The sequence below is a fragment of the Caretta caretta genome, chromosome 1 (assembly GCF_965140235.1).
Source record: "Caretta caretta isolate rCarCar2 chromosome 1, rCarCar1.hap1, whole genome shotgun sequence".
Classification (NCBI taxonomy): Eukaryota; Metazoa; Chordata; order Testudines; family Cheloniidae; genus Caretta; species Caretta caretta.
The window spans coordinates 7,931,172-8,049,132 of record NC_134206.1 but is presented as its reverse complement, the minus strand read 5'-3'; the positions used below and the strand labels follow the sequence as shown (position 1 = coordinate 8,049,132).

Genomic DNA, 117,961 nt, shown 5'->3' with positions numbered 1-117,961 from the left:
TGCATGTTTCCAGGGGTGGGGGTGGTTGAGTCCAGCTCCTGCTCTTCAGCTGAAGGTAGCGCTGCCTCAGGGAGAAAAATGTCCATGTTGCAGCTAAACACGGGATAAACCCAGTCCTAGGCAGCATAGGGAGATGTGTTCCAGAGTGGAGCCTAGAGAAGGGTGATAGAATCAGAGATGCAGAGGTGGGTGTGGGTTCCTTTAACACTGCAGCAGGAGGCAACACCACCTCAGGAAGAAAGGGGTGTGTGGAGCCTGCCACTGAGACAACTGTCCAGGCTGCTAGCTGAGAGTCCTTCACGGCTGAGCAGGGGATAGTTCCCACTCTAGAGAGCATAGGGGTATGTGTCCTAGAGGGGCTCAGAGGAGGAAACTGGGGGAGGAATAGTGGGAGAATGTCTCCTCACTGATCACATGGGGGAGGATGCCCATGACAGAATGGATGATTCAGCATTTGTGCTCCCAGGCACCCAACCTGTGGCTCCGGCTTCAAGAGGGAACTGTGTAAGTCACCTGCCGGAGGGGAGCAGTCACACAACCGACCTCTCAGGGTAGAGAGAGGGGTGACGCAGGGTATTCCATACCAGGTCACGATTTTTCAGGACTTTGTTCCTGACGTGCTTGTGAGAACTAACTCTGTCTCTTGAAGACAGGATGTAGGTCCAACTGAATCAATGGAAATGCTAATGACCCAACTGACAGAGGGGAAGAGGAAATTCCCAGGGTTGGGAAGACACAGAAAGCAGCTGTGAAAAGACACACCTCTTAGCCCAGCCCAGAGAGCACAGATCACAACCCTCTAGGAAAGGGGGAGGGAAGGTCCCAGTGCTGGCAGTGGGGATCACAGGGAAAGCCCAAGGTTGGGGGGTGGATTATTTCCATAAGCATAACCCTGGGGTTGGGAAGCAGCTCTGCAGAGGGCTAGAAAACATGTAAATCCCTCTTACTTCCTTAACTCATCAGACCCTGGCATACCAGGACCCCAAAGATCGCCTTAGACTGAGATCTCTACTGAACGGGGCTGATGTTATTGATGGGAACTGTGACCACAGAGATCATTGTTTGGTCCTATAGTGGCACCAAACCTTGTACAAAGAAGGTTGAGTAAGGGGTCATGAAAAGGTTGTAATTTGTTCGTTATGATTATGCTGTCTGTATGTGTGTATCGTTTTTGTATTTGAAGTTATGAATATTGGCTATGTACTTGTATCTCAATTTGTTTGATTCTAAGTAGCATCAGTGAAGCATTTGGTAAGCTTCTCGAGAAAGGACGATTCTGAGTAAGTGCCCAGTGAAGAAACATTTAACTGACAATAGACCTTGGGAGACTCCCATCCACATCTGAGGAGCCTTTCTGGGAACGTTCAAGATAGCACAAGATAGCCTGGAAAAAGGCTAATGTAGTGCCCATCCTTAAAAAAGGGAAGGCGGAGGATCCTGGGAACTACAGGCCAGTCAGCCTCACCTCAGTCCCTGGAAAAATCATGGAGCAGGTCCTCAAGGAATCAATTCTGAAGCACTTAGAGGAGAGGAAAGTGATCAGGAACAGTCAGCATGGATTCATCAAGGGCAAGTCATGCCTGACTAATCTAATTGACTTCTATGATGAGATAACTGGTTCTGTGGATGAAGGGAAAGCAGTGGACGTGTTGTTCCTTGACTTTAGCAAAGCTTTTGACACGGTCTCCCACAGTATTCTTGTCAGCAAATTAAAGAAGTATGGGCTGGATGAAAGGACTATAAGGTGGACAGAAAGCTGGCTAGATTGTCGGGCTCAACAGGTAGTGATCAATGGCTCCATGTCTAGTTGGCAGCCGGTATCAAGTGGAGTGACCCAGGTGTCGGTCCTGGGGCTGGTTTTGTTCAATATCTTCATAAATGATATGGAGGATGATGTGGATTGCACCCTCAGCAAGTTTGGAGAGGTAGATACGCTGGAGCGTAGGGATAGGATACAGAGGGACCTAGACAAATTGGAGGATTGGGCCAAAAGAAATCTGATGAGGTTCAACAAGGACAAGTGCAGAGTCCTGCACTTAGGACGGAAGAATCCCATGCACCGCTACAGACTAGGGACCGAATGGCTCGGCAGAAGTTCTGCAGAAAAGGACCTAGGGGTTACAGTGGATGAGAAGCTGGATATGAGTCAACAGTGTGCCCTTGTTGCCAAGAAGGCTAATGGCATTTTGGGATGTATAAGTAGGGGCATTGCGAGCAGATCAAGGGACGTGATCATTCCCTTCTATTCGACATTGGTGAGGCCTCATCTGGAGTACTGTGTCCAGTTTTGGGCCCCACACTACAAGAAGGATGTGGAAAAATTGGAAAGAGTCCAGCAGAGGGCAACAGAAATGATTAGGGGACTGGAACACATGAGTTATGAGGAGAGGCTGAGGGAGCTGGGATTGTTTAGCCTGCAGAAGAGAAGAATGAGGGGGGATTTGAGAGCTGCTTTCAACTACCTGAAAGGGGGTTCCAAAGAGGATGGCTCTAGACTGTTCTCAGTGGTAGCAGATGACAAAACAAGGAGTAATGGTGTCAAGTTGCAGTGGGGGAGATTTAGGTTGGATATTAGGACAAACTTTTTCACTGGGAGGGTGGTGAAACACTGGAATGGGTTACCTAGGGAGGTGGTGGAATCTCCTTCCTTAGAAGTTTTTAAGGTCAGGCTTGACAAAGCCCTGGCTGGGATGATTTAATTGGGGATTGGTCCTGCTTTGAGCAGGGGGTTGGACTAGATGACCTCCTGAGGTCCCTTCCAACCCTGATATTCTATGATTCTATGAATGGCTGCCGTCTGCAAACTGAGTCATGCATGGACATGTGACTTGCCCATGTGACTCCAAACTCCATCTTGCTGCTGTGATTTTCCACAGTAAAAACAAAGGGGTATCCTTCCACATGGCAGAGGATATAAAATGCCCTGGAATCCCTTCCATTTTGTCTTCAATCCTGCTTCTGACCTCTGGAGGAACTGTGCTTGAAACTGAAGCTCTGAACAAAGCACTGAACGACCCATCCAGGAAGGGATGTTTGTAGTCCAGAGACTTGATTGCTTTCAATCAGCCGTAATCCCATCAATCATGAAACAAGCCTGAACTAAGAACTTTGCAATTGTTCTATGTATTTGATTCCATTTAACTAATTTTAACTCTTATCTAAATTGCTTTCATTTTATAAATAAACCTTTATATTTTAGATTCTAAAGGATTGACAACAGCATGATTTGTGGGTAAGATCTAACTTGTATATTGACCTGGGTCTGGGGCTTGGTCCTTTGGGATCGGGAGAACCTTTTTCCTTTTACTGGGGTATTGGTTTTCATAACAATTCATCCCCATAAGGAGTGGTGCTGGTGGTGATGCAAGGGAACTGGAGTATCTGAATAAATTGCTTCTGGTTAGCCAGTGGGGTAAAACCAAAGTCCTCTCTGTTTGCCTGGTTTGGCGTGCCTTAAATATAAAGAACCCCCAGCCTTGGGCTGAGACCGCCCTGCTCTAAGCAATTTGTTCTGAATTGATACTCTCAGTAGTGTCCCACCAAAGGCTGCCTCATTACAAGGATATACCAAAGGGAAAGGAAAACCAGTAACTAAACACATGTTAAAGTTCAGGGAGGAGTTAAAAGCTCCCTATTTTCCTTTCCATTTTTCTGTCTAAATTTTTCCTCGCAATCAGTTTTGCTGATGATTTGTCTCCTCTTTGGGAAATTAGCCCCTTTGAAGGGTAGCTGTAGATAGCTATTACTGGTTGGGAGCGTTCTCTGCTTGTCCATTTCAATGTAATCAGTTCCATGCTTTTGTTTTGTTCTCCTCTATCCTATGCCCCATTATTTGTCTCTTCTCTACACTAACCAGTCTCAGACTTTTCAGTCTGTCCGCATATGGCAGCTTCCCCCTTTCTCATAGCCTGTCTGGCAAATCCCCTTTCTATCTGCTATATCCTTTACAGCAACTGGGTGACCAAAACTGAGTGCATCTCCAGAGCAGAAAAAAGGAGGAGTACTTGTGGCACCTTAGAGACTAACAAATTTATTTGGGCATAAGCTTTTGTGGGCTAAAACCCACTTCATCAGATGCATGGAGTGGAAAATACAGTAGGCAGGTATATATACACAGGACATGAAAAGATGGGAGTTGCCTTACCAAGTGGGGGGTCAGTGCTAATGAGGCAATTCAATTAAAGTGGAAATGGACTATTCTTAACAGTAGAATACCAAGGGAGGAACAATCACTTTTGTAGTGGTAATGAGGCCAATGTAATCAGGGTGGCCAATTTCAAACAGTTGACAAGAAGGTGTAACAGTAGGGAGAATTAGTATGGGGAAATTAGTTTTTGGAGTGACCCATCCACTCCCAGTCTTTATTCAGGCCTCATTTGATGGTGTCCAGTTTGCAAATTAATTCCAGTTCTGCAGTTTCTCCTTGGAGTCTGTTTTTTAAGTTTTTTTGTTGAAGAATTGCCACTTTTAAGTCTGTTATTGAGTGTCCAGGGAGGTTACAGTGTTCTCTGACTGGGTTTTGAATGTTATAATTCTTGAGGTCTGATTTGTGTCCATTTATTCTTTTGCGTAGAGACTGTCCGGTTTGGCCAATGTACATGGCAGAGGGGCATTGCTGGCACATAATGGCATATATCACATTGGTAGATGTGCAGGTGAACGAGCCCCTGACAGTGTGGCTGATGCGGTTCGGTCCTATGGTGGTGTCCCTTGAATAGATATGCAGACAGAGTTGGCAATGGGATTTGTTGTGGGGATAGGTTCCTGGGTTAGTGTTTTTGTTGTGTGGTGTGTAGTTGCTGGTGAGTATTTGCTTCAGGCTGGGGGGCTGTCTGTAAGCGAGGACTGGCCTGTATCTATTCAAGGAAAATATTCCCATGGTCATAGCCATGTGTTGCACATTGTATAATATTTGTGAAGGTAAGCTTAAAAAGTTTGCTTGGGGTGCACTGCTGAGACAGAACACTTGGTTTTTGATTTTGAGCAGCCAGATACCAAGGCTATTAGAGGGGTACAATGGGGGCAATTCAAATCAGGAAGTTTTTGCGTCAACACTTTGTAAATGAGGAGTAATGTTTGTTGCTATGCTTGGGATTGTAATGCATAATAAAGTCCAGTTTTGGTAGGGTAGGAAGCAGTTGTGATTGTTCAGGCCCAGGGTTCAATGTAACGAAATGATAAAACTGCCTGTGGGTTTGCTGTTGCCATCTGGTACCATAACGTCAACGGAAACAAATAAAGAGTGCTTATTATTCAGATAACTTTGCTTTTATTGCCAAAAAACCCACAACACCATATGCACACACACACAGCTGAGCCTAAGTCCAGCTTTCATTTGAAAAGGTGTCTGCGGAGGTGGAGTGAACAGTAAAGTGAGACGTCCCAGAAATCGGAAAGGAATGAGTGGGCGGAGTTTGGGGAAGACATGGGAAAGAGTTCTGAATGTGCTGAAGGGGAGGGCGGGCACCCATCTGCTCAGTCTGGAGCATCAGGAGGGACTGCAGCATGGTGGTTTCCCACTCCAAAACTTTTATCTGCCTCTCCATTGCATCCCTAGGGTATGCCTCTTTTTCTTTACTTTCCTGCTTGTCGCTGTCCCTCCACTGCCTACGTTCCGTCTTGTCTGCATGAAAGTACTGCTGCACCTCCTGGAACATATCTTTCTTTCTCCATCTTGGGCACTTTCTATCTGGCAGAGACACTCGGCTGGAGTGGAGGGGGTGCCTCCTTTCAAAGACCTATCTTGTAAAGCATAAGTAACAATAAACAAAAGCATTATCATTAACTATATGTACAGCATTGAAACGCTACATTAAAGTACACTGCTGGTAACACACCAGTCACTTTCCCGCTGACCCTTGACAAGCACACCAGCCGGCGAATACTACAAGCATGGTGAGTGTTCCCAGGGGCGGGGGACATTGTGCATGGGAGAAAAGCAGTGTGAAAGGGGTCATGGGGCACTTCTCGGGGGACAATACTCTAAAGTTTCCAACCCTTTTCCACAGGAGGGGGTCATTGTGGAAGATATCTCTCTCCTCAGGGTAAGCAAAGGTGCATCTACCACATGCTTGCGGTTTCCGCCCCAGTCCCTATGCTGCTCGCCTGTGTGCTGCTTTGGTCCTTGCCCAAGTAATTGCAGAGTGGTGAAAGAAAGTGTCCCTCAATGGGGGAAGGAACAAAGAAGCTCTGCCAAGGAACCTCCAGCAGAGGATTGCAGAGTACCTGCAGGAAGGTTTCCTAGAGATCTCTCTGGAGGATTCCAGTGAAATCTCAATGTGCATCAAAACCCTGTTCTGCCATACTGCCTAGCTGCTTGGGGAAATGCCCAGCACACTCAAACACAGCCAGCCTTATACATTTCTCTGCCCTCAACCCACCTCTGCACTTCACAAAGCAAAACCACTTACTAGGGTCCTCCTCTCCTGCTTCTGGCTCACCTGATTGTGACTGCCGAGACTGGCTGGACACCTCCAGAGCGGAGAACAGCTCCTGACTGGACATAGCACTGGGCAACCCCGGCTTGGGCTCCACATCTTCTAATGCCTCCATCTCTGCATCAATGACCTCCTCCTCTGGGTTAGGTCCATTTCCATCAGCTCCTGCCCCACCGAAGTATCCACAGGGCTCTGGGTGGTGGAAGTTGGGTCACTGCCAAGGATAGCATCCAACTCCTTACAGAAATGGCAAGTCTGGGGCACAAGAGCGACTATTTGCCTCCCTTGCCTGCCGGTACGCATGCCTCAGCTCCTTCACATTTGCTCTGCACTTCAGCTTGTCCCAATCATAGCCCTTTTCCCACAAGCTGCAACAAATCTTCCCCTAGGTATTGAAATTCCTACAGCTGGAGCGCAGCTGGGTCTGCACAGCCTCCTCTCCCCAAATACTGAGCAGATCCAGCAGATCCACACTGGTCCAAGTGGAAGACCATTTGTGGCATGGATCCACGATGGCCACCTGGGAAGATGTGATGTGAACACTCCACACCGAGCAAACAGGAAGGGAAATTTCAAAATTCCTGGGCATTTAAAGGGGGAGGAGTGGAAAGTATTTACCTGGATGCAGGGCAGCAGAGTTGAAACTCCTGACCAGAATGGTTAGGATGGGCATTGTGGGATGCCTTCCAGAGGCCAGTTACAGCCATGAAATCAAGGACGGTGTCTACACTGGCACTTCAGTGACAAAATTTTTGAGTAAAAAGCCTTAAAACTCTCATCAAGGTGCCTTCATTACATCACTGAAACTGAGGAGTTGTCGTCAAAAGTGGCTTTGTAGTGTTCACACCTCCACAATTTCTTCGCCAAAGGCTGCAAGCACGTAGCTGTGGTGAAGCTGGCCTGTGCTGAAATCCGCATCAGTAGTTACTACAGCCTCTCTGTGACATTCTTGGCGATCGGTCTGGATGTGTTTTTATCGCCATGTCCTATACCCAGATCCTCAGGGCCATCTTCAGCCTCCCAACAAAGGACGCCCGGCTCAAGACTTTTCAGATCTACAGCTCCCACCTCTGTGTCATCTTAGCCATTTATGTCCCATATCTCCTCTCCGCCCTCACACAAAGGTTTGGACACAATTATGGCCCTGCATTTCCACTTTGTCACAGACAACTTGTATCTCCTGGTGCCCCCCATGTTAAATCCTATCATCTATGGGGTGAGGACCCAACAGATCCAGGATAGGCTCCTCCAGCTCTTTACTGATAAAAGGACCTAAAGCTTTCTCCTAGTGCTCTGGCTCTCAGACTGAGCTCCATGCAGAGCTGGCTGGTGACATGGTGCTGGGGCCTCTTCCCTGACTCACTGACTGGCCAGTCAAAGAGTCGTTAAATCCTTTCCTGACCTTACTGCCCTGTGTTAGCGTGACAAACTGGGGAATCTGTCTGTGTAACTCATAGGGTTGCCACCTTTCTAACTGCTGGTAATTGGAAGCCTGAGGCCTCACCCCTATGCCCTGCCTCTTCCCCCACATTCCACCCCTGCTCTACCTCTTCCCCTCAAGGCCCCACCTGCAACTCTCTCCTCTCCTCCCCCTGTCACTCTCTGGATCATCCCTGTGATACTCTGCACTCCAAAGCACCCTATATTTACCATGGTGATGTAATTATGGTATGTTTTGTGCAAAATATTCCGTGTGGTACCATTCTAAAAGTCTTCATCTGCTAAACATTGATATTTCCTTGGATTGTATGTGCGATCATTATATGTGAAGTTATGAAATCGTGCTATGTGTGTGTTACTAAAGTGTGATGTGAGGCTGGAAAGACCCAAAACTAGCCTTTCAGGAATGTCAATGCAGTAGCCAGACAACGTTAATTGCTGTCGTCAACACCCATTGAGGGAAGAAACCACTAGCAAGGAACACTGTATAAGGAACGCTCCTCGGAGGGAGCACGCAGACAATGGAGAATATTTGGAGAATGGGGGTGGATTCCCCCACATCACATGCATAGACCTTCCAGCAAGCTGGAAGAAACTATAAAAGATGGGGAGATACATCATCTTTTGTATTCTTTCCTGCACAACTCAAAACCTTCAAGAAGCTCTGAAAGGCAAAGGACTTTGAAATGGGGAGGGGAACCCAGACTGCAAAGCAGATGAAGCCTGTGCCTCAAGAATCTGTAAGCCTGCTTGTATCTTCCGTCAGGGTGAGATATTGCTAAATCAAATCCTCTCTAGTTTGTAGAAATCTTAGATTGCAAATTTGTTTGATTTCCTAGGTAACCTGCTTTGATCTCTTTGTTATCATCACTTAGCATCTATCTGTTGGAGACCCCAGGGCATGGCCACTAATTAAGTTGAGGGGATGGAAGGCCATAAGGGTCGAGGAGGTCTCCCTGTTCATAGAATATCAGGGTTGGAAGGGACCCCAGAAGGTCATCTAGTCCAACCCCCTGCTCAAAGCAGGACCAAATCCCAGTTAAATCATCCCAGCCAGGGCTTTGTCAAGCCTGACCTTAAAAACCTCTAAGGAAGGAGATTCTACCACCTCCCTAGGTAACGCATTCCAGTGTTTCACCACCCTCTTAGTGAAAAAGTTTTTCCTAATATCCAATCTAAACCTCCCCCACTGCAACTTGAGACCATTACCCCTCGTTCTGTCATCTGCTACCATTGAGAACAGTCTAGAGCCATCCTCTTTGGAACCCCCTTTCAGGTAGTTGAAAGCAGCTATCAAATCCCCCCTCATTCTTCTCTTCTGGAGGCTAAACAATCCCAGCTCCCTCAGCCTCTCCTCATAAGTCATGTGTTCCAGACCCCTAATCATTTTTGTTGCCCTTCGCTGGACTCTCTCCAATTTATCCACATCCTTCTTGAAGTGTGGGGCCCAAAACTGGACACAGTACTCCAGATGAGGCCTCACCAATGTCGAATAGAGGGGAACGATCACGTCCCCCGATCTGCTCACTATGCCCCTACTTATACATCCCAAAATGCCATTGGCCTTCTTGGCAACAAGGGCACACTGATGACTCATATCCAGCTTCTCATCCACTGTCACCCCTAGGTCCTTTTCCGCAGGACTGCTGCCTAGCCATTCGGTCCCTAGTCTGTAGCTGTGCATTGGGTTCTTCCGTCCTAAGTGCAGGACCCTGCACTTATCCTTATTGAACCTCATCAGATTTCTTTTGGCCCAATCCTCCAATTTGTCTAGGTCCTTCTGTATCCTATCCCTCCCCTCCAGCGTATCTACCACTCCTCCCAGTTGGAGGCCTAAGGGCTTCTTCTCAACCCCCCTTAATAGAATTCAGGCCTGGCTGGTTTGAGTAAGCTCTTTTGCTCTAAAAACAATGTTGCAGCCGCAGATAATGCCTTATAGTGTAAGGTTTGCTGACGCCAAGTTAAAAAATAATCAGAGATAGTTACAAGGCCAGACAGAATGTGTTGGTTGTTTAAGTTGCTAGGAATGCTTGTTAGAGGTTGCAGGAAATAAACATTGTTGTAACCTATATAAGGAAGGCAGAGCATTTGTGCAAAGCTTTGATTGGCTGATGTGTCGTGCAGTAGCATTAAGGAATATAAAAGTGTGTGTAATGATCTGCTCTGGGGTGCAGGATTTCAGATTCTATTCTCCCTGTACCTTGTTTGCAGCTGCAAATAAACTTTTCTGCTTCTCCACCCCGTTGTGATTATTGAGTGAAGCACACCGGGTAACGAACCCCTGCTGTTGTTTTGCCTCTCGGCACTGGGTGCCAGCAACATATCCTTCCGTAGTTAATAAACCTGATTTATGTTTTATGTTAACCAGTGTGTTTTTGAGTGAAGTGTTTGGAAATCTTAGCTCTGTCAAGAAAGGATGTTGAATATTTTCCCTCCATTGAGGGGGAGCAGACTATTTAATGAGTTTACGCTGTACAGATCGCTGTGCAGTTCAAGACAGACTAATTCTGGGTTTATGCTTCAGCAGGGGTGCAAGGTTGGAGACCTGGGAAACTGGTTAGTGCCTCCATTGTTGCTTAGGTAAGGCACTCATGTAACTTAGTTGGGTGTGCGGTGCCACCTGCTGTCATGTTGGGTAACAATACGGCCCAGAGGGGCTCACTGTGTGTCACCAGCAGTGCCGGGGAGAGGCCAACCCAGCTTAATGGTTTAGGGGCACAGCGTTTCCAACAGCCCAGGCTTCATACTGGGGCTACATCCCGTCACAATCTCCACCTCCCACCCAACCCCTGCAGCTGGGCTCCCTCTGCTCCCAAGCTGGGACGGGAGCTGCTGCAGCCTGAGAAGGAGCTTGCCCGTGGGTAGGAGGTGGCCCCAGTTAATGACCCAGTGCCTTCTTCCGCATTGCAGTAACCGGACATCATTATACATAGAGACATGAATAGAATTCTTAAGTCAGTTTCATGGTAAAGTTGGTGAGCTTTAGAGTTGCAAAAAGTTTTCTGAGTTAATCCTTAGATTGCAGTCTAATGTCAAGTATCAGGGTGATCCAGACTGTAACTGGAGACCTCAGTCTTGTGACTTGAGTTTCCCTGATGAAGCTTAAACGGATTTGAGATGACAGGACTAGGGCCAAAGATTTGTTATAGACCACTGGCAGGGGTTTACACTTGGTGGGAAGTATGGTCTCCTTTTATGCAATTCTTCTGATCCCCAATCCTAATCTCCTGTAAAAACAGAAGAGTCCAGGAGGTGCTATCATTGTAATTCCACTGATCATCTGAGGAATAAATTCCCTGTGCTCAGAGGAAGCAGGCAGCAGGTAGCCCATGCAAATGCTGCGATTCTGAGCACAGAAGCCCCTTGGGCACCTGTCACTTATCATACTAGGTTTGTAAAATTCACCTCTGCACAACTACGCATGAAGGCTCTCAGCATTAATGACAGGGAACACCTTGGGTGGGAAGATCCAGGGGCAGAAATTTCTGTGAACTGGCTGCAAGAGATTCCTCTTTCCGGGCCACTGACGGACATGGGACGAGCTGATGCAGGTGGCTCACCACCTAAGTGCACAAACCACTTCTCGCTCCCCTCCTGGTTGCAGACTCAGCTGGATGCCCCTGTGCGGTTAACACACCTTGGTGTCCCCCACTGGGCTGAGGTTCAAGCACTTGGGTCACTCCCCTTCCCAGTGGCCCCAGAAACCATCACACGTTACCCTGCAGGTCTCAGACAGCTGCCTGCATGGTGTACGCCACACAATCTGTCCCCTGCAGGAAAGGCTCAGCCTAGCAGCGGGTGGCTGGGAGTGGGATCACCTGGTGGGGGAAGGGGCTTATGAGGCTGGCTGGAAGCAAATGCTTCAGTCTCAGTCTTCATGCTTCAGGGTTCTAGTCGAGGCCCAGAAATTTCCCCTGGCTTCAGGGTACTGGACTAGATGGGCCCCTAAACTGCTCCGGCTGCAGCACCTCCCATGCTCTTCAGAGGGGGATTCACCAAGGCCACGGGAGGCATTGCACGCATAACCCTGGAGCAGCAACAATACCACCGGGTAACAACCCCTCTCTCATGCTCCATCTCTGCGCTCTCTAACCTCCCAGAGGCAGCGTTCTCCTCCTCGACCTTTTCCCTGCTTCTGCCCCCAGACAGCATAGCAGTCTCCAGCCAGTTGCTAATTCCTTTCCCCGGTGGCTCTGAATAATTGACAGCATGGCCCAAGCTGATAAAAGCAAACACGCTGTGGGGGAGGCTGAGCAGGGGGAGGTGGGATGAGGGGGCAGGAGAAGCAATTAAAGGGCAAGAGAAGCCCAGGAAGATGGAACAGGAACAATTACCACACGGGATCTCGGAGGATCCCCACCCCTCTCCCTTAGGGTATGTCTACACTACGGAATAAGGTCGAATTTATAGAAGTTGGTTTTTTAGAAATCGGTTTTATATATTCGAGTGTGTGTGTCCCCACAGAAAATGCTCTAAGTGCATTAAGTGCATTAACTCGGCGGAGCGCTTCCACAGTACCGAGGCTAGAGTCGACTTCCGGAGCATTGCACTGTGGGTACCTATCCCACAGTTCCCACAGTCTCCGCTGCCCATTGGAATTCTGGGTTGAGATCCCAATGCCTGATGGGGCTAAAACATTGTCGCGGGTGGTTCTGGGTACATATCGTCAGGCCCCCGTTCCCTCCCTCCCTCCGTGAAAGCAAGGGCAGACAATCATTTCATGCCTTTTTTCCTGAGTTACCTGTGCAGACACCATACCACTGCAAGCATGGAGCCCGCTCAGGTAACGGTCACCCTATGTCTCCTGGGTGCTGGCAGACACGGTACGGCATTGCTACACAGTAGCAGCAACCCCTTGCCTTGTGGCAGCAGACGGTACAGTACGACTGGTAGCCGTCATCGTCATGTCCGAGGTGCTCCTGGCCACGTCGGCTGGGAGCACCTGGGCAGACATGGGCGCAGGGACTAAATTTGGAGTGACTTGACCAGGTCATTCTCTTTAGTCCTGCAGTCAGTCCTATTGAACCGTCTTATGGTGAGTGGGCAGGCGATACGGACTGCTAGCAGTCATACTGTACCATCTTCTGCCGGGCAGGCAAGAGATGTGGATGGCATGCAGTCCTTCTGCACCATCTGCCGCCAGCCAAAGATGTAAAAGATAGATGGAGTGGATCAAAACAAGAAATAGACCAGATTTGTTTTGTACTCATTTGCTTCCCTCCCTCCCCTGTCTAGGGGACTCATTCTTCTAGGTCACACTGCAGTCACTCACAGAGAAGGTGCAGCGAGGTAAATCTAGCCATGTATCAATCAGAGGCCAGGCTAACCTCCTTGTTCCAATAAGAACGATAACTTAGGTGCACCATTTCTTATTGGAACCCTCCGTGAAGTCCTGCCTGAAATACTCCTTGATGTACAGGCACCCCCTTTGTTGATTTTAGCTCCCTGAAGCCAACCCTGTAAGCCGTGTCATCAGTCGCCCCTACCCTGTGTCAGAGCAACGGCAGACAATCGTTCCGCGCCTTTTTTCTGTGCGGACGCCATACCAAGGCAAGCATGGAGGCCGCTCAGCTCACTTTGGCAATTAGGAGCACATTAAACACCACACGCATTATCCAGCAGTATATGCAGCACCAGAACCTGGCAAAGCGATACCGGGCGAGGAGGCGACGTCAGCACGGTCACGTGAGTGATCAGGACACGGACACAGATTTCTCTGAAAGCATGGGCCCTGCCAATGCATGCATCATGGTGCTAATGGGGCAGGTTCATGCTGTGGAACGCCGATTCTGGGCTCGGGAAACAAGCACAGACTGGTGGGACCGCATAGTGTTGCAGGTCTGGGACGATTCCCAGTGGCTGCGAAACTTTCGCATGCGTAGGGGCACTTTCATGGAACTTTGTGACTTGCTTTCCCCTGCCCTGAGGCACATGAATACCAAGATGAGAGCAGCCCTCACAGTTGAGAAGCGAGTCGCGATAGCCCTGTGGAAGCTTGCAACGCCAGACAGCTACCAGTCAGTTGGGAATCAATTTGGAGTGGGCAAATCTACTGTGGGGGCTGCTGTGATGCAAGTAGCCCACGCAATCAAAGATCTGCTGATATCAAGGGTAGTGACCCTGGGAAATGTGCAGGTCATAGTGGATTTGCTGCAATGGGATTCCCTAACTGTGGTGGGGCTATAGACGGAACCCATATCCCTATCTTGGCACCGGAGCACCAAGCCGCCGAGTACATAAACCGCAAGGGGTACTTTTCGATCGTGCTGCAAGCTCTGGTGGATCACAAGGGACGTTTCACCAACATCAACGTGGGATGGCCGGGAAAGGTGCATGATGCTCGCATCTTCAGGAACTCTGGTCTGTTTCAAAAGCTGCAGGAAGGGACTTTATTCCCAGTCCAGAAAATAACTGTTGGGGATGTTGAAATGCCTATAGTTGTCCTTGGGGACCCAGCCTACCCCTTAATGCCATGGCTCATGAAGCCGTACACAGGCAGCCTGGACAGTAGTCAGGAGCTGTTCAGCTACAGGCTGAGCAAGTGCAGAATGGTGGTAGAATGTGCATTTGGACGTTTAAAGGCGCGCTGGCGCAGTTTACTGACTCGCTTAGACCTCAGTGAAACCAATATCCCCACTGTTATTACTGCTTGCTGTGTGCTCCACAATATCTGTGAGAGTAAGGGGGAGACGTTTATGGCGGGGTGGGAGGTTGAGGCAAATCGTCTGGCTGCTGGTTACGCGCAGCCAGACACCAGGGCAGTTAGAAGAGCACAGGAGGGCGCGGTACGCATCAGAGAAGCTTTGAAAACCAGTTTCATGACTGGCCAGGCTACGGTGTGAAAGTTCTGTTTGTTTCTCCTTGATGAAACCCCCCGCCCCTTGGTTCACTCTACTTCCCTGTAAGCTAACCACCCTCCCCTCCTCCCTTTAATCACCGCTTGCAGAGGCAATAAAGTCATTGTTGCTTCACATTCATGCATTCTTTATTCATTCATCACACAAATAGGGGGATGACTACCAAGGTAGCCCAGGAGGGGTGGTGGAGGAGGGAAGGAAAATGCCACACAGCACTTTAAGCACAGCACTTTAAAAGTTTACAACTTTAAAATTTATTGAATGACAGCCTTCTTTTTTTGGGGCAATCCTCTGTGGTGGAGTGGCTGGTTGGCCGGAGGCCCCCCCACCGCGTTCTTGGGCGTCTGGGTGTGGAGGCTATGGAACTTGGGGAGGAGGGCGGTTGGTTACAGAGGGGCTGCAGTGGCAGTCTGTGCTCCAGCTGCCTTTGCTGCAGCTCAACCATACACTGGAGCATACTGGTTTGGTCCGCCAGCAGCCTCAGCATTGAATCCTGCCTCCTCTCATCACGCTGCCACCACATTTGAGCTTCAGCCCTGTCTTCAGCCCGCCACTTACTCTCTTCAGCCCGCCACTTACTCTCTTCAGCCCGCCACCTCTCCTCCCGGTCATTCTGTGCTTTCCTGCACTCTGACATTATTTGCCTCCACGCATTCGTCTGTGCTCTGTCAGTGTGGGAGGACAGCATGAGCTCGGAGAACATTTCATCGCGAGTGCGTTTATTTTTCTTTCTAAGCTTCACTAGCCTCTGGGAAGGAGAAGATCCTGTGATCATTGAAACACATGCAGCTGGTGGAGAAAAAAAAAGGGACAGCGGTATTTAAAAAGACACATTTTATAAAACAGTGGCTACACTCTTTCAGGGTAAACCTTGCTGTTAACATTACATACATAGCACATGTGCTTTCGTTACAAGGTTGCATTTTGCCTCCTCCCACCCCGTGACTAGCCCCTCAACCTTCCCCCCTCCCTGTGGCTAACAGCGGGGAACATTTCTGTTTAGCCACAGGCAAACAGCCCCGCAGGAATGGGCTCCTCTGAGTCTCCCCTGAAGAAAAGCACTCTATTTCAACCAGGTGACCATGAATTATATCTCACTCTCCTGAGGATAACACAGAGAGATAAAGAACGGATGTTGTTTGAATGCCAGCAAACATACACTGCAATGCTTTGTTCTACAATGATTCCCGAGTACGTGTTACTGGCCTGGAGTGGTAAAGTGTCCTACCATGAAGGACGCAATAAGGCTGCCCTCCCCAGAAACCTTTTGCAAAGGCTTTAGGACTACATCTAGGAGAACCGCAAATGCCAGGGCAAAGTAATCCTTTCACATGCTTGCTTTTAAACCATGTATAGTATTTTAAAAGGTACACTCACCAGAGGTCCCTTCTCCGCCTGCTGGGTCCAGGAGGCAGCCTTGGGTGGGTTCGGGGGGTACTGGCTCCAGGTCTAGGGTGAGAAACAGTTCCTGGCTGTCGGGAAAACCGGTTTCTCTGCTTGCTTGCTGTGAGCTATCTACAACCTCCTCCTCATCATCATCATCTTCTTCATCCCCAAAACCTGCTTCCGTATTGCCTCCATCTCCATTGAAGGAGTCAAACAACACGGCTGGGGTAGTGGTGGCTGAACCCCCTAAAATGGCATGCAGCTCATCATAGAAGCGGCATGTTTGGGGCTCTGACCCAGAGCGGCTGTTTGCCTCTCTGGTTTTCTGGTAGGCTTGCCTCAGCTCCTTCAGTTTCACGCGGCACTGCTTCGGGTCCCTGTTATGGCCTCTGTCCTTCATGCCCTGGGAGATTTTGACAAAGGTTTTGGCATTTCGAAAACTGGAACGGAGTTCTGATAGCCCGGATTCCTCTCCCCAAACAGCGATCAGATCCCGTACCTCCCATTTGGTCCATGCTGGAGCTCTTTTGCGATTCTGGGACTCCATCATGGTCACCTCTGCTGATGAGCTCTGCATGGTCACCTGCAGCTTGCCACGCTGGCCAAACAGGAAATGAGATTCAAAAGTTCGCGGTTCTTTTCCTGTCTACCTGGCCAGTGCATCTGAGTTGAGAGTGCTGTCCAGAGCGGTCATAATGGAGCACTCTGGGATAGCTCCCGGAGGCCAATACCATCGAATTGTGTCCACAGTACCCCAAATTCGAGCCGGCAACGTCGATTTAAGCGCTAATCCACTTGTCAGGGGTGGAGTAAGGAAATCGATTTTAAGAGCCCTTTAAGTCGAAATAAAGGGCTTCATTGTGTGGACGGGTGCAGGTTTACATCGATTTAACGCTGCTAAATTCGACCTAAAGTCCTAGTGTAGACCAGGGCTTAGTTTTCAGTTGCTTTAGAGAGAGGCTCAAGCCACAAACTTTAAATGCAAAGTGCTGCACTCAGACAGGAATAGTCAATTGCACAAACACAAACTGGGACATGCCTGCCCAGGAAGGAGTGTTGGTGTAGTTATGTAGGTCCCAGGATATTAGTGAAACAAGGGGGACATGGTGGGAGGAAGGTTTATTTCTCTATTGAAGTTGGTTCTCTTGGGGTATTTGAGTGGCTGTCATAAATATAAAGGGAAGGGTAACCACCTTTCTGTATACAGTGCTGTAAAATCCCTCCTGGCCAGAGGCAAAACCCTTTCACTTGTAAAGGGTTAAGAAGCTAAGGTAACCTCGCTGGCACCTGCCCCAAAATGACCAATAAGGGGACAAGATGCTTTCAAATCTGGAGTGGGGGGAACAAACGGTTCCTCAGTCTGTGTGATGCTTTTGCTGGGAACAGATCAGGAATGCAGCCTTCCAACTAGGAACGCATTAGATTGCCTTTTGTTTAATGGCTGGTAAAATAAGCTGTGCTGGATGGAATGTAGATTCCTGTTTTTGTGTGTCTTTTTGTAACTTAAGGTTTTGCCTAGAGGGATTCTCTATGTTTTGAATATGATTACCCTGTAAGGTATCTACCATCCTGATTTTACAGAGGTGATTCTTTTACCTTTTCTTTAATTAAAATTTTTCTTTTAAGAACCTGATTGATTTTTCATTGTTCTCAAGATCCAAGGGTTTGGGTCTGTGTTCACCTGTACAAATTGGTGAGGATTCTTATCAAGCCTTCCCCAGGAAAGGGGGTGTAGGGCTTGGAGGGATATTTTGGGGGGAGATATCTCCAAGTGGACTCTTTCCTTGTTCTTTGTTTAATGCTCTTGGTGGTGGCAGCATATGGTTCAAGGACAAGGCAAAGTTTGTACCTTGGGGAAGTTTTTAACCTAAGCTGGTAAGAATAAGTTTAGGGGGTCTTTCATGCAGGTCCCCACATTTGTACCCTAGAGTTCAGAGTAGGGAAGGAACCTTGACAGTGGCCCTGTTCCATGATGTGATCTACTTCTCTGGTGTAGTGTCCTCATTTGGTGAAGGCAGTTTTGAGTGTTTTGAGGTGTGTATCCCAGACCTACTCCTCGGAGCATGTTCTGTGGTAGCTGAGTGCCTGACTGCAGAGAACAGATTTCTTGGTGTTTTCGGGATGGTGACTGGATCTGGGAAGGTGGTGGTAACTCGTGGGTTTCTTGTCTGTACTTTTCTGCAGGGTTCCATTGTTGAAGGTGGTTGTGGTGTCCAGGAAGTTGATGCTGGTGTGGGAGTGTCCCAGACAGAGTTTAATGGACAGGTGGTGATTGTTGAAGTTGTGATGGAAATCGATGAGGGAGTTTAACCTGCTTCAATACAGAAATAAACTCACCTCCGACTGGTCACCTTCCACCTCACCCTGGAACCCATATGGGGTATCATCAAACAATCACAACCCATACTCAATGAGGACCCCATCCTGAAAGACTCTTTCCTGAAGCCCCACTTCTGACCTTCAAACTCCCCAAGCTCTCCAAGCTCATCATCAGATGCAAGATCCCTATAGACCAGAACACACCAACTGAAAGTGGCACCAGACCCTGCCACAACAACAGATGCAAAACCAGCAGACATATCTCCATTTCTACAGTGATCAACTCCACCCACCCACCCGAAGCACCTTTCTAGATCCATGGATCCTACACATGCCTATCACAACATGAAGTCTACCTCATCCAGTGCACTAAATGCAGCTATGTGGGTGAAACCAGACAATCACTACACTCTGGAATGAACTCTATAAAGCAATCCCTCTGTATCTGACCTCAGTCCTCATCCTCAAAGGAAATCTGCACAACACCTTCAAAAGACAAGCCTGGGAGCTTAAATTCATCACTTTGCTAGACCCCGCAGCCCCTTTTTGTCCTCTGACTACAGGGTTGTTAATGGGCTACCTCACCATGAATGGTCCCTTAGAATATATGCTAACTACTTATGCTAAACTATCTGTTTGATCTTGTATTTAGCTTTGACATTCTTAGTACCTTTCCCAGACCTCAAGAGCTGTGTGTGTAAACTTGAAAGTTTGTCTCACACCAACAGAAGTTGGTCCAATAAAAGATGTTCCCTCCCCTACCTTGTCTTTCTAGGAAGGAGTAAGGCAGAAAAGGATCGGGGGGTGACAGTGGATTACAAACTAAATACGAGTCAACAATACAGCACTCTTGAAAAAAAGAGTGAACATTATTCTGGGATTTACTAGCAGGAGTGTTGTAAGTAATTCGCCACATTTCAGGAAAGGTGTGGACAAATTGGGGAAAGTGCAGAGGAGAGCAACAAAAATTATTAAAGTTCTAGAAAATGTGTCCTATGAGGAAAGATCGAAAAAAGAAAACTGAGCTGGGGACATGGTAACAGTCTTCAAGTTCATAAAAGGTTGTGATAACGAAAAGGGTGATAAATTGTTCTCCTTATGCACGGAGGACAGGGCAAGAAGTAATGATGGTAAATTGCAGCAGGGGCAGTTTAGGTTGGACATTAGGAAAAAATTCTGAACTGCCAGGGTAGATAAGCTCTGGAATAATTTGCCCAGGGAGGTTGTGGAATTGCTGTCACTGGAGGTTTTTAAGAGCAGGTCAGACAAACATAGACTCTGCTGCTCACGGAGTTTGACTAGCACTTGCTGCGAAAGAGAAATCTAGTGCGGATGGGAGGGGACACAGTCCTTGGCACATGGGCTCAGAAAAGCTACGCTTCCTCCTGAAAATGGGGGCTTCTTTTTCCAGCCTATTCCCTCCTGGGCCTCTCCACTGAGGCAGCCACTGGTGATTGCAATGTAGACCTCTAGCTGGACAGACCACCAGACTCCTTGACCCCAGAACAGCCATCTGTAGCATTCAATCACGCTGCGTGGATTTGAACCAGCATACCAAAATCTACAGGGCTGCTGGTCCCTGGGTGACTGCCCCATCCACACCACCTGCCCTGGTGAAGCAGCAATTGACTGACTGTGAGCCTTATGGGCCCAAGCTCTGCAGGACTTGTTGCTCACAATGGGCCTCAGTGGCAGTGCTCCCGGGCTCCCTGATTGGTCCAGGCGCCTGGAGGGAACCCTCGAAAGGAAGTTGTCTGTGCAACCAGGTGGCTCCCCAGCTGTCTGCTATGACCGAGCCTGCTCCTTCACCCTGCTTCTGGTCCCTGGGCTCTGGTCCTGAGCCCGTGGCTCTAGGTCCACCCGGTAGGTCTGATCGCCCACACCCTGGCCGTGACACAGTGACCTAGAGATATAAGGCACCACAGCTTATTACCGACCCCTTGAGCCAGCCAGGCTCAGGACAGAGCATTTTATCTACAGCAGCCTCACCCACAGACCAGGAATGCCAGGACACCACGGGCAGCTGACACCCTGCACTGTGGCATGGGGTAATTAACTCCAAAATGGGGAATCCCCACTGCCGTTACAGCACCAGTGCTGCTGTTAGCCTGGCTGCGGGAGAACGCACGGGCGTGGATTGGCCCTGGTGCATCGGCAGCAGAACCGTGAGGGCCCAACTCTGCCCTCGGTTCGTCTGGGGCCCACTGGAGGCAAAGGGATAGCACAGGTGTAGCACTGGCCTCTTCCCTTCCAAATTCCCCACTGACGCAGTCACAACTGCCAGGCCAGCCACACCTCTGCCCTGTCGCTGGTCTCCCTAAGTGCACACCTCAGGCCTTTCCCTGTCTCAGGGTGGAGTCGCACAATTCTCCCCCTCTTAGACCAAGCCCCAGGCTACAATCTGATGAATTCCCAGCCCCGGATGGTAACCAAAGCCAGCCTATCTTCAGATATCCCAGCAGGACCTGTGTCTCAGTCTGGCTCCCCTGAATGTCTCCACCTTCTCCAGAGAGCGTTTTCCTTTTTAACTTTGCGGCAGTTCGTCAGCTCTTTTACGTTCCCGTCCTGGCCTCGTCTCTGACCTGTTCTCCACTGTAAGCTGAGAAACGGCTGATCCTGAGCCCTTCATCCCCTGCCTGCTTGTTTTTCCTGACAGCCTCCTACTAAACTAAACCAATATGTATTCGTACATCAAGGCCCCAGTCAGCAGGTCAAAGTACAGTATTCATCAGGCTTTACCAAGCACCTCCAAATCTCTTCTAGATGCTCCCACCAGTGAAGCTCAGACAGACCAAATCATTTGCCCCAGAGCACATCTAGACCTGGTTAAAATGGTGGTGGCCACTGCGCCTTGTCTACACTAGAGCTCCGATGGTGTGAAGCTTCCGTCTAGTCAAACCAGGACCTGGAGTCAATGCATATTGCTCAGGGCTGGGCACATGCAGGAAGAAGAGACTTGCCCGGCTACAGCTGATCTGAAGATACAGCGAGCAACAGTCTCTGGGGCTCTGTCAATCCTGCCTTCCGTCAGCGTTCAATTCACCTTTGCAAGAATACACTAGCTTTCAGCTCCCTGGGCCACTGCATCTCCACCTCCTTTCCCTCAGTCAGCATCTCGCTGAGAGGAGGCTCCAATCAAATTTCCAGGGCTGCTCGCATTGGTGAAAGCCTAGCTGATGAGCAAGGGGGCCATCGGAGATCTAGACCTCTGCACAAGACACAGAGCCAACAGAAACTGCATGGACACAATCGGGTCCCAGGCAGCCCCTTACTCACAGAACAAGCGCTCCAGATAAATCTGTCAGGCCATCACTTTGTCCTCCTGCAGATCCCCTCTAGCTAGCCTCCGCCATGATGCCCTGCCCATAGAGCAGTGCTAGGTGGGTGGCAAGCTGTGATAGAAGAACTTCCACGCAACGCCTGCTCCTTTCACCATCACCTCGTCCTCCCCGTCTCCTCCTTTATTGACCATCTGTGGCATCCTGTCAAAAGCAAGATAGTTTGGACACTTCCCCTCCTCACACGGGCCCGCACAATGAGGCCCTGGTCACGGATCAGGGCCTCTAGGCACTATTGCGATGGAAATAATAAAGACAAATTGCAAGGCATGGGAGGGCAATGCAGGGAGAAGTGAGATTTATGCTCAGTAGGAGAAAATTGCATCCACGTCTGAGACTGTGGAAGAGTCTCCTGGGGAAAGAGTAAGCCCTTTTCCTGGGGACATTTAAAATCAAACTGGACGTGCCCTGGAGAATATGCAGAGCAATCCTCCATGGGGCATGGAATGGATGGAAGCTAACAGCCTTTCCATCTCTAACGTTGATACCTCTGTGGCACTGATCATAAGAATGGCCAGACTGGGTCAAATCAATGGTCCATCCAGCCCAGTATCCTGTCTTCTGACAGTGGCCAATGCCAGGTGCCCCAGAGGGAATGAACAGAACAGGTCATCATCAAGTGAACCATCCCCTGTCACCCATTCCCAGCTTCTGGCAAACAGAGGCTAGGGACACCATCCCTGTCCATCCTGGCTAATAGACATTGATGAATCTATCTGGACTAGAGGTGACTGGAGCAAGAAGACTCAAATACATCCGATTAAGGCCCAAGCTTTATCAACACAGCTATGTCGATTAGGGGTGGGATTTTTTTTGCTGACATAGCTGAGCCAAAGCCCTAGTGTAGATGCACTTATGCCAGTCTAAAAGGGCTTATGCCTGGGCTGTAACCATACAAGGTTAAGCATTCTGGGTGTTGGTGTGAAGTTGTCTTGTGAAAATCTGGCCATCAATGTTCATGGGGCTCATTGCTGACAGGTCCTGTAGCACATATGCACCAGGCAGATACAATAAGAAGGTGCTTAGGACTTAATCTTATTCAGGTAGGAACATCTGGGACACAGGGTGAGCTGCATCCTTAGAAAACTAGTTTTTAGCTGACTGGGGGGAGGGGGGACAGAAAAGGTGGCAGCAGAGGAAAGGAGGAGAACAAAAAAAGACCAGCTGACCAGAAGGAGTTTAAAATAATGAAACCCACAGGAATGGGCACCAGTCAGGAAGACAAAGGTTACAGAAGCTGGATAAAGGGCACCAGCCGGGGGAGAGGACAATTAGAATGCAACAGTCTGCATGAGGCCAGATGGATCCCCAAGGACTCCCATGGGAAGGGGGAGAGAGAGAGGGAGGGAGGGATACTGGCAGGCTGGATGTTTAATGCCGTGTATGGTCTCTACGCACCTGTGCGTTACATGATTAAGTGTAAAAAAGAGCATAAAGGTGTTAGATGGGGGGGTGTGGGGGGGGCAGTACAGTCAGTGCCCGGCAAATGTGCCTGAGAGGCCAAGGGGAACCAGTGCTGGAGCCTGCTGAGACTGAAAACTCAACACCCCCCAACCCCACCCGGGGCTCCAGAGCACTGAGGTTGGGTTCTTTCACAGCCTGCCTAGTGGGTGGCCAGGGCAGGGCACTCACCAGGGTCTGACGCACCCTGGGCAGCCTTCTATACCTGGGGGTGGGGGAGTTGCTGCTTTAGTTATGCAGGCATGTTAAAGTGACACCACGGCCGTGTGGACAAGTCCCAGGCCCTAGCTCTGGTCACCACGGTTGCCCCTGCTCCGGAAAGCCTGACCCCAAAGGCTCAGCCAAGTGGGTGTGGAGCATTACCGCTGAGCTGTGTGGGGGGAGATCTCTGCTTAGGCTCCCCTTTGCGCTCCTTCACTGGGCTACGCCTGCCGCCCCTGCTAGCACCCCTGCGTGGGGCAGAGAAAGCATCTAGATGAATCGGCACAGCACAGCAGGCCACGGGCAGCCATGGGAGGCTTCCCTATGGTAGAACAGCTCTCAGGGCTGCTCTGACCTGCACTGGGGGCTGCTCCCGTCTTTTCCTCCTGGGCGCCACCTTCTGCGCCAGGCCTCCCAAGAGGCACAGGATCTGGCCCACCCTACACAGGCGTAGGTGGCCAGGCGTGGCGCAAGGCAGTGGAGAATCGGGCCCACTTGTGCCCCGGCTGTCGTGAGAGTCGGGGTGCTCAGCTCTCCTGACCTACCCATGCTATGCAGGGGCTAGGTAACGGGTGGGGGAGGAACATACCTGTGGCTCTGTGCTATTATAACCTCCCCTCGTGCACGAGGTGCTTCGGGTGTCTTCCTGTGTGCTGGGATCACCATACAACCAGGCAGCAAAGCAGAACACCACAGGGGTACAAGTAAGAGGAAGCCAGACAGTCCTGCTGCTAAATTATTTAGGTATAAACCTGCAGAGCAGGATACAAAGCAAAGCATCCAAGCCAGGCACCCTGGGGCCAGGACACACTGGGAATGTCACTCAAGGTTTCCAGGGGGGTGGAGCATGAGACGGAGATGCACATGCAGGCACTATGTGGAGAGGGCAATCGTGAGCGGATCAGGCCTGGGTTCTGCTGGTGTAATTCGCCATCAACGCTGCATCCCAGAGAGCGGGCGTGCCAGGGCGTTGGGACACGGGCCCGTTTAAATCACGTCAACTGGTTTAGTCAGTGTTTTCTTCCATCATCGCATCAGTGTGGTGGTAGGGCTAGGCCGGTGACTAATTATAGCCTACGAATGTGCAGGGTATTTTCATTGTTCAGACTGAGGAAACTCAAACACCTATGGCCAAGCATTAGCGATCTAGAGAATATTGGTTCCAAAATGTCACCTTCAGAGGAAAGATGCCCTAGCAGCCGGCCTCTCAGTCCAGCGAGCCAACCCAACCCTGTTCCCACAGTGCTCACCACCTGATTCTCCAAGAGCTGCGGAAACCCCCAGGCATAGCCCATGAGCGGGCGGATTCAGAGGGACATGTGGCCCAATGGGCTTCCATCCGGTAACACATGCAGATGCAGAAGGCAGGCCTTAGCGTGCTGTGACTGAAGCAGGGCTGGCTGGCAGAATGGCTCACAGGAGGGATGTGCACTTAGTTCCTATTGCTCAAATTGTCAGAGGGAATTTGTCTAGTGGTTACAGCTCAAGGAGGGAATCAAGACACCCAACTTCTACGCCTGGCTCACTGAGCGACCTGGGGCAAGCATGGAATGCAGCTCCATAGTCCAGGGGTCCCCAAACCTCCAACTGTTGTTTCACCTTGCCGTGCCTCAGTTGCCCCCCCCCCGTAACATGGGGACGATAACACCAACCGCAGAGTGGCGCTGTGAAGTTTAATCCATTTGCTTCTGCAAAATGTGTTGAGATCTTTCAAAGTCTTTAGGCTCCCATGGATTCCAATGGAAGTTAGGAGGTGCTGGGCCTGGGGTACTGCACTGCAGGGGGCATATGAAAACGTAGATAGCCCGTTGGCTAGAAGGGCCTAGAGGAGGAGCAAATGTCATTAACAGGGTACTAGCTGGAAGGGCCAATGCCCCAGGACCAGAGCCAGGGGCTCCCTCTGACTCCTGGGCAGCACCGCGGGCTCTCAGCAGTCAATAAAGGCAGCAAAATCATGTTATTTTCCATTTGGTCGCATGAGCTCTATTAATTGAGAGGGAAAGGCTAAGCCGATTAAGCCTCCAAGCAATTGCAGAAATCCCATCCTGCCTTGAGGGTCCCCTCCCGCGCTGCTCCCCAGAACCCCATGGCTCCGGGCCAGTGACTCTTGGTCCCTGGCCCAGCGCAGGCCAGGGGGAGAACAAACAGGGAAGATTGTTACGAAGGAGTCCAGGCGTCAGAGCTCCCAGTGTAACTCACGGTGCGCGTTGCTGGAATGGGAATTCTGATTGGGCTTTGGGGAGTTACAGACACATCGATGCTACTGTGACCATCTGTACCCCTACATTCCCCCCTTCGATAAACCTTGGACTAAGTAGGTCTGGTGGGGTCTTTGAAAGCTCATGATTGACTCATTGTTATTGTGTGGCAACCAAGGTTGTATGTAAAGTGAGAAGATTCCACTGTCTGATATTACTGAGGCCTGACCGAGACAAAAGGCTGGCCAATGCCTCAGGCAGGTGTCAACAAGATCAAATGAATGTGTCACCTGATTAAGCAACCACGCTTTGGCAGGAGAGAATGTGTGAGCAAAAGTCTGTGTTTGGACAAAAACAGCATGAGGTTCCCGTCCCCGCAGACTTTGTCTCCCCAACCTCAGCTGTAGGTGATGCTTGTGCAAGAGAAAGAACTACAAGAGAAAGAGTGCAGATATCCCAACTAATCTCTCCCTTTCCCTCTGCCCCGGCATCAACAACGCCTGGAGAACAAAGGAGCAACATGACTCAGTGGAGACCCTGTTTGAAAAATTCAGCCAGCAAGACTGTAGGAACAAGGGGTGAGAGAGACTTAGCTGTGAATTCACTGAAAAGATAAAAAGCAACTAACAAGTTACTTCTTTGTAACCAATTCTGACTTTTATGCCTCATTACTTGTAATCACTTAAAATCTCTCTTCCTGTAGTTAATACGTTTGTTTTATTGTTTTCTGTAGACCAGTGTGCTTGGATCAAAGCGTTTGGGGAACACCCTTTGCGATAACAGGATTTGTGTATATCATTTTCCATTAATAAGATGATGGACTGGGATTGTCCAGGCAGGTGTGAGGCAGTAGAAGCAGCACATTTCTGGGGAACGTCTGGGACTGGGAGTTGGCTGGTGTAATTCATGAGTGGCTGGGCAGAGCACTCATACTGTGTAACTTACATGTTGGAGGCTGGGTGTGAGCAGACCAGGAGCGGTGGCTCTCCCAGCAGAGCAGTGTAAAAGGCACCCCAGGTTGGAGAACTGCAATAGGAATGGGCCATCCAGCCACAGAATCAGTGACCACATTTGCAGCAGGGAAATAGATAATTAAGCTGACGGGGGTTTACATGGAACATTCGGCCCAGAGAAGAGGCCGGCGCACGTCTGCCTCTGTCTGAGCACTGCCTGGCACAGGCTCAAAGAAGGTCACTCTCCACCCGGAGTCAATGGGTTGGAAGCAGCCACCACCCAGATCCTTTCCTGCATTGCCAGTGGCATTAGCTCTCTCCGCCCAGCTGGACAGACTGACTGCATATGCGACGGTGTCAGGGTCCCTGCAGCAAAGCCTTCGAGTGCACAGGTGCTGCCTGGGGCCACGACACACGGTCCCAGATGGATTTTCTAGCCCAAGAACAATGCACAGGAGACGTTCCAGAGATTTTATTTTGGCCTCTTTATTCCAGGCCACGCTCCCCCACAGAGCTCTTGCAGAGGTGACTGAACATGTTAGAACAACACACGCTGCACTGGGGGGCAGGCTACAGCCTGCCACTCCCTTCCAGAGCTGGGATGGAATCCAGGAGTCCTGGCTCCCAGCCCCTCCCACACCCTGCTCTAATCCACTAGACCCCAGTCTCTGCCCAGAACTGGGAATAGAACCCAAAAGTCCCAGCTCTCAGTTTTCCGCCCCTGCTCTAACCACTACCCCCAAACTCTTTTCCCCAGAGCCAAGGAACAGTCCCAAGAGTCCTGACTCCCAACCCTCTCTCCCCACCTTTCAAACCAGCTGTGTGGCTGCAGCAGTAACAGGTGCCATCCTCATGGGGGAAGACAGGTTCTAGGATAGCCAAAGAATAAATCGCTATGGAACTAGAAGAATATGCTATTAGTGAGATCTCACGTGCAATGCTTTCCACAGCAGCCCCGGGATGGACCATCCCAGGCCACCCACGCATGTGCACCCGCAGCTCCGACAGAGCAAGAGGTCCTAGCTAACTAGTGGGCATTGCGTGCCGAGGGCTTTTCAGATGGCTTTGCCCATGATGAGCATGCTCATGAAGAAGACCATAACAAAGAAGACCCACATGAAGATGCGATCCATGACCTTGGCCACTTTCTTCCACTCGCCGCTCCGTTTCTGAGCTGCCTTTTGGTCCCGGAAGCAGTTGGCAATGTACTCGACGTTCCTCAGCAGGCTGTTGTGGTGGCAAAGGCACGGGCTCTTCACACAGACTTGGTGCTGCTGCCCCTCCCGGCCGCACTCTAGGTTCTTGCATGTCCCAGTCTCTTTCCAGTCCTGCTGGCCAGAGAGATTGCTGAGCCCCTGCGGCAGCAACTCCTGCTGCAAAGACTCTTCCCAGCACGTCGCATCCGAGTTCTCCTCCCTTGTCTGGGCTTTCTGCTCCTCCTTGGCAGCCCTGCCGCTCACCACCTGGACCGTGGGCCGGTGGCCCAGTTGCCGCTTGGGACTTTTGCAGCTCTCCCCCACCTCATAGACAAAGAATAGCTGGGCCATGTACTGCAAGATGAACTTCTTGGCCCACCTGGGCACGGGCTTGGCTCCTGGGCCGCAGTGGTGAATGTTCATGATGAATATGGTCAGCGCGGTGGAGGCTGTGATCATGGTCATGGTGGCAATGTAATACTTCCCTAGAAGACAAGGAGGGATGCGCTGTGACTGACCTGGGAAGTGGGGGACTCGTGGCTGCAGGCCCAGACACTGGTGCTCACCTAGGGAAATGGGAGGCGGGGACCTTCAACACCAAAACACAAGCCCCTACCACATAAGCTGAAGAACAACAACTCTAGCTATAAGGAAGAAGCAGGTTGTTATAGTCCTAGGAATGGCCTCTGTCCTCCAGCTGAGTCCCTTCCACCAGCAGTAGACAAGAGGCTGGTGTAGGACCCTCTAGGCCATCAGAGAACCTCTTGCACTAGGATGGTCCTTTAACAGCTGGGTACATCAGCTTTAGATCCAGAATCTGGTGTCAGTATGGTGCAAAGCAACCATGCCGCACCTCAGGATCTGGCCTGCAGCCTTCACACTTGGCTTGGTTTTTGTTTTTTTTTTTCTTTTTTTGTGTTTTGTTTTTTAAAAGGTGTTTCTGAAATCTACAGAATACAGCCAAGCTTTAGCAAAGATACACAGCCCAGCTAGCTAAACCAACCTCTACTGAAGCCAGCCCAACTTAATGGGGGCTGCCTATCTGTCTCAAATAAGAACCTTTCCTTAAATCTGCAGTTGTCTGGGTCATCCCAATTCAGGATGCACATTCTGGCTGCAAGAGTTTAGTACCTTAAACCCACATTAAACATTTTGCAGATCAGGATTTAAAAAACAAAACAAAACAAAACAAAACCCCAATATCCTATAGAAAAGTCACTGCAGAATTTGTACGTCACAAGCATTTTAAAATGGTAAATTCAGCCTGAACTGCAATAACCTTAGCAAAAGCTTTATGCTATCTATCTATCTAAATATATGAGAGAGAGAGAGAGAGCGCGCACTCCCCCAAAATATCAGACCATATTGAAAAATGCTATTTTAGATTAAAGAAATTGTCCACTTTCAAGTAGGCTCAAACAAACGAGCCTCAAACTTGGGTTGAGTCTTTGATCTCAATGAGATCTATCAAACAAGCTAAGTTTGAAGCTTCTAATTTCATTTGGTTTTATTGTAGGTATTCTGAGCACAAGATTTCTAAATGAAGCACGGTGGTGAAAGGGGGACCACCCCTTCTCCACTTGCTCAAATAAAACCCCGAAAAAAAACTAACCTGAACAGATTTGGCTCAGACGTTCAAAATAAAAAATGTATCTTTGGGGTGAGACCAAGCATGGAAAAGTTACTCTGGAAAGGTATGTGTTTGGTTAGATTCATAGATTGCAAGGCCAGAAGGGACCATTGAGATGATCCGGTCTGATCTGCGGAACACAGGCCAGAGATCTTACTCAATTTCTGTATCTAGCCCGTAATTTGATGGGGCTACAGCCCATGTGCTAGAGAGACGTCTAGTTTTGTCTTTAAGACAGCAAGTGATGGAGAGTGCCCCAGGTCCCTAGGTAAGGCAAGAAAGGGGAGCTAGAACGGAAGCTGGAATTCCACCATGGCTGCAGTGTGCCGCTTGCGGACAGTTTTTGCGAAGAGGCTGAGGACCGGAATGGACCATGCCCCTAGAGCTGATCCCTGCATCTTGGGGCTGAAGCACATGAATGGTGACATGGTTTAAAGCATACCCATTCTGCATCATGTGCTGCATCTGCAGAGTGGATAGAGGGCTTCCACAGTTGCCCAGCCAGCTGCAGGAAGAGGCAGATACTCACCAATCAGCGGCACGTTCTCGGAGGGTGGCATGCTCTCTGCCACCAGCAACTGGAAGACGGTGAGCGCCAGCAGGACTGTCACTCCCAAGGAGACCTTCTCCCCAGAGTCAGCTGGGAGGTAGAAGCCCAGCGGGGCCAGGAAGGAGATCATGATGCAGGGGAGGAGCAGGTTGAAGATGTAGAAGGAGGCGCGTCGCTTGAGAATCAGCGTGTAGGTGATGTCGGGGTAGGGCTCCGAGCAGCAGCCGTAGATGATGACGTTCCTCTTGGCTGGCATGCCCAGCACCTCCCACTCCACGTTCTCCACGAAGTCAGTCAGGTCGGCCGTGTCCAGTCCATTCACGAGGTCGATCTGGTTGCCGTTGTAGGTCCACGAGCCGAAGGTCAGTCGGCACTGCTGCCCATCGAAGGGGAAGTGGGAGACGTCCACCTTGCAGGAGCTCTTGGTGATGGCAGGGGAGTCCCACATCACCTGCCCATCGTAGCGGATCACCACGTTGGTCTCCATGGAGCCCGTGAACTGGTTGTCTGCGCTAGAAGGACAGGGAACACAGATAGGGGCAGGGAGGGGTCCTTACATACATGAGGCAAGACTGCACGGCCCTTCGCTAGCCTAATCCCTCCCCCACTCTGCTGGGCTTGTTTCTGTAGGGCTGCTCACGAATGAGAGACATAGCTCGCTGGGTTGGCCCGGTAAGGTCCCTCATGAGCACTCGGTGGCCAACACAGGTGTGTTTTCATAGGGTCGCTTGGTCACTCACTGGCTTGTTGTTATTATAGGGTCACTCACTGTGGGCCTTGATTTTGTTTTTAAACAAATGAGTCATGAAACTTTTGCTCTGAGAAGCCCCCCCCCAATAAAAATCACCTGGACTCTGCAAACAGATGCAAGAAAAAGCCAAGTCCAGTTCTGGGCTTCCCAATCATCAGTGCCCAGTCTTTAAACAGCCACACGCCCCCTTCTGACAGCTTCCCTCCTGTCCTCCCCCTCGGGGGCTACAGCGCAGGCTTGGATGCCACGTGCTGCTCTGAGCGGCAGGAGCGGGCTTTACCTGCCTGCGTGCGCAGCCGCTCAGCCATACCCGGGCACTGTCGGGCCCCAGCAACCCGATCCCTCTGGCCCGGCTGCTCCCAGCGCTGCACCGGGGAAGGTGCGGGATGGGAGCAAAGCAGATGAGGCCAGGAGCCGCAGAACATGCCAGGAAGATCTTTGCCCGCTACATCCGGGCAGCCTTTGAGGGGGCCACTGCCCAAGGCAGCAGCTGTTACGCTCACTGTGCCGCGGGGGGTGTGGGGGGGGGCGTAACAAGGGTGCAATTACACGGTCTCCACATGGGCCCAAGACGCCTCCATTCTGCTGCCTGTTAACCTGCCCAAGGGATCCCCTCTTCCAGATGGAGCCTGAGGGCGACGGGCTCACTAGGGGCTGCAGCCTGCAAAAAGGCACTTCAGTAACCTCCCCTCCAGCTAACAGAGAGCCACCACTGGCTCAGGGGGCAGGGGCCTGTGTGTATGGAGCTGGAGGGTCCCTGGTTCTATCCCCCCGCCAGGCCGCAGGAGCCCCGTCTCCAGAAGCGGTGCAGTTCAATATCAGGCTGACCTACTTGTTATACAGGACTATGTCCGGTCTCCATACATAACTGCTAGGTATGCGGACGGTGTCGATCCCATCGTAATCGTCCTTATCCCAGCTCAGGTAGGCGTCCACCCACACCTGCCTGATCCACAGGTAGGCAGTCAGGACCTGGTTCCGCTCGTCCTGGAACAAGGAGAGATGAGGAGAGGTGTGTGTGAAATGCAGCCACCTCTGGAGAGGGGGGGAAAGATAGGAGCAGCCGCTGGTTTTACACTAACCTCCAGTGTATAGGGCATTTGCCATACGCTTTACCAGCATGAAGCCACCCTCAGAAGGGACTCAGACCCTGGCCTTGCCAATGGTGATGCGTGCCTCACTTTCAGCATGAGGAGAATGCCAGGGAAATCCATGGGACTGTGCAGGCTTTGGGGCTTGGAGTCAGACTATGCTAGAAAACCTACCACATCAGGGAATCACAGGTCAGTTCTTCTTTGGACTGGATGGGACCAGATCCCACTGCAGTCATGTTACTAATTCCTGTTAGCCCTCACTTTGGGGGGGCTGGGCTAGTCACTGGGCCAAGGGGTGCACTTGGAAGCTAGCTGCAAAACACCCAGTGACATTCGGAGTAACCTTCTCAGCCCCCATCGGGGTTGTCTGTCCCGCAACCTGCAGAGCAAGGGTTCCATCTCCCAGTGGGCGGCATGTCTCGCGTGGCTTGTGCAGTGAAGGAATGGCCTGCATTTCCCAGACGTACCATGTCGATGATTTGGGACAGGGTGATCCGCAGGGTGACGTTCAGCGCCCGGTCCGTGTCCTCCACCGGTCGCAGAGCGTTGGAGTAGTTGGCAAACAAGTCGTGGAGCAGCTTGTAGGCGAATTTTCCCTGAGCCCCCGAGCAGCCTAAATAAATAGATAAGAGACACACAGCAAAGCTGGAGGGGAACTGGGAAGCAAAGGGCAGCGGGGCGCCATAGAACCCAGCTGTGCACACAAACCCCTGAGCTAACTGCACAGCTGAGGAACACACAGAGCTACTGCCAACAAGAGTATATCTGTGGGGCAGAGCAGGGGTCACGGTGAGCCTAAGAGCATTGTCGTGCCAGGGGCAAGGGGCTCGTGGGTAACCAGTCGTGAGTTTCAGCTGGTCTGACCAGTTCAGTGTCCCCAATTCGCTTATAGCCATCTGTATACAACAGTCGTCATGTAAGGAGTCATTGGAAAACCAGTACCGCACTGGTCATTACTATTCCGGCGTGGTCTACGTACAGTAAACACCTAGAGGACTGTACAAATGTGAAGGAAATATGGGACTATGATATATTTGAACCAGACAGGTCTGGGGAGTGGGGAAACAGGTTTTTCCAGACAAAGGAAAAGCTGATGGCTCCCTCCAGGTGCAATCACAGATCATTGGCAATCACAAGCGAGGCCAGTCGTTGGCTAACAGGGGCTGCAGGGACAGATGAGTTTGCATTGTAGAAAGCACCAGAAGGGAAGAAACTGGCCTGGAATCTTCTCCATCAGATGCCCCGGCACCGTTCCTCACGGCAAGGGTAAGGAACTTTGAGACAGGAACATTTCAGAAGTTCACGGGACTATAGAAGAGGGGCACAGAACTCCAAGGGCTCTTTCACCTAAGACGACAAAGGAACTGAGCACTTTGGACTTCATTGAAGATCCTGACCAAGGGGTTGCCAGCCACCTCGCTGGAAGGTGTGATAGATTCTTACCTCAAAGCCAGACTGTAGTTTTGTGAGGTCTTAGTCACTAGAAAGTGTAGTGATTATTAACTCCAGCCAAAACAATGAGCCACCCGGCTTTTGTCTCTTTGAAGGAGCAATGCATCTTAATTGAGCCTCTGAGCAGTCCAGGAGAGGGCTGGACATTTCAGGGCAGACAGTTTGGGGGAGATTCAGGCCTGTGGTGGTGTTGGGACCACATGGCTAGTAGTGACCAAGGCTGGTGGACACCAGAGCGTGGCTGGGTGGACAAGCAGGCTGCTGCAGTCCGCGTTGCTGAACCAGGGCTGTTCGTCACACAGCGCGGGCTTGTATCCTGGCAGGGAGCGGCGAGCCGGGGCGTTACTGCAGGAGAGCATGTTAAGGTACTCAGGGTCACAGGGCAGGCGGTGACCCAACCTTCCACTGGTCTGGCTTGCAGCCCACTACATGACAATCCCGGAGACAAGAGGAGCGAAAGAGTGTGTCAACACCGCAGAAAGTAGAACGGAGTGATCTGGTCAATGATCATCGTTTTGATCTAGCGTCTATCCATAGGCGCCAGCTCCGTGGGTGCGCCGGGGCTGGAGCACCCACAGGGGGGAAAAAAACATAAGTGCTCAGCACCCACTGCCAGCCCCGATCAGCTCCTCCCCCTCCCTCCCAGCACCTCCTGCCTGTCGTGGTCAGCTGTTCAGCAGCAGGCAGGAGGCGCTGGGGCAGGAAGAGGCGGGGGAGGTGGGGCCTGGGACCGAGCACCCCCCGGGAACTAGGGAAGTGGGCACCTTTGCTTTGATCCCTAGTAAAATAATGGAAATCTTATCAAGAGGAGAAATCACCAACCAGCCAGAAGAGAACAGGCCCTGGAGCAATCAACACTGAGGGTTAATCTTGCCAGACACACACATGCTTTAGAGAAAACAACTGGATTTAAGGAGCACGGTAGAGAGAATGAGCAATATTCTTCGGCTGGCATAACAAGGTTGAAGTCCTTGGAGCTGCAGGGACCTACCCCAGCCCAATGTATCTGAGTTACAGCAAAGCGCTCGACACAAAGTACTTTCAAAATCCGAATTCCTTTTCACTGATTTTTTTAACAGACGAGAACGCCATCAGGGGCACTAAAAACCGGCTAAGGGACCCGAGATGCTACACGGCAATGTATCATGTTGTGGGGAGGTGGCCAGTGGGAATGGCTGGCACCAGGACTGGCTGTAGGTTTGATCATATTTAATGAGCTGCATGCTAAAGACAGATGCAAAGCCTGGTAAGTTGGTAGGAGTTGCCAGCAGCAACGAGGACAGAGAAGTGAAACAGGAATATTTGAAAGAAGGGCAGAAACTGGGAGGTTCTGCTCAAAGACCTGCAGCTCACAGGTCAACCCCATAAAAGGCACCGGCTGGGAAGCAGGGGGTCGGAGCGACCCCCAGGAGAAAGAGTTTCTGCTGTTCCAGCATGTGACCTTTCCATACTGACTGTTGTTCTCAGGCTCCTGGCCTTGCTTGGTTAAAGCCCAGGAGCCGCATTATGAAACACACCTGTGAACCCAGGTATTCACAGCCCTGGACTGGGAGCACGCCTGCCAATGTGGCTACAGAGCCCAGACCAGCCAACCCAAAGGAACTGCCAGGCTCTAATGCATTGTGCATTGGAACGGACTCATTTATCTAATGAACTCATGGCTCAGCCCCGCCTGGCCTGTCCTCAACACATCGGTCTGAGAGCCCCAACACCCCTGTGAGGCAGGGAAGTTCTAGGATTCCCCTTTTACAGATGGGAAACTGAGGCAGAGAGCGAGGCCGAGTGACTCACCCAGAAAGTCTGTGGCAGAGCAGGGAATTGAGCCCGGGTCTCCCAAGTCCTAGGCCACCTGGCTGCAAACCCCATCACCTCCTCCACTGCCCGTGTTCTCATCCCACCCATCAGCATGGGAAGGGAGTTGGAGCAGGGCACTTTACCTAGTTGAAGCCTGTGTGACAACCCCCTTCTCCCCTTTGCTGACTCAGAGCTGCCAGGGCCTTGTGGAGGCGGCCATTTGGATCCCTGAATGGGGGGGGGGGGCGAAGGGGGAAGAGAATAATGCTCCCCCTCCAGAAGAGCTAGATCCCTTCTCCCAGGCAGGTGGGGCCGTGTCAGCAGAAGAGATGCACAGCAGGTTCACAGCAGTGACCTGGGAATGCCGGGGCCAGTGACCACGAATGGCCCATGGCATTCAGGCCCAGCAAGGCAGCCTGGAGCAGAAGCGAGCTCAGCCTCCCAGCCAGCAGGGCCCCAACCCTGCATGCCGAGAATGAGAGGGAATCGCCGGCCCAAGCACCCGCTCTGTGCGAGCGGGCGCCTGTCCTGGCTCTCAGGCAGCCACAGCCCGCAGAACCTTGCTCCTGTCCTGAGCCTCCCACTGGGCACATCGGGGAGACCAGAGCCAGCACCAGCTGCTCTAACCAGCGAGTAGGGCTGAGGCCGGGTCGGGCTCTCGGACCGCTCAGCTTAGACCTAAACCCAACTTTCACTCCAGGGCAAGGCCGGCTCCACTGCCAAAGGCCCACGGCTGGTCCTGGGAGCTCGGCTGCTTTTTCCTCCGTTAAGCTTCTGTGCAGCACGTCTCACCTGTAGATCTCAAGGCCCTCTGCAAAGGCAGGCAAAGCTCACCAGCCCCCTAGATAAGGGATACAGAGGCCTCCTTTCCCATCGCTAGCAGCCCAATAGGGCCCCCAACTGACTCTGAATGGCAGGTCAGCTGCCACTTCAAAACAGACATGTGCCCTGCCCCCAATCCATTATCTTCCAATTAAACCCAGTGTTTCCAAAGGAACGTGTCACCCCCGTGCCACCCAGAAACAATCCCGAGCGCGCCGTAGCCTTAAAAACAAGGAGGAGTCCGGTGGCACCTTAAAGACTAACAGATTTATTTGGAAACATCCAATCAGCAGAGAAGTGGGTTTTTTACTCGTAAAAGTTTATGCCCAAAATAAATCTGTTAGTCTTTAAAGTGCCACGGGACACCTCCTTGTTTTTGTGGATACAGACTAACACGGCTACCCCTCCGATACCTGCCTTCGTTTTCAACGTGGATTTTAGAACACAACCACCAGTCTCCCTCCAGTCCTTGGAAGTGGCCACATGGACATAGATTGCCTGCTATTCCATGGCTTGATCTCATGTTTTTTTCATGCAGGCCTAGCTATGCCTCTCACACGGAGCAGACGAACGCACATTTCCAAGATGCCTTCAGCTTGGGCATTAATTTGGGACTTCTTGTTATTCATCGCCATTCCCAAGCTCTGTATTTGTCCCATCGGTTAAATAAAGACTCCGAAGATTAAATCCCAAGGCCCCAAACAGACCAAATAAACGCCCCCCACCCCATGCAAAGCATTGCTTCTGTGCATTATGCATCAGTCCAACAACTGAAGAACAGTTACCTACTTCTCCCCTGCCCTGCTGCCTGCCCCCACAATTTAGCTTATCCCCCCCACCACTAAACCCACCTAGAAAAGTTAGGAAACTAAATGCTGTTTGCTGCCATCACATTGTTCCCTCTGCTTATGTGGTCTACCCCCCACCCCTCTGTGTGTCTGGGAAGGGACTACCTCCTACTCTGTACAGAGCCTAGCACAATGGGGCCCCATTCTTGGCTGGTCCCGAGGCACAATCATCATAAACATGATTAACAATAATAATTTGCAGCTCTGCTCCACGCTGCATGACATGAGCTCTTTATTCTTGTCAACAGCACTGGACCATACCGTGGCAGAGGGGGGCAATGCAGACTGTGCTGGGCGGATGATACATCAGCATAGCTTCCCACACACATCGTCCCCTTTCCATTGAGAGCAATCCCATGGTCCGAGGACGCATTTACTGCAGAGATGAGGGCTGGGACGGGCTAGTCCTTTGCATTCGGCCTTTGAGTAGAAATGGTCTCTCAACCCAACGGAGATACAGCCTCATTTAGCAAAGGTACTGTTGGGTCTTTTTCGATTTACGTAAAAATACGAAGAAAGCACACGAAGAAAGGGTCCCCAGTAATCATGTTTGCTAACGCTCCCCACCACGTCTGGCCCAGGAATAGCAGAAGGTCTTTAAAAGTGGGGGGCCCCCCCCAGCGGTGCCTGAACCCTGGCTCCTAATCCCCAAGACCCCGCCCCTTCTCCCCAAAGCCCCACCCCTTGCTTGCTCCTCTCCTCCCCAAGGCCCCCGCCCTCTCACCAGCTCTTCCTCCCCAGGCCCCTGCCCCTCACTTGCTCCTCTCTGCCCCCTCCCTCCTGTCACTACCCCTTACGGCCGGTAAAAAGTGGAAGGTCATGGCCCTCTGCGCCCCCCTGATCTGGCCTCATTACACACAGAGCACTGCTCTGATTGGTCTCTGGTGGCCTCTAAGCTATAGAGCAGGGTGAGCACCACACTGAGAGGACTCACCCTCTATTTAAAAGGATACTACCATATTTCTACGCACTTTAGAAACACCTTACATGAAGTGCCACATACAGGAGCTATTTGTCCCTCATTCCTGAAAACTACACCGGGGGGCGAGGGGGGGAGGCCGGTCGTGGGGGGTGAATCCTCTGGCCCAGGAGTTCCCAGTTCTGCCACAGACTGAGTGCGAGACCTTGGGCAAGTCTTCGGATCTCTGCGCTCCCCACCTACACCATGGGAATAGCAGTACTCCCTCTCCCCTGCCCCTTTGATTGGGAGCGCTACAGCGCAGGGGCCATGTCTCGGCCAATGCATGCATAGGTGCCGACTTCCCCACTTCCACATGAGTGCTCAACCCCGACTCTGCCCCTGGCCTTGCCCCCACTCCTTCCATGCAGCCCTGCCCCGCCTCTTCTCACCCCTTCCCCAAAGTCCCAGCCCCAACTCCGCCCCCTCCCTGCCCCTATTCCAACCCCTTCCCCAAATCCCCGCCCCTGCTCTTCAGATTGCATGCATCCCGTGCCCCTCCCACAATGGGGTACGTCTCCTCTAGCAGGCAGAGGGAGAGGAACGCCGGCAGAAGCATTGTGCCAATCCCACTGTCAGTGGCATGGGGGGGACTTTAAAGAAAGGAGCCCCCTCCCCCCCCCCTTCAGCATATTGCTGGCCTCGAAGAGATCTTAGCAGGGGTGACACTGCATGGCCGATGAGCCTGATCCCAGCTAAGTCCCTGGGAGGGAAGCTGAATGACACAGTACCCAGGGCAAGGTGGGAGGGTCTCATCCCAATTCTCGGTGCCCTGTCCTTCTGCCTCCTGGCTTCAGCTCCCACATGAAGGATGCTTGTGCAGAGCTCCAGCCTTGCTTGTGTTTGAAAGTTTAATGACCAGGATCCCATTTCGCTGGCAGGTGCGACTGTTGACATCTCACAAGGTTCGCTTACAGATCAAGATGCACCCTTTCCAGTTACTAACGGGGTGCCTTTCCAAAAGGGCAGGTGCTTTCATGCAGCTGATTGAATCGCAATATAGTTGATTGCAATGGCGGGCTTTGCAGCTTGACTTTCGAAGGTAAGATTCCTCAGGCATCCATTCAGCAGGGTGAATACAGAGCTCAGAACTGCCAGGCCTGAATGCATTGTGCATGGGGCCAATGCATTAGGGCATGCATTTAATTAGATCATTTATCTAATGAAATTATGGCTCAGCCCCGCTTGACCTGTCATCTCTTCAGTGTTCTCGCCACGTCGGTCTGAGAGCCCAACACCCCTGTGAGGCAGGGAAGTTCTAAGATTCCCTTTTACAGATGGGAAACTGAGGCAGAGAGTGAGGGCAAGTGACTCGCCAGGGTCACACAAAGAGTCTGTGGCAGAGCAGGGAATTGAGCCCGGGTCTCCCAAGTCCTGGGGTGCCTGGAGGCGAAAGGCTGCAAACCCCATCACCTCCCTCCCGGCCCATGCATTCATCCTGCTCAGCAGCATGGGAAGGGAGCTGGAGCAGAGCAGTTTACCCCAACTCAAGACCATTTGAGGGGCTGCAGTTCCTGGCAAAACCAGGAGTGTAAAACTCACCAAATACTACACTGAAGCGGTACAGGAGAATAAAACCAACCTCATCGGGGAAAGTGCAGAGCGTGGTTTGCTCAGAGGAGTGTAAGCTGGCTGTCGTTAGGATAGAGACCCACACAAAGATAAATTTCCAGAACAGGTTGCAAGTTGCATGGAAATTATTTACTTACGGAGCAGATGCCTCAGACTAGCCTCCCGGCTACTGAGCAGCTGCTGCTATTAAATGCTTGCAAGCAGGACAGAGCCAGCAGCTGGGCTGGGATTTCCTAAAATGAGGATTTTCTTCCAGGAGTGTTTACGAACAAACAAGTTTACGAATTCTCACCTGGTGACACAAAGATCCCCAAGAAGCCCAGAGAGAGCAGGCAGGAATGGAGACCCCTCCTTGGATGCATCCTTGCGTTTCCGCTGCTATCCAAAGCGTGCCTTGGAGAAGAGCCCTTGGAACAGTGGAGCACACAGGTGCAGGGCTCAGGGTGACATGTCAGACGCTGGCTTCATTTGGGACACCGCAGGGAAAACCCGATCTGCCAAATTGTATCCCAAACAGGAACAAGTGAGCAGCTCAGCTGCGAGAGCCGTGAATGCAGAATCCTTGCAGGTGCTGGCAGCCGGCTGCAAGCTCGGGGGGGTCTGGCTGTAATGCCATCCTCTCTCCTCTTCAAGAATCACGGAGGTATTCTCATCGCCTGGTGTGGGGTTTTTACAAAGAGCTGTGGTTAGTTCACCTAATGGGTGACGTCAGTGCAGGAGGAAGCTCATTGCCTCTTGATGGAAATTTAGGGAAGCCAAGATCAGGGGGGAAGCCAACAGGTGCCGAGGAGCACACGGTTTGGACAGAGACATCCCTTAGGGATGAATTTATAAAGAGGGAACTCGATCCTAATAAAGAGGATAGGAAAGAAGCCGGTAAAATACAGGTGAAGAACAGTCACACACGAAAGAGTTCCAGTTAACGATAACATAGGAAGCGAAGCAGCTGAAAGTTGTTAGAATGAACAAGTCTAAGTACGAAGACAGGTGAACTCGAGCACCAGGCCTTGGAGGAGGATGTTGATATAACAGGAATCGTGGAAACAAGGAGAGTTAATGGGACACAGAAATAGCAGGGTACAAAATATAGATGCAAAGCAGGATCTGAATGAGCCGGGGGGGGGGGGGGGGAGGAAGAGACTTCAGGAGCAGACTGGTTGCATACACACCTCTACTCTGCCTTGGTATTCAGCAGAGGGAACTGCTTTGCCAAAGTGATCTGTTTTGGCCAGGATTGGGTTGCAGATCACAGGGGTGATGAAATGCTAGCCTTACTGTATGAGAGAAGGGCAGCAGAACTGTGCTTAGCCTGCCCTGATTGAGGGGATCACCCTCCACAGACCCTCACTTGCTAAGCCGGGGGAGGAGTGCCAAATCCCAAAGATTGGGGGAGGTGGGTAGTACTTCCTACAGAGTGATATGGCCTTTGCCCAAAGAGTCCTAGATACTGTGTGACCTTCCCCACTCCAGTGTTTGAAAGCAGAGCTCTTTTGGACTCAGTTGAGAGTTTCTGTTCAGCTATTACCAGGGCTGAATCCCTGATAAATTGGTCTAGGGGCCACACCTAAGGACCGCTATAGAGAGTGGTGAAATGAAAGAATGCAGAGGCTGTACTGGCCATGAGGTTCCCTGCTACCTGATGAAATCATCAAGGACCTGCGTTAAGTGGTGGAACCTCAGAAGTGTCCGAGAGCGATCAACAGCCATGCGCGACCAGTGGCAAACAGCCAGTTGCAGAGGTGCAGAGCAACCAGCAAGACATTGCTCGAAGCACCCTCCCCCCCTTTCTGGGGTGGGAGGTGATCCCCCGCAAACACACCTCTGAACGCTGGGTCTTTGCTAACAAAGGACAACTAGCTGCGTGCAGGGTGCAGTGGATGGAGATTGGAGTGGCGGGTTAAAGGGTCATTCGTTCATTGGACTTTCACACAAGGTAGGAAACTGAGGCACAGGACACGCCCAAGGCACTGTGGGGTGGGTGTTTGCTTATGCTCATGTGCTTTTGGAATGTGGGTGTGGTGTTCTCCCAAATTAATGCTGGCTTCCCTTTAATAAAAGTTATTTTTTAATGCACCAACTCAATGCTTACGAGTGAGGAAATACTGCTTCTTAGAAGCCCCTGGGGGCAGTGTTAAGGATGGGTGGCCAGTGACCCAGCCGTTGGGAGAGGCTAGCCCCCTCCCCTTCTGCCCCCCCTTGTCCCTTTCTCTCCCTCCCCCCCCCCCCGCCCTCCCCAGGGAACCACAGAGGGAGGGCCTGGCCTGGGGGCAGTGCGTGGGCAGGGCCATGCTAGGCTGTTCGGAGAGGCACAGCCTCCCCCTGCCTGCGATATCCACTGCTCGTAGTGTTAAATTTTCCCAGATTACGGGGCAGGGGCTAAAGCCAGTTCTGTTTTGTATTGTTAAGAGAAAGCCCTAGATTCTGAACCTGGCCCTTGTGGCTGCCGACTTCACCTGGCAGACGGGTTACATGTAGGAATGACAGAGCAGGTCGTGCGGGTGGGGGAGTGGCAGTGTGTGTGAAAGAAAGAGTCAAACAGAGTAAAAATATTAAAAAGAGTCAAACTGTACCCATAGAATCTCTATGGATAGAAATGCCAGGATTGACTAGGAAGTGTATAGCAGTAGGAATATACTACCGACCACCAGAGCAGGACGGTGAAGGGAGAGGAGAAGCTACAAAGGCAGAAAACGCAGTAATGACAAGGAATTTCAGTTATCCCCATTTTGACTGGGGACGTTATCTCAGCACAGGATGCAGAGATAACAATTCTCGATACCATTAATGGCTGCTTCTTGGAGCAGCTAGTCCTGGGACGCAGACAGGGAGAGGCAATTCTTGATTTAGTCCGAGGTCGAGCACAGGATCTGGTCCAGGAGGGGGACTATAGCCAAACCGTTCAGTAAGAGCGACCATAATGCAATTAAATGTAACATCCTTGTAGGGGGCAAAACACCAAAGAAACCCACCACAGCATTTTAATTCAAACTGGTTAAATGGCAATTAAAAGGAACAGGCACAAGGGTGAAATGCCTCAAACACCATAATAGAGGCTCAAACTAAACACATACCCCAGTTAAAAACAAAAACAAACAAAAAAAAAAAACAGTGACAGGATCAAGAAAATAAATACCCCCTGGCTAAACTGCAGAGTGAAAGAGGTGGTTAAAGGCAAAAAGGCATCCTTTACAAATTGGAAGTCAAATCCTACTGACGAAAACAGAAAGGAGCATAAACTCTGGCAAGTCAAGTATAATTGGGCCAGCCAAAGAAGAATTTAAAGATCAACTAGCTAAAGACACAAAAACTAACAACAAATTTATTTTTTAAGGATATCACAAGCAGGAAGCCGGCCAAACAATCAGTGGGGCCACTGGACAATCAAGACGCTAAAGGAGCACTCAAGGAAGACAAGGCCATTTCAGAGCCGCTAAATGAATTTTCTAGTCTACATCCGTCTTTACTGCAGAGGAAGTGAGGGAGAATCCCACACCTGAGCCACTCTTTTTAGGTGACAAATCTGAGGAACGCTCCCAGATGGAGGTTTGGGAACAAATTGAGAAATTAAACAGTAATAAGTCACCCAAGATGGGATTCACCCAAAGGTTCTGAAGGAACTCAAATGTGAAATTGAAGAACTATGAACTGTGCTATGTGACCTATCGCTTAAATCAGCCTCTGTACCAGATGACTGGAGGGTAGCTGGTGCTGAACCAGAGAATTTGCCGGACCATAGGAGGTCAATGCAGAATGACAGTGTGTCTCCATAGGAAGTAGGGATGCGGGGGTGCTGCAGCACTCCCAGACTTTGCACAAAGCGTGGCCCCTCACCCGGGGTCCCGGCCGTCAGCCCCAGGACCTCCCCCTCCCTCCTGGAGCTTGAATGCCACGACTCAGCTGTTCGCAATGCTCTGTAAGCGCTGGGAGGGGGGAGCAGGAGGAGGAGTTGGTAAGCATGGGGCTGCCGGCGCACAAGAGGAGAGGGGAGCTTGGCACCAGGGGATGCACCACACCCACTAATTTTTCCCCGTGGGTGCTCCAGCCCGAGGGCCCATGGAATTGGCGCTTCTGCCGGACCATGGATGTTGCCAGACCAGGGAGTGCCGGATCAGAGAGGTTCAACCTGTACTTACATTTCGGTGTATCGTCTATAGAGCAGTAGAAACGAGTCGTCGTATGAAATTTTAGTTTGTACTGATTTTGCTAATGCATTTTATGTAGTCTGTTATAAAACTAGGCAAATATCTAAATGAGTTGATGTACCCCCTGGAAGTCCCCTGTGAACCTCCAGGGATATGCATACTCCTGGTTGAGAGCCACCAACATAACATGTGAGGGTTACCTGATTAAATTAATAGACAGCATGGTTAATAATGAAGTACTTCTTCACACAACACACAGTTAAACTGTGGAACTCATTGGCAGGGGATGTTGTGAAGGCCAAAACTATCACTGGGTTCAAAAAAGAATGATATAAACTCACGGAGAATAGCTCTAAATTGGGTGTCCCTAAATTTCCAACTGCCAGAAGCTGGGACTGGGCGCCGGGGATTGATCACTGGATGATTGCCATTCCCTCTGAAGCATTTGGCACTGGCAGGAGGCAGGATACTGGGCTAGATGGACCACTGATCTGACCCAGTATGGCCGTTCTTATGTTTTGTGCTATAATCGGCGAAAAAGAAAGACAGGAACTCTTCAGCATAGAACAGCGGGTGGTGCTATAATACCTTTGCCTGATTTTGCAAACAGCCCATGCTGAATAGCAGAGTTTGGTTATTTAGCAAGGAAATAAAAACTCTTAACACCCTCACCAAGATCAATATCTGAACTGTCCACTCTCACCCTCCCGCACTGCTGCACAGCATCATCATGGGCTGTTAAAGAGGAAGCTACGCTGGTGGCTAAGGCAGCGGCGAAGGCTTCAGAAGATCTTGGTTCTAATCCCAACTCAACCCCAGATTTCGCACAACGTTGGTCAAGTCACAATCTCCGAGCCTGTGTGTGAAGTAGGGATAACACCTTCCTTTCCAGTCTTCTCTGAGATACGGACTGTCTCTTATTATGTGCTTAAGAACAAAAGAATGGCCATACTAGGTCAGACAAAAAGCCCAGCTAGCCCAGTATCCTGTCTTTGGACAGTGGCCAATCCCAGGTGCCCCAGAGAGAATGAACAGAACAAGTAAATCATCAAGTGATCCGTCCTGTTGCCCATTCCCAGCTTCTGGCAAACAGAGGGTAGGGACACCATCCCTGTCCATCCTGGCTAATAGTCACTGATGGACCTTATCCTCCATGGATTTATCTAGTTCTTCTTTGAACCCTGTTATAGTCTTGGCCTTCACAACATCCTCTGGCAAGGAGTTCCACAGGTTGACTGTGCATTATGTGAAGAAATACTTCCTCTTGTTAACCTGCTGCCTGTTAATTTCACCGGATGACACCTAGTTCTTGTGTTATGAGAAGGAGTAAATAACACTTCCTGATTTACTTTCTCCACAACCAGTCATGATTTTATAGACCTCTATCATATTCCCCCCCCCCATAGTCATCTTTTTTCCCAACCTGAAAAGTCCCAGTCACTAATCTCTCCTCATATGGAAGGTGTTCCATACCCCCATATTGTGCCATGTCCAACGGAGTCTGATCCCATCTGTGGCCTCTAGGTGCTACCATAATATAACAAGAAGTATCAGTTAACCACGAGCAGGCACTTCACTGGTACCAGCTGTGTGCCTTGGGATCCTTCAAAGCCAGAAGGCACCGTGTATCAGAAACAATTGCTTCTCATCTTTCAGAACCAGGCATGTCTCCAGGCATTCCCCTACCTGAAGGCATGATACCTCTGCCCGCTGCTGTTCATGGGACATTTATTTATCCCTGTTTCTTACCACCACCTTTAGGAGGAGTCTTTAACAGAGCAAATGTAACCACCCCCCCGTCCCCCGAGTTTTACAATACTTTAAAAGGACAGACTGTGAAGCTGACTTCAAAGGTTGGCACAAACAAGCCCACCACCTAGCATCACAGCTCAAATGGTGGATAAGCTGCTAATAAGGCTGGCTTCTCAAAAACCCTGGGGAATAAATGCTGGATTTCTCAATGGAGATAAATGGTCATAGCAGTGAGAGATTGCTAGATTCCAAGTCCAGAAGGGACCACTGTGATCATCCCACTTGACCACCTGTATAGGACAGGCCACAGACCTGCCCCAGAATAATTCCTAGAGCAGTTTTCAGAAAAAACATCCAATCATGATTTGAAAATGGTCAGTGATGGAGAATCCACCAAGAGCCTCAGAAAATTGTTCTAATGGCTAATTCACGGCTTATTTCCAACCTGAATTTCAATAGCTTCAACTTCCAGCCATCGGATCATGTCAGACCTTTCTCTGCTAGACTGAAGAGCCCGTTAAATATTTGTTCCCCATGCAGGTACTTATACACTGTGATGAAGTCACCCTTTAACCTTCTCTTTGTTAAGATAAATAGATTGAGCTCCTTGAGACAATCTCTATAAGGCAGGTTCTCTAACCCTTTAATCATTCTCATGGCTCTTCTCTGAACCCTCTCCAATTTGTCAATTGTGGGCACCAGAACTGAACACAGGATTCCAGCAGCAGTCTTACCAGGGTCAAATATAGAGGGAAAATGAGCTCTCTGCTTCTACTTGAGAGTCCCCTGGTGATGCATCCCAGGATCACATTAGATCTTTCGGCCCCAGCCTCACACTGGGAGCTCACGTTTAGCTGATTATCCACAACCAGCCCCACATCTTTTTTCAGTCGCAGCTTCCCAGGATAGTCCCCTTTATATATAAATAGCCTGCATGCTTTGTTCCCAGATGTAGACATTTACATTTAGCCATATTAAAATGCATATTGTTTGCTTGCACCTGGTTTACTAATGGATATAGATTGCTCTGAATCAGCAGCCTGTTCTCTTCATTATTTAGCACTCTCTCAATTTTTGCATCATCTGCAAACTTTATCAGTGATGATTTTACACCTTCTTCCAGCTCATTGATAAAGATGTTAATGGCTTAGGGCCAAGAACTGATCCCTGCAGGACTCCACTAGAAACAGACCTGTTCAGGGATGATTTCCTGTTTACAATTACAGTAAGACCTATCAGTCAGTCAGCTTTTAATCCATTTAACATGTGCCATGCTCATTTTGTATCCATCTAGTTTTTTTTAAATCAGAAATGTCATGCAGTACCAAGTGAAAGGCCTTACAGAAGTCCAAGTATACAACATCAACACTAACACTTGAATCAAACTTGTAATCTCATCAAAAAAAAGGCATCTGGTTAGGTTGACAGGATCTGTTTATCATAAACCCATGTTTATTTGTATTAGCTACATTATCCTCCTTTAAATCTTGATCAGTCAAGTCCCGTATCAGCTGCTCCATTGCCTTGCCCGGGACGGATGTCAGGCTGACAGACATATAAATTACCCACATCATTCCATTCACCCTTTTAAAAAACTGACCCAACCTTAGCATTATTCCAGTCTTCTGAAACTTCCCCAGTGCTCCAAGACTTATTGAAAATCAGCGCAAGTGGGCCAGCAAACTCCTCAGCCAGCTCTTTTAAAATTCTTGGGTGCAAGTCAGAAAGACTCGTGGATTTAAAAAATGTCTAGAGATCAGGGGCTATTATCCAACCAGCATCTCTTCTGGGGTGGTCCGATATTGGAGCCTCACTGTGCTAGGTGCTGTACACACACACAGCCCCACATAGCTTAGACTTAAGATGGAATAAACCGATAGACAAATAGCATTGCCCTGTCACCTGAGGCCCAGAGAGATGAAGTGACTTGCCCTCAGAGATACAGAGGGTGTGTGGCAGAGCCAGAAATTGAAGCCACATCTCCAGGATCCCATGCCACTGCCTCCGCCACAAAGTGACCTCTCTTCTCTGCACCACATTTGCAGTAGCCGGTGTACATAACCTCAGTGCCAAAATGGTGCTCTGCCCTGTACATGTCAGCGTCTGCCTCTAAAAGTTAACAGTCCAAGAGAAAGACTGGGGAAGCTAAGAGGAAGGAGCAATTTGGAGTGAACTTCTTCTGCTGTCCACCAGCAGCAGAGAGAAGCAGCAATCCCTAATGGGCTAAAAACGCAGAGGATGGAGGCTTAGAGAACAGTCAAAGAGACACTGGGTGACATTAGGCACTTCCACCTTCTCACCGGGTGTAGCAGAGAGCCCCTGCACTTTGCAGGCCTAGGAAGTTAGAGCTGTTGGAAGAGGCTCTTCGTGAGGTTGCGAATGGGCTCATGATGCTCCAGCTCAAATAGATACTCCTCCCGGAACACAGGTGCAGCTCCCGGCCTCACCCAGGGGGCCATTTCAAAGTGTCCCTAGCAGCTTCCTTGACATCTCCTTGGCTTCATTTATATGCTAATCCCAGGCAGCAGCAGATGAGCACGAGGGATGATCAGTTTTAAGGCAGGATACGGTTTTATTTACAGGTGGTGAATTATTAATCCCTGGGCCTGAAGTCCCTGCCACTTTTCTCCTTTGCGCCACGACACAGGAGCCAGAGCAGCAGATGGATTTGCATGAAGTCAATTAAGATAATGAAAAAAAAAGGGTAAGTCACAAAGTGACCTAACTTTCTTGTTGCCTTTGGAACAGTTACAGGTGTCACATTTAATTATCCATTACATAATCCGAGCTCTGCTCTCCTGGGGAGCGAATGGGATACAAGCACAGCGCTGCAAGGTTTCCTGTTTCCAAAGGAAAGAAACTCACAAAGGACCTTCCCTTTCAAGTAGTTAATGCTTCTAATAGATGGCCCTGAGACCAGAGTCCTGGCTAGTCACATAAATAGGACAAGGGGGTGGGGGGGTAAGAGCTGTGCAAAACTTCCCCAGACTGCCCTACCAGCAGATGGCAGCACCCCTTTGGGAGACTGTAGTTCATCTTCCGTGGTCCATGCAAGCTTGGCCACTACTGAGATTGTTGGTTCTGACAATAGTGACCTTGATTTTCTGCACCCATCACCTGCTCTACAGGTATTAAGGAAACACAACAGCAGTCATCCTTACCTCCAACCTCCCTCCAGTTGGAAGGAGTTTGGGTTTTGAACTATGTTCACACTCTTCTCAGATTGATCACTTACCCATGGCTGCAGATGCTCTCGTCCGGATCCAGCTGCTGAGAAAGTTCTGTCCTTGCACTCGCGACTGCTAGCGTCCGATGGTTCCATAGTTCCAGCAGAACCTAGCAGGGGCGGGAAGTCACTGTCATGGAGTGACTAGGTAGCTTGAATTCAGAGACAGAATTTGGATCACAGCCCCCAAGCGAGATAGGGATTGAGGCACAGCAAGGCTAAATGATTTACCCAATGTCACACAGCTGCAGCAAAGCTGAGATATTAACCCTGGTCCCAAGCTCACCCCTTAAATACCAGACCATCCTTCCTCTCTAGGAAGGGAAGCTACTCTGTACATCTCTCCGAGCGTCTGGAGAGAAACAGTCAGCTAGATTCTCATGGGTCACTGAAGAGTCACCGCCAAAGCTTGGAAACATGTCACTGCATCGGTTACACTCAGGCCATCTGCCTGACGATGCAAAGAGCCTGAAACAATAGTTCTGAGAGGTGCACAAATTGACTCATGCATCTCAATAGAGTGTTAACTCCAAGGCCCACTGCACATGGGGTTCCCTACCAACATCATCGCAGCAGATATGCAGCACATTCAAGCCCCTCCAAGCAAACCTTTGTGGCTAGGGTAAGTACTGGATGGGGACCCTGGCTGCTATCCCTGCCTCTCTGGGAAGCAGAAAAGACCCCTGATGTTGCCCTCTGCCTTGGAGTGGCAGGGACACAGTGACATGCAGGCTTCAGTCACAGGAGTAGGTTTAGAGAGCCTTATGTCATCTGCCTAGGCCCCAGATTGCCTTAATCCTGCCCCGTCTTTGAACAGTCTCCAGGACAAGATGGACAGCAGCATTATAGACAAACCCTAAGGCTATATGGGGGTGGAGTAGGGGGTTAATCCAGAGCTTTTTGCGGTGCATCAGGTAACGCACAGAATGCAAGCTTCAGCAATAGGGTGCACACGGGACAGTGCGCCCTCCGTCAATGCACATAGGGTACGTATGGCAGCAGTGTGCGGAGAACTGAAAGTGAGGCATCCTTGGAGGGCACCCCATGCACCTTTGCTTTGTTGCTGAGCAGCGTACATTCTAGGATTTCCTTGCAGTGCATTGCGGGACGCTTAGCAGAAGCCAGGCTAGTTCCAATTTCTTTTAAAAGAAAAATCCCATGATTCATTTGTCTCCACCTCATACTCCCTGGCTGGGTGCGTTAGCGCCATTTCTGAACTGTTATTGGCCAGCATGGATCCCACAGTGCTCCCTGCTGCTATGCTGACAACTTCAAAGACACAGAAGCCGCTTGGGTGTATTTCAGCCCCAAATTTGGATAAAATTTGGCTTGCGACTTCACCCGCCACACCATCCAGCGGGTGTAGCAGCAGCAGCTCCTCCAGCAGCAAGTAGGCCGGCCAATTTTCCAGGTTTAAGCCAGTCCGGTTTTTTTCCTAAGATTTGTCTCCTGGTCCAGTACTGAGACAAAACCAGGCGTGGTTTTGTCTAGTATTACAAAGGACTCTATTTTGAAGAGTGCACCACTATGCCCTCATTAGTGCAAACTTAATTATTTTCTGTGCAAAATGAACAGTTGCCTCCTCCCAACAGAAACTTAAGGTTTTTATTATTCAACAAACTATTATGTAACAAGCGAACCTTCAACTGAAGAGAAAATGCAACAACTTTTAATAAAACACATTTTAAAAAAACGTTATTTATCCGCAAAGAAGCCTTTAATGAAAACAGCAAAGTGCAACTGGGCAGTACAGGGCATGACAAGGAGTGTCAGGGCTTAAAGTCACAGGTCAGTATAGATCTCTCTTCTGCCCCTGGAATTCTGCAGGGGCCAGTCCTGGTTCTGGCACTACTCAATATTTTCATTAATGACTTAGAGACCGGCAACCAATCAGCGAAGCCGGAGGGCGGGGAGGGAAGCTGTGCTCACAGCGTGGGCGGGGCAGAGGCGGTGAGCAACCCAGTCAGAGAGTGCCATGGCCGGCTATCCGTACAGGCAGGGTTACCCTGGATCAGCAGGGCCAGCCCCAGGTGCCCCGCAGGGTGGTTACTATTCCAGAGGCCAGTATGGAGGTGGGTTGCCTCCTGGTGGTCCCTATGGCAGCTCAGCACCTAGAGGCCCCTCTGGACCACCATCTGGTGGAGGAGCTTGTGGGCATCCCACCTCAGGGGGAGCACCATCTGGAGCTCCTGGGGGACCTTATGCAGGAGGCCCAGCCCCAGGAGGGTCTTATGGGCAACTATCTACCAATCCCTATGGTGCCCTTCAGCCAGGACCCTATGGAGCCCCCGGAGTTCCTGCTGGTAACATGCCACCCGGCGTGGACCCGGTGGCCTTTTCTTGGTACCGGACAATGGATGCCGACCGCAGTGGCTACATCTCCATCAAAAAACTCAAGCAGGCCCTGGTCAATTCCAACTGGCCTGCATTTAATGAGATCTGCCTTATGATGATTAACATGTTCGATAAAACAAAGTCAGGACGGATCGATATCTTTGCGTTCTCAACCTTGTGGCGCTTCATCCAACAGTGGAAGAACCTCTTTCAGCAGTATGATGGAGAAGGTCAGGTTCCACCAACCTCAGTGAGCTGCAGCAGATGGATATAACTTGAGCCCCCAGTTCACCCTGTTGCTGCTGTGCCGTTACTCTCAGAGGGCTTCTGTCATAAATATAAAGGGAAGGGTAAACCCCTTTAAAATCCCTCCTGGCCAGAGGAAAAATCCTCTCACCTGTAAAGGGTTAAGAAGCTAAAGGTAACCTCGCTGGCACCTGACCAAAATGACCAATGAGGAGACAAGATAGTTTCAAAAGCTGGCAGGAGGGAGAGAAACAAAGGGTCTGTGTCTGTCGGTATGCTGCTTTTGCCAGGGATAGAACAGGAATGGAGTCTTAGAACTTTTAGTAAGTAATCTAGCTAGGTATGCGTTAAATTATGATTTCTTTAAATGGCTGAGAAAAGAGTTGTGCTGAATAGGATGAATATTCCTTTGTGTGTGTCTTTTTTGTAACTTAAGGTTTTGCCTAGAGGGATTCTCTATGTTTTGAATCTAATTACCCTGTAAGATATCTACCATCCTGATTTTACAGAGGGGATTTCTTTACTTCTATTTACTCCTATATCTATTAAAAGTCTTCTTGTAAGAAAACTGAATGCTTTTTCATTGTTCTCAGATCCAAGGGTTTGAGTCTGTGGTCAGCTATGCAAATTGGTGAGGATTTTTACCAAACCTTCCCCAGGAAGTGCGGTGCAAGGGTTGGGAGGATTTGGGGGGGAAAGACGTGTTCAATCTACGTTTCCCAGTAAACCCAGTTAGAGTTTGGTGGTGGCAGTGGATATTCCAAGGACAAAGGATAAAATTAATTTGTACCTTGGGGAAGTTTTAACCGAAGCTGGTAAAAGTAAGCTTAGGAGGTTTTCATGCAGGTCCCCACATCTGTACCCTAGAGTTCAGAGTGGGGGAGGAACCATGACAGCTTCCAACTCCACCATCCAGCTGGATAGCTTCATTCAGCTCTGCACCCACCTCCAGAGCACGACCAAAGCTTTCCAGAAGAATACTGGCAGGGTAGGCAGCGTGCGGCTCAGCTATGAAGACTTCCTCACTCTGGCCGTGACTCGCATATTGTGACACGTTGGGATGTTTCTTTGCCTGAGGGTAGCGAGGGAATGTTGATAGGCTGGAAATGAGTCACCAGGAGTCATGAGTCATCAGCCCCTCTCGCCTGGATATGTATGTCCTCCGACAGGAGGGATAAACCCATTCCATTTCCTCTCCCAGCTTTGTAACCAACATGAATAATGGAGCAGAGAATTTGCTTATAGAATCAGAGGATGACACCAAGATGGGAGGGGTTGCAAGTGCTTTGAAGGACAGGATTAGAATGCAAAACAAATCGGAGAATTGTTCTGAAATGAACAAGATGAAAGTTAGTAAGGACAAGTGCAAACTACTACACTTAGGAAGGAAAAAATCAAACGGGGAATAACCGGCAAAGCAGCAGTACTGCTGAAGAGGATTGGGAGGTTATAGTGGATCACAAATTGAGTATGAGTCAACAACCTGAAGTAGCAAAAATGGTGAACATTATGGGTGCATTAACAGAGTGTTGTGTGTAAGATGCAGGAGGCAATTGTCCTGCTCTACTTAGGTCTGGTGAGGCCTCAGCTGCTGTATTGTGTCCAGTTTGGGTGCCTCGCTTTAGGAAAGATGTGGACAAATTGGAGAGAGTCCAGAGAAAAGCAACAATGGTCAGGTTTTCTACACGATGAGGAAACCTGTTAAAAATGAGGAAAACGTTGAAAACTGAACATGTTTAGTCTTGAGAAAAGAAGATGAGAAGGGACCTGATACTCCTCAAATATGTTAAGGGCTGTTATGAAGTGTAACGTGATCAGTTGTTCTCCATGTTCACTGAAAGTAGGACAAGTAGTAACAGGCTTAATCTGCAGCAAGGGAGATTTGGTTAGTTTCATCTTCTAAATATTATCTAGGAGAATAGTTAAACACAGGAACAGGCTTCCAAGGGAAGTTGTGGAATCCCCACCACTGGAGGTTTTTAAGACCAGGCTGGACAAACACCCTGCCAGGGCTGGTCTAGGTTTACTTGGCCCTGCCTCAATGTAGGGGGCTGGACTAGATGACCTCTCAAGGTCCCTTCCAGCCCTACATCTCCGATTCTTCTAGTTCGTGGGACTTCTAGTGTTGAGTGCCAAGGCTTGAAGTTACTATGGGTGATAGAGGGCTCAAAAGGGCTAGGGACACAGGCACTACTGTCCTCAGGACCCTGAGAGCACTGTTGCAAGGGGCAGGGTGGGGAGCATCTGCTGCTGTTCCCAGTACAGGTTTACAATGGCACAAATGATGCCCCGGCACCCGGACCGTGGCCCCAGGATCCTGCTCTGCCTGCGCTCCGCCCCAAGGCCCTGCTCCCATTTGGCCTCGTCCGCCCCGCCCCGCCGAGGCCCAGCCCGCTCCCCTCTGCCCCCTCCCCCCTCTTGCAAGTGGAGCCTTGGGGAAGAGGCAGAGGGGGCAGGGCCTCAGTGCGGTGTGCAGACGGAGCAGGTGGTGGGGCTACAGTCCAGGGCCCACGAAAGATTAACCCGGCCCTGGTTGTTCTGAGTAGCCTGTGCTGTCCAGGGGCTTCAGTACATGGCTGGCTGCTGGTTTGCAGTACTGCACTGCCCACTGCCCACTGCCCTCATTAGTAACACACATTGCAATGTGGCACTAGACTTTGCATTGCCTCCAGGAGTTGGCTCTGCATTTCCCCTGTTCCACACTCTCTGTGGCTGTTGTCAGGGAAAGCATGGTCATGGCCAAACTCTCATTTGCCACTTCAACAATTCACTAGAAAGCTCCCTGTCTGATCCCCACTGTCCTCAACCATTGCCTCCACCTCTCTGCATTTTTGGCGGGGGTGGTTTGGGACTAATGATGTTCGTGAACAATTAATTCATCAGGAGCTTGCCGACTTTTTCACTAGGAGGGTGGTGAAACACTGGAATGCGTTACCTAGGGAGGTGGTAGAATCTCCTTCCTTAGGAGGTTTTTAAGGTCAGGCTTGACAAAGCCCTGGCTGGGATGATTTAACTGGGAATTGGTCCTGCTTCGAGCAGGGGGTTGGACTAGATGACCTTCTGGGGTCCCTTCCAACCCTTATATTCTATGATTCTATGATTTTCTCCCCCTTAGTTTTCCTAGCCACTCAGCTGTTGAGGAAGGTCTAAGCCAGTGCATGTTCTGTAGCTGAGGGGGACATTAAAACACTGAAAAGTGTTCAGATTAGAGCGAGGCTGGGACAGGAATTTCTTTTTTAAGATGCATTTCTGGCTCTACTTCCCTGAGATACTTCTCAGTCTAGCGGGAACCTAGGAGATGGTTAAATGGTGCATGCATTGTTGGCTTTTGCAGTTGTGCCTTGGAGGGATGGGGTGTGCATGAAATATGTTCTCATTCTGGGGAGTGGAATTAGGATCCTGGTCTGGCTTTGCAGTTTTGCTGTGCCTTGGAGGGGATTGTAGTGTCAGAGGGCTTACAGGGATAAATCGGGGGGCAAGACAGAGTAATCCCTTCTACATCCCCTTAAGGCTGTCCTGATCTCTGAATGACATTACACTGAGGTGGGTGACTACCAGGCAGAGAATGATCTTATTCAAAAAGCGAGACACACTCCAAAACTTAGTCACCAAAAGGGTCACTCCAGAAATGCTGCAGGAGTGGGAGTCAAGAGCAATCCCGGGGGGAGATGGCCATGCAGCCAGTCCTCATGCTCACCAAACAAAAACTGAGCCATTTTTCTTGCCTTAGATTTTAACCTTATCTCCCCAGCGAATACACTCAAAACGTATAGAAAAATGGACAGGATTTTGCAATGATTATGTGAAGCACACACTCTGACCAGTCTAAGTGCATGTGCTACAGGGCATTTATTCCCCAGTGGAAGTTGTACTCTTCATAGCTTTACGGACATTCCCAGCGTCCACGTCTACTGCCTGTTAAGGGAGAACACCAAACTTCTTTTCCTATAAACAAACTTTTGCACTTCACACAAGAATGCTTTCCTTATTTGAACCAGCCACGGACCGGGGGGGGGGGGGGGAGGGGGAGAGGAACCTGCCACAGACCAGGAGGGGGGGGAGGAGGGGGAGAGGAACCTGCCACGGACCAGGAGGGGGGGGGGGGGGGGAGAGGAACCTGCCACGGACCGGGAGGGGGGGGGGAGGGGGAGAGGAACCTGCCACGGACCAGGGGGGAAGAGGGAGGGAGAGGGAGTGATAGGGGCTGTGGGCAGCTCCATAAGGCAGTCTGCTATTTTGAGATAGCAAATGGGAGTTGAGCGGGGGGGGGGAGCGCTCATTAGGCTGGTTAGCTAAAGGGGAAAAGAAAATAGGTACATTGGCTTGTGCCTTTCATGGTGTGGGCCTGACAACGGTTGGTAGTCGGGGCTTTGGCATGAGATGGACACATTGCTTGGTTAGAGTAGATGCCATTTTGAAAAGGTGGATGGGGCACCGAATAGACAGCATAGGCTAAGGGTGGGAGGAAGGTCGGGACCTCGGACTCTGAAAGGTTTCTAGATCACATCCTCCTACAGTGGCTAAATTTAATTTAATATTAAATTTTAAAAAATTCTAGAGACTTACATGTTGCAGTTCCCTCCATAAGACCATCCTCCTCAGACCCATTCTGGCTTGCTGCAGGGTAAGAAACAGGCTCGCTTACTACCTAGCTGGTGTCAGGGTCCAGAGTCAGAAGAGATCCTGGCTTCCCAGGGAGCTCTTTTGGCCTCCTGGTGTTCATCCTCCCATGAGTCTTGCTGCCCATCCTCAGGGGAGGCCCCACAAGCTGCCTGGGATAGGTGGTCATGTAGTTATGTAAAATACTGCCCAGCTCCTCAAAAAATGGACTGGCTACATGTCCCCCACTGGATTTTTTCCTATTATCCAGCACTTTCACGAAGGTGCTCCTGAGCTGTGTGCTCTTTATCCAGCACTGTTTGGCATCTCAGTCATAAGCCCCTCACAAACATTTAAACTAGCAATGTCCACAATAAGGCCCTTATTCCGGTGGCTGGCCACCAGCACTTCCTGCACCGATGCGTCTCCCAAGATGGCAACGAAATCAAGATCTTGGCATATCTCCAAGTGGCTGCTTGAGGCATATAGAACAATGCCAAAGTAGTTTGCAACAGCATTGCACGCATACAAATACACTGGAATAACCAGACTCACAGCAAAGTTAGCTCACTTTGAAAAGGACTCCAGAATTCACAATAAATGCAGAGTCAGTGCACTTCAATGATTTGCGTCATATGTACCCATTTTCAAACCATTCTCGACTTTTAGTCGAGTTTAAACTCCCCACGTGACAGTCTGCAGTAATGTGCTATACTTAGAATACAAGGACATAGGAAAGCCATACTGGGTCAGACCAAAGGTCCATCTAGCCCAATATTCTGTCTTCTGACAGTGGCCAATGCCAGTGCCCAGAGGGAATGAACAGAACAGGGAATCAAGTGAACCATCCCCCATCACCCATTCCCAGCTTCTGGCAAGCAGGCTAGTGACAACTCAAATATTAAATGATGCACCACTCACACCCTGTTCTCCCCCAGCTCCATGGGAGTGCTGGTGCTGAATATAAAAACCAGACATCACACTCCTGAAATTAATATAGGAGTCAAGACCGAAAGAGATAAGGGAGTAGGTAAATAACCAAAAATTTTAATAGAATCCAGTTCAGTGAGCAGGTATTTTGAAAACTGAGACCCCACCCCCTCCACTGATTGTGGCTAGTGAGGGACAACTGGTTCTCTCAAGTCCGTACTCACTAATATACCCAGTAAGATCTGGCCTAAATTTGCATACCAAGACAAAGCCCATGAGGAACTGAGCAACTAAGTTACACACCTCAGATTCAAAGGAAACACGCAAAATTTCAAGTGGAAAATATGTCTATAAATCAATAGCATTCCATACTTTGACTACTGTGTCATTTTCTAGAGGATATAGAACAGTAAAAGTACAGAGGAAAATGAGAGACAGTTAGTTTATTACAGAGAAGTTAGAAATCAGAATAGTCAGGAGGGTGCTAAACTAATAACAAAAGAGGAAAGATATAAGGACTGGGCACAGAATTGAGATGTTGAGAACAAAATTAAACAAGGAACCTAAGGACATGAGAAGAAATTTTTTAATTACCTACACACCAGTACTTTGTAAATGCTCTGAATCACACCAGAAAGGAGGTCAGTTTGGCTCCATCAGTCTGCCTTTAGGATTGCTACCACTAAATACTTCCTATGAACCCATCGGAGTTGGGAACTTTCCTCACAGGACTCGTAGGGAAAGTCACATGTGTTTAACTAGAGGCACTGGAAACGGCCTGGAAATCAATCCATTTTTAAAAAACAAAGAAAACTTTGGAATGCTATAAACATTTTATTTATTTTTTTAGAAAGTATTTTCAGAAAAACAGACAGGAAAATAATCTAGATCATTTATTTATAATTTTAATAAAAACCTTTACATAATCCACATGCATAAAGACCCTTGATGAGCCAATCTGTAGAAGCACCTAACAGGTTAAACCTCATTGTCTGCCAGCATTATCAATGATTGGCTGGCTGTGGGCAGACAGCAGTATTACAGAGTAGACCAATAGACAAGCTTTATTTTTCCCAAAAATAATCAGTTTCTAAACACAGTAAAAGTGAAGACTGTACAAACTATAGTAAATTGGATGTTACCAGCTGTTCACTTGCAGGATGTTCTTATGCTCGATGACAGTTCTGTTCAATGATGTAATCCAGCTACACAGCAAACACAAACAAAACAGCATGTTCTGGGCTAAAAACCTTTTGTCACATGGACTGATTTGAGCAGCTGCTTCCTTTAGTGCAAAACAGGGTCTCCCACCTGCCTGGTGCAATGTGTGAGAGTGCAGTAAATGCTGCAAACCTGTATCTACACAGGGAGCCACCTCACACGCAGCTGCTTTTAAAAAAAACTTGAGCCAATTTAAAATGCCAAAGCCTTCGATAACCAGGCTACCTGCTTTTCAGGAGAGCCAACCTCCTTGATGGAGTTCTAATTCTAGCACAGAGTTTGCTCTCAATTAGAAGCACCTGGCCTGGAATCATGAACCCCAGCATTTCAAGACAAGGTTCCTTTGTTTTATTGAAGGCTTGCAATAAACTACACACAGAAACTCACATTGGGCCCATTTCCTTCAGAGGCCAGAACAGACCATAAGGCACATGCACTCCTGTGTCAGCTCCCTCTGGCCTGACTCAGAGAAGCTTCCTTTCTTGCCTTTTAAAACAAGGGGGTTTACACATTTACAGGTTTCCATCCTCCCAACTAAAACAGAGGGAGACCATCACTCTCTATACCCTGGCTTTACAGAAGTTACAATCCTCTACTCTCCCCCACCCACAGAACAAACCCATTAAACAAAGCTCGGTTTAAAAAGCCATCCAGTTGGTTCAGACACCAACAGTTCATCTGCTTAACTGGTACAGCACCACTAGATGGAGTCTGTCCACTCCAAATCATTGTCCTGAAGCGTGCTTCACTGTCCTCTGTGCTGTAGCTAAGGAGATTAGTAAATATCTGCCAAGAGACCAAACGTACAAACTATCACTTCTCCTCCACAGGTACGATCTGGCTTGCAGACAGGCACTGCAAGAAGTGCTTTATTAGCTCTAAAAAAGCTGTCACGTCGTTGAGGATCCCCACAAAGAGGTCCAAGTCTTACTCTGCTCCCCCAGGTTACACAAATTCCTCATTAGCCCACACGTGGAGCCACTTTGCACCTCTACGGAAAAGCTCTATGTGGCTAGAGACTGCTGCCAAGGGGAGGTTTACCCCTAAAACAAGGGTAAAGGTTAACAAAATGATAAAAAAAAAAGTCCGCCTGTAGAAGCAACTAGGCCTCACTGAGTCACCACAGTCAGTTCTCGTAGATACGACTGTGTGAGACTGCGCAGCTCCTCCAAGGCATAGTCCTCCGGCATGGGAAGCCGGCCAATGTGGGGAGCAAGCAGACGAAGGGGGACACGCTGCACGTCAGGCGTGGAGTCAGAGGCAGGTTCAGGAGAATGCTGTAGGCTCAGGACCACCCGCAGCAGGTTAGCAACACGTTTGGCCATATCTGCAAGTGAGCAGAAAATCAGTGAGTATTTAGCCACCTTCCACACAGAATCCTGTAGATTGAAGGCAGCAGAGATCTAACAAGGTATTTGAAAACCTCCTCTCCACCAGGAGTGAATGTAAACAGCAGTGCACAGGCCAAATCTGGAGTCAGGCAGCTTCTGTATCCAATCAAATACCTCCTTTAGCCTTCCACTCCTCTGATCACTGATCTCTTCAATACTGCCTGCTCCCACCAGTGTACCTAGGCTTTGTCTTCACTGACACAAAAGTGTTCGGGGGGGGGAGGGGTGTTCATCTTTTTACAGCAAGGTAACTATTGCTGGATAATTACCTCGCTGTAAAATCTGGAGTGGAGAAACAAGGCACTTGTAGCATTTACCCGCAAGGTAGCCAGGTAAGGTCAGCCCTATACCCCAGGCTGTAGGGGACCTCTACTACTTGGTCTCATGGTAAAAATAAAGTGCTCTGCCTGCTTTATGATTTTACAGTAGGAGACCTAAAATGCATTAGTTATCCCAGAGTAAATACCTTCTTCAGTGAAGAAGCAGCCTTAATCTATTCTTGGATGCTCAGGGCACTTCTGGAGAGCTTTGGACAGAGTGGTGACATTCAACTTAAGTGACTCTACAATCAGAATATTTTAGGAATCACATACTGGTGCACCTAGGTCCCTCTTATTCTCTCTCTGTGGCCCATAATAGTCTGTTCTCCTGGGGGCTGTACAATCATTTCAGTTGTTGAGTTTAGTGTGCAGGTGCTGGGTGGGGCTGGTGGCCAGAGAAGGTCAGACTAGATCTGGTTGTCCCCTTCTGGCCTTAAATTCTGTGACTAATTCTTACGTCTCTAGGTGGCTGCTTGAACTAGACTGCAAGCGAGTAGACTCCAAAGCTGGAGAAACCTACCACGGACAGCTAGTTGCTAATGGCCCTAGTTAAATGGGTGCAAAGACAAATCACCAAAGGAAGCAGGACAGAAGTGGCAAGTAGCATGCAGGGTCCTGCAGCGCCTTTGTGGCTATGACTAAAGACACAGAAGGTAGTCAGTCATTTACTGCAATATGGCAGCTGAGTGGTTATATTCACAGTATTACTGAGAATCAATTCATTTTGTACAAGTATTAGTAGCTTCATATGCAGGTTGTTTTTGAGTCTGTGTCTAGAACCCTAGAGGGACTTAATCCTGACAGGCCATTGGGACAGCACATCTATCAAATTAATCACAGACGAACAGTAAACTAAAAGAGTAAATAAAATGCCAGATACATGTAAAGCAGCCACGACAGCAACATTTATCACCTGCACCAGCCAAGGCTGCGTGCCCTAGAGCAGGAAATGCAAGCCAAAGCAAAGTACAGCCATAAATGCTTGCATTATGGTGTGATGGCCCATATTAGTCAAGTTAGGTTGTAAGTAGAGACGCGAATACCATTTAAAAAGTTAACTGTTTAAACAATTAACCATTTAAGGGGCTGGGGCCGCTCCTGCTTGGGCACCACCCTCCGACTGGCGCAGGGGTTAACGGTTAAGGCAGTTAACCAAGACTATGCTTACCAGTTAATCTTTTGCATCTCTAGTTGTAAGATCCCTGCCTTGAGAAGCGTGGCTATCTCCCTGTGTGCACTGCCTATGACACTATACAAACAGCCTTACCAGACTGAGCCAATCGGTCCTTGGCATTGTGGCACTGTATCTGTTCTATCCTGTTGCATAGCGATGTCACTTTGGTATGTAACCTCTCCAACTCATATGCAGAACAATCCAGCTGAAAGCAAACCCAAGGGTCAGTCAGTCAATTACACAGTAGAATGGCTTCAATTAACAAGAACAATTTGTGGGCTCTTTGAGGCCTCCTGTACCAGGCTACCATGCCAATATGAGTTAGAACAAATATCTTAGCAGAAAATTTGAAGTCTGAAGATCTTGACTGTGGCAATCCAAGCCAAAGAACCCATCAACACCAAATACTTTTAGTTTCGCAGCATGTTTGTAAGTAGCAGATGAAAACTAACTTCTGTTGTCTAGCTTGCAAAAAACAGAGGTAGGAAAAAGTAAAGCAGCAGCAGCACCGAGATGTGTGGGTGCCTCCTTGGTAAACACATGGTTTTGTCATTACCCTTTCTCCCTTTCCTTCCCCTCACCTGATTCGGTCATGTTGAATTAAGACTTCTTCAGGGCAGAGACCACTTATTCTGTGAAACTCCTAGTATATTTCTAAGTGTCCAAATATATGCAAGAGACAACTGACACACCCATGTCTTTGAGGGAGCATCTAAGGGTTTACTAAACAGTGAACATACAGCTATTTTAAAAATAATAAAACTGTTCATACGAACACTGAAAGAACTAGAATTTCTACACAGTTACCTGCTGAATCCTGTCGAGCATCTCGATGACCCGGATGTAGTCCAAATAAACCAGCCCCGCCATGTCCCAGTCCTGGATGAGTGTACTTCGCTCTGGAGGGGACAAATCTTCTAGGAATCCTTTTAGGTAGTTGTAGTTTTCATTAATAATAGCATCTGAAGAAGACAACTGGATAAGAAACCTCTTGCTCCGAACTGGTACCCATCAGTATAGCTGATGGATACTTGGATGAATACAGGCAGATTGAGGGCTGATAAGTATCTATCAAGGCTAACAGCTAAATAACATTAGAAAGTCAATGGGGGAGTAGCTTAATGACTAGTAATGGCAAATTCAATCTTATGCCTTGTTTCCAGGTTCAAATCTGGCCAGGAACAGTAATGATCAGAAATTTTTACTGAATTTGTGGCCTATGAGAAAAAAAACCTGTTACTACCTCTTCTATAGCTGTTGTTCTTTGAGATGTGTTGCACAGGTCCATTCCACTTCAGAAGTATGTATGCCTAGTGCATCAGAGCCAGAGATGTTTCTCCCTTGAGAGTACTGCTTGGTGGGGCTCATGTGCCTTTAGCACACTTAGAGGGGAAGGTAGATGGGTCATGGAATGGACATCTTGAAGAACGGTTAAAGAAGTTACAGTTTTTTCTTCAAGTGATTGAAGATGTTCATTCCATTTCAGGTGATAAACTGCTGAGACTTGAAGAGGGTTTCAGTGCCTACCTGAAAAATTGAAATACTCACCCAAATTTCGCATCATTCCTGGATTGCTGGGATATAGCACAATGTCTTGTAAAAGTATACGATGACCATGTTGCAGCATTACAAATGTCGTATAGATACCAGAGCCAAAAAAGCACAGGGAGCCGCTTGGGCTCTTGTGGAGTGAGCTACCACCCTTCCTGGTGGGGATACTTTGGCACTGTCATAGCACAGACATATGCAAGATAAAATCCACAATTAAATCAGTTGCGAAGAAACTGGGAAGCCTTTAATTATGCCCACAACTGAAATAAACAGCTGTGTAGACCTTCTAATAGACCTACTTCTGTCCAAGTAAAACACCAATGCCCTTCTGACATCCAAAGTATGAAGCCTCTCTTCATTCTTACGAGAATGCGGCTTAGGAAAAAAGGATGGTAAGTATATGGCTTCATTAAAGTGAAATTGGGGTGGCGGGGTGGGGACACCTTAGCAAGGAACTTGGGATGAGGATGTAAATACACTTTTGTCCTTATAAAAAAGGACACATGGAGGGTCAGCAACCAGGACACAGAAATCCCTCATCCTCCCCGTGGAGAAAATGCCCACTAAGAATGCAACTTTCATAAACAGATGTAAGAAAGAAGTGGTGGCCACCGACTCAAAAGGTAGTCCCACAAGCACAGCTAGTACCAAATTCAAGACCCATGGACAGATGGGATCCTTTATGTGGGGGGTACAGACTCTCCACACCATTTAAGAATCTGACGGTCATTGGGTTAGAAATCTCTGATCTGCCCTCTATTGGTGGGTGGAATGTGGGGATAGCTGCCAGGTGAACTCTAAGGGAACACAGAGGCCTTAATGCTTCAGGTGAAGCAAATCCAGGATATGCTGGATAGCCAGGATCAGCAAAATACCCATCTGCCAAGACTAACTGGAGAAATCCTTCCACTTCATCAGGTAAGCATATCTGATGAACAGTTTCCTGATGTTTAGAAGACTGTTTTCTATGTCCACAAAACATTCAGACTCTTGAGTTAACCACAGGGTATCCATGCTGAAAAATGAAGGGTGCATGGGTTGGGATATTATGCCAGGTTTCTGAGGTAGTGGCACTGGACTCCTGACAGACATTTAGCAGACTGGAAAACTAATGCTGACAAGGCCAGGCTGGTACCATAAGAATTATGCAAGCTTGGTCCTGTTGGAGTTTGCACAGTATTTTGAGGAGCAGAGGAATAGCACAGGCAAACAGCAGCTTACCTTTCCATGAGACGTGACATACTAGGTTTACCCCCGGACTGGACAGGACAAGAAAGTTGCAATGCTCTGAGGACTTGATCATCCATACTACTGCAAACTGCTGCTCCTACCTGGAAATAACATGGGACCCTTCTGCTGGTAGCAAGTGTGCCGGAGCCTGGGGAGGGACTAGTACCAGTAGGCCTACCTTCTGCATGACTGGGGAATCCCCTACCAGGAGCATAAGCAAGTCTCTTTCTGCCACATTACCCTGAGATCTTGGTCTGACAGTTGCTGCCCTGAGAATGTTGGCACCGCAGTAAAAGTCCACATCAATGGCCTGGAAACCAGTGCTGGAGTCAACAACTTTTCCAGGGGTGAGGCAGATGCCAGTACCAGGGAGAGTCACATACCCCAGTGCTCTGCTGGTAAGTGACAGGAGATCAAGATCCCTGGTGCCAAGATCTGATTGACCCAACTTAGAGGAACAGTGCTACCCAGATTTCAATCTTCTCGGGGGGAAGGGGGGGGGCAATATCCAGAGAGGCACTCCTAGCTGAGATGGAAATACAGTATTTTGCACCCAGAGAGGGAAGGCTCAGAAGGTGGACATAAGCCAGCTTCCAATAAGCATGTGGCGCAGTCTCATCTCCCCATCCTTTTCTGTACACAGCTTGAAGTCTATACAGGTCTGGCAGCAGTCTCAAACACTGCATCACCCAGACATTTCAGGCACCTGAAGTGAGGTTCACCCACTTGCACAGACTTCTTGCAACCCACACAAGACTTAAAACCTGGGAAACGAGGCACGCCTCAGTACCGAGTGTCAACACCTGGGCTAAGAGGTACTCGATGCCAGAAAACCAAGACAAGAAAGAAAACCTAGACTATGTATAAGAACAAAGTATCTCTAAACCAGAAAACACATTAGTTAACTGTACAGAAATACACAGAAAACCACTGTAGTGGAAAGCGTGGCTAAACAAATCGACATGGTCCAGCTACCGACCACAGGCAGTAAGAAGAAACCAAAGGCAGATCTGGGGAAGCTCTCCCCTTTGCACCTTAAGTCAGCTCAAGAGTGCTGGAGACCCATTTGTCGCTCCGATGGGTACCACAAATTAGAAACATCTCTGGCTCTGGTGCACTGGGCATGCACACACCTGAAGTGGAATGCACATGTGCAATCACTCGAAAAAGTGAATTTGTTGTACCAGCTCAATTCCTAGAAAAAGGAGCATCCAGAGGGACCAGGAGCCCAATGGGAATGGGGACCACTATCTTCACCCTAGAAATGATCCCTGGAAGTCAAGGCTGGGGCACATTAGGCTAAGTATGCATCACCCCATGCTCTGTTTTATATGGAAGACTTCCATATCAGGGTATCAAGCAATAGATTTACTAATAGACCCACTTAATGCCACTGACAGCCACTGCCCAAGCATACTGCTGCTAGTTATAAGCCCCTTTACAAGGAATGAGCTGTCCCAGACCCTCATCTTGCAGAGCATTCAATGACATTGGTCAGCATCTTTCAGTGTTCAGAAGCCCACATGACAAAGCTAGGAGACAAATAATCTCACCTGAGGCTAAGTGCCTGATGACCAGTTTGTGACACTGGTTCCAGTGTCCAGCTTTGAACAAGTAGAGGGCCTCTTTATGCTTATCTCCCTCCATTCTTGCCCGAACTGCCTTAGCTTCATGAATCCATTCTGGTGGAATGCAGAGCTTTTGTATCAGGAAAGTCTCCTTTGTCCAGGATTCTGGCGTTTCTGACAGCACGCAGTGGCGGTTTAAGAATTCATGCACTGCTTTCTCACGTGTGCTAATGGGAACAGACAGCAACTAGCTATTCAAACAGGTCATCATTTCATGTTTCACCCTCAAAAATCAGAGCTCTAGGAATGGGCATATTTTGTGAGCAGTCACTTGTAATATCTGGATAGCATTAAAAGGTCTATAGCAGTGATGCAAGGAATGACTCCCAAATTCATAAGAAGCAATCCATGTTAGCCATAATTTTCCCTTGCATATCAGTTCTTAGCACTGAAGCCTTTTGAGGAGAATGATCCTATTCTGTGGTCTAAACAAAGTCAAGAAGTGGTAAGCGAGTGGGGCAGAGTTATCTGGAGTAGAGTTCTGGCAGAAAGCAGCTATTCTAAAAGGCATTTTTTTAGATCCGGGTCCCCAAACTGTGGGGCACCCCTAGGGAGGTACAGAGGGAACACCACTCAGCCCCAGCCCCTGGGGCTCCAGCAGTGGCCCTAGCCTCAGCCCCCTTACCGCTGTCCATGCACCCCTCTCCCGGAGCCGCAGCCCCACTCCGGCCCCCAGGGGTGTTGGGGGGCAAGGGAACGCGGACAGGGATAAGGGGAGGCATGATGTAAAAAAGTTTGGGTGCCACTGTTTTAGACAGATTAATCTATTTATGGTTAGTATGACACACAAGTTAGTTAGATGCTGCCAGACAGTTTTGAGAGTTCAGTATTCCTAACAGCTACAAGCAAAAGTGATAAAGGATCAAGGTGACACCATAAGTGTGTGACCCTAAGAAATGCCAACAAGCCTAGATTCCAGCATAAAAAAAAGTGAGAGATGAGACCCCATTGAAGAGTGTCAAGCTGTGGCTCTACAACAGTGATACTCAGACTGTGGCTCAGGAGCTGCAAGTGGCTCTTTACTGCATCTCCTGTGGGTGTGCCTTCTCTTGCTGATGTTCGTAGGGTTTTTCCCCACCACAGTCAAAACTAACTATACACTAATAAAGTGAAAACAATTCTTGGCTAACTTATGAATTACAGTAATGTTAGATGTTACACAACTTACTCAGACCTGAAAAGCTAAGGTCAAAAACTTGTCTTTCGCCAACAGAAGTTGGTCCAATAAAAAGATATTACCACCTTGTCCTCTTTCTAGCAAGATACACATTTCAGACATATGATTTTCAAATTGACTATGTCCCTTTAAACACCCCATTCAATTCTATTCTGTACAACTCTGTTCTGAAATCACTAGTCCTGGTAACCTGCCAAAATTTAATCCAATTCTTTTCACTCCTTAAACGAGGAAAATATTGGTACTACCTACTTTGCTCATGAACAAAAACTACACCCCTAAAAAATGTCTTTTTAATGACAACATCTGTATATTCTTAACTTCTTATCCTTTCAGATAAGTCAGAGATCTAAGAGTATTAGCATTCTACAAAGCAGTGGTGTAGTTCATTTTTATAGTCCATGCCCATCAGAAGACCTGGTTTCAACCCACACAGGAGCAATCACTATTTAGCTCCAACAATGTTCTCAGCACTATATAAAATAAAGTAATCCCTGCTGTAAAGAACTTACACTCTAAAAGAAAAAGACAGGCTGCACTGGGAAAGCTAGGTGAGTGAGCCTAGCCTTGTATTTTGTTAACTTGGGGGCACCATAATTGTACTTGTATATGCATCACATGGAATTGTAAATGCCATGCTGCTAAGCACTTTCTAGCAGTGGGGGGAGGGAAAGCTCAGTGATTTGAGCAGTGGCCTGCTAAACCTAGAGTTGTGAGTTCAATCCTTGAGGGGGCCATTTAGGGATCTGGGTCCTGCTTTGAGCAGGGGTGGGACTAGATGACCTCCCGAGGTCCCGTCCATCCTTGGTAGTCTATGATTCTGTGACATTCTAGACTAGGAAATTGTGGCCCTTTTTGCAATCCTCACATATTTTGAAAACTGATGCACTACGATCAATCATTTTGGAGTACCTCAAGAGAAGCCACTAGTGTCCATAGATAATTGCTCCCCCTGTCTACAACTGCAAATACTCCTTCCAAGGCACTAGCAAGAGAAGTCTGCCTTATACTTACTGTGTATTGGATGTATGCAGCAGTACAAAAATGGCCCATTCCCAAAATCCTTCACTTTCAAGCTGGGCAGCAAAGCTGGCATTCAGGACTCCCTGACACTGCTCTGATAGATGAGTGTAATTCAAGGCTCTAAGTACTTCCCACAGGTGCCAACTAAGACGGTAGTCTAAGGGGTCGGATGTTATACTTCTGGGGTCAAGCAGCTGATTGAGATCATAGCATCTGTAGGGAGATGGATTTAAAACATAAGTAACATGAAGTGGACAAGTAGTTCATTGGGCCCACATAATGAATCCAAGTAGTGGTGATACTTATTTCCTGACAATTCCTTTGTTTTCTTTACTGAATGTCTTTGGAAGCAAGTTAGTGTCCTATTTAAACACAAGCTCAATAGTTAATATTCCATCAAGCTTCTCTGAGCTTGCATCCAGAGCATCATGTTTCCTCTGAGGAATATGCACCTGCTGCGTTATTTTATCAGCAGCTTAAAAAGAGGCAACTGCACATCAGAAGATAAGAATACTTTACCCTCATTCAGAACACAAGCTGAAATTACAGGAGAACATGTATAGTTACAGACAAACTTCTATACTGGGCTGCTAGTTTCTGATCAAAAAAATGTCCTTTCCAAAACTGTCAAAGGCCACATAAAAGCGGTCTTACTAGAGTTAAGAGAGATGCTAAATTGATGCCTCATTTCTTTTCAGGACCAACTTCTCCCTCATACACAAATGGGCTGTACCACTCTTTCTGCAAATACCAGTAACTTAGCGGTTGTCCCATTTGGGGCACAAAGTCCTGGAAATTTGGGTCTGGGAAAATTTTGCTTGCTGCTTTTCCCCAAAAAGCTTTATATGTTAGGATCTTAACTGGGTAAGGTGGGAGTACTGAACTACTTCTGTTTGCATTGCAGGAAGCAGGGAATTTGGTGCAAAGGAGAGTAGCCAAACCCCAGAGACCTGTGGGGAAGTCTTCACTCCCAGTGGTGTTTCCTCCAACATCTTGGATTTAGGAACAGATCGTATGAGAAGAGACATCTATGACTAATTCTATATTTGCAGAACAGCAAAAGGGAGGGACCAAATAAATGGCTCCTTAGGTGTTCAGATTCCTGTTTACCTGTCGCTGTAGAGCTTTAACAAGTGAAAGCAGACATCTCTCAGGGGTCTCTTTGCACTGTCATCTTCCTCAAGTACACAGCCAGAATCCTCTAGGTAGGAAGGCAGGGGACAGCAGGCATATTTCTCACACTCCGTGGTGTTCTGTAGAGTATTGTACCACAGACTACACTTAGTGACAGCAAACCAAATAGAACAGCACTGCTACATACACAGCACACATTCAGAACCTCACAACTCCTGTGAATTAGGAAACTGATATGCTTTCTGCTTCAACAAAATACACCCACATGTGAGACTGCCAGTGTAGTGGTAATTAGCTTGCCTTTAGTAGCCACCTCTGGGAGCTATATTCTACCTATTTAAAATACTCTTGCAGCGTCACCTGGCTCTTTTAAATTGTAATGGAATGTTTTTTTCAGTTTGCGGTTTTAAAAAGCTAGGAAGTTTTACACACACAAGATACACTTTTTTAAAAGGCTGCAGAGTCAATCACACCAAAGTTAGGAAGTGCCAGAATTAAGGCTGCACCGCAACCTTCATTTGGCCCCCTTGTGAAGATGCATTAGGATACAGAAATTACATGATCACGTTCTCTCTCTCACAGGACTACTGCCTCAGTCAGTAAACAAGCTGGATAATACTCACTGAGTAGTAGTCCATATTTTGTTTTATCTTCATCGTTCAATGTGTTGCTCAAGGCCTTATTAGCTGAATGCTACTGAAACCCATTCTCTGAATAGAGAGGATTTCCTCAAGGATTTTTCTATGGCACTTATTACAGCATCCAAGTGCTTCACAAACATTGATGAATTTATCTTCACAACATCCCTTTGAGGGGAGGTATATTATCCCCACTTTATAGATGAGGAAACAAGGCAGGTGCATTATTAAACTGAGGAACACACATAGTGGCTACCTGTGAAAAGTCTGGTTTAAGTGGCTTGCTCAGCATCAAATATGAACCCTGTGGCAGAGGAAGGGACAGAAGACAGTTCTCCATGGCAGTATTTGACTGTCTAAATCACAAAGAAACCCCAAATGGTTACTTACCTGTACAGAAAGTGTTTGAGGTGTACTGTGCACATATATTCCACTCTAGGTGCAGGCACACCCCATGCACAAAAGTCAGAGACTTTTGCCAACAGTATCACGAGGTGGTACATGCACCCCAGTTTTCTCATACTCAGAGTTGAGGGCATAAAAGGGGCATGGCCGCTGCCTCCCTCACCAATCCTTTGCACTGTTAAATACCCAAAGTAGCAGTGAAGGTGGGAGTGTCATGTATGTGCGCATCTTAAAGAACGGTTACTGTACAAGTAAATTTTTTCTGAGTGATTGTGCATATAGACATTCCACTGTAAGTGACTCACCATCTGTACCCTTGCAGGTGATCAGATTTGGGATTATTTGAAGAGACTGACTTGCCAAAACTGTCATCAGCTGGAAACCTTTACTGATGGCAGAGTGTCTAGAAAAGTATGTACTGATGACCACATGGCAGCTTTGTAAATATCCATCAATATGTTACTTAGGAAGGCTGACACAGTGGAATGAGCTCCAGTGGAATGGGATGTTATTCTCACAGAAAGAGAAACCTTTTTTAAATTGCAGCAGATCTTAATACAGTCAGAAATCCAGTGAGATCTATGCTGAGCTATAGCCAGTTGCCCTTTAATCCCCTCTGCAAAGGCCATAAAGTTTAGGAGACAATCTAAAGGGGTTTGTACAATTCAGGTAAAGGGACTTATAATGGAAAGGGTTGGGCAGACTCCAAACATTGCTACAAGCACTGCATATAATTAAGTACAAATATTCAAACTGCAACAAGAGGTTTGTCATGGGTTTGCACGGCATGCACCAACTGTTCAGATGGCAATTTGTGAAGTTCGGTTTAGATATTTGTTCAAAGTAGCAGCCTTTGTGTAAAAAGTGATGAAATAGGACTTTCAATTTTCTTGGAATTAGTTGTAACTGCTAATCCATTTCTGTTCAAGATAGGATTGAAACACCAAAGTTTGCCGATTAATCCTGAATCAAGCCTCATGAGAAACGGAAGCTGTCCTTTAAACAATAGGCCACGTTCTTAAGAGCACACAGAACACTTACTTTGCTGCAGTGCCTGGACAGGAACGCAAGGAAGAGACGTGTTTCCCTTTTTTAAAGGCGTGTAATGACATACCTGGAATGCTGCCTCGTACATGTTGAGTGCCTTTGAAATAGAAGCCGTTGGTGGAAGCAGATACCAGAGGTGGATAGCAATAGTACGCTTCCAGTCCAGCTGTGAGCACACATTAATGCTTTTTCTTTCAGACAACTGCCACACCTGAACAACAGATTGCAAGGTTTAAAGCAGGTGTGCAGTGAAGGTTACACTGAGAATGAGCAATACCTAGTTTTGTAGCCTTTGACTAGTTTATATGAGTAACATTTACCACTGAAAGGATGCATTAGGAAGAGACCAAATGAATCCTTTTGTATTTAATAGTGAGAGACTGGACACAAGCCACTGGACTGCATGTGTTGGGAAGTCAGTATAATACTCCTTTTAACAGCGACTCTAGGACGTATATGCTCCGCACTTGGCAAAAGCTAGTCTACAACAGCAGTTCTCAACCAAGGGTCCAAGGCCCCCGGGGGGGGCCCCCCCAAGCAGGTTCATGGGGTCTGCCAAAATATACCAGAGAGCAGGGCCAGCGTTAAGAGTCGCTGGGGCCAAGAGCAGAAAGTCAAAGCCCAAGCACCATCACACGAAGCTGAAGTTGAAACCGAAACCCTGCTGCATGGGTCTGAAGCCAAAGCTTGAGCAACTTAGGTTCATGGCGTCCCCTGTGGCATAGGGCCTCCTGGCAATTGCCCTGCTTGTTACTCCCTAACACCAGCCCTTGCTTTTAATCTACTGGATATGCAGAAAAACAGTTGTGGCACAGGAAGGCCATGGAGTTTTTATAGCATGTTGGGGTGGGCCTCCGAAAGAAAAAGACCCCTGGTCTACAAGACATACTCGTTTATTTTTCCTATCTAGCAGTAGCTAACTTGCAATTACACAGACACGACAGACTGTCAGCAAGACTTACAGGCTTCCCAGCCAGCAGAGCAAAGATGCGCAACCTCTCCTCCTGGATGAAGCAGTCTGCCTGCAATCCATGCCAGTCCACTAATTGCATTGTGAGGAGCTCCCGAACCTGCTGGCTGCCTACCAACTGGGAGAGGAGTAGGGCAAGCCTGTGATCTCCTAAAGGAAATAAAACAGCATGTCAGCAGAGTTTTCTGGGACGTAACAGACCACAATCCTACAACATGCAGTTTGATTGGATTGGAAAGTCAGGCTGTTTTCTAGTTCCTTATGCAATAACAGTTTTTCCTACCATCCCACTGTGCTCACAACAGCCAGCCACAAAGAACAAGGGGATGTTTTAAAAAATGGCGGTAACTCATACTCTAAAGTCAGAGGTATGGAAATTAGACTAATTAGGTTTCCTTCAGAATCAATGACAAGAGCAAGAAAGAAGCAGGAAGACAAGAAAAAGTTCAGTATTGTTAAAATCTGAAGTAGTCACTTAAGCCAAACAAGTATGCTTCAAAAACTAATACCCAGCCCTAGAAGCTTAAATTATAGCTTGTAAAAACAAAGACTGTAATCAGTTCTATTAGTGGTCATTGCTATTTGCACTCATCAAGGAGAGACTAAGTTTCTGGTATACATTTCACACAGATTACAGCACTTAGAGAATTGTGGAAGTAAAACAGCTTCTAGAGCATGAGCTCTTCCCACCTACACACAGTTGGAACACAGAGCTAAGAACTGGCCCAATTACAGTTTCTTTGCTACAGCAACTTTCAAGGCAGATTTACTGACCTAGAAAGCAAACTGTGAACACAGCAGATTTACATTATAACACTGGAATATGAGTTACAACTAACAGCTGTAAGGTTCCCCAGATAGATAAATCAGCAGAAAGTGGCTAAACTATTCCTCTCACTGTCTTAAGCTAGTAAAAAAAAGTCAATACACTGAGTAGTCAGTTCCTTTGAGTAGGAAATCACTAAAGCCTCAGCCTAGGTATTAGAGTTTGAAGTGTAAAATGCCCTGTATCAGAGTCCATCATGAAGGAGACCAAGGTTTCTTCTCCTGTCCACCAAAAACTATTTGAAGTAGAAACATCTGACTTGCCCCTCTTGTACACTTTCCTCAATAACCATGCAATTTCTGCAGTAAGGCTGAACCTAATATTGATCTTGGTAACAATGGGGGGGGGGGGGGGTGGGAAATGCTGCAGTTCCTGTATATCCCAAAGTCAGCTGTGAGTTGTAAGCTTCTTACCTGATTGCTGTGCCACCCTACAAGCCTCACTGATCCTCTTCCCTGTAAGGTAGCTAAACACAGCCTCTATGTGATTCTCGTACTGAGACAGTGAGACTTCCTCTTCAATTCGTGCTGCTGCAGTCTGCGATAACCAGCGGGAGAAGGCTTTCCTGCGCTCCAGGGCTACAATGTACTCACTGGGCTCCTCCAAGCTGGCTTCCAACTCCTTCAGGTGGCCCCAGATTGCCTCACACAACATCCATGTCAAACACCAGTACTTCACCACAGCTGGAGAACAAAAAATTAAGTGGTCACAAAGGAGAGTCACACGTACTAGGAATCTGGAACAATGCTGTAGAGAGGGCTGTGTCAGTCCTATATTTGTCCTACATTCATACAGGATTAGACTACTTTAAAATTTAAATCAACTGGTTAGCACCCCACAATGCATCAGCCCAGCATGCATCTGATCCAGCCATTTTAAAGTCAATAAAACCAAAAGAGGTGGCCATAGCTAGTCGAAGTTATTTGAAGTGAAGTGAATTTGTACTAAACTGCTCTATCACTTAGATTCTATGCTCCCCCAAAGTATAACACTTGATACTCACGTTCTATTTCCCCCGAGTCTCCACAAAAGTCTTTAACCCAGTCAGCATAGTCATGGATGGCAGACACTCCTGGGTTGGCTGCTAAGAGAGGACAACATTCATCTACATGGACAGTACTGTTTTTGAGCTTTATCTCCAGAGGGATGAGGTACAACTGCTGGTCTCCATCTGTCTTCCTTCGTTCTAAGGTCAGCTTCTCTATATGAACCTTGAAGGGAGATTCTAAAAGTCTGGGGAAGATAACAGTAGTATTGGAAAGATATAGATACTTACAAATTATTTTACACATCTGTTAGTCTTGTTATGTAGAGAGAGAGACCTCTCCTGTTCCTGATCATCAGGTGGATAATAAATCCAGAACCCATTTCTCTACCGGAATGGGATGTCAATATATTCAATAGGTACTCAAGCCAAGGAACAGCTAAGGGCCAAATTGTGGACGCTGTGGTTACAGAATGAACTGCAAACATCCTGAAACTGACAGGGTGCTTCAATCATGGGACATGAAGAAACTTGATCCTAGGATTTCATCCCTTATTTGGAACACAACTATCCAACCTATGGCAGTACTATAAAAACATTTCTATAGTTATGGACACATCTTCAGGAAGCACTAGCCTGAAGTCTCTGCTTACTCCATTGCAAGCTTGGCCTACGTTCGGCAGCTCGCTGGAACACCAGACAGGAAGTTCTTTGAAAGTTTCATTTAAAGGGGAGATACTCCAGTATTCCCACCACTACATGTCAACCCATATTAGCAGCACTCAGTGCGGAAGATATGGGCCCATATTTATTCACAGATTCATAGTGCTTAAGGCCAGAAGGGACCATTAGACCATCTACTCTGACCTCCTGTATATCACATGCCCATAAATTTTTACCCAATTCAAGATTCAAAAAAGTTCACTTTAAAGGCAAGGATAGATGGCTCTCTATATACTGCAAGGGAGAACTAGTCCTATGGATCACCACTCACGATTTAGGAGCAACAGGAGTTGGCAAGAATCCATATTCCATAGAGTCATTGCGAAGATCCTCGGGCTCACTTGATCCACTCAGTTTATCTCCACTATTTACAAGAGTCCAATTGGGTCCCCAACCAACGCGAAATGAGCGTCCCATGAAGAGTGCCATATCCATTAGGAGTTTTCCTTTTCCATAAGTGACAGATTTTTCCAGAGGTATTAGCCCCTGCTGCCTACAGGCACCCACTGTTTTCAGCTGCACCTCTGGAGCTGCGCTGGGCATGGAGAACGCAGAGGGTAAGGTGGAAAGCCCCGACCAAGAGGCTGCAGATGAAGGATTGCCTAAAGAGGAAGTTCTTGGTCCACGAAAATCTTGCAGAGAACCACTCGGGAGGAAAGACACACTTGCAAATTTTGATTGCAGCAGCCCTCCAACTGAAAGAAAGATTGGGGAACTTAAGAAAACAAGGTCTCTGCATTTAACAGGTCATTTAAGATCTTCTGAAATTCCACCAAAACTATTCAGAACAGCTAGTAGTTAATAAATAGCATTTACTATACAGTTAAGCATGCCTGGTTTTAACACAGCTGACTGTAGCATGAATGGGACAACATGTATGGTCATGAACAGTCACATACTAGGCTATAGCACAATTGTCCAAGCCATGGTACAAACTAAGCACTACACCAACAAGGGCCGTTAAGTACCTCAGAGAAAGAACAGATGTCCCTCTGTGCCAGACATATGTGCGTGGCCTTAGATTTAGAACAGACATGGCTTTAGTCACCTGAAGGTGTCCTCAGGAAACAATAAGCATTACTATTAAGTACCACTGGACTTAAACGGGCTCCTTATGGAGACACCCCAGTTAGGCACACTTCACTTTAGTGGACCATGTAGTGCTAATGTTGGCAACACTGCAACTTCCTTAAATATACAAGCTACGTTTTCTTTTGTGATCATAGTTGTCAGTTATGCGCACACAATTCCTAGCTGCATGTGTAATTAGTGGCAGAATATGTTAGCAGTTAATTAGTATTAACCCCAATCTCTTTATACCATCCTAATGCTCTCAAGTGCATATTTAAATAATGACCCAGTTTGAACACTGTTAGAGATCAGACTTGAAAGAGAGCCAGTATCTAGGAGGTTAGGATAATTCACAAGACACACCAGCTGCCCAAAACAAGTTTTTAAAATGCTGACTTTTCCCCAGATTAAAACTATTTTAAAGTGAACATCTGTGGGTATCTCCTGGTGCAGAAATATGGATCCTTACAGTACCTGAGGAGTGTCTTTTCTGTCCTTGCAATGCTGAAATTGGAAGCCTGGGAGAGCAGATCTCTTGAGAAGTATCCATTTTTGTAGGCTGTTTGCCAAAGTGATGATCCAGGATCAAGTCTACATCCTCTTCATCAGCAAGCAAGGAAGCTTTCATAATCTAAAATCATCATAGAACAAGACTGCATGCTAGCACAACCCTCAACACTTGACACAAATTAGCAGTGGCTAGCAGGTCTAACTAGTGTCTCCCAAAAAAACAAGCCACCTTTAAAAGTTACATATGAACCACCACTGATCCATTCATACTGAAATTTACATTTCAAATTAGATCATGAGTGATCTGATGGGATGGTTATAAAATGAGAACTAAAAGCAATTTATTATGAAGAATCAGTGATTTAAGTTAACATAAGTCACCTGCTAAACTACAATGGTGGCGTCCTATTTAATATCCAATACTGATCACTACGACCTTAGGAGCTGATACTGTGTTATCTCAGACCTTGCTTAAGTTGTCAGTACTCAAATGGAAAACCAAGTAGTAACTGGGTACTGCAAGTGGGGGAGTTGTATTAGTTTTCCTTTGACCCAATATTAAAATGCTAAAATAGTCACCCATATATAGCACTTTGAGCACTATTTTTCAGCTGAGACAGCAAATAGTAGTCCTGTGTACTTGTGGTCACATTATCCAGATTTTCATAGGAGCAGGTGTGATAGCCTGTCCTGGGCTGGACACCAACGCAGGCCATCACAGTACTTACTTGAATTCTTCTGTTTTAATCAGGAGAGTGCTATTGTAACCTCCTCCCATAAAGCACTTTACCAATGATTAATACAGTAAAGCTTTTTGAGATTCCTAGGTATGGTAGATGTAATATATATTATAAATGTTCGAAGTTGTATATAAATAATATATAATGCTCAATTCTGAAGACAAGTCCCAGTGATGTGTCAGAAATTGGGCAGATGGATAAAGCAAGAGCAGGGCCTACCACTTAGATATCTATAGAAACAGCAAGTGGCTCACCTGTAAGACATGGGGGTTTATACCAAGTGAAGATGCAATGTGTGTCGAAGCAGGCACCAGTTCTGGCTCTTCTGTAATGCTATCTTCTAGTATTGAATCCTGAGCTGGTTCCTGGGTGATGTCGGCCATATCACTGTCCAGTTCCACAACCCTTCCCAGCTGCTCCACTTCCGGGCTCTACAGACACCAAAGACATGGAAACCATGTTAGAGAATAGCAGATTCTGGGTCAGTTTATAGAGAAAGCAAGAATATTCAATGGCTTCAACAATCACCTGCAAGTGAAGTATTCACTGGTCATTTCTGGGTTCCAAGTTAGACTGTACATTTAGGGATGGTCATATTACCTAGTCCCGTTTTCCCTTAGAGTTGCAATAATGCAGTGACCAGCTATTTTCAACATCATGGGCTAATGAAAGTTAACTTTCCCCTTCACTTTAAATAGCAAACATTCTCTGGGTATGTTCCTTTAAGTCTGCAAAGCCCCTCCCAGCCGAGACCAGATCAGTTCTTCCTCATTTTCCAAGTAAATGTGATCTACTAAAGGAAAAGTGGATTTATGTCCCAAGTTTTTCTCCAGAAGAGTTCTGATAGTTGTAAATTGGAAAGTCAAGGCTGTTTTATTCTAGAACTCTGGGATGATTGAAACTGTGGTCCACTGGAGGTCTGTAGATGACTGACTTGTCACATAGTACTGGCTCCTTTTTCCTGGCTGTTGAGGTATTTTTAGCTGTCTTGTTTCTTATTACTACTCCACATAAAGAATTGTGATAGTAGCCACAGGGATTTTATGCATTTTATGGATTTCTGCTGTAAAATAAGAGGTGCTCTGGTTTAGGGCAGAGAAACCATGCAAATGAAACCTGATCAAAAGAACAATTGTTTTTATTCACGTGGCTGTTTGATGTGTCAGAGCAGTTGGAATAAAAGCCGTTCGTAACACAAACACACACCAAACACTTAAATTAGTGATAAAGTTCCCAATCCTTCTGCCCGAGAACAGCAAGAGGGAAGACAAGAACTCATATTCCTGACTTTTCTAAGATAAAACAAGCGACCCCACAAAACAAACTATCAAGCCAACAAAGCAACATAAACCCCATTTCTCTTCCTGTGCAAGTCACCTTTTAAGATTATAGACTCCCTGAGGTAGGTCGAAGAGCCATGCACAACTCTGACAACTTAGATTTTAGCTTTTTTGTAGCAGGGAATGTGTTCGCACAGACCTGACTCCCTGATTAGGGCCTCTAGATGCTACTGCAATAAACTGTAACAAAACTAAAGTTGTAACAGCAGGTAGACAGGTATTTTGTTTTCATTAAGAAGTTCATGACCAGGTATTTATAGTGTGCTAATAAGATTTGCAAAACTAAGTATGTTTATGATCAAAAGCACAAGTTTCACTGACCCATGCAAAAGCTGGGGATTTTAGTAAAGTAAGTTACCGTGCACCATTCATAGCACCTTCCATATGTGGACCTTAAAGCACTTTACAAATATTGAAGAATTACACTTCAACGTCCCTGCAAAGGAGCCACTATATCAGGCACACAAGATGCCATCAGAATTAGCCAGTTACTAAGACTCACATATTCTTACTCTGTGCATTTCAAGTCATAGCAGCTGACTTGACATGATTTTACTCCTTTACTGCGTTCACATTGTTGAACCAATGCATTAATGAAAGGGAGTTTTAGATTCTGCTCCTTCATGTACATCACATGAAGTTTATTTCAGGTGCAGAATCTATTAGTTGCAATGATGCATAAGCCAGAAAGAACACAGCTTACCTGTTGCAAACCAGAACCTGAAAATCAGGCCATCACACTGAGCAACTTTACTCAAGGCCAATGAACAGATATAAACTCATTTCTGAAATCATTTTTAGAATATAACCACAAAGACTGGGACTGCACTAGGAGGAGAACCTAGATCTAGATCCTAACCCTTTGCCTTAACCATAAATGCATTGTATTTCCTGGCTCTCTACACAAACAATTTGATGAGTTTTAAATCCATACAATATAGTCTCCTGATGTTTCTGTATTAAGTCTGGGCAACTTTTTGCCCCTTACAACAACCTCTAAACCTACAGCAATGATACAAAATACAAAAGAGGTACACCATATCTTGGCTCCTAACAGAAAAGGGCATCCCATTGTAACTTCTTGCTAAGGGGCTCATTCTGTTCTTCACTGGGCTGTGCACGATTACTGCCTCTCCTTACCCACAAAATCACAGCAGGCGAACCAGCAGCAAATTGACATGGTAAGCAGTCCTGTTTAAAAGCTTGACCATCCTGATGTGTAGAAAGAACAATAAATATGGCAAGCGACCAGCTTGTCTTAAGTGAAATCCTTGCTGATCTTAAACACAAAAAAGAAGCTTACAAGAAGTGAAAGATTGGACAAATGACCAGAGAGGAGTATAAAAATATTGCTCAGGCACGCAGGAGTGAAATCAGGAAGGCCACATCACACCTGGAGTTGCAGCTAGAAAGAGATGTTAAGAGTAACAAGAACGGTTTCTTCTTCTTGTTGCTAACATACCTGAAAGTCAAGGAAAGTGTGGGCCCCTTACTGAATAAGGGAGGCAACCTAGTGACAGAGGATGTGGAAAAAGCTAATGTACTCAATGTTTTTTTTTGTTTTTGCTCTGTCTTCACAAACAAGGTCAGCTCCCAGACTACTGCACTGGGCAGCACAGCATGGAGAGGAGGTGACCAGCCCTCTGTGGAGAAAAGTGATTCAGAACTATTTAGAAAAGCTGGACGAGCACAAGTCCATGTGGCCGGATGCATTGCATCCGAAAGTGCTGAAGGAGTTGGCAGATGTGATTGCAGAGCCATTGGCCATTATCTTTGAAAACTCATGGCGATCAGGGGAGGTCCCAGATGACTGGAAAAAGGCTAACATAGTGCCCATCTTTAAAAAAAGGGAAGGAGGAGGATCCAGGGAACTACACGCCAGTCAGCCTCACCTCAGTCCCTGGAAAAATCATGGAGCAGGTCCTCAAGGAATCAATTCTGAAGCACTTAGAGGAGTGGAAGTGATCAGGAACAGTCAGCATGGATTCACCAAGGGTAAGTCATGCCTGACTAACCTAATTGCCTTCTATGATGAGATAACTGACTCTGTGGATGAGGGGAAAGCAGTGGACGTGTTACTCCTTGACTTTAGCAAAGCTTTTGACACGGTCTCCCACAGTATTCTTGCCAGCAAGTTAAAGAAGTATGGGCTGGATGAATGGACTATAAAGTGGATAGAAAGCTGGCTAGATCGTTAGGCTCAAAGGGTAATGATCAATGGCTCCATGTCTAGTTGGCAGCCGGTATCAAGCAAAGTGCCCCAAGGGTCGGTCCTGGGGACGGTTTTGTTCAATATCTTCATAAATGATCTGGAGGATGGTGTGGATTGCACCCTCAGCAAGTTTGCAGATGACACTAAACTGGGAGGAGTGGTAGATACGCTGGAGGGTAGGGATAGGATACAGAGGGACCTAGACAAATTGGAGGATGGGCCAAAAGAAATCTGATGAGGTTCAACAAGGACAAGTGCAGAGTCCTGCACTTAGGACGGAAGAATTCCATGCACTGCTACAGACTAGGGACCCAGCGGCTAGGCAGCAGTTCTGCAGAAAAGGACCTAGGAGTTACAGTGGACAAGAAGCTGGATATGAGTCAGCAGAGTGTCCTTGTTGCCAAGAAGGACAATGGCATTTTGGGCTGTATAAGTAGAGGCATTGCCAGCAGATCCAGGGACGTAATCATTCCCCTCTATTTGGCATTGGTGAGGCCTCATCTGAAGTACTGTGTCCAGTTTTGGGCCCCACACTACAAGAAGGATGTGGAAAAATTTGAAAGAGTCCAGCGGAGGGCAGCAAAAATTATCAGGGGGCTGGATCATGACTTATGAGCAGCGATGAGCTGCCAAAATCTTAACCACCGGTTCCCTCCTCACCCCACGAAGGGGACGTGGCCTGCCCCTGTCCCCCAGGACTCCTGCCCCATCCAACCCCCTGTGTTCTTTGATGCGCCCCCTCCTCCCCCGGGACCCCTGGCCCATCCAGCCCTGTCCCCTGACTGCCCCCAGAACAGGGCAGGAGGGTCTCATGGGCCACCGTAGTGGGTGCCCATCCTGCCTCTAAGAGCCAGAGGGACCTGCCGGTGGGCGAGTCCCAGTGGTGCTTACCTGGGGCGGCTCCCGGGAAGCATCCAGCAGGTCCCTCTGGCTCCTAGGGGTGTGGTAGTGGTACCTTAGCTGGGGGGGGGTTCCCGCTCCCCCCACTGATCACATCAAAAGTGGCGCTTAGGCTCCAACTCCTTGGGTGCTCTGGGGCTGGTGCCCCCACGGGGAAAATGTGGTGGGTGCAGAGTCCCCACCAACAGCTCCCTGCCCCATGCCCAGCCCCAGCTCACCTCCGCTCTGCTCCCTTCCCTGAATGTGCCCCCGCCCCCACCCCCAGCTTCCTGCGAATCAGCTGTTGGAGCAGGAAGCCGGGGAGGGCTGAGAAGCAGGCAGCAGCTTCACGCTCAGGGGCCCTGTGCGCCCTCCCCCTACCCCCCCCAGGGTTACCTGCTGCGATGCAGGCAGCCCTCCTCAGGCCCCCCCGCCCCAGCTCACCTCTGCTCTGCCTCCGCCACCCGGGGCCTGAGCGTGAAGCCACCGCTTGCTGCTCAGCCCCCCCGACTTCCCACACGAACAGCTGATTCGCGGGAAGCTGGGGGGAGGGGGGTGGGAGGCAGAGAAGCAGAGCAGGCAGCGCATTCAGGGGAGGAGGCAGAGTGGAGGTGAGCTGGGGCCGGGCAGGGAGCTGCAGTGGGTGCCCTGCACCCACCAAATTTTCCCCGTGGGTGCTCCAGCCCCGGAGCACCCACGGAGTCGGTGCCTAAGGTGCCACTTTTGGCCTCACGGGACAACCGGTTCTAAAAGGGCTTCTAAATTTAACAACTGGTTCCCCCGAACCGGTGCAAACCGGCTCCAGCTTACCACTGCTTATGAGGAAAGGCTGAGGGAACTGGGATTGTTTAGTCTGCGGAAGAGAAGAATGAGGGGGCATTTGATAGCTGCTTTGAACTACCTGAAAGGGGGTTCCAAAGAGGATGGATCTAGACTGTTCTCAGTGGTAGCAGATGACAGAACGAGGAGTAATGGTCTCAAGTTGCAGTGGGGGAGATTTAGGTTGGATATTAGGAAAAACTTTTTCACTAGGAGGGTGGTGAAGCACGGGAATGGGTTCCCTAGGGAGGTGGTGGAATCTCCTTCCTTCGAGGTTTTTAAGGCCTGGCTTGACAAAGCCGTGGCTGGGATAATTTAGTTGGGGATTGGTCCTGCTTTGAGCAGGGGGTTGGACGAGATGACCTCCTGAGGTCCCTTCCAACCCTGATATTCTATGACCACTGGCCAAAGCTAACAATTCCTCCATTTCCTACAGAAAAGCATACCATGCATACTGGCTTCATGCCAAGCAGAAGCTCACTGTTCATGCCTGAATGAACTGCAAGCCTGGAGATCTGCCTTTACTAATGAGCAGAATATCGAAATTGCTTATGACAGGAAACAAAAGCCTTTCCCTTAAAAATGCAGTTCAGCTGCTAGGGACTGGCACCCTTTTATTCTGCTCTCCTGCACACAACACCCACAAATAGCAACGGGGTTGGACACCAAGGACTGGACTGCAGGTTTGGACACCAAGAAGCATCACATCCAAGTCCTTTACATTCTGCATTCAACTTAAGCTCTACTTTGTACTGACAAATTTACTTCCTGGGACACAGGTGATCATCATTTGACATAAGTGCCTTGTTGCATAATTACCAGGAACACCTCCATTATAAAATGCTTTTTTACTGCATTAACACCAAGACCTAGTTTAGTTTACTGTCAGCAGTGTTTTTTCCAATGTTAGATAAGAAAAGTATTCCATTTTCATTTAAATCTGACAATTGTTTGTAACCATTCAGCATTTAGGATATTGCTACATAGGTTGATGCCAGGGATTGGATAAAACGCCACCTTCCTATAAGGCAAGTGTATACATATACTGAATAATGAATTGGGACAAAAAACTTCAGAATGCAACAACTGCACCGCACCGCACCCTACCCATGATCCAATACCTTTTAAGAAATTAGTTGTATAGCCAAACTTGTAAAAACTTTAGATCTTATTTTAATAAAGTCGAGTACATTCTTAAAATACCAGAATACAAGTTTGCATGCAGAATGAGGTTTGACGATACAATCTAAAAACCTAATTTTGAGGTACAATCTAAAAACCTAATGCACAAAGCAATTTGTTTTCAGGTGCTGGAGGCGGCATGACTGGCAAGGGTAATATTGCACATATTTGAGAATATTAACAAAGCCATGTTTTCTTCCAGTTAGTGCAAGTATGCCATATCCTACAACCCTGGGATCTAAACAAGAAGGGATCAGGTCACCAAAAAAAAAAAAAACCCCCAAGATTCAGCCAACAAAAACGCTAATTCCAAACAAAGGATGCAAGGACGGGGAGAACATGTGAAGTATACAAAGATCTTGCAACTATCCTGTAAGAGACCAGAAGTACCACCCCAGTTTGAGTAAGTTCGGTTCTAAAAATGCTTTGCGTTCTTCTGTCTCCAAGACATTTGCAATAGTAACGGCTCTGTCTTAGGGCAAATGGCTATTCCTCAAACTTCATTTTATGGATAACTTCATGTCACTGTTTTTTTTCTACCTGAGCTGGAGGCGTTGGCTTGCCATTTAGAGCCATTTGTTGGGGCACCAGCTGCCCCTGGGATGGCACTTGGGCAGTTTTTAACTTCTTTGCGTCCACTTTTGAAGGATGCTCCTCCTCTTCCTCATCAGAATCTTGCAAGCCGTATTTAGAGAAGTGAGCCACCTGTACAATGATAAAAGCCAAAGTATTGGTAATAGGGATACAGACATGGGGAAGATTTTCAAAAGCACAGATGGGAATTGGTGCACAACCACCACTGACTTCACACAGAGCTGGGTGTTTAGCTGCCCCTTGGGTCTGAAAGTCTCCCCTTAAATATTCTAAGGAGTAACTGCATACTGAAGCATACATGAACTCTGAGGGAGTTCAATCTTTGTATAAGACACCGCATATATGCGGGATCAGTTCTTAACAAATCACCTGGGAGTTATTTTGGACAGTTTGCACTTTGACTATTACAATCAGAATGATCTGTATATTACTTGAAAAACTTTAGTACTACAATTCATGAGTTAAATGGATCACGAAGAGCACTTTAAAACCTTAAACAAGTATAAAACCAGTTGATTAAAGGCACTGGAATTACAGCATTGACAGCTACTGGTTTATCAGGGAAATTCTGACTGTTCCACCCAGATCTTTTTGTAATACACAGTTTATGAGCAGTCAGCGATGAGCAACCGTGATTACTACCTTGAACACCCAAGAACCGGTCTCTGGACGGTACTCTTTGAACTGGGCTCCCTGCTTCCGAGATACAGCCTCCAGTCTGCCTTCATAATTGATATCTGCTAGTCGTTCTGGGCTCTTTATCAAGCAGCGAGATGTTTTATCCGTTGGCCAAACTCCATCCAATGTAACTTCAGCTCGTCTGTTAAAATGCAGACAATGGAAGGGCATGAGATCACTGAGCTTTGAAACGAGGCATTCAAAAAAAGTTTACATCAAGTTTGGAACAAACCACAAGCATTGGCTCAAACACGCTTTGGTTCAGAAACACAACTGCCACTGACCAGTAGATTTTGTCCAAGATTAATAACCTGAATGTATGCCTGAAAAAAGGAGTTAGATTTGCGGGCTGCTGGGATAGCTAAAATAGAAAGAGGCCCTTATGGATGACAAGAAGGGTGATAGCTTTACCAAAATCCATTTACCAGGCTACCCCCACCCACTCCTAAAAAGAACACATGAAAAGTTTAAATTACCTATTTAAACCTTCACCAATAGGTGGCTTCTGATCATCGTCAGGATAGACAATAACTTCTTTCCTGCGGACGTGCACAATCTCATCCAGATTTAAGTTAGTTAGATTCACCTCTCCTTCAAAGTAAATTGATCCGTAACCTGGAATGTAAACAAACCCAACTTGTACTTCTGCTCCCATAGCAAATGCTGTAATACCACCCCAGAGAAGTGCATTGGCAAACTCTCCAACGTAAGTATTCACATTTTGTTCATCTTACCTGAACTATCCTTAAATTGCCATTCAAACTCCTGTTATTCTATTCAAGTGACAAGTAACTGAGCAGTTTTATGATTATCTTTTTCCATTCTAAAAGGTGATAGTTTCAGTCTGTTGGCAATTGCTCCCTCTCAGTAATAAATTTGAGCCCTTAAGTATCTTTTCTAGACAACTTAAGTTGGTCGCTCCTCCTGGGTGGTCCTATCCTCTATTTTTAATTATTTGTCTCCTTGTTGAATTCAAAGTACTAGAACTGCACACAATATCCTGCATGCATATACAACAGCAAGACTGACCCCAAGTAGCTGTATAACCAAACTAATTTTACATTCAATTCCTTTATGTAGTCATAAGGTTTTTGATAGTAGTACTAACCTGGCAGCTCACACTGCATCTGTGATCAGCACCTATCTTTTCCCACTCATTGAGAATTAAAAAGTTATGATTTCATCCAGAATTCAAGCACTAAACTGCTTGAAAGGGACAGTGTCAGACTAAGTATTCAAATGTTTCCATTTTCCAATCATCATGGTATAATAATTGGATTTGTAAAAATCCAGTTTGAAGCTCAAGAAGTGAATAAGTAATGAACAGCACTCAGCTTGGCCAGTAAAGCTGAGCTAGACAGTTTTATGTAAATTTTGAGTCCAAGTTTTGGACCTAAGCTACCCTCAATTATCTGGAGAACTACTGAAAATGTTGTTCTTTTCATACAGGAGGTGTTGGAATTTTACAAGCTATGATTTTAGTTTCACTGGGTGGCCTAATTCACAGAGCTTGAGTGTGCAGCCAATGTGAAGAGTATTTAAAGCTTTTGTCACCTAGGGCTGATAAATATCCCAAGCAAGGTAACTATTTTACATTCATGCTGAAGAAATACAAAGCCCAGGCTTTAAAAGCTCTAAAAAGAGTTGGTGGCAGGAGAACACATATCCAAAGTGATTCTATACTCACCTTTACGACCTATAGTGAAATCAGTCACAATACATTCTCCTCTGTCAGTGGTAAGTTTAGCTAGATCCTCCATAGACGGGATGGTATAGTAGCCAGCTTTTGTTAGAACAATTCCTACAGTAGAAAATAATTGAGCACATAGATGAGGACAAGACTAACTCCAGAAATTTTCTTAATCTTTGCCAAGAAAACTGAAGGACAGCTGAGGGGCCCTAAAAAGAAGTTGAGAATCAGTACAATGTAAGCGAACAATAAAGTAACAGAAGCCAGAGTACAGATGAGACTATCCAGACATCTTATTAAGAGTGTCAAGTTTATATTACTTTACAGTGAGAAATTCCATGCACTGAGTATTTTATCTAAGGTAAGATGAAAACATAAAACATCTTGGGTAACAGAAAGAGGAGAAGATAGGAAGATTTTTATTTATTTTTTTCTGAGGAATGGCATTTGGTGGAGAGAAAGCTGGAAACTACTTAAAGGTAAAAGGCAGTATACATTAAAAATAAAGCAAAGGATGGGGTAAAATGACTAGGAAGAGGAGGATCAGGAAGGAGTAAGACTAAAGATAGAGCAGCACCACACAGCAGCGCGAATCTGACCTGCTGGGTGCAGACTATATACATTCTCATTCTCCTCTTCACGGTCATCCTGCAGTGACTCATCATGAAATGAAGCGTCTTCACTGCTGCCTTCCAGGCCATTCCGCAAGGCAACCCGCATATTCAGAGCCATAATGGTATCATCCACATTATTCTGTTTGTGCACTGCATTCTCCGGGGTCTGTGGGATGGGTTTGGCAATGGGGTTAGTGTAAAATCTAGTCACTTCATGGTGATCGTCTTCTTCCTCTTGCTCACCCTCCTGTCTGTGATTCTCATCAACAGATCTGGATAGAAAGTTGAACCTAAAGAAAGAATGAAGCCATTAAAACACATTCATTTCGAAAGAAATCTTGTGTCAGTGTTACAAAACATTTGTTTCTCATCTCATAACATGGCAAACCAGATTCTTCCTGTTGTGTGGAGGTACACTACCACATGTAACACCAGACATTAGTGCCTGGAACATATATTACATTGTTTTGGGAAAAGGGGTTTACAGCTGATTATGTCTTGCTGCCCAAAGGACCAAGCTAACCTTAGGGTGGAGATGCCTAGTTCACAACTGGCAGCCTCAGCAATACAGATCGAGTGGGCACATGGCTAATGTATTTCCCTAATCCTTACTAGGTGGTGACTCCAGGTCAGAACTGAGACTAGAGCTGATTTAACAAGATGTTTGGCATTTTCTAATGAATAATTGTTGAACCTGAAATTAATTGTGGAAATGAGTCAGTTTTGACAAGTTTGTTTCAAAAGGTTTGGAAAAAAGCGTTTTGAAATTGTTGAAATGGGATATTTAGACCTGACCTGAACCAAAAACTTTTGATTGTCTGTTTGCAAGTTTGGATGAAAAATTTTTTCCCCCCAAAAGCTTGGAAGTTTTCCAGGGATGGGAAACAACAGTTTCTTGCCCATCTCTAATTGATGCACTGATGAGGAAGCCTGTACTGTTCATAAGAAAGGCCATACTGAGTCAGACGAGTGGTCCATCGAGAGAATCTTGGCTAATAGCCATTGATAGACCTATCCTCCATGATCTTATCTAGTTTTTTTTAATTCAGTTACACTTTTGGCCATCACATCATCCTGTGGCAATATACTCCACAAGACAACTGCAGGGTGTGTGAAAAAGTATTTCCTGTATTAAACATGCTGCCTATTAATTTCAATGGGCGACCCGTGGTTTTTGTATTGAGGCAAAGAGTAAACAACACTTTAAAATCATGAATGCTGTGGAAAATGTGAATATAGACCTCTCTAGTACAGAAGCTGTTCCACAAACTTGATGATCTTTGTTGCTTAAACATCTTTGTTAACCTCCTAGAAACTGAAGTCCCTCTATAAACACATCTTGTTTTACAATTAAGAATTTTAGTCTCAACTAGATGGAAAAATCAGTCAGTCATACAAAAATCTGTGTGTTAACAGTCCATATTCTTATTTGGATATTTAAAACATACCTACTGCCACGACATCAGCATTGCAAAGATGTCTATCAATAGTTCTCATAGTAATGTAAGCTACTGAAAGCTATTTGTGTGAGCCAATAAGTTATGAGCTTATTTCTACGCAAGAGGGTTATGTACTGTATAGATTTAGATTCTAGAGAGCTTTTTTCAGAGATTTGTTTATGAGAAAGTATTAACTAAATCCGTTTCTAGAGGCATAATCAGCTGTGTCATGTAGAAACATACCGCTCTCCATTCTCTGGATACTCTGATGGAGGTTCCAGATCTTCAGCTTCACGACTGACAGGAGAAAACAAGTTGCTGCTGTTGAGGTTTTTCAAAACCAGCTTCTTGATGCTCTTCCTAAAATATACCAAAGCAGCAGTTCTCAGTGATCTGCAGCACGAGCGCCACACGTTTGACCCAAGAGTTCCAGGGATGGGAGAATATTTAAGCCAACTTTAAACCACATTAGCTCGCATTCTGTCATGACAATGCCATAACTACTGCCAAGTCCAGTTAGTCTTTCCCAGCAGATGGTAGCAAGAGGGGTAAGAGGTATCAGTTTGTTATTCCAATTGACAGGGGCAGTTGGGGGAATGTTTTTTAAGAACACTGAGTGGGCCTCACCACCACAGCACTTCAGAGGAGAGATGAAGTGACTGCCAGGGCTAATATTAAATAGAAAGGCCAACCTCATACAGTAGGAAGCTTTCTAAAGCCTATGTTTTATTACTGAATACAGGCCATTTCTAAAGTCCTTCAATACCTTTAACCAAACTCTTTCCACCTGTTATGCCACTCAAGTTGAAGGTAAACTGGAGGACTCAGGAAACTGCAATTTTCTACTACAACCCCAGAAGAGCACAGTCTAGGGCTGACTGAGATAAGAAGTTTATCTGACAACGATTCTACATGACAGTTTTTAAATACATGCAATAGGCTGGGAAGATACCCGTAGGAATCTGAGGGCAATTGCTTGTAAAAGAGAATAGATTTGCAAGACAAAACTTATGTTTTGGTCAGAGATGAGGCGTTGCATATTGTAAATTAACTGAAGCAAGCAACACTTTTATAGTCACAAGAAACAGATTAGAATCTACTTGCCCATACAGTAACAATTAAGTCACAGGATCATTTTGTTTGACAAACTACTCTAAAAGTACTTGACAATTACGTAAGTTAGACCACTTTTGTCTTCAGTACAGTAAGTATATTTTCTGCCAGACTTATATGCAAGTCTTTGATCTTTGCTATCCATGTCAACAAAGCTACAGAGCCTGCATGGTTACCAAATATGAAGGCACTACACAAAGGATAATTTACTGACCCAAGTAGAGAGTTTGGGTGCTACATTAGATACGTTGGCAAGCATCTACACATGAAATAGGAAGCATTATCTGTACCAAAGTAGTAACCTTTCTTCATTAAAAGCCAGAAGACGCATACAACTGCTAGGAGAGCAAGTGCACTCACATATTTGATTTATGAGTGCTTGAGCCACAGGAAAAGAGGTGGAAGATTAAACAAACATTTTTCTGAATAATACTGATCTCCAAAGGAGAAAAGAAAACTAACTTGGGCATGAATGCACCGTTAGATAAAGATGGCTCATCATCATCCAGCCCATCAAAGAGGTGAGATTTGGAAGATCCTGCTGTCTGCAAAGCTTTTGGTCGCACTCTGGTCGCTGGTCGCGGGGTCAGTTTATAATGGGTTGGCGTCGTCAAAGCCTTCTGGGCTGCTGGATTAGTTGGTTTCAGTCTCTGAGAAAGAAACATTCATGTAACCGAAAAAACAGATTTTCAAACTACTTAAGTCTAAACAGGATTAATGTTTTCTTGTTTATTTTCACAGAAGTTAGACCAGTATTGTTGTCAGGACAAAAAACCTATGCCCTGAGTAAACATCTGATGAAGTGAGCTGTAGCTCACGAAAGCTCATGCTCAAATAAATTGGTTAGTCTCTAAGGTGCCACAAGTCCTCCTTTTCTTTTTGCGAATACAGACTAACACGGCTGTTACTCTGAAAGTTAACCATAGACATTCACCCTTTATTCTCTGTTTGGCTACTGATTTGGCAGCAACAGTGCTAGCTCAGTTTGAGGTCTGATTAGTGCTTTTGGCGGGTGACTTGCTTAAACTATTACCATTTGTTTAAGAAAAAATCAAACCTACTTAGTAAGATATATCAGCAATACTGCAGCGTCTTTAGAGTGAGTTTTCCCCACACTAGTAAAGAAAGTGTCAGAATCTTACATAACGTTTGTTTGGGGAAAAAACTGCAATGAGATCACACACATGGATTTATAATCTATCACTGTGAATTGTCTAAGTGCCTGATTTTGAGAGCTTCTGAGCATCTACCACCACAGAGGTCACTGGGAATGCCAAATGCTTGGCATCTCTGAACACAGAAGTCTAATATATGACCACAGTATATGCAGTTAGGTATCCCAAGTGGCTGTCTGATACAGATAACAAATACATTCTCACTATTTTATATATAAGGCTACGTTTTAGTCATGGGTATTTTTATTAAAAAGTCATGAACAGGTCACAGGCAGTAAACAAAAATTCACAGGCCCGTGACCTGTTCGTGACTTTTACTAAAAATACCCCTGACTAAAACGGGGGGGGGGGGGAAGAGACAGAGACAAGAGAGCACCGCAGGTGCTGAGAAGAGGGGGCATGGGTGCTGGGGCAGGCTCCTTACCCAGCTCCCGGGAAGCAGCTGACCCAGCTCCCGGGAGCCCCACATGCTGCCTCTGCTCCGCCCCAAGCCCCAGTTCTACAGCTCCCATTAGCTGGGAACTGTGGCCAATGGGAGCTGCGGGGGCATTGCCTGGCTGCTGGCAGAGGCAGCATGTGGAGCTGAGCCCCCTGCAGGTAAACAGTGGCCCCAACCCCAAGCCCCCCTACACCCAAACTCCTGCTGCTCTGGTTGGGGGCCCTGAGACTGTCCCAGCAGCAGTCAGTGCAACTGACCCAGGGACTACCCGAGCTACTCCTGCAGCTGGCCCAGGAGCTGCCAAAGTCATTGTGGTCATGGAAAGTCATGGAATCTGTGACAAACATGGAGCCTTAGTTATATACCGTTTAGTTTCTCAACACCCCAGGCTAAAGACTATGATATTAGGAAAATGGGCCCCTAAATGTTCAGATCTTCATTTTTTAAAACTAATCCATATAGAGAAGATAGAGAAGTTACAATAAACACAATCTTATCCATAAAAATGTGTTCTGAAGTATTTGAGTCCTCACCTCTTCTTTCTTCTTTGGGTCTGACATAGGGTTTCTGAAAAGAGGAGAATCTCCAAAGGGCGAGTAGGTCAAGCTGTTGAAGTGCTGCTGGAGGGCTGCTTGTTGGGCAGCTGAAACATTTGGGTCCGTCAATGCTAGATAAAGTTGGAGAGGTTAATCTTTTCTAATCATGTATTTAGCACTCAGACTCATCTCAGGACATTTAGGGCATTTAGAAGTGGCCCCTTCTTTATCAGATCTGTTCCCTGTGGGAATTCACAGTTGTATCTGCTGACTTCAGTGACCAGACTTTTTACCACTGTCAGCCCTGTAAAGCCAGCTGAATTCTATTCCTTCTTGTATATCAGAATTATTTACCAAGTTCAAATCCATTTCACCTGTGCAAAGCTAAAATGAAGGGAGCTGTGCAGATTAGCCAGGAGCCGAATTTGGCCTGGCAGAACCTTTTAATGGTTATCTCCACTTGTTAGTTTCAACACCAGTGTGCAGTGTCCCTTCAAAGTCTGATTAATGTTAGTGCAAGACCCTTCTCTGAAGGTTCAACTACCTTGAAATTCACTTGTTCAGTTGATTATCCCAGGAAGCAGGGACTCTGAAAAATTTAGAGGTCATGGTGGATAGAGTCACCCTAAGTATGACCTACATTATTTGTTCCTAGATGTATACATTTACCCACATTATAAACACACAGTTTGCTTGTTCCTAGCTTACCAAGCAATCCAGATTGCTCTGTATCAGTGACGTCTTCATTATTTACCACTTCCCCAATTTAGGCCATCTGCAAACTTTATCAGTGATCTTCCAGGCCATTGATATTTAAAAAGTTAAACAGCATAGGGCCAAGGACCAATCACTGCAGGACTCCACTAAAAATACACCCAATCAGTGATTCCCCATTTACAATTACATTTTGAGACTTATCAGGTGGCCAGTTTTTAATCCACTTATGTCTGCCATGTTAATTTCCTATTGTTCTAGGGTTTGGTTTTGTTTTTTTAAATGTCATGCAATACGAAATCAAAGAGACTTTTGTAGGGTAAGTATATTCCACCAAACACTATTACTTTTATCAACCAAACTTGTCATCTCATTAAAAAAAAGTTAATTTGACAGGATCTATCTTCCCTAAACCCATGTTGATTGGCATTAATTATATTATTCTCTTTGAATTCTTTACTAAACAGAGTCCTGTATCAGCCACTCCATTCTCTTGCCCAGGATCTGCAACAGATACTGTTTCACTACCTTGGATTCAAGTAACTGAACTTGGTAAATTGCACTCTTACCCACAGCAGGCTGGGGAGCTCCAAAGCCCAGGGTGGCTGTTGATGTATTGAATCCAGGTGCTCCAAACGCTCCTGTTCCCAGTGTTCCACCTAATTTAGGCTGGGTGTTTCCGAATAGTGAAGTCTGCCCTGCACTAAGAGCTACACAGAGGACAGCAGCAGTTTACAGAAGGTTCCATCACGTGCTTGCAGACAAATTAAGTTTATCCACACATTTAAGAATTCCCTCAACTATCATTTGTTGAACTGCAAAAAGAAGTTTTACCGCACTCATTGTAAGTTATCTGTGGATTCTTACAAATTAAAAGAATACATTCCTGTTCTGATCACATTAGAGTAAATTATTAATCTAATCCTATACATTCTCTGAACCACAGAGTTAACTATTAACCCTTGGTGGGCTCCTACCATTCAAACATTTTACATTAGGAAGACTTGATTCCAGTACAGATTGGGTTTAAGCAGAATAAATAAATGCTCACTAACCAGAGAGTTGAAAGTTGTTACAGGACTAGGTACCACAAGGTATTATAAATTTCTTAAACTTGTAGCTGACTAGAGGGCATAACATTCCTGTGTGAAACCTCAATACCCAATATCTTCTATTGTACAAGGTCTTGTATGAATTGGGGAGGGGAGGGGATGTTTCACAGAGTGCTAAAGATGTTTCAAAGAGGGCAGACTCAATTTCATTCTGCTCTGAGACAGTCCAGTCTCTGGATTTCCCCAATACCTGCCACTACAGATCCTGAGCTGTTACTACAGTTAGAAACAAATCCCAATTATGGATGCCATCCCCTGGAGGCTTTTTTTTTTTAAACCTGTTCCAAATCCTGTTCCAAGTCCGGCGCCCAGAGTTCCAGCTGCAGGCTTATTTCCGAAGATACTATTCCCAGCAGTGCTCGCACCAAAACCTAGGAGTACAAAAGAATTAGTGCGCTACTTTTAAGGTAACATTTAACTTCCTCCGTAAAGGATTGTAAGTGAACAAGCATCACCTGGCTAAGGACAACTTTGCCATCATTAGTATACCCAATAAACTTCACATGCTGTTTCTAGAGCTCAAAGAGAATTTAAGGCCTTCGGATGGTGATAAGCTGTTTTTAAGCCACATTAGAGTTTTTAAAAGCATCTCTGTGACATCTAGATAGGGTCCAAGTTTGGTCTGAGAGAAGAGTGGTCGGATTATCATTACAGACCACCAACGAAAAAGCAGCCTTGACAGCACATCAGCAAGACAGACCTCAATGAGCAAAGAATCAAACTAGGCCACAGTAGGAAGACAAGTGTGCTCCCAAGTGAGAACACGTCTTCACAATTAGATACCTTCAAGCAGCCATTAAAAAAAATCGAGTTCTTACTGAAAAGTAAATAGGGACAAATAGCCAAAAGCTAATGGGTACTCTGGAAGAGCTCCACAACAAGGTGACTTTTCTGCTCCCCCCACCCCACTCTCCTGCTGGTAATGGCTCATCTTCAGCGATCACTCTCCTTACAGTGTGTATGATAAACATCCATGGTCTTCATGGTCTGTGTGTATATAAATCTCCTCACTGTCTTTTCCGCTTTATGCGTCCGATGAAGTGAGCTGCAGCTCACGAAAGCTCATGCTCAAATAAATCAGTTAGTCTCTAAGGTGCCACAAGTCCTCCTGTTCTTTTTGCGAATACAGACTAACACGGCTGCTACTCTGAAACCTGTTGTCTATATATTTAATATTGAACACAAATGAATACATGAGAAAAAACTTAAAGGAAGGCCTGTGAAATCTATTTTTGTCTTGTTTCAGAAAATAAATTTAGAGTGAGCAGGTCTGACATTTGCCACTTCAAATTTTCTCAAAAGAGGATAGCAATGACAAAGGATTTTAACAGTAATATGATAGATGTTCACCACTCAAGCACAACACTATTACAGAACAGTATTGCCTTCCAAGGTATGTTTCAATTACAGATAGAGATTTCAGATTTTACTGAAAACCAGAAAAAGATCTAGATGTGGCAGCAGAACAATATGTTTTAAAGTTTCTTCAACCCCACTGGACAAAACAAGTCCCATTTTACACTGTTTATACCACACACACACACCCCTCTGATTCTTACTGAGAAAGCAGTTCACAACTCAAGTACATAGGAGTGCACAGTTCAATGACATTTCTTTAATTTAAGTCAAATGCAATCCAAATCTAACAATAGGCAGATTAGTGGTTAATTGAAGATTGTGAAGCCATCCAATTAAAAAGGTGGTGGTTAGTCCATGCAAGGGCAACAGAGTCAGAGTAACAGCACTAACATCAGAAATACAATACCAAACTACCATCCTCTTACAAGTTGCATCCATGCAAGTATCACAGATTAGTTAAGAATGAAGCTTGCTACAGCCAACATTGTTTGCTACTGAAAGCATACACTTCAGAGAACACAAGTGCTTCAACACCAAGATTATTAGCAGCCCAGAAACAGAATGATAGCCAATTACTCTTCTACAAAAGCTGGAACACAGGACTTAAAATTGACCTTTTCTCAAAGCAAAGAACCCTCCTTTAAGCCTGACCAGAACAAATCCATCCCATGCCTGCTGGACTGCACAGCCAAAGCTCATTTGACAGTGGCCTGAATCTGTCTTTTGGGAGAGGATTACATTTCACACTTTGATTTTATGCCAACATAAATCAACATTTCAGTAGTTCTAAAGCCACTATTTCTTTCAATTTTAGCATGCAGCTTCTTTGGTCTCAACTCTGTAAAACCAAAAGATAACAGATTTCATGGGACTTATTAAAAAAAGAGACCACCACTACTGACTTGGTATCTTACACAATAACCCTCTTTTCACTCAACTTTACCTACTTTTGGACCCAATGTTAATGAAATGCCCAATATTTAACAAGTGACTAATTCAGCTATAAATGTAGTAGTTAGATACTGCAACAAAAAATAAGTTTTACCCGGACCCTTACAACATCTTGGAGAATTTGTATATTGTATTACCATTCATACCTATAAGTTTTATGTTGTTACGCACCACCTGGTATTTGCTACTAAGTAATGGTGCATTTTTTTAAAACTTAATCTCTCAACTGATTCAGAGAGTACTGCCTACAAAAAGTCTGCAAGAAGACAGAAGCATACTGAACCTGAAACTCCCATACAAATAGAATGCAAAATCAGTTTACAAACAAAAGAGGAGCAAGTCCATGTCCAAGACTTCAAGCTTTCCCCTTCAGCAATATGCATCAAGCACAGCTTACCTGAGAATTTTAAGATTCACAATCATTTAGTATAAGATTCAGTAGCCTGGTGTGTGGTATATTCAGTGTAACTTTAAGAGACTGAATCCCACTTTCTTATATGTACCAAAATTGGAAGTGTTTGTATTGGTTCCTAAAGTCAGGGTTGGTTTGTTACCAAAGAGCCCGCTGCCAGAAGTTGTACCAAACGAAGGAGCACTGGTCGTGGTGGTTCCGAATCCAGCAGGCTTACCAAACAGCGTCTGAAAAGAGAGCAACATGCTTTTAAAACTCTGACATCCATGTTACTATGAAATGCTGTTGTAATCTACCTATGTACAAGGTAGATTTAAGGCTGCCAGGGAAACAATCTCCTGATCCAAAATTAGAAGTGGCCCATTATCTATTGTGTATAAAACTTGGGCATTGGTTTGGCAGGCTGTCAGGAAAACACTGAAACAGCTACAGTGAGATGGAATTAAAAGTCCATTCCATTGCTGAATTAATTGAACAAGTCTATTACAAAAAAGTCAGCATCAATGTGTTCAATATCCAACCCACCAACAGAAAGCCAAATTCTGCTGAATTCATTTCTATTTTAAATAATGTGCCCACCACAGTACTACGAGCACCTACAAATGCTCTGAAGAAGCGTAGCACTAAGGCACTCAAGATTCTGTATTACTCCTGCTACAGTTTGGTTCATTTAGCAACCCAAGGGCCTGAAGTCAAGTGTTAGGAGGTAAATGTTAGAGCAAAGTTCATTACCAATATATTAAAGTGTGTAAAATTAAATTCATATGTGAACTAGTGATATCAGACGTTTAGGATATTTTATAAGAGTAGTTTTTCTGCACATGTATAGGATTTTTATTCCTTGTGTCATATGTAGTACAAAGATACCCAGACACAAAGTGGTTTGGCTCTGCTAACAACTTTAGTCTTGTGTAAGGGCTTGTCTTCACTACCAGGGTAAATCGACCTAAGTTACACTACTCCAGCTACGTGAATAACGTGGCTGGAGTTGACGAAGCTTAGGTTGACTTACCCCGGTGTCTTCACTGCACTGCATCAACGGGAGATTCTCTCCAGTCGACTTACCTTACTCTTCTCGGGGAGCCGGAGTATCAGAGTTAGAGTACTCCAGAGTGCTCTGCCACCGATTTAGTGGGTCTAGTGAAGACCCACTAAATCAACACCCGCTGTATCGATTACAGTAGCGCTGATCTCCCCAGTAGTGAAGACAAGCCCTAAGTGTACACTCAATACCAATTTTATAGGTCAATTACTCAGGCACCTTTGTCATTTGTGCTTTTGGACACTATACTCCAGCATCTTGAGCGTGTCTAGACAGTACCAGCCATTTCCCAGTCAGTTCCTATAACAGATGCTCAGCACCTCCGTGGGACTTGTGTTCATTCTATATATTTTATATTGTACCCCTAGTATAACAGTTAAGGCTCTAGTTCCCTGGGATTACAGTGAAATTATAAAAGCAATGTGATTTTATGAAGTCACTAGAAATACCCTGAAGGTTCAGACCACACTACTTTGCAGGGCGACATTAACGCACAAAAACCTGCTGCCGGCCTCTAAAAACAACAATGAAGTTTTTACATCCTTAATCAATTTCATTACAAAGGTACAGACATACCGAACCGCCAACACCAAATCCTGTGTTGGCTTGTCCAAAGAGACCAGTTCCAGTTCCTGTTCCAAATCCAGTGGCAGCATTTGTGTTGGCAGCTGTTCCAAAAAGGCTTCCAGACTGTGAGGCTTGGGTTGCCCCAAATAAACCCTGCAAACATAAATCTTGTTTGAAAAAATACTAGTATCTACTCTACCAAAGAGCAGTTATAGCACTTTTGTTGGACTATTGCAAAGATAAGTAGCTCTGAAGATCAGAGTTAATAATCAGAAGCCATGACAAACCCTTTGATACTGAATGGAATATGCTTTCATCAACCTATATTACAGAAGAATTTACAGCTTTAAATACAACTAGCTCTCACTTTCTTACCATCGTGTTTGTATTTGGTTGTCCAAGAGTACTGGCGTTCCCAAAAGAAAAGCCAGTGTTCTGTGTTGTGGTGGCCTGGCCAAATGGTTTGCTGAACAGACTGGTAGTCTGCTGAGGCTGCTGACCAAAAAGGCTCCCTGCTGTTCCTGTTCCAAAGCCAGTTGTACCTATGATGGGCAAGGAAATGAGAGTACAGATTACAGAATTAGAGCCCGGAGTCAAATTCATGCATTGAGTGGAGCAAAATAAATGTACAAACCAGTAATCTAAAATAGTTGGTTGAAATCAAAATCGAGTAGCAGTGTCATGTGGAAAGTCATGAATACTGTATCCAAAATTTAAAAAGTTAATGGCTTCATGTACCCTGTTAGATGTGATTTTTTTTTTTAACCTGCCTGTGATCATCAGTGCTAGTATTAAACAAATACTGGGATTTATTCTAGAGTGACAGCTTGCAAGTGTGATAAATGTTCTCTTAGAGATCTGACTGACCAATGACACGTTTTACATGGTTAGCTGAACCTGTATCGTACCAACTGGATTGTGGTGTCAACATCTAGACTAGCCTGATTGCATAGGGGGAGGGAAGGCAACCCAACCAACAAAGGTTAGCAAAAGGAACAATTCTTATAGATGACAGCCAACATCAAAGTTCTAAGTCTACTATTATCTACCAACTTCTACAGCTGCCAATACATTCCTGAATTCCTCCTAAATACTAATTTTTTATTCTTTTTCAGCCTCTAGGAGAAACAACTTGACTAGTTCTGCTTGCATGTGACTGACAGGAAGTGCTGAAAGTACACACAAACACAAACTTATCAAGCCACATCCAAAGAAATGAGTTTTGCGCTTTGTTTGGAAAGTGATAAAGTTCAAGGTTATTGTTATTTCCAATGATTTCTATAGTCTAGCTCCAGCCCCTATAAAAGTTTGTCTCTTGTGCTCAACCCCAGCTTTCCCGATATGTTCCTCTGGACCAACCAGTCATAGGACATCATGGTCACAGAGAAAATAATATATGGCCAATCTCATGTGAGGCTGTGAATTGTGTACGAAAACCATACCCTAGGATGGCTGACTTAACCCAATCCACAAGAACCTTAAAATGTGCCCAAGGCAAGATCCTACTCCTTTATGGGATAGGTATTCACTGGTGTTTATACAGTAGTTTCTGTCTTCAGTTTATGGTCACTGATTTTATAAAAAGAAAAGGAGTACTTGTGGCACCTTAGAGACTAACCAATTTATTTGAGCATGAGCTTTCGTGAGCTCACGAAAGCTCATGCTCAAATAAATTGGTTAGTCTCTAAGGTGCCACAAGTACTCCTTTTCTTTTTGCGAATACAGACTAACACGGCTGTTACTCTGAAAACTGATTTTATAGTTATACAAGTCTGTCCTATTATTCACAAAAAGAAAAGGGGTACTTGTGGCACCTTAGAGACTAACCAATTTATTTGAGCATAAGCTTTCATGAGCTACAGCTCACTTCATCGGATGCATACTGTGGAAACTGCAGAAGACATTATATACACAGAGACCATGAAACAATACCTCCTCCCACCCCACTCTCCTGCTGGTAATAGCTTATCTAAAGTGATCACTCTTTTTACAATGTGTATGATAATCAAGTTGGGCCATTTCCAGCACAAATCCAGGTTTTGTGCTGGAAATGGCCCAACTTGATTATCATACACATTGTAAGGAGAGTGATCACTTTAGATAAGCTATTACCAGCAGGAGAGTGGGGTGGGAGGAGGTATTGTTTCATGCTTTGTGTGTATATAAAAAGATCTTCTACTTTCCACAGTATGCATCCGATGAAGTGAGCTGTAGCTCATGAAAGCTTATGCTCAAATAAATTGGTTAGTCTCTAAGGTGCCACAAGTACTCCTTTTCTTTTTGCGAATACAGACTAACACGGCTGTTACTCTGAAACCTGTCCTAATATTGCACATCTGAATGTAGGGAAATGTTAGCAGAAGTTCTATATTGCAACTTAGTTAGCAATCTAATCTATTTTTGAGCTGTTCTTCCCACTAACGCATTTCAGTTCGGGGCTAGCACTGACTTTTGAACAAGACTGTTTACTCCACAGGGCGAATTAAATCATGGAAGTAACACCACAGAAGTGAATTACATTCACTTGGTTTTCAGTTATTTTCTTTGGTCCAAGAGACCCCTGCAATGGAGGTACACACATGCTGCTTGTGCCAAGAGGGCAGCAGGAGGCTAGGGTTTTTCATCTAACGAAGTAGAAAATATCCTGATTCTGCTCTAATGAAGGAAGCAAGTTCCTGCAAGCATTAAGTACATTTTCTATTGGGGTTTTGTCCTGCTTTAGTTGGAAGAACTGGGCTAGACTTCACTTCCATGTGTTTGATTGATTACACTACCAATATCATGAATGAGTTCTATTTATCAGTGACTTTTTTTGTTAATGGCACACAAGGACTGTAAGCTTTCTTGTAATGCCAGATCCCCTCCCAATATCTGTCAAAAGACATTACACTGGTGTAGAAACTGATGCAAGGTTTGTGTAACACAAGTGTTTAACAACCAAAGTCTGATAACAGTCATAATGTAGTTGTATAAAGTGAGTTTACTAATGTAAACTGTCCTAAGAGCAAAGTGTGAAAAAAGTAAGTTGCCTTGAATTCTTAAGTACCAAGGTCTATGGTGACAGTAAAGCTAGCAGCGATGTCAACACTTACTGGTTCCAAAAGCTGTTTTATTCTGTCCATATGAAAAACCTGCATTAGTGGTGGAGGAGCCAAACAGTCCAGTAGCTGCGCTGGATGTAGCTGTGGAGGATCCAAATAACCCCGCAGCTGCTACCGCTGGATTTGAGGGCCCTTTCCTGTTTGCCTGGTAATCTTCCAAACGGAGTTCCTAACCAAAAAAAATACAAGTTTTCTTTACACAGTCATTCCATGTGGGACAAACTAAGTTTGAGCAATTGCGTTGTAGCTCTCAGATGTACTAAGCTCAGAAATTGGACACCCACTGCCCCTTCAAAAAAAACCCAACATATACAGAAGGTACATTCAAAGTTTATTGCTGCTTTAGAGGGGTTACAGGTTTCCATGATATTCTATGCTAAGTTAATTCCAGTTCTGACAGTACGTTTCCTTAAGTGCACCCACTAGTTCATGTTAAGCTTGTGAAAGTTTTTTGTTTTTTTTTAAATAAACCATGACCCACTTGTAAAGTTAACAGGGCCTTTTGACTAGGAGAATTGTTTAAGTCTTACAAACAAACAACTTGCCTTTCAAGTGAAGAGCTTTCAGAGTTAAGACCCCAAAGAATACCGGAGAGCTCCACGGCCCTTAACTGCTAATCATCCTCTCATTCCCTCTACAACGAAGAATTGTTCTTTACAATATGTTTCTCCCTTTCATCCCAAGATAGTCTAAAAGTTATTTTCAGATCTGTAGAGGATGCCATGTTGAGCATTTAAAAGCCCAGCTGACGCAAATGAATAGCAAATTGCTCTACTGATGACAAGTTAGCCTGCCACAGTATGTATCACTTTAGAACATTAACAGCTTTCAAAAACATCATCATTAAAATTATGCAGGTGCTGAAGATTAAATATTTTAATGTATTGTATGGACCTAATGTCAGGATGTTCATATACCATATAAGTCATAAGACGAAAGCTTAGTGAGGGAGGCAGCAAGAAAATTTAAATCTTCGATTTGACTGACCTCTAGGGATTTGCTTTCATACTCCTTCATAGCAGTAATACACTGGTGCTTAGTGCTGATGTTAGTGCTAACTCCAGATTTTACCATAGTATCTGTGCCGGTTGGTGGCTGCAAGAAAAGAGTTAGATACTCAATTTGTTTCATGTCCACCTATGTTTTTATAAGTGTAAATTTCTACTGTCCAGATACATACTGCCTAAATACAAAGCCTAAATTTAGTACAGGAACTGGAATGGTGCAGCATGGTGCTATATGTAGCTGTGGCCTTCAACAGCAATCAGCACAGTAAATTCCCCAGAGGAATTCTCAGAACTCAGTGCAATTTTCCCTTTTAGTTTGCAATTTTTAAAGGCAACATGTGCCCAGACTTCTGACATAGTTCTCTAAACCCTTTGAAAGTTATCCCCAACAACCTTTCTCCCTATCCTAGGGAGGATCACATATGCTCAAGTTTGTCTTCACTATTATGTCCATTCTTTTGAAGTTCATCATTTCCTGAAAGACGGTTTCAGTGAAAAGTCTCCATTTCTATTAGGATGCTGCAGTACGTTGTGTGCACTCTCAACCCTCTTTAAATTTGTAAAGATCAGTCATAGGGGCGTTTGGCAGGATGCTCCGCATCCTCAGCTGCCCTCCAGGGCAGACACAGAGGTTGAACCCTTTCACTATTACCCCATTTTTGCAGTTTCTCCTCTTTCGGACCATCATTCACTTCTCAACTGCCACAGAATCTTCAGGATCATTTATTCCAGACACCTCTTAAAGGGGCCTCATCCAAAGAGTAATCTAGAAAGTCTTAGTGTTTCAACTAATCTTTCTAGAGCTGTGCTGACTCTAAAGGGGACAATATACCATTAACACATACCAAGAAAGCTTAGCCTCCACTGCTATTAGTCAGAATTTAGTCCTGATTATACAAGAGTTGCAATAGAATTTTAACATTTGTCAGCCCTCTGAAAATTCTATTTTAAATGACAGCTAGTAATAAAGTCTGTTAGGCAAGAATTCAGACAAGCTCTAGGTCTATGCAGCTCTAACAAGTCTAGATGAGAGTTAATCCATGTTTATCCATACAATAATGCAAGATTTTTCCATACCAAAGTCAGCTGGTGAATTATTTCTGGACAACTGCTTGCACAAACTGCCTCCACTGCAATAGTTCTACTGAAGCGCACATGCCTTCTACAACTGCCTATGAATCAGTTATTTTATTCCACAGGTCCTAGCAAGCCAACATTTTAAGTAAAGAATAGCAGAATGTACAGTTCCCTACAGTAAGCAGAAGTTAGGCCTTCAGAAAATAAACAGCACTTACATTAAATTTAATGGTAGTCCCAGTTGGAGCAGCAGTAAAGCTAGTTGGCCCAAAGAGAGAGCCAGATGTACCCCCAAAAGGATTGGAGGCAGTGTTAGTGGTTCCAAAGAGACCTCCACTGCTGGTACTCGTTCCAAAGTCTGTAAATAAGAAAAAAAATCCATACTAAAATAAAAGTCATTTGAGATTTTGCAAGTGTGTTTTTTTAAGAACTACAACCCAATTATTTTATTCAGACCACACTAGAGTACTTAGATTTGACAGAGAGTTAAGTTTCAGAACCATCCATTTAAGCGTAAAGGCTTTTCTTCCGTCTCCTCCTTTCATATACCACTTAGATGCCTCTGAAATAGCTCACAACTTCATTGGTTGAGGACAAACTTGGGATAGGTTTCGTGAGACAGTCATGTATATAACCTATAGATCAACAGTGGTTAAATAGGTAAGAACAGACCAAGACAACCACATGACCTTGTCTAGCTATTTAGATTGCACCCCCCAAACCCCAACCATTATTGTGCTACTATTTCTTCACATTACATCCTAACTTAGGATAACCTCTTTGGGGAAGAGACTACATTGTCCGTCAAACAGAATGCGTATTTGTGGGAGACTGTGATACAGCTGCCTTAAGTTATATGCAAACAATGCTCTTACAGTGGCAAAAACCAGCCAGAATCAATGCACACAGGTGGGATCAAGGATCTGTCACAAACTAATCCACGATAATGTAGAACTACCTACCACCATGATATTAAGAAAACAGGACTCAAGTTTAATCTTGTCTGGCACAGATGTCATCCCGCTTTTCTGATGACCATCTCCTGTTTGGAAAACTCCAAGTTCCTGATTTAACACTCCCTGTATTACCTACAAGCTTCTTGATCCTCTAGAAGCTTTCAAGAGATTCTCTGAAAGCTTTTCATAAGGCACTAAAGGAGCATCAGTGGAATAAGTAAAAACATTGCTATTGGGGATTTATACCAATGCAGGAACCCTACATTTACATTCCCCTGTAGCAGTATTCTATAGCAGAAGATCAAACCTGTACTCTACATTCCACCGACTGAGCAATGGAGAAAATAAAATCCTAGCCAGTTTCACTCTGCTCCTGGCAACAAACAGGGAAGTTGTGCGCTATGTGCACAGAACTTGCGCACGAAGATTAATTCAAGAGGCAATGGAAAGTGACTCGCATACAGTTCAGGAATTAGCTTGGTCCCTTGGGGAAGCAGGGGCGAGGAGTAACTCCTCTGGCTCAGAAGAATTTGTGGTAGCAACTGCAAGGGCTGTGTTGTGCTGTAAAGGGAGCCTTTTGCTATACGTTTCATAACAGGAGTTTCTAACATGCTAGTGCCAGAGGATTAAATAGTGATTTTATTCCTGTACTAGAAAGAACACTGGTGCAAGGATTAAAAACTAAACTGAAACTAATCCAATAGGAAGATCAAGTCTTATAACTGGACAAACTGCAAACAGTAATATCAGCCAATGTATTTGAGATCCATATCCCAGAGTCCTAGCACCAGATTTTATTATATAAACAGCAGACCAGTTCACCCAGGAGTACTGTGGATCTCAGTAAATGCTATTGTTGGCAAAGCTTCAGGGAAAAGGTAGTGAAGAAGGCACAGTTGTCATCATCAATCTGCACCATTTGTTCAACCATGTGTTTCATGCTAGTTTAACCTTTGTCCTTCGATGTTTACTTAAAGCAAGAAACCAGAGCTGGAAAACATGCAGTAGTTTCTACTCACTTCCAAATCCAGCCGGTTTATTCTGAGCAAAGGCATTATTCTGGGATGAAAAGAGACCTCCACCAGTGCTGGCAGTCCCAAACAGGCTGTTGGAAGTTCCAGTTGATGTTCCAAACCCAAAGCCAGTGCTTGTGGAGGAGGTGGCTGGCTGGCTAAACGTACTTGAACCAAACAATCCTCCTGAAACCAGGATACACAACAGGATTAAAGTTAAAACAGCTGTTTTCAACAACACTGTGTGAATAAGTTAGAGTGATAAATTCTGGTTACTGAGAACTCAGTTATACAGCAACTTCAGCTATACCTGGTTTAGTCTGTGTGTTCCCAAAGAGGCTTCCTGTGTTATTGTTTGACCCAAAGGCTGATGATCCGAACGCTCCTCCACTGGTAGTACCAAAGCCCGCATCTACACAACAACAGAACTTGTATAATGAGAAGGGCACATACACACAGGAACCACATACTCCTGCTGTACTCCCAGCTTCCCCTAGTTACTTGCTCCATGACTATGAACAAATCAGTCTCCGTTTTCCACCTGAGTCATGCAATTTAATATTTTTACAGCACTCTGGAAAAAATGAAGTACTACAAGAGTATTTAGTGTCAGTCATTTATGTTGGAATACAAAGATTCCTGTTCCATACTGAAATGTAGAGATTTCCATTGTTTACTTTAACATTTGGCATTACTTTCACTCCTTAACTGAATAGCTAGATTTGACAGCAGCAATACATAAAGCTTATTAATGAAAATCTAGAAACATTGCAATGCATTTTGTCAGCCATTAAGCCAGTACAAGAACATTAGAAATCCGTAAGGGATAAGCATGTCCTGTTTATAATAGAACTATTTTGCATCCTGGTTGGTAGGCTCAACAGATTCCAAAGATTCTTCACCATGCGCAGCAATAGTGTGCCCTTCCCCCTCATTGTCTTTCTAATGTACCTCAACCCCAATATGATGGAACTGCCTTTGAAGATTGGACTTAGTCCACCATTAGAATCACTACTGTAGCTACCCAGTGATCACTTTGCTGAATACACATGGAATTACAGAACTATTACATCATCCACTTAATTTGTTTGCCAGTGCATGAAAACCAACTTTTGAATCCAGTTCAGTTTAATGTGTCAGTTAAAGAATACAAAATTCTATCATGTCCAACTAATTCCCGCCCCCATTCATTTCTCTTTATCTGTAGTTTACAGTTCCAATTTGCAGATTACTTCCAATTACCATTTCCACTACCAGTATTTTTTTTTTAAATGAAGAAAAACAACACACAATGGTAGCTCTATTACTTACTTTGTCCAAATGTTGAAGTAGTCCCAAAGCCACCAGCGCTGCCTCCAAACGGAGTTCCAAATGATTTGTTAAACATTTTCAAGATGTATCAGGTTTTCATAAACCTGGAAAGAAATCATAATTCAGTGATTCATCCAAACCCAATTTTGAGAAGTAACTTCTGAGCTTCTTTACATCCAAAGTCAGTGGCACTGAAGTTCAGAACACTTGAATACCTAAGTCACAAAATACATCAACCCAAGATGACAGGTTTCAGAGGAACAGCCGTGTTAGTCTGTATTCGCAAAAAGAAAAGGAGTACTTGTGGCACCTTAGAGACTAACCAATTTATTTGAGCATGAGCTTTCGTGAGCTACAGCTCACTTCATCGGATGTTTACCGTGGAAACTGCTGCAGTTTCCACGGTAAACATCTGATGAAGTGAGCTGTAGCTCACGAAAGCTCATGCTCAAATAAATTGGTTAGTCTCTAAGGTGCCACAAGTACTCCTTTTCTTTTATCAACCCAAGATGAAATCCTGCATTATGCAAGAATCATTCTTCAGGACAGTCAGAAATTCAGTTACGAGGTAGGAATCCAAGAAAGGTCACATAACCTGAGCAACATCATGGGAAGTTTCAGTCTTTGAAAAGTCACTGAAGAAGCTAATTGGGTTAAAATGTTACCAGCTTGTCATGCAAGACCGATATAAAGTTCCACTTAAAGCCTTTATAGGCCCTGCTCCTGTCCATTATACTTGCAACCTGCAATGAGCCAAGTAGCTTCATCCAGGAGTCTAAAATATCAGTTTCTGTAGAATTTAAGCTTTCGCCAAGAGAGTTTTAGTCTAATTATGGTTACCAAGAACCCTCTACATGTGAGACAAGAATAACCAATACAACATTCTCATTGGTCCAAAGACAAAAATCTCTAGTGCCTCAGTTGCTGTTCACAGCTTTACAGAACAGTGAATTAATGACACCCTGGGCAGTTTTGCTGGTGCTATTTAGATCACTATGGGCAGCAGTAACTGTAAAATCATGATAATTTCAGACTATTTCTTGAGCAAATCATCAGCAACAGAGGCAGGCACTGTAATTATTCACAAGGTAGGAGGAACCTCCCTCCCAAAAAAAAACAAAAAAGGCTATGGAGGGAGAAGAACAAAGATCACTCCCCTTAGAGCTGCCAGAAGGCTTTGAGAATGAGGAGGGACCTCACTCTCCTTTCAAGCAGTTGGAGAGAGGGGAATGTTCAAATTTCAGACCCTTACTAGCTAGAAGCTGATACAAAGCAACCAAAGCCCTCCAAGAACTATGGCAGAAATTCCAGAAGTACCCCCAACACCTACAGTATCTGAGGACAGCAGGGGACAGAACTTTACCAGGACATTGCTGTCCTTGGACTTCAGTGGTGATGCCTGGCCCCATTCATAAGTTTCTTACTTAGAATTGGTAGATGTCTGCTAAGTTTTCTGTTTGTTTTTTTACATTCTGTACACCGTGATAACCAAGGAGTAAGCTATACTTTTTTCACCTCTTCTGACAATTTCACCTCCATGCTGGCATCCAAACTATTTCCACCAGGACATTTTGAACACCACCTGCTCCACTGCATTTCCCCAGGTGCGAGGTCCAGAACTTGCAACATTCAAATATACTTCTGTGATGATATGTATTCAGTCAAGTTATCTTAAACATACCAATAAAAAAAAGCGTTCTATAATGAGAATTGACACACTCTATTCTTACTCCAAGTATTCTAGTTGTTGAATACTTCAAACAAGACGCAGGAAATGGAAAGGCAGTGTACTCACATTACATTTGTGACAGACCAGGATGCAGGTATTTTTACCACTGTCATAAAAAATGCCTAAGCCCTGTCTGTGCTACTATTTCCAACACTGGTTAAGTGTACAATGGTGCAGAAGACTGCTTATCTTTCCTAGTCTGTATGCAATGTTATTGTAGCCATGTTGGTTGCAGGATATCAAGAGAGACATGGTAAGCAAGTGATTATCTTTTATTGCACCAACTTCTGTTACACACAAGCTTTTGAGCTTACACAAAGCTTGACTTGAAGAAGAGATCTGTGTAAGCTCAAAAGCTTGTTTCTCACTCCAACAAAAGTTGGTCCAATAAAAGATATTACTTCACCTACCTTGTCTCTTACGTTTCCTAGTGAAGAGACACCTCAAAGATGCCTATTATCTCAGGAGTCTTCTAAAGAACAATTCACAGTCAGCATGCTGATAGAGTGCCAAATGTATGGTATAATTTAATGATAAACTGTTAGCAGTTCAACAACTTTTTCTTTAGTTTCTTCAAAGTTCTCCCCTGAGGAACATCCAGTCACAGCAATTTATTGCCAGCCAAGTTCTTAAGTTGCTCCCCAACATTAACAAAAAACAAAAAAAACACTCTGAAAATCTCACCTTTGCCTATCCCCTGGTTACTCTGCAGATGACATGCTTTCCCCCACTCCTCCTATTATCCTGCATGAAGACGACATACATAGCAATATTAGCTTCTCTGTAGTCTCCTTATCCTCTGCTTGTCTCCTTTACACCCTTGTGACAAAAGGCCATACCTAGACTAAAGAACTGAACTGTTCTGACACAGCTATGATGCCGTTACCAAAAAAAAAAAATAGTCTAGGCCTGAACTAAAGTCAAGCCTTGCTGAGAGAAAGCAGAGTGAGCAAGAGTCAGGCCAAGTCAGGCCCTGCCCAGTTACAAAGCAGATGCCTGACTGAAGGTGCACTGTCCAATACATGAACTTGGAACAACAGGTCTGACACTGCAAAAACACAAGCACTCTTAGGCACTAAGTCTTCAAGTAAACACACTCCAGAAGGGTAGGACCAGAACACCCTGAAACAAAGTTATGGTGTAAACACACTCCCTGAAGATGATATAAGAACACACTGGCCCCTCTTAAAGATAAGGTTAGGATGACAGGGTGATGGATAGAGATGTTTTGATCAAACCAACATGTACAAGGTAAAGGGGCAATACATAACTTATTTGTAACAGTGTATAAAAAGGGGGTCACAGAGGGTGTGTCTTTGTCCAACCAAAGGGGGAATGGAAAGTCCTACCACTCACTGAGCCACGTACACCGTCACAGGCATACATGTGCTAGTGCAAATGTAGACATTGATCCGGGGAGCTAGGACCATGCTTCGTTGACAATAAACTTGGCCGAGTGCCTTCACTACGGAACCAAGTCTGTGGTCTTTTTGGGAAGTTCGACTGAGGTCTGCTGGGTCAGCTATCTATACAGAGCTAGCATAGTATGTAGGAAGTGCGCGCGCGCACACACCCCCCCCCCCCAACAGACTACAGGAAGTAAGTGTCCAACTCTATTCAGCACTGTGAGGCCACAGCTGGAGTTCTGTGTCCAGTTTCGGGCACCACACTTTAAGAAAGGTGTGGATAAACTGGAGAAAGTCCAGAGGAAAGCAATAAAAAGAATAAAAGGTTTAAAGAAACCTAACCAATGAAGAAAGTCTTAAAAAACGGGCATATTTGGTCCTGAGAAATGGAGAAGGGGCCTGATAACGGTTCTAAAATATGTTAAGGATGGCTATCAATCATTTTCTATGCCCATTGAAGGTAGGACAAGTAGTAATGGGCTTAATGTACAAGAAAGGAGATTTAGGTTAGATATTAGAAAAAAGCTAACTGTGAGAATAATTAAGTTGCTGAATAGGCTTCTAAGGGAGGTTTTGGATTCCCCATCATTGGGGGCTTTTAAGAAACAGACTGGACTAATACCTATCAGGGATGGTCTAGGTATACTTGGTTCCACCTCGGAGCAGGTAGATGGACTAGATGACTTTTTGAGGTCACTTAAAATCCTACATTTCTATTATTCTGATTCTCTAATTGTATCAGTTTAACTAGTTCAGTGTGTCCGCTCTAGCCATGCGGACTTCATGTTCAGAAGCATTGCAATTGTTACATACTCCTACTACTGCCATTTTAAACTGTCTCAACTGCAGTGCTTTCTGGCTACCTAACCCAGAGTTTCTAGAACCAATGCATTCTAGATTTCAGAAAGCCACCAGTACGCTTTAGTAGAATAGTGGGAAACGTTATCCAGAACTGGTACAGACTAAAAGTTCAAACTACACTGATATTAGGCTCTGCTGGAAGCAAGTGTAATCCAAATGACAGGTTTCAGACGCTCAAATAAATTGGTTAGTCTCTAAGGTGCCACAAGTACTCCTTTTCTTTTTGCGAATACAGACTAACACGGCTGTTACTCTGAAACCTGTCCTTTTCTTTTTGTAATCCAAATGGTATTTGGCACATCAAAACAAAATCACATCCACACAAGCATAGGAAACAAGTTCTTAGCACAGTAGACTTCTCTTGTGTAGACAAGGAATGATTCATTGAGTTCTACAGGCTTCTTATGGCTTGTTATTCAAAAATAAGGCAGGATGTTGATTTAAACCATAACAGCTATTCCAGAGTAACTCCATGTGGGGACCCTCTGATTCCAGAATAAGTGTCTTTTTTCTGGTTTCGCTTAATTTACTTTATGGATGTTAGGATACAGATATTCAGGTCTGTCTGCAAAGGCCTGTACTTTAAGAATTTAGGTGTATTCTTATCACTTGGCTAGTTAAAGGTATAAAAGAAAGAATCAAAATCACTGTCTGCCAGTGTAAGGTCCTTCTCTTACTGTGACAGTCTCAGGCCCTGTTCTAGGCTAAGGCCTTTGGCTAAGTGACAGAGGCAGCCATAAGCTGGGAAGCGACCAGTGACATCCTCACATTCCAAAGCAGTCACAGTGAAAGGTGCTACTGGGCTGTTAGGAATACAATCCTGTCCTGATAGTGCCTATCACCTCCAGAAAAAGGGAAGTGCCTAGAAGATGTAAGAGGAAATAGAGGTTGATAGTTTTCTGTCTGGTAAGAACTCACTTATCAATAGACACAGCTGGGAAACTCTTATGTCTTTGCAAAAAGAAAAGGAGTACTTGTGGCACCTTAGAGACTAACCAATTTATTTGAGCATAAGCTTTCGTGAGCTACAGCTCACTTCATCGGATGCATACTGTGGAAAGTGTAGAAGATCTTTTTATATACACACAAAGCATGAAACAATACCTCCTCCCACCCCACTCTCCTGCTGGTAATAGCTTATCTAAAGTGACCACTCTCCTTACAATGTGTATGATAATCAAGGTGGGCCATTTCCAGCACAAATCCAGGGTTTAACAAGAACGTCTGGGGAGGCGGAGGGGGTAGGAAAAAAACAAGGGGAAATAAGTTACCTTGCATAATGACTTAGCCACTCCCAGTCTCTATTCAAGCCTAAGTTAATTGTATCCAATTTGCAAATGAATTCCAGCAAGAAACTGTTGAATTGGAATTCATTTGCAAATTGGATACAATTAACTTAGGCTTGAATAGAGACTGGGAGTGGCTAAGTCATTATGCAAGGTAACTTATTTCCCCTTGTTTTTTCCTACCTCCCCCGCCCCCCCAGACATTCTTGTTAAACCCTGGATTTGTGCTGGAAATGGCCCACTTTGATTATCATACACATTGTAAGGAGAGTGGTCACTTTAGATAAGCTATTACCAGCAGGAGAGTGGGGTGGGAGGAGGTATTGTTTCATGCTTTGTGTGTATATAAAAAGATCTTCTGCAGTTTCCACAGTATGCATCCGATGAAGTGAGCTGTAGCTCACGAAAGCTTATGCTCAAATAAATTGGTTAGTCTCTAAGGTGCCACAAGTACTCCTTTTCTTTTTGCGAATACAGACTAACACGGCTGTTACTCTGAAACCTGTCTTATGTCTTTATAGATGCTCTGAAACTGTCTTATGTCTTTATAGATGTAGTTGTGAAATCCTCACTTCGGTATTGTTTTGACATTATAGTTCCCACTTTGCTATTGTTTATTGGCATGGTCTCTGTCTGGTTCTGTGATTGTTTCTGTCTGCTGTATAATTAATTTTGCTGGGTGTAAACTAATTAAGGTGGTGGGATATAATTGGTTAGCTAATCATGTTACAATATGTTAGGATTGGTTAGTTAAATTTCAGTAGAATGATTGGTTAAGCTATAGCTAAGAATATTACTATATAAATTAGGGGCAAACAGGAAGTAAGTTGGGATTCGAAAATAAGGAAAAAGGAACTTTTATTTAAGCTTGCTAGAAGTTCACCCCAATAAATATCGAATTGTTTGCACCTTCGGACTTTGGGTATTGTTGCTCTCTGTTCATGCGAGAAGGACCAGGGAAGTGGGAGAGTGAAGGAATAAGCTCTCTAACAATGGATGTTTCTTCATTTAGGCCAAACTTTTATACCTTCCCGTATATACTAATTTCTATGTCACCTGTACTTCCTAGTTCTGAAGTTGCTGAGATTCCTTCTTTGGTTACATTGATCCTGAGCAGCCTAAATGGCAATTCAATTTTAACTTCCTAACTTTTCCCTTTAGGCTTATAGCTTCCTCACTTTCCTGCAACAGCTCTTCCTGAAGCTTAGTGTGCCAGTAGTATTGCTTGGTATGATCCCACAAGAATGATAATTAGGGTTACTAAGGCCATGTCTCCACTAGGAAAATTTTCTTAATATGGCTAACTCCTGCATCAGCAACTCAGTATAGAAGATAACCCACTGGCTCATACCACTGTTTTAAGCACGGTCCCAAACTGACCTGCTCCGAGTAGCTTGATGCCGAAGTACTTGAGTGTGGCAGCAGTCAGTAGCTTAGCTACACTAGGGTGTTAACAAAATAAAAGGCTGATGGAGCTGAATTGATGTTAGTAGGGGATGTATATCAAAAAATTCTCCTTACATAGACAGGGCCCTCAAACCAAGATCTAAGTGAGTAACAGCCATTCCTTTGCTCCAGAACAATCTGTACCAATCATCTTTTATAGCTTAAAAAAAAAAAACCCAGGCGGCTTCCAACCACGTTCCTAAGTGATGTTCAATCAATTTCTCTGAACTTAGTTGAAGTCAATCACTGTTAACAAATTTTTGCCCCTGTTCCAACTTGTCCATCAGGGTCTAGCTCCAAAGGCTAGTAGTACACCCACACTACATTATTTTCTACATATAGTGATAAAAATATGCTTACATACCATTGACCTGAGATGTCTAGTTTTACCCTAGTTCCTGCCACCCAGACATTGACAATCAATAGTGCTGCATCCACTTCTATAACCTAACTTCTCTTTCCTACAGTAAACCATTGACATTTGAGTCTCTTGACACTTGCCTTTCCAATTCTCCCTTGCCCCTAACTCACATACCATTACAGCAACTTCCTCTACTACTGATATCCCTAGAGTTTATCTAATCTAAGGGCTTCTCAGGTCCTGCTAGTTCCCTTCCCCGCCCACAACTGGTTTAACATACAACCAACCTCAATTTTCATTTTTAAACCAGGCTCCCTTCTGGATGAGTTGGAGATGACAGACTCTCCCATCCTCCCATAAAAGTACTCTTCTGCCTAAATTGAACCAAATCCTCTCTTACATGCACAAGATTAAGCCACCCGATGCAGGTAACCATTCTTACTAATTAAAAAACTGGTGCCATTTATAACTAGTGAGTAGCTAATGTTAAAAAAAAGTTGTATCCCTTCTCTATCTCCCACTGCATCCCATCTGTAGCTTTATGCTGCAAGTTACTAAGCACTAGACATTTTTATTTTTGTACCTTGTACAGCACCAAACAAATCAAGGCTTAAGTGATTACCAGGAGCCTACCCAAAGTCCCCCACATTACTTGTAATTATGGTTACTCATCTCTAGAAAAAGAAAAGGAGTACTTGTGACCCCTTAAAGACTAACATTTATTTGAGCATAAGCTTTTGTGAGCTACAGCTTACTTCATTGGATGCATTCAGTGGAAAATACAATAGGGAGATTTTATATACACAGAGAACATGAAACAATGGGTGTTACTATACACACTGTAACAGAATGATCAGGTAAGGTGAACTATTACCAGCAGGAGAGAAAAAAAGCCTTTTATAGTGATAATCAAGGTGGGCCATTTCCAGCAGTTAACAAGAACATATGAGAAACAGTAGGGGTGAAAAACTAACATGGGGAAATAGTTTTACTTTGTGTAATGACCCATCCACTCCCAGTCTTTATTCAAACCTAGAGTTAATGGTGTCCAGTTTGCAAATTAATTCCAATTCAGCAGTCTCTCGCTGGAGTCTGTTTTTGAAGTTATTTTGTTGAAGAATTGCCACTTTTACATCTGTAATCAAGTGACCAGAGAGATTGAAGTATTCTCCAACTGGTTTTTGAATATTATGATTCTTGACATCTGACCTGTATCCATTTATTCTTTTATGTAGAGGCTGTCCGGTTTGGCCAATGTACATGGCAGAGGGGCATTGCTGGCACATGATGGCATATATCACATTGGTAGATGTGCAGGCGAACGAGCCTCTGATAGTGTGGCTGATGTGATTAGGCCCTATGACGGTGTCCCCTGAATAGATATGTGGGCACAGTTAGCAACGGGTTTTGTTGCAAGGATAGGTTCCTGGGTTAGTGGTTCTGTTGTGTAGTTGCTGGTATTTGCTTCAGGTTGGGGGGCTGTCTGTAAGCAAGGACTGGCCTATCTCCCAAGATCTGTGAGCGATGGGTCATCTGCCTGAGGGATTGGAGCAAATGCGGTTGTATTGCAGAGCTTGGCTGTAGACAATGGATCGTGCGGTGTGGTCTGGATGAAAGCTGGAGGTAAGTATAGTGGTCAGTAGGTTTCTGGTATAGGGTGGTGTTTATGTGACCATTGCTTATTAGCACTGTAGTGTCCAGGAAGTGGATCTCTTGCGTGGACTGGTCCAGGCTGAGGTTGATGGTGGGATGGAAATTGTTGAGATCATGGTGGAATTCCTCAAGGGCTTCTTTTCCATGGGACCAGATGATGAAGATGTCATCAATGTAGCACTTGTAGAGTAGGGGCATAAGGGGACGAGAGCTGAGGAAGCGTTGTTCTAAGTCAGCCATAAAAATGTTGACATACTGTGGAGCCATGCAGGTACCCATAGCAGTGCCGCTGATTTGTCCGCAAATGTGAAATAGTTGTGGGTGAGGACAAAGTCACAAAGTTCAGCCACCAGGTTTGCAGTGACATTATCGGGGATACTGTTCCTGATTGCTTGTAGTCCATCTTTGCGTGGAATGTTGGTCTAGAGGGCTTCTACATCCATAGTGGCCAGGATAGTGTTTTCAGGAAGATCACCAATGGATTGTAGTTTCCTCAGGAAGTCAGTGATGTCTTGAAGATAGCTAGGAGTGCTGGTAGCGTAGGACCTGAGGAGGGAGTCTACATAGCCAGACAATCCTGATGTCAGGGTGCCAATGCCTGAGATGATGGGGCGTCCAGGATTTCCAGGTTTATGGTTCTTGGGTAGCAGATAGAATACCCCTGCTCGGTGATCTGGGGTGTGTCTGTGCGGATTTGCTCTTGTGCTTTTTCAGGGAGTTTCTTGAGCAGATGGTGTAGTTTCTTTTCCCCCCCTACTGTTCCTCACATGTTCTTGTCAACTGCTGGAAATGGCCCCGCCTCGATTATCACTACAAAAGGTTTTTTTCCCCCTCTCCTGCTGGTAATAACTCACCTAAGCTGATCACTCTTGTCACAGTGTGTATGGTAACAACCATTGTTTCATGTTCTCTGTGTATATAAAATCTCCCTACTGTATTTTCCACTGCATGCATCCGATGTAGTGAGCTACAAGCTTTTGCTCAAATAAATTTGTTAGTCCCTAAGGTGTCACAAGTCCTCCTTTTCTTTTTGCAGATACAGACTAACACAGCTGCTACTCTGAAACCTCTCATCTCTAGAACATCCATAATCACTGTAGCATCTGAAATATGAGACCAGTCCCCCCACCAGAACCAAACACCTCCCCCCAAACAGATCTTAATACTCGCTAAACCGCCCTCATTGATTTGGGGAGGGGGGCACGGAAAACCAGCAACAAGTTCAGGGATGAGCCCTATAGCTACCATCCCATTACCATTTCAGCAGCCAGGATGGGGGAAACTCAAGCCGCTTTCACCCAACACAGGTTACGGGTAGAAAACTAGCAATAACCACAACACAATACACAGATGCCTTCTGAGGAGACATCCCACCACCACCCGCAAACTATACACCTCCCCCCACTCTGGCAGCCCCCCCCCCCAAGATCTACACCCCCCCCCCCACTCTGGCGACACAGCCCAGCCCCCGCCCCCAAGATCTACACCCCCCCCCACTCTGGCGACACAGCCCAGCCCCCCCCCCAAGATCTACACCCCCCCCACTCTGGCGACACAGCCCAGCCCAGCCCCCCCCCCCCAAGATCTACACCCCCCGCACTCTGGCGACACAGCCCAGCCCCGCCAAGATCTACACCCCCCCCACTCTGGCGACACAGCCCAGCCCCCCCCCCCCAAGATCTACACACACCCCCACTCTGGCGACACAGCCCAGCCCCCCCCCCCCAAGATCTACACACACCCCCACTCTGGCGACACAGCCCAGCCCCCCCCCCCCAAGATCTACACACACCCCCACTCTGGCGACACAGCCCAGCCCCCCCCCCCAAGATCTACACCCCCCCCCACTCTGGCGACACAGCCCAGCCCCCCCCCCAAGATCTACACCCCCCCCACTCTGGCGACACAGCCCAGCCCAGCCCCCCCCCCCCCAAGATCTACACCCCCCGCACTCTGGCGACACAGCCCAGCCCCGCCAAGATCTACACCCCCCCACTCTGGCGACACAGCCCAGCCCCCCCCCCCCAAGATCTACACACACCCCCACTCTGGCGACACAGCCCAGCCCCCCCCCCCAAGATCTACACACACCCCCACTCTGGCGACACAGCCCAGCCCCCCCCCCCCAAGATCTACACACACCCCCACTCTGGCGACACAGCCCAGCCCCCCCCCCCAAGATCTACACCCCCCAGGCCCCTTCTGCAGAACACCCCCCCCCATCCCGTTCCGGGGGAAGACACCCCCCTCCCCACTGCTCTGTCCTCCCCCTGGAGAGTCATGACGCGCCCCGCCTCGCGCCCACCCTCAGAGGCAACCACCCCCCGCCCGTTGGGGACGGAGCAGCCTAGGCCGCCCCTGGGGGGAGAACCGCCCCACGCACCAAAGTACCCGGGAGGCCCCCAGAAGCCCGCGCCCCCCCCCAGAGACCAGCCCCGGGCAGAAGCCGCCGCTCCCGCGGGCAGGAGGAAGAGGCCCGAGGGCCGCGCTCGGCCGGCGAGTCAGGGGCGCGGCGGCCTGGTCCGAGGCGCAGCCGGGAGAAGGGCGCCGGGCTCCACTCCAGACCCTCCCGCGCTCCGCGGCCCCGGAGTCCGCCCCGGCCCCTTACCGAGGACCCGGGCCCCGCTGAGGGAGCGACTCGACCGCGCCGAGACCGAGCGGCACCGCCACGACGCCCGCCGTCGCCTCACAGGGGGGGAAACTGCGTCACACTCCGCTCGCGCTCCCGCCGCGCGCGCCGCCTCCCCGCGCGCCCCCCCATGGGCCCGCCTCGCCCCCGATCCGTCAGCCTATTGGCTGCCGCCGTTTGAAAGCGAGGCAGGTCCCGCCCCCCGGGCAGGCTCCTCCTGCTGATTGGCGGGAGGGTGTTTCGAACGTCACGAGCGACCCGAGTTCTCATTGGTCAACCCTAGAGCGGTTGCTGCGAGATGAAGCACCAGAATCCGTCCTCTTCCAGCGACTTCTGGGGCTTCCCTACATCCGGGTCCTTGAGTCACCTCTGAAGGCTGGGGAGAAAGGCGGGGCTTAACCCGCCTCCCACCAATCAGAAGGCATCCCGGCGTTCCCATGGCAACAGCATGGGCTGGCCTGGGGCAGAGGCCACCTGCCTCAGCGGGGAAGGGAGGTTCTCCCGAGCCGCGTGGGTGACCCCCCAAAGCAACGCAGCCAGCAGCTCCCCCTCGATGCCCCAGAGTAAACCCAGCCCCCCCCCCATCGCAAACCTGGCCTGGCCTTCACCCTGCCCCAGCCAACCCCACAGCACAGGCAGCCCCGCAACCTCAGCAGCCGGCTGCCCTAGCCACTGGGCCGCGCTGCCTTCGGGTGACCAGACAGCAAGTGTGAAAAACCGGGGCGGGTAATAGGCGCCTATATGAGAAAAAGCCCCCAAAAGCGGGACTGTCCCTGCAAAATCGGGACAGCTGGTCTCCCTACCCGGCGTCCCCCGCGGCAGCCCTGCAATGCAGCGCCCCTGCCAGCGCCTGATCTGCCCGATGCCCCCCTTTGCCAAAGACAAGCTTCAGCGGGCGAGCACCCTCGGTGCCCTCCTCCCGCACCTCCGCAGCCTCGCTTGTTCCACGTGCGCCTTCAAGCCTCCTGTGAGGAACGTGTGTGATTATCGCCCCAGAGAGGCGTGGTA

General features: G+C 46.6%; 2 protein-coding genes and 1 pseudogene across 3 annotated transcripts; 1 reads left to right on the top strand and 2 right to left on the bottom strand.

Annotated features, from left to right (window-relative positions):
* Positions 1–27,105: 27,105 nt before the first annotated feature.
* On the bottom strand, positions 27,106–39,619 carry CHRNA10 (cholinergic receptor nicotinic alpha 10 subunit). Its single transcript, XM_048845682.2, has 5 exons — positions 39,550–39,619; positions 32,279–32,424; positions 31,550–31,704; positions 29,946–30,478; positions 27,106–28,271 (listed from the first exon to the last, which is right to left on the bottom strand). The coding sequence occupies exons 1-5, from the start codon at positions 39,617–39,619 to the stop codon at positions 27,646–27,648; spliced, it is 1,530 nt and encodes a 509-aa protein (XP_048701639.1). The 3' UTR covers positions 27,106–27,645.
* Positions 39,620–50,352: 10,733 nt separating this feature from the next.
* On the top strand, positions 50,353–52,008 carry LOC142068728 (peflin-like; annotated as a pseudogene).
* A 5,299-nt stretch (positions 52,009–57,307) lies between these two features.
* On the bottom strand, positions 57,308–117,086 carry NUP98 (nucleoporin 98 and 96 precursor). Of its 2 annotated transcripts, none has more exons than XM_048838013.2 (33): positions 116,933–117,086; positions 105,583–105,686; positions 104,582–104,683; positions 104,278–104,457; positions 102,521–102,660; positions 101,206–101,313; positions 100,210–100,387; positions 97,493–97,659; positions 97,127–97,270; positions 95,600–95,735; positions 93,065–93,157; positions 92,244–92,384; positions 90,958–91,091; positions 89,273–89,460; positions 87,941–88,057; positions 86,244–86,548; positions 85,642–85,755; positions 84,431–84,569; positions 83,919–84,096; positions 83,223–83,387; positions 76,505–76,681; positions 75,475–75,631; positions 74,201–74,624; positions 73,225–73,454; positions 72,635–72,904; positions 71,388–71,545; positions 70,493–70,636; positions 68,312–68,454; positions 67,193–67,414; positions 64,927–65,168; positions 61,400–61,554; positions 60,686–60,797; positions 57,308–59,034 (listed from the first exon to the last, which is right to left on the bottom strand). In XM_048838013.2, exons 2-33 carry the CDS (start codon positions 105,656–105,658, stop codon positions 58,817–58,819), a joined length of 5,457 nt encoding a protein of 1,818 aa, XP_048693970.2. In that variant the 5' UTR covers positions 105,659–105,686; positions 116,933–117,086; the 3' UTR covers positions 57,308–58,816. The 2 variants fall into 2 exon arrangements, with proteins under 2 accessions (XP_048693970.2, XP_048693978.2); XM_048838021.2 differs by having other exon boundaries at positions 95,651–95,735.
* Between the last annotated feature and the right edge of the window lie 875 nt (positions 117,087–117,961).

Excerpts from the sequence above, each read along its gene's own strand:
- CHRNA10 (XM_048845682.2), bottom strand. The coding sequence starts at position 39,619 with ATGCATCCAAGGAGGGGTCTCCATTCCTGCCTGCTCTCTCTGGGCTTC. Across the intron at positions 31,705-32,278 it reads TGTCCCAAATCATCGACATG|GACGAGCGGAACCAGGTCCT; the intron begins GTACGTCTGGGA and ends TCCTTGTTCCAG. Across the intron at positions 28,272-29,945 it reads CGAGAACGTGCCGCTGATTG|GGAAGTATTACATTGCCACC; the intron begins GTGAGTATCTGC and ends CTTGTCTTCTAG.
- NUP98 (XM_048838013.2), bottom strand. The coding sequence starts at position 105,658 with ATGTTTAACAAATCATTTGGAACTCCGTTTGGAGGCAGCGCTGGTGGC. Across the intron at positions 88,058-89,272 it reads AACGGTGCATTCATGCCCAA|GAAGAGCATCAAGAAGCTGG; the intron begins GTTAGTTTTCTT and ends GGTATATTTTAG. Across the intron at positions 59,035-60,685 it reads GGACCGATTGGCTCAGTCTG|ATATGGCCAAACGTGTTGCT; the intron begins GTAAGGCTGTTT and ends GCTCACTTGCAG.